We start from the raw sequence: 138781 nt of genomic DNA on the forward strand, positions 1-138781 counted from the left end.
ATTTCCTTCCAAAACATATGATATTCAGCAACTTAATTTAAACGTTTAAGATCGAAAAAAATACGCTTTATTGTAAGATAAGTACAGTGATATTGAAAAAGGAGCTGGCCAAACAATAATTTCTCCAATGGTATGTTAAAGAATCTATAAGTGTTTCAACATAAACCGTCTTTTCCTAATCTAGTCAAATAAATCACTTCAATATAAAACAACTCATATTAACAAACATCTTATTATTATAAACTTAAAACTATGCATTGGACTGTGGGTTATTTTCTCTCGCACAGATCTTTTAAATGATCATATTGTTTTTGATAAATATTACTAACGTATCCTTTTTCACATCATGTTTGTTTAAAGCAAATGCAATTAACCAGTTAAAAGATGTTATACATTGATCTCTATTATCAATATATATAAATCATTATTTCTAACAAAGACCGATATACCAGATAAGTAAATTTGTTACGTACACAAAAAGGAAAATGCAGTTGCTTAGCGATGCAGTTAATGTCATATTTAAAAATTCAAATCTCCCGAATTGTTCTTTATGTGTAAATTGTCAATATTGTCTCATGGGAGAAGAAACACATTCTTATAGAGAACCTGTTTATCAATTTCCTGAGAATACAATGGGTTCTTTTTTGAATACATCACATTGAGTTGAACAAGGTTAAAACAAGCATTTATTGTATATAAAAGTATTAATTATTTTGACTAAACCCTAAACATTTTTTTTTCAAAGCGCGTTGACTTAGTCCAAAAATAAACGTAATTTCAAAGTGCGTTGTAACAAGCATCCCAGAAATAGATTCAGAGATTGAAATTATGATTTTCAAACCGCGGAGAATACTTTGAAGGGATGTAACGTTCAGTTCACTATTTGAGTCTAATGCTTTTGAAATATCGTACCATACAAATACACAATATATAACCCTCGTATATGAAAACCGACACCAGACAAAACGGTTGACATTATTTAATCATTTTTCTTGTGTTACAGATATTTTGTGGTTGTGGATTTATTACGTTTACTGTTAAAAATACAACCTTGCATAAGTAGTAGGTAATGTCCTATTATGTAACGTTAATAAGGAAAGGCGTATGAGCCACATCGCTCATCTGAACAATTATAGTTCTTGTATCATTCTATTTCAAAGTGTTTAAATATATATGAAACTTTTTCATAGACTAAGTATTTAAAAATCGATGATATTCCAAGTTTTGACGATATTTTAAAATTAAAAAAAAGGACATCATATATAAGATATCATAAGATCAAGATGCATTAACTGGCCAATCTTATTATCCTAGGTCTCAGTGTATGAAAGATAACAAAATTGTAAAATGAACTAAACATAATTATAAAAAGTGAAAGAACGTTACTGTGACTTTGATGTGAAGATATGAGGATGCTAATACATAGTTTAACATTGTAACTAAACGTAGCATTCTATTTCTTGCTAAGATGTTCATACAATTTTCCTATACACTTTTATGATGAAATCGTGGGGACCCAGTACTGGTCTCAAGAACACTATTTTGAAATGCTTGCATACTGATCGCATAATGATCTCACAAATTAAATTCAAAAAATTCCATAATTATTTGAATTTTGAGATTTGAACACCTATTCAGGTAGCATGTAGCAATGTACAACCAGTACATTGTATTGATCTGGGGGTCACAGTTTTAGCAATTTAGAGTTAACTTTATTTGAGGATGCTTCCTGAGAAGATTTTAAACATATTCCCTAATGTTTCTCTGCTAAAGTTTGAACCCCTCTTGAGGCCCCAGGTTTTGTCTAGGAGTCATGGTTTTAACAATTTAGAATCTTGATGATTGTGTAGTAATCTCACTCATTGTAGCATTGTAATTCTTGAGAAAATGATATTTAAACATTTTCCCTATATATTTCTTTATTAAATTCTAAACCCCTCCTTGTCCGGGGGGAGGGGGGGGGATCATGACTTAGCAATTTAGAAATTACACTATTTTTGGATGATTGTGTGGTAATCACACTAATTGTAGCATTCTAGTTCTTCAGATTTGAGAATGATTGCGTAGTGATTTCACAAATTGTAGAATTGTAGTTCTTGAGAAAAAGATTTTTAAACTCTTTTGCTATATATTTCTGTGTTAAAATTTGAAACCCTCTTTGGGCCCTATTATTGGTCCGGGGTTACGATTTTAAGAATTTAGAATCTTCATTACACATACAAGCTATGCTTTAAATATTGGCATTTCTGGTGCAGTGGTTCTTGAGCAGAAGATTTTAAAGACACCCACCCTATTTTTACTGTTTCTTAATTATCTCCCTTACAAAAGGATAAGGCCACTATAAGAATGCCATGTACAACGTTTAGTTAAATTTGGTCCTGTGGTTCTAGAGAAGAAGTAAACAACGTGAATAGTTTACAGACAGACGGGCGGACAAAGAAGAAAGACAGACAGACGGACTCACAACAGACAACAAGCGATCAGAAAAGCTCACTCGAACCTTTGGTTAAGGTTAGCTAAAATACGAACAGAATGAAAATATGCCTAGTATTTGCACCTGTCGTTTATCAACCTGTTTTAATAAAAGCAGTGTTATGACGTTGTATTACATACATTATCTAATGCAAATATGACAATGACCAGACAAGTGTATTTTACATAACGTCTGTCAAATCAGACATTTACATAATTATGAATATTAGTAATTAATCATAGAGTAAACAATTTCTTTACATATACCATATTTTTTTATTGTGTAATGTTGCAAATGGTGCTACCTATCTATAAAACGACGGTTTAAAAATATATAGTTGTAAATAGCAGGTATAATGGCTCTTAACCCCCCCCCCCCTAAAATACCCAAACAAAACCCCCTCCCCCCCCCCCCCCAAACAAACCCCCACTGATCGGACCAAACTTTTTTTAAAGAATAAAAAAAAACTCTTAAAACTTCTCCTCTGTAAACGAAAACATCTAGCAGACAAACTGACTGCATGATGAAAATTGACAAGAAAGCTTTTACCTTTACTGCATTGAAGAAAATAAAAATGATTTAAAATTAAAAAAAAATATCAATATCTTTGAAACAGCTATTAATCCTTTCCCTTTCCTGATCACTTTCTTGTTCACATATCAAAATCACACACGATTCAAATATATTCAAGGCAACAAATATAACACAAATTTTCTGATCAGTGTAACAATGGTAATATAATAAGTATAATATACAAACAATGACTGAATTAAGAGTTCAAATTTTGAAGAAAAAACAAGATGTATGTAAGCAAATGCTCATTAGAGATATCTCGCTTCAATGATTTTGCAATTTAAATTATTCAAAGCAAAATCGACATTGAACAAGAAGTTTGAAATGCCTTAAAAGGGAGCGTGTTAACTTTCAAACATCTGCAAATAATTCTTGCTGAAAAAACTTTGACGATTTTTTTTTCGAAAACGTAGGTTAAAATCAAAGTACTGAGGAACTGACGGGAGTTTTATTTGTCGATGTTTATTTATTTTAAAATCAATAATATATTATTTTGATTGACAAGTACATGTAGTTTCTAATTTGTATTTGAATTACACACATTTTTATAACATGAATTTTTGGACTTTTTCGACAAGAACGTCGAGAAACCCTCATATGAATCATGTTAAATAATATTTAAAGATAAAAATAATTCAATCAAACTATGTATCAGTAATAAAAATATTTCTCGAAAATTGTATGGATCCAAGCAATATTGAACTCTAGTTTCGTTCAACCAAACGCTCGGCTGACACCGTAAATCTCCGACAAGCAAGAGAGACTCTCTAGCTGCTTGTCGGAGATTTACGGAGAAAGCCGAGCGTCGAGTTGAACGAGACTATATTGAACTCTGGCGTAGGAATACATACGACTACAAAAATATCTAAATTGTTCGTACCATTTAGAATCTGACTACTTTCAAGGTATTTATAAATAAGTTTCCTTGAAAAACAATGCTTTAGCATATATTACATCGAATTTATCAATTATTTTCAAGAACTAAGTCTTGTCATCAGCGATGATTTGTGCTGAGGCCCAAACACTGTTTCACTTTCGGTTTGTCCGAGTAACTGCATAGGAGAGTTGATTAAAATCAACTCCCAAAAAATTAAGCCGTCATTTAACAGGACGTTGACGTCTTATTAATACAAAAATAAATCCCAACATATACCATAATACTTAAACAAAATTTTAAGCATATAATATAAATACGATTAACAATTGCTGGGAAAGGCGACAGACATTTGTTGAAAAACCACACTAAACGCTGGGTACAGGTCCTTCTTCAAATGCCACAGGATCCTTAATATTCATATAACATTGCTTCACCGGACAATCCTCTTTTGAAATTATCTTGAAACAAGATATCTGTGTGTCAATTCTCGATTAACACGTGTTTAATTAGTTTTGGGGTAAATATCCGAAAAAGGACGAAGCGTTAAAAAAGTAAGTGGAACAAAGGGATTAAATAAATATCAAATAAGGATTCTTTTAATGAACTTATGACTTTAACACCCGTTTTTGGTCGGTACTGATGATTCGACGCTAAAGGATGCATATGCACATGAGGGGCATAGGCATTCTGGAAGCCGGAAATATAGAACATTACGTTGCAGAAAGACTTAATGTCTCCTAAAGCGTAATAAGTCGTTTATGGAACCGATATTTACAGGCAGGAAATTGTCAAAGGAGACTAAAATCGGGACGTCCAAGATGTATAATAGTCCGTGCGGACCTTTATTTGCCCTGTGTTGCCAAAAGGCACCGTTTCCAAAGTGCTGTAAACTAAATGATGAATTTCAGAGAGCAACCGGTAGACGGATCTCTTCCCAAACTGTTATAATCAGCCTCCACCAGGCAAATCTTAAAGCTTAGTTGTCGACCAGCCGTACATCCCGTATTAAAGTTGGAGCATCGCAGAATTTGCCTACATTGGGCAACAGCACACAGAAATTGGCAAAAACGTCATTGGCGATCTGTTCTTTTCTCTAACGAATCGCGATTTTGTGTTGACTTCCATGATGGCAGAAGACTTGTTTGGAGATCAAAAGGGGAAAGATACCAGTATACCAATTGGTGCATTTCTGAGTATGACAGATTTGAAGAAGGCTCGGTGATGATTTGGGTTCCCTGACAGGTTTAAAATACCGAGATGATATGCTTCATCCTATTGTTAGACCCATTACAGATGTTGTCTGGGAGTATTTAATCTTCACGAACGAACGATAATGCTTGATCTCATAGAACCCAGATCGTAAACGAGTACTTGGAAAGTAAAAAAAATTCAGCGTAAGGACTATATAGTCAAGCCCTTCTCCAGACCTTAACCCAAATGAACATGCTTTGGAAACCCTTCAGTAACGCATTTCATCTTGTCCAACACTATCTCAAAATCGTAAAGAGCTTCAGACTGCGTTGCAGGAGAAATGGCGACAGATCTATCAGACAAGCCATGCGCGGCTCATGGACAGAACTAAGGCTGTTGTTGCCTTGCGGAAAGGTCATACAAAATACTGACAACCACTGAATTGACCTGTCTCAAAATATCTGACTGTCAAGTCTATACCAAACAGGGTTTTTAAGAGTGAACGTAAGTAACGATCTTTGAGCATGATAATATACCACTCATCACATTTAATGAATAATTTTCAAACTTTGAATATGAAGGCTGATGTTTTAAGAAAATGTGTATTTGGTTTTCTGTTGTAGATTACATGTGAAATATATTTTAATTGGTCAACTTAAATTATAGGTACATTTGCACCCGTTCTTATAATAATATTTGACATTTGTTATAAAACAGAATGTACCAGCAACCAAATACGAGCTCATATAATCAATTGAAATACTTAATGGCTAATGAATTTTTTTACACGTTTCGGAGTTTGTTTGACGTATGGGTAGGATAATAAAGAAACACAGCGATGTATCAATAATACTAATGTCTGTAAAATCAGACTTTTACATAACTTATTTTGATCAAGTATACCATAAGGATGAAACCTAAAAATACTGTATTCAATTCAATTCAATTCTTATGCGAACTATCAACTTATAAAATGATAATTTATTTTTGTCCATGAACCCATTCATGTTTTTACCGCAAATCAGAACGATTCCAATTAGGGATGTCAACGAGTACTCGAGTACTCGACTATCGCTCGGTCACACCGATCATCGACTAAAATTTTCTTAGTCGATAAATCGTCACAAAGTGAAGAAAGAAATTCAAAACATTTTTTTTCATTATAACGGGGCAGTTTTGGGGCTTCGAATAAAAATAGGAATTTTCTTTTCTCGGCATTTTTAATCATGTTTCACTTTGCTGAATCGAACGGGTGTCCCTAGTATGTTTTTAAGCGGCTGTTGAATTTGTACGTGAAATAGAAGTACTTATGCAAACATGATTGTACTTAAAGAGATCAATTTGTGGTTCTCCTAAACAGTTATTTTTTGGATAAGATGTTTGTATTAATCAAAAATTTAATCATATCAACTTAAGGCGTTTGTTGTTTAACAGCCTTGGTTTGGCACGGCACGGGACAATGACTTAACCTAAAACAAGTCACATTTGATTTGCCTAAGATGATATAAAGCTCAATTATGTGTAAGCGTCACAAGAAAAGGAAGAAGCTAAGACATTAGCTAACAGAAATTGAGTTAAAAGTTTTTTTTAAAATTTATTTGAAATCAAATACATCTATAGTTCGTATTGTCGTAAATTTTTAAATCATTATGTTTATTATGGATAATGGTTAAGATACAGTGTATGTGACAGTAGAATAAGGTCACACAGTTTCAAATAAATGAACTAGTACTCGACTATCGCTCGACTAAAGGCTCCGATTAATCGACTAAGCCAACCGAGTAAAATTGACATCCCCAATTACAATACATCCCTTACATCAATACAGTAATACTCGGTTATACAGGTATACACATGATTTACTCCGCTACATACGTTAATTCGTATAATACGTATCAAGGATTTCGCATGCATAAGTATTGTTAAAATTGCAGTATATGTGTGTTTCAGGAACCACGATTACCGCATGCTGAAACAATAAATTTAAAAAAAATACTTTGAAAACCTTTCAATTATCAAGTTGAGGGATTTATGAAACAAATGCAATCAAATGTATTTGCTGACAAGGTTGTTGTGTCGACCATAAAACTTACGAACAGATGACTTCAATCGAGAATGCTGATTGTCCTTTTTGATATAAATTCATTTTTATTTGTTTTGTCTTATCTGTAGGTTTATTATATCCAAGTTCGCTATTTACGAAAATTATTTCTTTTACAAGGATACATTTTTGATTAGGATCCAAGATTTTTTATTATTTACTCTGTTGTTTTCATTCTAAAACAATACAAATGTAATTCATTGAATAAACGACCTTTAATGCAATAACTTGTTTAATTTTCTTTGCAAATAAACTTGGACTCATTGGATTATGATAATGTACAGGTTTTTCTGGTGTATGGTGGATTTCCTTTACTTAATTTAATTTGGTTGTCAAAAAACTAATTTTATTGTAAATAAAAACATTTTTGGGAACAAATTTTGTAATTATTCATGGGATGTATGTGTCAACTATATATCTCTTTGTAAACCAAGCTGGCATTATAAATGTATAAAGCAGATGTACGCATGCAGGGGGTATATCCATTAACACCCCATGGTCAAGTTACCCAGGTTGTTTGAGAGTCTGTAATTTGCATTTGCGCACAACAGGGTCACCGAGTGTTAGGTGTCAAGTATGTTTTCACCATAGTTCAATTAACACGTCTAGCATCGAATATCTTTATGTAATTATTGTCGTAATATATCATGTCAGATGTGAATATTATCTCATTACTATTTTTTCTGTTCTGGCTGCTTGGCGCATGAAATTTTCATGAACTTTGTTTAACCCACCCACCCACATTCCTTTAAACATACGATATAGTATGTAAGATTTTTTTTCCTCATATTTTCATATGAACACTGTTTATTTGTGAGGTGGCGGTTTTTAACCCCACCTTTGCAAAATTATTGTCATTTATTCAATGTTTTTTTTATTATTTACTCTGTTGTTTTCATTTTAAAACAATACAAATGTAATTCTTTGAATAAACGACCTTTAATGCGATAACTTGTTTAATTTTCTTTGCAAATAAACTTGGACTCATTGGATTATGATAATGTACAGGTTTTTCTGGTGTATGGTGGATTTCCTTTACTTAATTTAATTTGGTTGTCAAAAAACTAATTTTATTGTAAATAAAAACATTTTTGGGAACAAATTTTGTAATTATTAATGGGATGTATGTTTCAACTATATATCTCTTTGTAAACCAAGCTGGCATTATAAATGTATAAAGCAGATGTACGCATGCAGGGGGTATATCCATTAACACCCCATGGTCAAGTTACCCAGGTTGTTTGAGAGTCTGTAATTTGCATTTGCGCACAACAGGGTCACCGAGTGTTAGGTGTCAAGTATGTTTTCACCATAGTTCAATTAACACGTCTAGCATCGAATATCTTTATGTAATTATTGTCGTAATATATCATGTCAGATGTGAATATTATCTCATTACTATTTTTTCTGTTCTGGCTGCTGGGCGCATGAAATTTTCATGAACTTTATTAACCCACCCACCCACATTCCTTTAAACATACGATATAGTATGTAAGATTTTTTTTCCTCACATTTTCATATGAACACTGTTTATTTGTGAGGTGGCGGTTTTTAACCCCACCTTTGCAAAATTATTGTCATTTATTCAATGTTTTTTTTTATTATTTACTCTGTTGTTTTCATTTTAAAACAATACAAATGTAATTCTTTGAATAAACGACCTTTAATGCGATAACTTGTTTAATTTTCTTTGCAAATAAACTTGGACTCATTGGATTATGATAATGTACAGGTTTTTCTGGTGTATGGTGGATTTCCTTTACTTAATTTAATTTGGTTGTCAAAAAACTAATTTTATTGTAAATAAAAACATTTTTGGGAACAAATTTTGTAATTATTAATGGGATGTATGTTTCAACTATATATCTCTTTGTAAACCAAGCTGGCATTATAAATGTATAAAGCAGATGTACGCATGCAGGGGGTATATCCATTAACACCCCATGGTCAAGTTACCCAGGTTGTTTGAGAGTCTGTAATTTGCATTTGCGCACAACAGGGTCACCGAGTGTTAGGTGTCAAGTATGTTTTCACCATAGTTCAATTAACACGTCTAGCATCGAATATCTTTATGTAATTATTGTCGTAATATATCATGTCAGATGTGAATATTATCTCATTACTATTTTTTCTGTTCTGGCTGCTGGGCGCATGAAATTTTCATGAACTTTGTTTAACCCACCCACCCACATTCCTTTAAACATACGATATAGTATGTAAGATTTTTTTCCCTCATATTTTCATATGAACACTGTTTATTTGTGAGGTGGCGGTTTTTAACCCCACCTTTGCAAAATTATTGTCATTTATTCAATGTTTTTTTTATTATTTACTCTGTTGTTTTCATTTTAAAACAATACAAATGTAATTCTTTGAATAAACGACCTTTAATGCGATAACTTGTTTAATTTTCTTTGCAAATAAACTTGGACTCATTGGATTATGATAATGTACAGGTTTTTCTGGTGTATGGTGGATTTCCTTTACTTAATTTAATTTGGTTGTCAAAAAACTAATTTTATTGTAAATAAAAACATTTTTGGGAACAAATTTTGTAATTATTAATGGGATGTATGTTTCAACTATATATCTCTTTGTAAACCAAGCTGGCATTATAAATGTATAAAGCAGATGTACGCATGCAGGGGGTATATCCATTAACACCCCATGGTCAAGTTACCCAGGTTGTTTGAGAGTCTGTAATTTGCATTTGCGCACAACAGGGTCACCGAGTGTTAGGTGTCAAGTATGTTTTCACCATAGTTCAATTAACACGTCTAGCATCGAATATCTTTATGTAATTATTGTCGTAATATATCATGTCAGATGTGAATATTATCTCATTACTATTTTTTCTGTTCTGGCTGCTGGGCGCATGAAATTTTCATGAACTTTATTAACCCACCCACCCACATTCCTTTAAACATACGATATAGTATGTAAGATTTTTTTCCTCACATTTTCATATGAACACTGTTTATTTGTGAGGTGGCGGTTTTTAACCCCACCTTTGCAAAATTATTGTCATTTATTCAATGTTTTTTTTTTTATTATTTACTCTGTTGTTTTCATTTTAAAACAATACAAATGTAATTCTTTGAATAAACGACCTTTAATGCGATAACTTGTTTAATTTTCTTTGCAAATAAACTTGGACTCATTGGATTATGATAATGTACAGGTTTTTCTGGTGTATGGTGGATTTCCTTTACTGGAAAAATTTGGTTGTCAAAAATATAATCTCTGATTTCGCTGAAAATGTGCAAGTTCTTCACGAGTTTTACTATACTAAAACATCGTTATACAACTACATGTACTTGCTTTATGATTTCGCTATTGCCGTAACAACAAACTGATAAAACTGTCTAGAACATTTTGATACGAACACCGTTTTAGAACACTAGTTTAGCATTTAGTCTATTTACGTATTTTTTCATCATTTTCGTATTCCAGGTACCCTTTTTAATAAATGTTTTATAAATGAATATCTACGCTGTGTATGTATATATAATAAAAACATATCAAGTTGTAATACACAAAACAATTATTAATTGGGTTTTGACAGAATATCATTTTTTTAATTACTAAAAGTTACAAGAAAGTAAAATTAAGCAAATAACTGTTTATTTTATATCAGTAACAATTTTTTTTTAATATCCATCAATTAAATATCTATCACAGCAACAAATGGTGAAAATCATAATACATTCTGGTGTTTACATTTTGTTCTAGCATTGAAGATAAAAAAAAATTATAATTGATATATGGATATATAATTGCATATCATGAAAACATTATTATCATAAAATTTACAAGATTTAAAGCAAAACCTTGCGTCCAACTGCATGAGACATTAATTAAATCATTTTAAGAACAATTTTTTTCCTCAGGTGACTTGTATAAAAAAACACATACAATGTCTTCGATTCTTACAAGCTTGAGTTTTATTAAAAATAATGATATGTCACAAATTTAAACATACCAAAAAATATAAATCAATTTTGAACCGAGTCATTTTTAGTTCTTACTTGAAGGGCATAGTTTTTTCTCTTTATTACACAAAATCTTTTCTTCAGTACATATAATATACTGAACATATACTAATATAATTATATTAATGCACTTTTTTAATTGAAACGCGATATTTTTACGGTTTTACCCAAACAAGACCCGTACCATGCATTCTGTATTTCTATGTATAAATATACATATTCAATAGATATCCTATTTTGGCCCTTTCTGAACCATCTACATTGTGGATTAATAGTGGTTCAAAAATCTCTTTGAAATTCGTTGTGTTGCTATGAATGAAATTAAAATATTTTTAAAAAATGTTCAAAAAGTACACTACTCACCTAATCAACACTGTGTGGTGATAATGAGCAGTGTTTAAAATAGAAAAAAAAATCCAAAGGAAAAAATACAAAACAGGAGCAGAGCAAATACGGACCTCTACAAAAATTAGAGAAGATCAGGTGCCATGGAGGAGAGGGCATACTCTGCTGACCGGTCACACTCGCCGTGTGCTCTTTGTCGTTATCGGGAACAAGAGAAAAAGCTGTCAATGGGACAGCAAACCGGGTTTTCTTTTGTGTAAACATTATCTATAATTCATTTGTCAACCTTGAATTGATGAACACTACCTATCCAGGGAAATGAGGGTACTCTATAGACAATACTTTACCAAAATATGACAAAGTTCAACAGGTGTATTTTTTAAATAAATCATCAGAAATCAAAATCTCGGCAATAAGCACACATTTGATATATGTCCAATTGATCTGCAGAACAGCAACTTCTTATCCTGAAAACTGTAGGAGGAGTTATCAGTATAACTGTATCAGGGTACCCTATATGCAATATTTTGCCAAAATATGACTAATATATGCAATATTTTGCCAAAAATGACTAAGTTCAACAGCGGGTATTTTTTCATAAATTATCAAAAATCAAAATCCAAGCAATATGCACACCTCTGATATATGTGCAATTGATCTTCAAAACATCAACTTCCTATCTTGAAAACTGTAGAAGAAGTTATCCTTATTTTTTCTTTGGAAAACCTGTTTAAAAACTACTGGATATACAGTAGTTTGATTACATAAACAGAGTGGGTTAAAATTTCAATAACCATGTTGAAAATAAGTTTTAAAGAAAAGGCTGACACAAAGCCAACACTAACTGATAAGCCATATTAGAGGAACTTGTAATCAATATAATTAGTATTAGAATATGAAAATTAAGAAGGAAGATAATTGTGGTTATTTTTAGATTGTAAAGTTCTTCTTTGGAAGAAGAGTTCTGTAAAAGACAAAGAAAAATATTCAAATTTTAAAACTGAAATACATGTATATAGAATTTGTTTTTATGAAATACTATATAACTTACTAAATCATATCTAAAAATTAAAGGTGGCATGGGACACCTCCATGTTATGATGAACTATTTATTGAAATAAACAATATTATTAAGTGTAATTCTATAAATAGTTTCTTTCCCTTTATTGACAGTGGGTTAGATACAGTGGGTTAGAGGGTTCATTACAAATATGTGAGTCTTGAGTTCGAAATCCGCTGGGGATTTTAAATTTTTTAACATTATCAAAAAATTTATATATTTTTAGGTTAGATATTGGAAAGTTTGAAAATTCTAAACCGCTAAAGATATCTTAATTATAATTATTTTTAATGACTTTTATCCACAAAAAATCATCTAAATCCCAAGGTCTTTTTTGTTCATGATGTTTTTTGCAAATTTCTCATATCTAAGCAAAATCTTCTTATGCTATTCTTGTATTTATCCAAATGATTACATATACATGTATTGTTAAAAAATCCAACTGCTTGTATCAATATCTTGTTTTGGTACATTTAATCTATACATAATTTAAAATGCTACTAAGGAAAATGGAAATAATTTAAAATGTTACTAAGGGAAACAACTTGTGCAATTGGTATCTATAGGAACCAGGCCTTGTTGTCTCTTTAATTCGGTAAGTCTCCTTTTTGACCTCCAAATATGAATGACTCCGTCATCTCCTCCGGTGACCACACACTCGCTATCGGTCGGACAGAATGCGGTGCCATTGATGACGATTTCTGGATTCTCGCTGTGAGGTAGATGACCAAGGAAACAGAGGTAATTTCTGTCCCAAAGGAAAGCACGACCATCCTCGCTGCCACTGAAAATGCCAATCACTAATATAACATACACGCGTTCTGATATACGTTGCCGGTCCAATAGATTGCAGTCTATTGACCGGCGGTCCAATAGATCGCAGTCTATTGACCAGCGGTCTAATAGATCGCAGTCTATTGACCGGCAGTACAAAATAGTCGCAAATATTTAATTTGTAATAAAACAACAAAATTCCTTTAATTAGGTAATAAATTAAAATATTTGAGGAATCTCTGTTAGAAGGCTTGATGGTCAACACATTACTTATCATATCTTCTTAAAACTTTTCATACTATTTCTTATGCCGTAAACTAATACTGTTGTGATAGAAAAATATGGAATTTTTAAAATAAAATTTTTAACATTTCTCTTTATAAAGAGCTGTTATTATAAAGAAGATAAAAAGTATTAAAATGGCTATTATCAACCAGTCTTTCTCCTTTTGTAATAAAAGTCATATACTAAGGTCCACCACTCCCCTTCCCCTCCAAAATACAAAAAAAACCCATTCTATGAATAAACCATTAAAACTAATGACCAATTCATTCGATCCCTTTAATAAAATACAATTAATTTTTTTAAATTTTTTTTTTGGGGGGGGGGGGTGATGGGGGTGGGTGGGGGTGTTAAAATCCATATAAGCAATATTTTTCTATCCACAAACCTGACAATATAATCCTGACTGATGTCCAGACAAATATACCAAGCTGGATAAGAAGAGGAAGCCTTGTGGCCACGTAAAAGGTTCTTGGTATGGGACTTGGTGACAAGATTAAATGTGTCTATTGTGATGTCGGGATCTATTACAGGGTAACCCTCTTCATCCAACTCTTCAGCATGGTAGATCCGATAGTTAAAGTACAGCTCTCTGAAACAGTTAGCACATGCGCCATGAATAAAAGAAGAATTAGCACAACCCTTTTTTTTAAGATGGTTTGATTTCAAATAAGTTATTCTAAAAGCGATCACCTTTTAATCTGTACAATATTGTCTTTCAGGGAAAATGGTTTACCCTTACCGGTATATATCTACATGTAATTCATCTTAATGACTTTTTGTCCCAACTTATGATTTACATGTAAAATTGGCTTCATCAATTTTTTTGAGAAGTGATGTGACACAGCTAGTGAAAAAAAAGCTAACACATTCAAAATAATTACACTGTCAATAATTGACAAAAATGACAAACTTCACAAATTAACAAAAAAAAAATATAAAAAAAATCGAACTACTGCATTGCGACCACAACTTCAAATGCTCCAAACGAGTTAGGCATATGTAGTTATACAATATGTATACATGTAACCTATAAATGAACCCAGCTATTATTTTATTATTTTGAAAAGGGAGTGCTTCAAATTTGATAATTAAAACATGGAGCTATAGTCTTGACACTAGAACCATTTTAACAAGAGCATGGACTTTGGGTAGTTGTGTCAAACAGCAATTCGACGTACGCCTGTCTATTTCATTATTGGCCACTCAGCCACGGATCTTTAAAATCAACAAGATGTGTCTGGCTTTTAAGCTTATGACTATGCAGTAGGTGGATATTTTGCTTGAAACCAGCGTCATTTTTAACTTGTTTGACGCAAGAAATAGAGATTTACGCCCTACTGATATAAAAATATAATTATGTCTAGAGATGATTATATTCCTGTAAGCCAACAATTAACACTTAAAATTCATTTAAAACAAGATATTTTAAGGACATCCTGAAATGAAAAACAACCTTTATGAGATTTTAAAAACCGCTGGTAAAAATATTTTAGACCTTTAATGCATATTAAGAGCACATTAAGTTAATATCTAGCTGATTTTTAGCAAAGGGTAAGAGTAAATTTTACCCCCCCCCCCCCCACTCCAAAAAAATAAATTCCGAAATAAGTAATAATCTAATATAAATTGATAAATAAAAATTAGTACTTTTTTATCAGAATTATGTACATGTTGTGTTGTAAAAACAAATAGCAAAATGCTTTTTTTTTATGGTGATCATTTTGGCTTTGAAGGTACAATGTATCATTAAAGAACAGAGCTATGTTTCTCTTTAGGGAACATTAATAAATAAATTTATATACATGTATCAACCTAACAGGCTCTGAAACACCTTGTTCCTGTCTCCTGTTCCGATATTTTTTGGGGGAAAAACCGGACATCTCGTAAGTTTAGATACACAATTGATATCTTTTTACATTGAAGTACAAATATTTTAAACTGGTGTTAAATCTCAGGTGAGTGCACCTTCTAATGAGTGTGAATGGCTGTACTTGTAGATCTGAACACTCCTAAAGAAATCTATTATATAGACATGCATGTGTTGTTTTCATGTGCAGGAAGTAAACAATTAGTAGAAATTTACCTTTGTTTGAATATTGAATTGTTTTGAGTTGTTTTGAATGCCCCTGTGTGACAATTCTAGTGCATATATAAAATCTATTCAAAGTTTCTTCATCACTCTTTATGATCAATATTTTTTTCACTAAAACTTTGGAGCTAATAAACATAAACAGGTAGCATCCAATTTTTCTTCTGTAGAGATCGATATCGATCTAGATTGATTTGATTTGCTTCATTTTCAATATCAAGTTTTTAAAAAGTAGATATTACGTCAAAAGTGTGGATTGAAGACGCAAAGTCACACACAAGTCTGTATTTGATCTCCTTCTGCTTTCAGTATCATTTTGATTTCATTTGTTAACTACCTGGTGGTAGAAATCAAAAAACAATGTTCATACTAACAAGATTTATATGATGGATGCTAGAGAAATCTTTCAGGATCATGTCAATCATACTCAATGCTGGAGTTTTCAACATGGTTCAAAGGGTTCATTTTTTTCAGTCTGTACAACTAAAATTGGGGAGATATTGCAAAATGCGCTTTCATTTTATTTGATAATTCAATGATGGCAAAGGCTATATAAAGCATAACTTATCAGAAATCTGCACATGATGCTTTTTCTTTTCTAATAGAGAAAACCAATGTATTGTATCCATTCTTAAAGTTTTTACTAAACATAAATATTAAATCAAATTTTTTGGAAACTTTTAATAAAGAAGAGCAAGAGGCCTACAGGCTTTCAAGGTTAACCTTTACCACGTAGATGGACCCGTCATAGAGTCTAAGAACCATTTTAATAAGAGCTTGTTCTTTGGGTAGTTGGTGTCAAACAGCATTGTCAACAGGCCTGTCTATTTCATTAATAGACCACCCAGCCATTGCTCTTTGAAATCAACAAGATTTGTCTGGCTTTTGAGCTATGACTACGCAATCGGTGTATATTTCACTTGAAACCAGCGTCATTTTATCTTGTTTTGATGCAAGAAATAGATACGTCCTTCTGAAGGTCCAAGACCTTGTAAAAATGGTTCTATGTCTGCATGCATTCTAATCAGTAATCTAAACCCAATTCGAAGACTCCTCTGACTGTTCCTTCTGCTTTTATTATAATTGTTGTTTGCAAACATTTTGTAAGATTTAATAAATTTATACTACTGTATACGGTAAAACACGGTTATAGCGAACACGCTTATAATGAATTGACGCTTACAGCGAAGTGGTTTTTATTCCCCGTGACTTTATTACATGTTGTAAAATTTACAGATATAACAAATTTCGCTTATAACGAAGTAAAATTACCTGTCCCTGGGACTTCGTTATAAGAGTGTTTTACTGTACAGGGTTGTTTTCGCCTCTTGTAATTTTAGCCCTTCTACACTTGAAAACATATTCCCGCTGTCTTGCATTGACCCAGGGGCCATGAATTTTCAAAATTTTGATAAAAGGCTTTATAGAGATCCTAACCATGCATCTACTTTATATTCCACATGTGTGGGGGGTAAAGAAGATTTTTTAAAATTTGGCTTTTTCTTGCATATTTCACCTCACCTGTGAGGCCCCAGAGATTGTAGATTATCACATTTCAGAAATTAGATTACTCTTAAACTTATAAATGCTTCAAATTGACCCTGTAGTTTTCATGACCAAGTTAAAAATGTTAAATTGCTGTGGAAGACACAGGCTGCACGATGATGGACAAAAACCAATGGCAATAGGGCACCTGAGTCACTCAGGTGACCTAAAAATAAGAAACATGCTGCAATACATACCTTTGATCGGGTGAAAGCTTCACTCCAGATATGTAATACTTGTCGAATAAAGGACGGCAAGTTGGTTTATCAAGAACAGATGCTCCTGGAAGCTCAATTGCATTCTGAGTACCTCGAGAACTTCTACCCAACTGACCTTGATTCGACCTATCTGATGTTCCTACCGAATTCCTCGTTATTCTACTACTGGCAGTCTTCAAAAATTTGGCACGACTTGGTAATTTTTTAGAGTTTGTTTGTAATTTAGCATTTCTTGCATGAATTCTCTGATGCAGGTCTGTTGCATCATGAACTGCAAAAGCAGAATGTTGTTCACAAACAAATATCATCATTTTTCGGTGTTTGTCACAACAACATGCACAATTTGTTACAGAATTTGCATTGTTATTTCTCTGATTTTCTGGATCTTGGGACTTTAGTGTTTTGTGTTGGTCACCTGACTGATCATGTGACTGGTGCTGACAAGATGGAAGATCAGCAACCAATAGGTTCATTGTATGGTGATGATTTGTTTCAAAACTGTATACTATCTGGCCACAGTCTGGCTCATGTACATCAAATGGTTCCTTTTCTTCTACCTTTTAAAACACAAAAATTGGAATCAACAATTCTCAAAACTTGTATTCGAGCAAAAATCCCATGCCCATCTCACCGTCCCCTCCCCATTACCATTAAGTTAGCTATGTTCCAAAATTAGATTTTAATTCTTTAAGCTTTTAATTCATTGTCTGACCTTGAAAGCTTTTATATGCAGAATGTTCTGCTGGTTCTCCACTACGTAACCACCTAGAACAGTGGTGTCATCATACCAGTCCGCAAATAGCTGAGGTGGCTCCATTTTCATAGTCTGTATCAACTTGAAATCTGAAGGGACAAAAATCTGTTAAAATCAAAAAGCCTCTGTAACTGATATTGCCAGTGCCACTAATGTGTTGAGTATAAGATATAATTTGGTGGCTAAAACTCTAATTGTAATATGTTTACTGTTACGACAACAACAATTTTTTTTATATAATTAAGAGTCATTAGTACATTTATTTTCTAGTAGGAAAAGTGTTTCAATAAATCTAATACTTTTGTAAAGAAACGCCACTTTATACAGTGGTAACAACGTTATTGTTGACAAGCCAATCGTGTTAAATAGTTCGTGTAACGTGGGTGATCGTTCGTGTAACGTGCGGGATCGTGCGTGTATCAGGAAAAATAGTTTGCGTTTTTTACCGTGCGTGTTCGTGCGTGATCGTGCGGTTTTTTCGTTTTGTAACTTTTTTTACGGAATGTCAGGATTTATTCTTAAAACAACGACAAGTATTTTTTGTAAAACAATGTGAATTTTAAACTTTTTTTTATAGAAAAACATTGACAGTTGTTAGCATTCATTCTCTTTTTCGTGGTTAAATACATTTATCAAGTATTTCCACAGCTATTTCAATCATTTGTTTGGTCGAGTTAGTATTGCATAATGTTATAGTCAGCCTATATCAAGCATCCATTGTGTCTTCACACATAATTTTAATCATATTAGCAAGAGCGACACGTTGAATGAAAACGGTCAAGCTTACCCACTCCCCGTTTTAAACTAAACGATTATCTCCAAAGTTTTTCTTTCAAATGAGAATACGATACGCATTCCTATCTGGTTCATTGTGTAAACATTTGTTTTCAATAATTTTTTTATAGACGCTTTAAAATTTAGAATGAATAGAAATTAATCAATTATGTACTGTAAATAATGAAAATATTCTATGTGTAAAATCGAAATTCTATGGAACAAGGTAACAAATTTACCTCTATCCCGCATAATTAAATCGTACGTAAGGGACCTGGATTACATAAAGTTAATAATATAGTTAATGCATTATCTTCAATTCATTTAAACTTAAGTTATTATTCGTTATGGAGATAAAAATTTAATTTGTGTATGAATCATATATTTTTTTTGGATGGATGTGTAAATTGTTTACTCGTAAAATATAAAACAGTGCATTGCTACTGTATATGCCGCTTTTCAATAAAACACAAACATAAAGCAATACAAATTAAAGCAATATGTTTTCTTAATTCTAATCTTAAAAATTAATTTTGATTTTGCGTGGTTAATGGTGTAAAATCGTTCGGTTGCGTGTTTTATCGTTTTTGTTCGTGTATCGTGAAAGTTCAGTAAGTTAGTGATCGTCCGTGTATCGTGCGTGATCGTTCGTGTATCATGCGTGATCGTTCGTGTATCAGAATCGTGCGTGTCGTTTGTCAACAATAACGTTGCTACCACTGTAATATGTTATCAAATATTGTATAAAAGCAAACTGTCTTTTGGTTCTTTTTTGCTTTCTTTTTTATTTCAAGTTCAAAGTCCCGCTATAAAGTGCAATGCACATATATTCATACATCGGTACATCAATAAACAAATGAATTAACATCTGTACTACATAACACATGTTACATAATTTGATTGGCTTAGAGATATACCAAACACATGTAATAAACTTTTTTGGCAAGATCATAATGACTTGCAAAACACTTAATGAAGTCATATGATGTTACATTTAAATTTTTAACTTTCTTTTGTAAATAAAAAACACAGTCTTAATTTCATACACATTGATAGATAATTAAATTTTTTTGAAATAAACTCAATACCATCAAAATTCATTAATTACTATTTATAAATAATTCATGCTTTGAAGTTTTTAATAAACCATTTCAGATGTTAATTATTCATTCTTTAATTCTATTTCTATATTCCATTAAATGTATTGGTTTCAAAAGCAAAGCACTCTAACCATTCAATCTGAAAACAGCTGCTCTTCCTGAGGTGCTTGGAAAATACATTTCTACGTTGCCCTCAAACTGCACCCCACAAACACAAAGGTATGTATCACTTTTGTTGAATATGGAAAACTGGGTCATATTCCAGCCCTGCAACAGCAACATCTTGGCATTGTGTTTTAACTTGGTCGGGTAACCCAATTCCCAAACCTATGAAACCATGTCATAAATGAAATAGAGAGGTCAGATGCCAATGAAGTACATGTATATACATTGTAGGTTATTGCAATTTTTTCATTCTTTATTAAAATTCACACATTTTTTTATGCAGATCTGTTGTAAATTGTGTGGCAATGTCTGATCTTATTTTATCTACATATAAATCAATAGTTAGAAGAATTTAAATGAATAATTATATTTCTTACTTTTACAGTGGCGTCTTTCGAGGTTGTACAGAACAGCTTTCCGTCATGGGAGAAGCTGACATCCAGGACTTCATCGGAGTGCTCCAGTAATGTTTCGCTGAGGTGTGTTGGTGTCTCATGTGTCAAGCGCTGGTATTCATTCCGCCATGAAATTTTCCCAGGTGGTAAAGATCCTTGGCAAAAGTTTAGGATGTTTTTGTTAAAATTTGTTTCACTTTCCCAAAAATAGTTTTGTTTCAAAAATGTTTTGAATAATGACATTACAAAAACAAAACACAACTTGGAAATAAAAATACTTTGTGGCCATTTAACTAATTTAACAAGCAAGCTGAGCTCATGTCAGTGCATGCATACCTTTTATTTTCCATAATCTCTGAACAAGTTGTTTCCAAATAACATCCTCTGTTGCAATGCGATGCCACAGTCGACATGTCAAAAACACAGCACGTAAATCGGAGGCCTCCAAGTAACTAAATATATTTTTGAGCACTAGCTCAGGTGCTTCCTGCCACATGATCAGAAGATGGAAGCATCTGGTTAGCTATCAGTTTGATAGAAATTCTCAATATATGATTTCTGGTGACTTCCCTGAATACTCTAGCAAATGACAGAATTGCCAATTGTAAATTAATTTGATTCATGTATGCATCAATCTACATCTATGTCATGTTATTGATCCATCCAAATTTAATTTTTCATTTTTTTCCCCAAATACATTAAATATACAATGCATTTTTTTTAATGGTAGAACATATGTAATGATGCTGATTAATGATGATCATCTTTTTTTTTTAGAAATTGGATTTTCTGTAATATGGTGATGGCACGAGTATGAGTATGATGCTGGTGATGGTGAAATGTTAGATGCAGAACTGAATTTCCTGTGGAGCTTCAGTTCTGCAGCTAATGAAATGACTGCTGCAGTTTTACTTGAGTTTCTGTTGAATCAATATTGGGGTTGAATTAGAAGACAATTGTATAGTGAGAACAATTCATTCTTTCTGCACCACAAAAGGAAATAAATGTGATAATACATAAAAAATTTATCCTCTGACCTCTAAACACTGCGATCTTGCCCCTATTTACACACCAAAATGGACCCTTTTAAACAAAAATACTTTAATATTTTAGCTAAAAGCTCCAAGCATGGTCTGTATGAAAACATTTAAAAACATTTTTGTCGGAAAGACTTTTATTACAAACTTAATTGCAATTAAATAAAATTGTTTATGGTAAAACATGTTTATAACAAAGTATCAGGGATGGTTATTTTTACAAGAGTGGGCTTTGTTATAAGAATTATTTGTCAGATCAATCAAGTTTACAACATGTAATAGAGTCACAAGGAAAGAAAATCAATTAGCTGTAAGTGTCAATTCATTATAAGCTTATTCGCTATAACTGTGTTTTACTGCATTTCAGTGCAAACAATCTACATGTATCTTTACCACAGAGACAAGCACACAAGATTCTGCACTTTTTAAGAAAAAAAAATTAGAAAGTGTGAATGTTTCAATTTCTATCTTGGGTGTGTATGATTAATAGAACTGTTTTCATTGACTGTATTTAGGATAATTTGAAACATTAATGCGCTCATATAATTCTCAAAAAGGCTTTCAATATGGGGATGTGGCGTACGTTAAATCTATGAGAAATTGATGTAAACAACATACCCCTGCTTTATTAATTGAGACAATGCCTAATTACAATGTAAGAAAGTAAAAATTGAAATTGATATTAAAAAACCTAAATGTTTGAAGAAAGGGATAAGGCAATGACATGTAGAAAACCTTTAGTTTGATTCTTTCGGGGCCAATTTTATAGGTTTAGAGGATTCATTCTTTAATAACAAAATCTACTGACTGTTTGTGTTTGTTGTATCTTTTTCGTTTAAAAGATATGTTCGTTTACTTTATCAATATTTAGGCCTATTTTTTTTCACTCGCTTAATATTTACTACGTATCGCATAGCCCCCTAACTCCGTCACTACCCTAACTCCGTCACTTTCGGGAAACTCCTCGCCGTTTGAAATCAAGTGCGATTATGACATCATTTTTTGCATGTCAAAAATCTTCAATCAAATGTCAACAATTTACAACGGTTAAATTTAAGAATGTGTTTAAACATGACAAAACTACACCTTGTTCATTTTATGCAACAATAATTGCGTGAAATCAGCTAACACTTTTTCAAGGGTGCACTAAAATAATGATATTTCTGACATGCGGGTCCATTTGATTATTTACGATGGTCAGTCATTTTAAGAGAGGTCAAGATGAAACATTTCACATGTAATTTATTTTTTATTAAGGTTATTAATACATTTTTTTTCAGTCCGCAATAGCGTTTATGCACTACACTTGATGATAACGTCAAATCGCTCATGCCGTAATATTTGCCTAATACAGGGTTACAGATATATACGGTATGTCGGTATTTACAATATTCTACATTTATTAAAAATGTAATAAATAACATAATCATTAATTTATTCATTACTGATATGATATATTTGAAATATGTAAAGACAGAAATCAAACGGCACCCATACATTCTGAAAAGGTCTTTGTGATTGTTGTTACAACGACCCATTTTTTAATTCTGGCGATCATTTCACTTTGATGAAATTAAATACAATTTAAATTGTATACACCGATTTTACTTATTTTAACTTGGCCTAGATACAAGTTGAGTTTAAACTAAATTGTTAGTGTGTCTTTCTTCCCTGGCGTATCATAGATCATGTGGGTGACGGAGTTAGGTTCATAAGTTATGATAGCACGTGTGATAAACGTCGTATTCAGGAGGGCTTATTTGAATAATAATAAAAATATTTCTGTTAATAATTTTATAAATTATAACGTTTCAGTTTATATTTAGTGGCTGCAAATGATAAATACAGCAAAAAATAATTTACAGAGAAACGCGGAATGTTTTCTGCTTATGGTGACGGAGTTTGGGTACTCGGGGATATCTCCGTTATGTGTTTGCCAGGCAAGCTTTGCAATATTTGTACAAACAGTGTACGTTCTATTTTGGAGAATCTAGTGTAATCAGTTCAAATATTTCAGAAAGATGTTGCACTCGCCCCATCGGTTGCACCGTAAACATATTATTTTAAGGGGAATCGGAAAGTGAGGGAACAAAAAGACTGTGACGAGTCCTACAGTGGCTAATGTAAATATTTTACTTCCAATATTGCCAGGCAACATGCTTGGCATGGCGTACCTGCTTTAATTTACTGAAGATAAACGCAAGCAGACATGTTTAAGCTTGAGTGCAGATCAAAGATTGAGAATATTTTCGCAAGAACTCTAAAAGAGTTGAAGCGTACAGTTTACCTGTGTCCAACGGGAAACTCAAAGCTGTCAATGGTAGAGAGTCAACACCGGATTTTAGTTATGGCAAATAAAAAACAAAATGTTAAAATGGGCACTCTTTTATCCGGAGAGAGAGAGAGAGAGAGAGAGAGAGAGAGAGAGAGAGAGATTTTTTTAGGTCAGCTGAGTTATTCAGGTGATCCTATTTCGTCCGTCGTGCATTGTCCAACTGCTGTCCGACCGTAGTGCGTTAATTTTGACTACCTCTTTGAAACTTTTTTTTTGGGGGGGGGGGGGGGGTGTCTGTCATTATATAAATGGTTCTGTACGTAAAGATGTGACATATCTAAAAACTTTGAATATAGATTTACATTCTTTTTCTACTGTTCTCACTACTGTTAAATAATTTTTTCCCAAAATAGTTAATACAGTTATAAGATAGTGCATGTGTATGTACATATGTGTATTAAACACTATATGAATTAAATTATTAGCATGGATTTTATTTATTTTAACATGCATTTACAGTTACTGCAGATATAACACCACATGAACACAGACAGGGTACTTAAAGGTTAAATGACGAAATTCAACCCTTTAACAATTAATTTACAGTGTATGTGCGTTTTTCTTTAGCATTTTTCTTTGAACTGCATCCTAGTTATTTATATAATATAAGAAAAAGCGAAAATATTACCATTGGAAACAAATTTTGAATTCTATAACACTCTATAAGAAAATATTTCAATACAGTAATTTTAAAATTTTCATACAAAATCTTAACACACATTGATTATAATTTGCATTATGCTTTCCTGTAGAACTTTATCAACTACTTACCGTTCCTATTGAAACTAAACTGTTTTTGTAAAAAAAAAAAACAAAACAAAAAACAAAACAAAAAAAAACACAAAAAAAAACAAAAACAACCCAACAAAACCTAGCCCCCTTAGTTTTTATGGATCCGCATATGGATCTTGGCTGCTTTCTATAACCATAGGATAATGTGGCTATTCATGATTACAATGTAGCTCACCTGAACTTAAGCTTCAAATTAGCTTTTTTGATCACTTCTGTTCGTCCGTCTGTAACCTTTTCCCATTTTAGACTTCTGTCCCAGGAACACCGGGTCAATACCAACTAAACTTAGTCTAGCACAAACATCTTTAATTAATAAACAAATTTATTTTTTAATTGTAGTATCCCCATACCTAAGACAGTTTTTCACTTAGTCAATTTTATTTTAAAAATATTTTGAAACAATCGTCACCTTTTAAAGAAAATGTGCATACACGACTTTATCGTTTTGTTAGCAAACAATACATTGTATTTAGTGTTTTGCAACTTAATTACTGAGCGCGTATTAAGTAGAAATAATAAGCTTATCAATCACTTATCGAGCCATTTTTGTTTTGAACAAGTGTTTAATACTACAATTACTAAGTTTTGAGATGAAGTAACACTGCCGTAGTTATTGTTTTTTCCGGGCATTGGACTTTTAATGGATTATCAGACTAAGTAGGTGTAAGCTAGCATCTCTTCCGATTTTTTTCAGCATGTAGTACCCACATACTATAAAAATGATAACACGTTCGGTTTATTATAATTAGTAGATACGTTTATTGTGTAAAGCTATTATGTTAAAGAAATACATTAAAAAAATTGCAAGTAAAAAAAGAATTATCACAAAGTAGTAGAACATTGATATCAGTACAACTGTGATTAAATCTACATAAAGAATTCAAAACGTGATGTTGAGCTTAACTTTTTGGTAGGTGTGACACGATCTTGGATTAACTTATATACTGTACGTGTGTACATGGAATATTCGCCCCCGTTTTATTTTCGCCCCTTTTCACCTTCGTTGCCAGCGAGCGGAATTTAAGACTTGGCGAATTCCAAGGTCTCATATTATCTTTCTTTAAACACAACTGTGTCTGGGCGAATTCAAGTCGGGGCGAAACTGTTCGCAGGTGTAGCAGGGCGAAAATTACACGGGGCGAAATAACCTTGTATACAGTAAATATCGAAAAGAAACACGGAGAGCACCAAACATTGGAATTGATAACCCGTGTCATCATTATGAAAGGAACTGTCAAACATATTGCAACATTCACTTTTGTAAATATATAAATAAAAAAAAAATCATTAAAAATTCCATCAACAATTTAAATATTATTTTGATAGAATTATGATGATGTTAATGAAACATAATTTTACCATTTCTTACCATTCAGTGAAAGTTTTAATGCCATGGTGAATATTTGCATTGACGTTTTGAGGCTGACATTAAAAAAACCCCACATCCAAAGTAGTAATTTAAAATGGATGCAACTGAACCTTAAACTTATTTTCGAAGACCGATTATTGAATTATTGTCATATACAGATTTAGATTACGTACATTACGATTCCCAATAATCTAAATTTTTGGAAGGGACAGTATAAACTTAGAATACATATTAGCACATGAAGGTATGTCGTTCAATATAATAATAGGGATTTGTTAGGAATATTTAGAGAATAAATAAAAGTTCATTAAAAGATGACAGCATCACAAACTCTAAGCACTCAAGGACTTAACGTCTATTAACAGTATTATATCTGTTACCGACAGGATACCGATCATGATGAAATTGTTGAAAATACTGTAGTCAAAGTAAGTACTGTAGTCAAATAATGGGTAAGTAAGCATAGAAATGGCCATCACCATAATCAAGATTTGTTTTCTGTAGCAATTCACTTAAAAATGCCGTCCATACAAAATATCATTTATAAACAATTCAATGTAAAACTTATACCGTAATATTAAAAAAGGACATAATCACATATAATAAATAATATATGAATAAAAGCAGGAAATCACATGTAGCTGGCGGGGGTATAAAAAGCTGAAAAATCATGAAAAATGGGCGAAATATGAAAAGGTCAAAATCTCAGAAAAACCGCTATGTAGAAAATTTTCCACGTTCTGACCAAGAGCGTACAAGGCCTGACAAATCCACCCGTACCCAGGATTTTGAAATGGCGTACATGTATGAAATATAAAAAATCTTTACATTTGAAAGTGTGCATTAGTACACGTATAATATAAAACTGCATTCTCTGACGAATAAATAATATACATTAATACATGTACTTGGTACCTATCTTCTTTGTTTTATTTTTTTGCTTTCTAAACATTACAGCAGGATCTCATATCTGTGATAGCGCTATTTTAATTTATCCGACATTGTGTCTTGACTCCGTGCAGCTGTATTTGGAAACCTATACCTGTCGTGTATATACCTCATGTACCTGTCGTGTTTATAGAACGAAGGCACAATATTGACTTCCATCGTAAAATTTATACTAAAAACAATACATACTAGCCAAAAATTAATATTCTAACTTAAATTGAAATTCTTTCGTCTTCATTGACCCGAGTGGGGGATATAAAACGCCTTGTACGCCCCTGTTCTTTATTATTGGCATTATAAGGAGTGAATTTAAGGTATTTATGCTGAATTGGGACAGAAAATTCTTATCACAGATTTCCAAAGACATCTCTTGGCTTCAGAGAACTGTCAATCGCAACATCTCGGGCTTTTCCAGCAGAGCTCGGAAAAACATTGAGAAGTTTTTTAATCATCGGTGGTGTTGCTGGCATCCATGCTGACGTCCAACGTTACACATGGCCCTTGGCATTTTGGGTCTCCTTTGTCAAAGGAGCTGCTAGGCGCCTCAGTGTGATCATGCTTATCTTGATCTTTAAGGAAAGTAGTATCTAAAATTATTCAAAATATTCATTATTATTTTACAAAGAAATCTACGATATACAATTTAGATGTTTTGTACAAGATATTAGTATCTCGATGTTTGCATTATATTTGTACATAAACATAGCTACACGGATCAAAATTCCAAACCTATAACTCTTATTAATGCTTTCTTGTATGCATGCTTAATTTACCTGCAGAGGGAGCTTGACTGTTATCCTGAGATTCTATTGCCTCCCGTCTCACTGTTGATGAATATTAGTTTGATATTGTTCATAAAACAAGAGGCACAATAGCCATCGCTCACCTGAGCAACAATAACAATAACTCTGAACAATTCAACTTCAAAAAAAACAAAATGTCGTGATAATTTAGTATATCTTTTAAAAAGAGCTTGACATTTTCTGCACGTATTCTTTTGTTAAAACATCAAACCCCTTTTGTTGTTTCAGTTTTTGAGTCTTCACTAACTGAGGTTGCTTTCACACGTTTCAGACTTAATGCCTTTTTAAAGATTTTTAACTATTTATTTTTAAGAAAAAAATCAACCCCCAATTGTGGTATCCCCCCTACCCCTGCAGATCATGATTTAATAAAACCTGAATCTACACTACCCGAGGATGATTTGTATCTATTTATTCCTATGTAAAAATTTAACTCCCATTGGGTTTTCATCCTTACCCCAAGGATTATGATTTGAACAAACTGGAGTCTACACGATCTAATGATGGTTTTACACAAGTTTCAGCTTTCCTGGCCAAATGGTTTTCATAAAGAAGATTTCAAAAAGATTTTTATTCAATAATTCCTAGTAAAACTTAAACCCAAATTGTAGTCCCACCCTCCCTCTAAGATCATGATTTGAATAAACTTAAATTTACACTACCTTGAGTGCTTCCACACAAGTTTCAGCTTTTTGTACAAATAGTATGTGGATAGAAGATTTTTAATAAAAAAATGTCAACAAATTTTCAAAAATTCGAAATGATTTCCCCTTTAAATAGAGAGCGTAGCTTTTCAGTTATACAAACTTGGATTCCAAATATATATGGTTATTTTGTTAGGTTAAATTTGACCCAGTAGTTATGGAGGAGGGAGTGAAAATTCTTTATTCTTTATTCACTCAAGACCAGTTCACCGGTATATGAGGTTCAACATCAGTAAATACAAATTAAAAAAGGCTCAGGTGAGCTAAACATAATTCTGTAAAAATGGCACTTTTTGATTTTAATAATCCAAAATTTCAGGTTTAGAAATTAAGTCTTCAACTTCTTTAATGAAATATATAGATGTATTGAGTGTTACTGTTTGCAATATCGTATCTCTCCTTAACTAAATTGTTTTTGTTTTGCTTTTTTTTGGGGGGGGGGGGTGGGGTGGGGGTGGGGGAGACTTACGAATCTCGGAATTCACGCTTTGAATGCCACTGTCAAGTTGATGCTGCTTTGTACTTGATCCTGAAATTAATAATTTTGTTCATGTTTTAATTGATTGGTGGATATATTTTTTTTTTATAAAACTAATTAAGCTGCTAGGTCCTTTTTTTTTTAGCTATTAGAGTATCAACTAATTTTCAAATACAAACTAATTGCATATAAATATTAACAAGGCGGAAAATAACGCGTTACCCATTTATGTAAAGATTGACTTGTGAACTTTGTATATCATTTTAGCATTCAAATATCGCATAAATGATCAGGAAAACTACTTTAATGTATATTGTTTTACACATACATAATAAATCCACCGTTTAGCGTAAAAAGATGAAAAATGAAATAAAATCTGAAAGCAGCTTTAAAACATATTACAAAATCCAATATTTAAGTACATTTAAAGATATTTTCAAAAAACATGATTCTGTTGACATTTATATGATTTGTAAATAAATGACATATATATGTTATTTAGCCACTTTTCCATATACTCATTAGATGACTGAATCGCTTCTGGTCATTTTGTGTTTGGTTTACAAGAAAAGGTTCAAATTCATAGCACAACTTATCACAATATGTGGGCATCGTGCCAATTTATGTAAGCAATGAGCAAACTAATCTTTAAAAAAAATAGGAAGCTTATGATATTTATTGTTAGTTACAGAGAGAACGTTAGAAATTTTACGCAAGGGTCGTCAGGGTTTTTATCCATACGAAATAAAGATTCGCAGCCTTACAACACTTGAGTTTAAGTCGAATGGAAAATGACGTAACGGATACTATATAAATAACAGAAAAATAACAGTTTTATCAAAGTTGTTAGGAAATCAGATTAGTAGAACCATGCTGAGAAATTAATCATTCTGGGATCAATCGCTTTATTTGTGTATCCAAATAGCTAGGGAAAATAACCTCATAAATAGAACTATTAATACTATACCAGTGCCGACTTGGTATTTTAGCATGCACACGTCTAATGTGCATGATAGACCATTGCCTAAAGAGCCCCAAAATCATAGTTTTTCCCATAGGAAAAACAATATTCATATACTAGGATATTTAGAATTTCCTACCTGAATTAAAAAAAAAACCCTTTAAATTCTTTTAATTCAGGTAGGTATTGAACAACATTCTAGCAGGATTCTAAAATTTAATATGGAATCTTAATTTCCTGCGAAAACTGTTGGGATTGAATTTCTGTCGGAAATACTTTTATCCGATAGGAATATAATTCCTGTAGAATTTTTAGATAATCCTGCAGGATTTAAATAGAAATACTCCCATGGAAATAATCATTTTTCCATAGGATATTAATTTTTAAAGTAATACTCAGTATATTTCATTTGTCAAGAAACAATACATAGGGATTTTTACGAACCTGCATAATAAGCAGATGCAAAAAATTCCACCCTGGCATTGGCCTAATTACATGTACCTGGCTCAGTGTTTTTGATTTGTTTTCAGTATAATTATTTTGTTTTCATACATATATAATTTTACTTGATGTTATCTCACGCAAGCGCGGAAACATTGATGGGATTTGAATGCTGTAGGTGATCATTTGTTAATTTTTTTATATTCTGTGTTTAAATTTTTTATATAATTTATTAAAGGTCAAATTTCGCATTTTTTAAAAAATATGAATTTCAGATAAAAGTTGAAAAAATAGGGAAGGGAGGTCAAGCCCACCCCTTTCCTGATTCAACGTCTCTGTTTTAGTCACCATGTATGTTTTCATTGCTAAAATGAAGATATGATGTGTCAGAAGGACACTTTCATAAATTATTCATATAGACGTACAGTTGTCAACTCTGTCTAGTCTGTTCATGGTTTACAAATTAATATACAGTATATGGTTTACTACCTATATGTCGGAGGTATAAAAATTTAAGTAAGGTAAAAAACGCGACTCGGTGCATATTTATTGGTTCATGAAACCAGAGTTGTCTGATCCTGAGTATCTACCCGATACATGATGAACTCGTTTTACACTTTCCACGATGATGTTAATTAGTGAACCCGCGTTCTTGGTTACCCTATTTTGGAAAGTTCTTTCCAATGGACACATTTTCTTTATTCAACATTTATCAAATCTTTAATTTTTATTTTAAAAACTATAATCTAAATAAATTCCCGCTATTTATATTCATTATTCCTGTAATTATTCAATATAACTTCAATTCAAGAATGTTTTCATGCAAACTCCCAATGAATTAGATCCGCCACCTTCCTCTCATATTTGATATTTCGGACTGATTCATCGAAAATGAAAGGAAGTTTAAAATTAATTTCAGGAAAATTACTTGTCAGGTAAAATTAAATCATTTTTTATGGACATCATCTTACACGTGTTGAACTACCAAAAATGTGAACAGTAACTCTGGAACAGGTGTTTCGTAGTTTATTTGCGAAATGAATTTATCTATAAGTAAATATGTTATATCTTGAATGTTTATATTATAAAGAGGCATACGAAGCTATAGAAAATATATTTTTACTTACTGTCCTTGTACTCTGGTATATATAGAAATAATGACACAAAGATACAGGAGATCATGTTACATTAAATAACGAGCTATAAAACGTCCGTATATTTAAGGGGGGGAAAAATAACCTTATAAAACATAAAAATGTACTTGACTGAATATCTTCCTTGAAACTCAAATCATTTCTTTTTTTACGTATATATCACGAGAAAAATTTTTCGAGAAATTTACGTGATGCAAAATTGAATTTCAATTCTATAAATATAAAGGCAACTTTATTTTAGAAAAAAAATTAATAATTATTATTTACTTTATGAAAGGAAATGTAATCTATCCTGGCTATCAAATGGTTTATAGCATATAATCTGTAAAATACAGGTATACGATACACTATATTGTGTGTAGTTTTATTCTCTACTTACTTCCCCTGGCGCCAGCTCTCATTGTCACATGTCCACATGCGCCTGTTTATCAACAAGAAAGAAGAGAAATAATACTATTACACTGATTGATAACAGACCTGGTATTAAAAACCACATTTTCCCCCATCATATTTTCAAATATCAGACCCCAATGAAAGAACTTGTTAGATGAATAATGATTTTATTTCAAATAATTTATTATCTTGAACTCTGATAATCCTCAACTTAGGTTCGATTGAAATTTGAGGGAAAATTACTTAACGGTATTATTTCCCGACTTAAATTAAGCTGAATACATACACCATTTTTTGTTGCCAAATATTTACATTTTCCATTGCCTTTGCCTGTGATAACACTACGTATCGACTTTATACTATATAACCCATAACTTCAAATGACGCAAAATTGAGGCGCCAGCTGGGTTTGCTTAATGGCTTAAAATTATATAAATACATGTATAAGTATTAAGGAATCATTCTTTGAATATTTGAGGTGACAATTTTGGTCGAGGCGTGATCAAATCTATCATAAAGCCCTTCGGGCTTTATTGGATTTGATCACGCCCGACCAAAATTATCACATCATAATACTATCATAATACTATTATAAAGCCTTTCAGGCTTTATTGATTTGATCACGCCCCGACCACCTCATAATATTCAAACAATAATTCCTTATTCTTTAAATAATTTCTGATGAGTACATACAATGACAGGAGCATTTGTCCTGGAATTGATCATTGAGCCTCTTTAACTCTTCAGTAAGTCCCTGACATTCTTGGAGGAGACTCTCCTTACACTTTTCACATGGTCTTCCGTCTTCATTTTTGAAAGTTAGGTCATCTAGATGGTCGTTGTATTCACGGAGGAATTTTCGCGTCTTTGACATGACCTCTTTGATGCACGTGCTATCTTGGTCTATGGGGTCTATATTCTCTATAAAATGTATAATAATTTACAACGTTTAGTTGGTTTTGGTTTTTGTGTGTCTGTAATTTGAGATTTGGTAATGTTTAAATAAAAAGATACTAGATGATATCCCGCGCAAGAGAGGTAATTAACACTTTACACTTTAAAAGGGCATAGTCGCGATTTTGGTCAAAAATTATTTTTTTTTTCAATTTTAATGTTCACAATGCTTTAGTAAGGTATTTTAATAGGCAACCAAAATTTGAGTGTCATTCGTTGAGTTATGAAAACAGAAAAATAGAATTTGCCCCAAATCGTGACCATGCCCCTTTAACATGATACAATGCTCAATATGTTGACTCATGTTTTTTGTTCATTTTTGTATGTGCTGTGTCCGAATTTTTTCGTAATTGCTTTCGTGACACATTTATCAAAATTGAAAACTGCATGGCTTGATATATAGAAAGACGGGCAGAAATGAAAATTCAAACTGAAATGAATGATATATACCTGTACTTGACCTTAATTAATTTTATTAATTGTAGCTGTCTAGAAAAAAAATCACAAACGTTCTTATTTAATTTCAAACCAGTGAGATATTTAGTGCGTCGTATTTTGTATATTTTTATCACTGTCCCAAATAGGAATTTCAGATAAAAGACTGTTTCGAAAAAAAACCCCTATACATCATTTATCGATAAAGACGTAGAACACAATCTATTAATTGCTGACAAATTAATATCTTAGGTTTATTCCTAATCTGTCGTGGTTTAAAAATGTATGAAAATTAAAAAAAGGCCAGTGTTTACATATTCATTTGCACATTTTCAACCAAAGTTGTCAGAGCCAAAGTATCCGCCAGTTGGTTTATTCGCCCTACACTTTCCGCCAAGATGTTAACCCCCGGATACCCCGTTCTGGAAAAATCTGTCATTTAAAACTTAAATCGGATGTTCTATTTTATTTAACAAGTTTTTTGTATCCAAGGTATCTGCCCGCGGTGCATGATGAACTCGCTCTACACTTTCTACGATGGTGTTAATTAGTCAACCCGCGTTCTGAGTTACCCAGAACTGGAAAGTTCTATCCGATTCTCCCACAAGAGGTCGTGCTTCGCAAGCGAATGAGTTCTACCCATCACAACCAAAATCGCGCATTCAAGAAACAAATTGCCTTTTTTTATTTATGCAACATTCGTCAAATCCTAACACATATGTGTAAGTTGGTTCCCAGTATATTTATTCACTCTTTACGTAAGCTATCAATATGATTTCATTGCAAGTCTATATTTTGATGCAAACGAAAACTGACTCGGATCTGCCAAAGTTTGTCCACCACCGTACTCTCATTTTCTTATTTCGGGCTGGTTTACCGAAAATGAAAGTAGGTTTTAAATTAATTTTAAATAACATAATATGTATTACTTATAAGTTAAAAGTCACTTGTAGCTTACGGACATCATATCACACGTGTTGAAATTCTAAAGATGTAAGCAGCTCTGGGCCAGGAATTTTATAGTTTATTGATATAATGTCTGAATTTATAAGTATAGATTTTGTTCGATTTCTTATTAGTAATTGCTTAAGCTTCTTAGTTGTCATCTAAACTTTATTTCAAAATCAACAATTTGTCAGGATGTTAACATATCATAAATTCATAAAATCATGAATGGCTCACCTATAAATGATCTCCCCTATAAAGAGGATGTGGCCCTTCATTTAAGCAAACCTTAATACTAGTATCTCTCGCACCTTATCATGCCCTGTGTCAAGATTGGTTGAAATTGGCCCAGCAGTTCTTGAGTAGAGGGTGAAAATGTGAATAGTTTATGACAACAACGACGACGACGACAGACAACATACAAATGTTGATCAAAAAACTCACTTGAGCCTTCGTCTAAAGTGAGTTAAAATTTGTAAACAAAATATGGCTAACTAAACACAAAAGATGCTTAATCAAAGTTTTTTTTTATGTATATCGATATTCTTCTCATGTGATGGTATAACCGAACAGATTCCGGTGCCAAATGGCAAAAGTGTTACATGTCAGTATAGCATGTACCGAGAAGTTGTTGCTAAAAATGCTAAACGATGCACTGTGTCAGGATTTAGGCATGTTCGTCTAATTCTTGACAACTAAACGAATGTAATTTAAGTCCAATGCTTTTTCATTTTTTCTGGCCGATTGGTTTGTTGTAAATGTTGTATTTACTGCAACCCATTAAATTCAAAATTTACAACATGACACAAGTGTTAGTTTTCTGGACATTTCGTTGTCATGAAGAAGGCTTTTCTCTCATTTTATTCATTTTCATGTTAAAATTCAACCAACACATAAGTTTCAGCTTTTCTGGCTTAATTGATTTTGAGAAGATCTACTATGATTTTTTAAAATTTATTCATCCATATGTTAAAAATCAACCTCTTTTTGCCCCATACTACTCCCAGGGATCATTTCATGGTTTTGGAGACTAAAGAAATTTTTTGAAAAATGTTGACGCGTTTTCAAATATTTCAAATTATTTCCTTTTGGAAAAGGACCTGTGCCTTCATCTTAACGACCTTAAATACCCTTCATTCAAGGATGCTTTAATCCAAGTTTAGTGAAGTTGACCCAGTGATTCTGTAAAAGAAGTTGAAAATTTATAGACAGACGGACAGACAGACGGACGGACGCCGAACTAAACGTGATCAGAAAAGCTCACATTCATTTTCAGCTCTGGTGAGTTAAATTTGAATAGACGTTTTGAATTATTCGTTCAAGTATTAACATAATATACATGTATATTTTTATCATCTAAGTATCTTGTTTCCTGCTTCTTCAAAAATATTGTTTACACTGCTACTCATAAAGGGAATCCCGATATTATCAATTTATCTGCGTGTGCATATATGCTTTCCTCGAACACCAAAAAACTACTTAAAAATGTACTATTAGCGGTGTATAATTCAATATCTCAAAATTATTAATATCTAAATGCCTATAATAATTTATAAACACAGTGTTAGTACACAATGTGAAATCTTTAAAGACTGACTGCGTGATTTACAGTGTATTTCGTGATCCATCAAATTTTTTGATTAAATATTCCACCGACGCGGGTTTTTTTTTTGTAACCATCCCTTGCCTTTAAACCCACATGAACCAGAAAAAAATCATTAAAATATTTACACAAGCAAGCATTATTTATTTTGTCATATATTTCATTTACCGTTTGAAGGTGTGGGACAGCACCATTTTGGAATTTGTGAAAAGGCAATTCTATTCTTCTTATAGTGCTTGATAAATCGATCACATTCATTATGCAGCTCCCTTGCTTCGTTGAGTACATGTATCTGGTCCTCACAGCTTTCGCTCACATCTTTGTGAGTGCTATCTAATATGGCGTCTTTCAAGTCATTATTGTATTTGCGTAAAAACACTCTACAATGGGAAATACCTTTTCTGAGCCATCCAACCGTGAACTGCCTAAATTCTGTCATGATTCTGTAAAACAAATTCTTTTTTAAAATACTTATTGCAACAACAGCGCCATCATATTAAACAACAACACAAACCCCATAGAAAGATAATTCATATTTCTTTCGCGCCTCAATCTACACAGCTTCTTTCATTCATCTTACTGTTTGATCACTTCAGTAATATTATCAACTTGTTGTCCTTAAAAAGAGACTGCATAGATCCTTATTATTGGTCGGGGCTGATACAGGCTGTGATATGGAAACAGGGTATCTATTATTATTATCATTTATTGAATAAAATCTTACCTAATAGATTAAACCCACTTGAAACATAAAATCATGCATGCAAAATTTGTCTTCATAAGGTAAATCATTTTGCTTAAGGCGTAATTAAATGCTTTAACTAAATAATAGATACTAGTTAAAGGAAGTAAATTAATAAAGTTCTTTACTTATAAATATTTTATGGCCAAAATTATCCTATTAGTTTTTTACGGCACATCTGATGGGCAGCGTATTGATTATCCATCTCCCCAATGACGTCCATTTATCTATATCAGAATTGTCAATGATTAAAATACAATTATGTTAAGTTTACAGTCAATTTAAAGTTCTAAGAATACAAAATTTGGTCATAAAAATAGATAAAACAGATTACAATGTTTTATAGAAATTGAAAACTGTATAAAAAAAAACCCACAAAAAAACCCAGATAGGCTTGCATAAGTTGATAAGTAAGAATTATTTATTTCAGCGACATATGTTTTATAAACAAATATAGATACATATATATTATATAATAACTTAATGAATAACCACCCAGTCAATCGGACCTATGTATCACTTTATAAACATGAATATACAATATGTACAAATAATATTAAGTTTACGCGTTGTTATTTTTAAATAGGATAGACTGTCTGCACATGAAAGCTGAATATACAAATTTTGCAGTCTGACTAGGAAAGTTAGATAAGAGAAAACCAATGCAGTCTGAGTCTGATTGTTAAGTAATCGATTATTAAAGTCAATACTAGTAAAGAATTTGGTGCTAATTTTTGAATAAGATGTACAATGTAATGAAAAATGAAATTCGTCTTCTATTGCTTCTACAGAACATATAATACATAGCCTATCGTTTACTTCCTCCCCACTAAATCCTCCTGTTTCTATTCTAATAGGTAGAACACCACACCTTAATTGTGCAACTATTGTGCAACTAAATCTGTGAGGTTTGGGTATGTCCATTATAATATATTAAAAAAAAATTAAAATCACTTTTAAAAGACCTGTAAGTTCTGAGTTTTGAAACACTTTGTAGTTCATTGTGCCAGTCATTCACAAATCTCTTTTGAAGTTTGATCTCGACTAAGTTTAAGTTACTGACCTTCCGATTTAAAAAAAAACAACATGTTGACATATCGATAGATTGGAATAAAAGTTTAACATGGTGTGACCGGTTTTGGTAATTTGATTTTTCTTAGTCCAACATGAAAACTAATTTTGTAAGTCTTTCATCACTCATAGTCTGTCATCACTCATAGTAACGAGATGATTCCACAATCGTAGCATGTTAAGTTGATGGCGATTGATGCTTGCCATTACCAACAAAGCTTTGTTCTTCTCATGTTTTTATTATTGACACCAAAAGCATGCATGATTAAGGGTAACCTTAACTTATTTTTTAATGTTTCTTAAAACAGCAAAGTATCTTTTAATTGTTACATGTATATTTAAACAGTGTACAATTTTTGTGCTTCATGCATGTATGCAGGTAACAAGCATTACAGGAAATATTATAACCCGCGATAGCGGATAAATAAAAAAAAATCTGCGGTGCTAGCTGCCTTCATAGACATAGACTTATGTACCAAAAGAAATAATTTACATCTACCTTTGAATCACTAAATTAATTATCCATAAAAAGTGAGTAAAATTACGTTGATTATAAATATATTATTTTGTCGATTAAAAGGTTACAAAGAAGGAACCGCCAATTTTTATGTGAAGGTTGTTATGATAACACTAGTCTACTTAGCAGTTTGAGGTTAGTCCGGCAAGTTCGTGGGGTTTGTTTTTACAGTTTTTACAGTTTAGCTTTAGGTTAGATTGTTTATGAAATTATTCACGCTTATAAGCAGCAAAATTATAAAAAAGACAGCTATGATCGATACTAAGATTGTTAATTATAGCTATTTGAATTAAGCTAACATTTGCACCTTTAACAGTTTAGTTTTTTTTTGAAGATACGTATATTCTTACGCCAACAGCTTGGTCGTACTTTGAACTGCGTAGTTTTCTGTCTAATCATGCATGTATGAATTACATGTACTATCAATTTCCTTAAGAAATAGAGGGGAAGAAGATACGTAATGGATATTAAAGATAACATCATGAATATACCTGTTGAATAAGTCAATGATAAACCGAAAGTTAAACATGATTCTATATTTATATGCAATAGCAAGTCAAACGATCGTGGATCTGATAGGTAATTTGTTAAATAACCAGCCTCTTAATATTTTATTGCATAGCATTATATATATATATATATATATATATATATATATATATATATATATATATATATATATATATATATATATATATATATGCGCTGATTTTTTATTGTGCTGAATACTTAATCTTCGTGCAAAATAAGAAGAAAATAATAAGGAACCCTATTTCATTAGATGTGTATACTTATATGAACAGAAACAGTTCAAAAATTCATACCTGCGCTCTATATTTCCAATAGCAAAATATGGAGAGAAAAATCACAATATTTAAATCTGCTTGCGGAAGTAAGCTTAATATAGTGACGTCATAGATGAACAGCTGTTAAAAAATGATGACTTTTATAAAGATTTATGTGAAAGACATACTTTGTATAATGTTTAATGATGATTTGATTTTAATACCATACTATATTCAAAATTTGGGTAAAATAGGGGCATTTGACCATATCAAATGTAGTACTTTATTTTCATGGCGACACGCAAGGAAGCTTAGATCTAAATACAGGTAACCGTAAAGGTATTTTTGTATACATTGTATACACTAAAACATATATTCAACGTTATTAAATTATTTGTCTTAAAGTAAGCATACCTTTAATTGATTTAAACGTCCTTTAAATACAAAAATACGTTCATGTTGATGAACAACATATTTATAGTTGGAGGATTAAGTATTGTATGATTTCCTTGATCCCCGGATCATGTGACCAACGATATATATATCTGTATTTTGCCTTAATATGTGATAGCAATGTATTAATAACCATAAACTAAAAATATTTTAGGCACACTGAGGCACATGAAAAAAGGGACAAGTTGATACATTTTTGCCCACTTCTTAAATACTTAAAATTGACCATAATGATTCTGATTACGATTACTTTTTTCATTTGTAAAAAGATCTAACTTGTGCACGTACAGAAGAATCGAGTTAGATAAAACATTTTGAAAAGGGAAGATAATCAAGTGTTGCCCGACCTTGCCCTTTCTACAATCCCCTCTTTCCAAATGATTTTACTATTAGACGTTATTGGTAAAGATTATGGAAGAGGGCTTCCCTTGGCTCGATGAGCTTTACATTCCCCTTCCCAAGATATTTTTTCATATAGCTTAAAATGATTCTTTTTGTGCGAATGAAGAAATAAGAAATTATCCGTTTGGTATTATGAGGTAATCAAATATTGTCGGAGATATTAACCTTATTACTTATTTTTGTATTATTCCTTAATATGTTTTACGGTGCGACTGTTGGTGTGAGCGCAGCAGGAACTACATATATATACCCAAAGACTTGGCTACCAGAACAGTCCTTTTTTGATAGTAAAATCTTTAAACGATAATTGCTTTGAAGTATTAATATTAATTTTTTCACCCGTTTCATTAAATTTGTGTTTTTAAAGATTTTGTTTATTTTTGTATGTAAAATATAAGTTGTATGCATGTGTTTCCTTATTTTAGGTGTGCAATTACACCCAATTTTTCGAATGCACATAAAATCCTCTGGTGCGCTGTCTGCTGTATCCAAATTTTCATGTCAATAATTCTTTTTCACTTTATAATTCATCGATGGACAGCTAGATATCCTTTGTAGAACTTGTACACTTCTTTAAAACCGTAAAATTTGGATCCGTTCCATTTACAAATTTAAAAGCTGTAAATCGGAAGCCCAGGGGTCGTATGCATAAAAATTCTAAGAATTTAAGATTTGTTGCACAACCTTCTTGCTATCATACACATATGCTTAGATTTAAGAATATGCTTAGCATATGCTAAAGAGTTGAGAAGTTTTATGCAACATATTTAGCAATATGCTTAGTCAAATTTCAATCTGCTAAGTACAAATTCTGTACTTAAGAATATGCTTAAGCACTGAAGAATTTTTATGCATACAACCCCGGACCTTGGCGATTACAAAGTTTAAATTTGTTCCTTTTCGAACTGACTTATTTTTGCTGATTACTATTTAATTAATGGTAAATAAATAGAAAAAATAAATCCCTATCGACAAAGTTATGTTAAATCAGAATGCAATGTTTATGATATCTAAAACAATTGACATTTCTTATCCGAGGACTAAGTACACCATCAGCAATACTGGTATTTAGCTAGATGGGATTTCATATCAAATTTTTGATTTACCCTGATAGAGATCTCATATCTTTTACACATATGATTCTGTGATGAAAATGGTTTTGACAATTTACTTTTCTGCAAAAAATACTTTTCTTTAATAGGAAATATAATTCCTACCTATGATTTTTTTTTAAGAACCTATATGATTTTCAATATTTCCTGATGGAAAATTTTTCTCAAATGAGAATTATTTTTAAAGGTATACGTAAGTGTTGCGCCAGTCAGGTGAGACACACTTTAAGTGGTATGGAACACTTCTATATTGTGACGTACTTCCGATCAAAATAAATAATGAGATCAAGTATAATTTCTTTCCGGAATATATTACGTACATGTAACAACACATTCTTAATACAATACTTTTTATGTCTACTCTGTAAAGTTATGTTTGAAGAGAAATATCAACATAAATAACGAAACGAAATATATAAATATTCACGAAATAAATAGTATAAACAATTTCACATAAAATGTAAAACTATTTGTAAAATGCAAATTCATTAACATTCTAACTTTTTTTCTCAAGCAAAGCCCAATTTAAATAAAAAGATATTGTGATACATATGTACATGTACATGTAGGTCTGCAGATCTGAACAATGAAGATTTGGCTACGCAGTGCATGTAATACATACACGAATCAATTATAGCTATGGTATTTTTGCGATGTTTTATGATGATAAAACACCCGTAATATACCCAGCGATTTAAAAAGTATATAAAAAAATGATAATAAAACTCATGAATGACACTTTGTTGTTCATTCAATACATTTTTCCAAATGTACTTTCAAAGTTTTAACATTGTGAAGATTTGCATTTGACTGACCCTCAGAACCCAAGATTTCACAAAAAAATATAATACAGCTGAATTAGAATTGGAAAAAATCCCGAGTAGGAGGAGTTTGAGGGACCATACTGCACCTAGACTTTTACCTTTTAAGAGACTACGTCACAAAATGGTGATTTAGATTTTTTGTTAAAATGTTTGTATCAATCGCTTAAGATGAATATCGCAATAGTTCAGTGGTTAAAGCAGCGGTCTTGTGAAATGCAGTTAAGGAGTTCGAATCCGCCTGAGGCTTGTTCATTTTTATAGAATTAAATTTTTAAAAATATAATTTCTTTATCAAAAATTGCAATTTTTTCGCCCATTTGACTCGAGTACCTCTTATCCATCATGATATTTATCATAATCAAGTAGTTTTCAACTGATTTTAGAGACTATTTCAAGGTGTAGTGAGCCACCTTAATGGAAATACTTTACTACTAATATGTACAATTTAAAGAGTTTAAGTGAGCATGACAATGGCCATCACCATTATGAACTTTGATTTAAAATTTGATGACACACAGAAATGATGTGCATAAAAAATGGATGTTTTAAAAAGAAAATTGTTTCTAAACATTCTACAACAAATATAGTAGGAATATACAGAACGAAATTATGACTTTTAATTAATCACAGACAATCCTCAACATTAATAAAAAAGTATTTATAATACATGTAACATTTATACCAAACTGACTAAAAAATCTAAATAAACAACAAGCGAAAATTAAAAATTTGTCAATCACATAATCAATTATTCGTAAATATGTTCAATATATGGAAGGAAACATTTATATGGAAATATACAAACAAAACAATGTATCGAGAATTTCTGCAGTATACGGATGGAAATCAATCCCCAAAAGTGTTCTATGCATCGGTGTTGTCATTAATGCTGACGTCCAGCGTTGCGCATGGCCCTTTGACGTCTCCTTTGTAACAAGAGCTGCTAGGCGCCTCAGTGTGAGTATCTATGTTCAGATCCTTGGGGTAAGTTGTATCTAAAAATAAGTTACCGTCTTCTTACTATGATAATCTTCAAAGTACATTAGAAATGCATATTTTCTCTTAGAGGGTATTTAACGATAATCTAATTCAATATGTGGAATATTAGACTTTTAATTGATCAATTTCAATTTATTTTATATTACATTTCAAATGTTTTGCGTACTCCTGCCACTCAATACACCTATAACATCTATATGTGTCAATGTTTGAAAAATTTAATAGCACTGAACATTTGGAAGAAGTAAGAGGCATAATGTATTCATTATACTATGAACCTTAAAGTATATACATATGTAAATAGATTCTTTGATTTATTAAATAAGATAAGGTAAAAATGACAATTGATCTAGTCAAAAGATCATGCAAAATGTTGTCCGATTAATGCATTTTAAAATGACATTTAATTACCATATCTCTTCCATCCAAGTACACTTAGCACTGACATATACTGACATGTTTAAATGGATAAAAACTTACTTAAACATGGAAGTAGGCACAAAAATAAAAATACAGTATGAAAACACAGGTATATGATGAATACATAAAATGTTAGCATTTTAACATTTCGAGTTAACGCATATAAAATAAACTGTTTGAATTCAAAATAATTATTGCAATAATAGCAACTGCAGGCAGTAACAAGATTCTTTTAGCCTAGCTTTAAGACCATACAACGATGACAAATGCAATTTGTCATCGTCTTGATTTCAATCAATTAATTTATATTGAAAAGTAATATCGATATCTTATATGATTTTACATGAAACTTTAAGGCTCTGTCACATTAACTACGTGACTGCGTCAAAAACGTCTAAATTTACCTGCAGAAGCAGTTTGATTGTCATCCATGGATTCTGTTGGCTCCTTTCCCACTGTTTAGAAAAAAAAGATTTGGTGTTAGTTTTATATACAAATTACTAGAATATTAAAGCTTCTGTAGTAGAGACGCTTGCTGTTATTTTGACATTTTGTTATTCCAACGTTTCACTATTTTAGATAGTGTCTTCTTAGCACGTAAATTACAACATATCTGTAAAAATTAAAAGTACTTTGTAATTATTTCTTTCCATTTATCTGTACATCTATATTTAAAAATTAAATCTATTACATTTGACGAAAACGTCCTGGAACTAATTCATTTTTTATTGACATACTAATATATCAATTATACCAGTAAAAACCTCTCCCCCTAGTTTGTCTGTCTGTCTGTCTGAAGAATTTGAGATACCTACGTATTTCTGAATTAACGCTATGATAGCCGCTATCGTGTTGGTTCTGCTTCATTTTTGATCCTGAAAAAAAATTAAGGATTTAAGCTTCAAAATTTGCTAAATTGATCAAAGTATGGATTAAAGAAAAAAGAATATTTTCATTGGCTGGGTTATTTGATAGGTTGAATTTAAGTTCAAGGTGTCGTCAATACAAACAGAATCATTCGGTACAACATTGCATCTTTAAAAAACGCAATTGTGTCAAATTTATCTAAGCAGCAAGTAAGTTTAGGAAACGAGCACTGTTCGTTGTTAGTTACAAAGAATTACAAAGAAATGAGATAGTAAGAAACATTACGAATTGGTGGTCAATCTCTATTCCAAAACGTAAGATTAAACATTGCATTCAATGTAGAAATTATCTTTATATTAAAGACGTGTTTTTCAAAGTTGTAATTTTCAATAAAAACTTAGAATAACTCATGCAGAAATAATGAATTTTCATTATCGGATGTCTATAATAAAGTACTTTGAGGAAATAGAGAGGAAATATATAAATCCCACTTACTTTTATTGTACCCTGTTATAGACAATTCATTCAGTATTTATTTTTTGGCATGGTCATTGTCCATAATTTTAATTTATGATTAAATATTTCAAACGTAACAATATTTGTGACATATTATTACATAACTTGAAAAAAATTCAAACAGAAATATCCAATTACAGGGTTATTTTCGCCCCGAGTAATTTTCGCCTTTCTACACTTGCAAACAGTTTCGCCCCGTATTGATTTCGCCCAGACAGTTGTATTTAAGAGAGATAATATGAGACTTTAGAATTCACCCAGTCTTATATTCACCCACTGACAACGAAGGCAAAAGGGGCGAAAATAAAACGGGGGCGAATATTTCCTTGTACATGTATACAGTAATTCATTTAACTAAATGAAAAGTATTCGTATAAAGACACTGCAAATCTTAATAATTAATTACTACTGACTAAGATATATTTACACTGTGCATTGAATATTTGTGTATAAGTGTAACTTTTGTCTCTTTCTACTCACTTCCTTTAGCCCCATTCCTCATCGCCACATTAGCACATTCGAAACCATCTGTTTATTACAAGGGAAAGAGATTCTTAAAGTCAAACAATAAAATTCCTGCTGGTAATTACCAGTACAGTACTTAAAAGACATGAACATATAACTGTCGTTATTATATGTTTGTTGAATGCATTTGATAGCTAGTAAATTGAAATATTTTATTACTGAACTTGATATTTCAAAAAATGTCCTTACAATCGCAGGGGAATTTGTTCTTCATACTGCTTTCCTGGAACTGGTCTTTTGCCTTCTGTAACTCTTTGACCAGTGCCTGGCATTCTCGTAGGATACTCTCTTTACACTTCTTACATGGTCTTCCATCTGCATCCTTCAAACCTAGATCATCGAGATGATCGTTGTATTGACGTATGCGTTTCCGAGTTCTCGACATGACCTCTTTTATACACGTGTTGTCATGGGAAGCATAACCAATGTCCTCTGGAAAGACAATTATTTCAATTTTCAAATAATAAAAAAAACTCTGCATTTTTATCATTCCTGTACATGTACTTTAGTGTACATGTATACACTTCCTGTGCATAGTAGTGGTGTATATTGCATTCGGTTACGTTTTGAATTATCCAATAGAAAAACAGTCAGCGTGACTGTATTTCTTTTGGATACAAACACTTTTGGATATAAACACAACAATAGCTTGTTCCTTTTGATACTTTTTTGCAACTATTATGAAATATATTATAATTTTTTTTTTACAATATAAGACAATATATATATATATTTACATTATCCAGTGTCTTTGCCTGTGATAACACTACGTTTGAATATTATGAGGTGATAATTTCGGTCGGGGCGTGATCAAATCTATCATAAAGCCCTTCGGGCTTTATTGGATCTGATCACGCCCCGACCAAAATTATCACCTCATAATACTCAAAGAATGATTCCTTATATATATATATAAATATATATATATATATATAAATTTGTTTCCTTTGATACAGATGTATAATTTCAAGATGCAAATTTTATCAAATTTACCTTTTGAACAGGTAAAGCAGCAAACCTTTGCGATCTGGGATGGAGACATTTCATCCTTATTATAGTGATCTATCAACCGACAACATTCACCATTCAGCTCACTCGCTTCTTTAAGTATCGTCTTTTCACAGTCTTTGCAAGGCACATCATCATAAATGGATCCCAACTGTGCGTCTTTGATTTTATTATTAAATTCACGTATTCTCACCCTACAGTTGGGAATGCTTTCTCTGGGCTCGTCAATCGTTTTAACGTCTGCCATGAATCTAAAAAACGAATATCAGTTTTACAGGGTTTTTAAACAACACTAAAATTGTGATTTCATATTCTTATCATTCATTCTAATCTTCAAGTTTGTAACCAAAAGGACTAAATATTGCACAGGAGAACTTGTTCTCTGATGTATTCCAATAAATTGAATATCCATTGGCCACTATGACTTGGCACTGATATTTTTGTAAAAAAATCTTCTAAATGCATGAGGATAAAGATGAATGGACAAACAACGAAGAAGTAGTGGAGGTGCAAACATTCTTTTAACTTGGAGCCACAACGGACGGGAACGGAGGGACGGAAAGGAGATATAAAGAAAAGACTAGGAGCGCCTTTTCATCCTTTTTTTTTATCCATTTCATTTCAACCTGTGGGAATCGGCTCATTTAATACAGCACTAAAACCAAACTGAGAGTACTCGGCACAAATGCCATATCTGTGTTACTGTATTGCTCTGAGCTCTGAAGAACCACCGAGAAAAATGAGGAGAAGCTTGATAAATTCCATCGAAAATGTCTGGAGAAACTACACCGGCCACACAAGATATCTAATCAACAACTATATAAAACAACAGCAACGGTCCCACTATCAAGAACAATCCAAGAGAGGCGTTGGTTATGGGTAGCCATGTTCTCCGAATGGACAACAGTTCGAATTTAACATCTGAACTGCGCTGAGCTGGGCTTTTGAAGGAAAGAAAAGGGGGAAGAAGTCCAAAAAGCACCTAGAGGCGCACAATGGAGAAAGAGATAGAACTGGGGTGTCACTGTTAGAGAGAGACGCAGGTTGTTGCACGGGGCCGTCATTAGTGGCGTCTTTTGTTGCACGGCTTCATGTGTCCTCCGAGGCACGAAAATGTAAGTAAGTAAGTAAGTGAGACCACTATTTTCAAAGCGGGGAGCATGAGATTCTCACAGTATAGGTCTTGTAAATTAAAGGTTTGTTTCTCTGTTATTGGTATTTAAAAATTTCTTTTCCATTATATTACATTTGTCCATTATTAACTACCAAACATTAAAAGAAAAAGAAAATAAAATTAAGAGAATTCATCTCTGGACTGTCTGATGTTAACTTGTTGCAAAATAAAAAAAAGATTATCTTTCAGTTTTTTTCACTTTTGACATATAGAATGACCCTAATAGAAACACAACTAACAAAAATAAAATAAACACAGTGCATGCTCACATTTTGGCGTCCGGCGAAAAATACTTACTGTAGTTATCCTTTTCTTGATGAAAATGGGTTTTAACGAATGCAATAATTTAAAAAATAATAAAATTCATAATGAACTGTTTTTATATTCTGTCACAGTTACGTTTTATTGTAATACAGTAAATAAAATTCATAGTAAAATGTTTGTATACTCTGTAACCGCAACTTTACAAGAAAAGCATATAGATGTAATATTGAAAAAAACCCAAAAAACCCTGACATATATTGTAATACAGCACTAAAACACCACTGTATTGCATTATGGTTTGTAAGCAAGATATGTACAATGATACTGTCATATTGTAAATTCTGTTTTCACACTCATCCAGTATATTCATCTTTAGTTAATGAATGGTACATTTTTCACGGTGAATATAAACATGATATCGCTTGCATTTCAATTCGCTATCATACATTTACTTAAACACCTAGAAATGTATACGTAAATACTTCAACAATTTCGAGTTCTGTTATTCAAATTCATTATTGGTGTCAATGATTATGTCATAAATGGTGGATTATGTGAAACTTCTTATCGGAACACCAGCTAGCATCGCTGAAAGTGTTAATAAATCTCCCTGTTTTAATTTTTTTCCCACTGAAAAACGACCTGTAATGTCTGAGACCTTGCGGTTTTTTTCTTCCAAAACTAGATGTCACACTACAATGCACAATCGCACATAAATGTTTATCGATACCTATTTCTTAAATAACGCACCCATACGTGGTCCCTGTTTTGGATCGCCTTTGTAAAGAGATTTAAATTAATCGAAGTATCAATATTATATGCTGCTCGATCTCAATACTTTATAGCGTGGAACTATATAGGACACACAAGGAGCATGGTCACGATTTTCGTCAAATTTTATTTTTCTATCTCTATTTTTTACGATGCTTTTAAAAGAAATTAATTTCTGAAGATCGATCAAAATTTGAGTGCTAGTCGTAGAGTTATTAACAAGACATAAAGCTCTCAATTATTTGTCATGTAAACAAGGCTTGTGTTCTGATTTTTGTTTACATTGGTTTAATATCATAATACCGGTTAAAGTTTCGGGCTTTTTTTTCAAGCTTATTTCTCTCCTAATCCGTTTTAAGCATAAATAAATAGTTCCAAGCGTTTATCACATTCATTTTAGTTCTAAAACTGAAATTTTCAATTCAACATTTAAAGCGTAAACAAAAATATGACGTAAGCTTTGTGTACATGACAGAGAATTGTGAGCTCTCTATCTCGCTTATAATAGGAGGACTGAAACCCAAATTTCGGTTGACTATTAGAAATGCCTTACTAAAGCATTGTAAACATTAAAACGGAAAAGGTACTTTTGACCAAATCATGTCCATGCCCATTTAATAGAATGCCACTAAAGAAAAAACGACTAATTTTTTAAAAAAAAATACCATAACTAACGGTATTTAAACCTGAAACTATATCAAAATTGAATATATTTTATAATAACAACGAAAGTATTATTTATCATCTCTACCGAATCAGGAAGTTTAAGAGAGTCAGGTGTTTATTTACTTCCTCTAAGGAAACGTAGGAAGAAAATTTACAAAAATAAGTGTTTTAAAATCATTTTACATTAAACATACCGATAGTTGATTAACAGTACCCATAAAAACAATTAGTAGAGTTCTTGAAGGATTCCCTAGCTCGATCTAGTCAATAGATGAGAAATAATCACAACGTTGTTGTACAGGTACTTCCCTATCATACGTTTATGGTTCATGCAAAGGTCACATGACTATTAATACATTTTTTTGTTCAAAACGAAAGTTATGTAATTATGTAATTTCATTTTATTGTGAATCATTTTGCCTCTAGATATCAGATTTTATTTAAGTGAAAAATAAATGTCATTCTGTGACAAAGTCGTTTCTTGTGAGTTGTACATGTATGTATTAATTTTGTTAAATTAAAGTTTTGAAATTCAAAGAATTCAAATTTATTAATAACAATCTACGAAACTTTAATTACCATATTGTTCTTTCTGATATAATTTATTTTAAAAAAGATAAATAGTCATGTTTTATATTTTATTTGTTAAATAAATTATTTATGATTTGAACAAACTTTAATCTACACTACCTGAGGATGCTTCCACTCAAGTTACAGCTTTTCTTGCTGATCATTTCCAAGGAAGAAGATTTTTAAAGATTTGCTCTATATATTCTATGCAAAATTCGACCCGCCATTGCGACCCCATCCTACCCCCGGGGATTATGATTTGAACACACTTGAATTTACTCTACCTGAGGATACTTTTTAGTTGTTCTGGCCAAATGGTTTTTAAGAAGACGATTTTTGAAAAATACATGTACCAACAGATGTTCAATGATTTTTTAATTTTTTCCCTATGAAAGAGGGCTTGGCCTTTTATCATAATAAACTTGAACCCCCTTTACCTAAGGATGTTTTGTGTCAAGTATGGTTGAAATCTGCCCAGTGGTTCTAGAGAAGAAGTCGAAATGAGTGCTCGTGCGCCGTACGTTTTCTATTCATTAAAAGCAAATATCGCGCATTAATAAAACGAATTGGCTCATTTTATTGTTCAACATTTGTCAAATCTTAACTTCTATGTATACTTTAAATAAGTTACCAGTAAATATATTCGTTTTTCACGTAATCATTCAATATTCATTTCATTGCAAGTAAATATTTTTATGTAAACGACCCCTGACTTGGATCCGCCAAAGCGTGTCCACCACCTTACTCTCAATTTTGCTATTTCGAGAATGTTTATCGAAAATGAAAGTAGATTTTTTATTAATTTCACAATAATTACTTAACAATCAAAATTAAATTGTAGCTAACAGACATCATCTCACACGTGTTGAAATGCCAAAGGCATAAACAGTTACGCTGGTGCAGGCAAGTTGTAATTCATTTGCAAAATGCCATAATTTATAATTATAGATGTCATGTCATTATTCAAATGAATAAATAAATAACCAACAATAATAAAATATATGTGTGAAAATAAATTTCAAAGACCTTGGTTAAAACTTGTACGCCAGCGTACATCAGCTACATATCAAGTAGGACAAAAAGGCACACGTTCATCATCAAATAAGATTTGTTATTTCTCTATATTTCAGAAAAAAAAATATCCAGTTGAGCAAATTTTATGACAAAACATATTGTAAGACATTGTTGTATTGATCATGAAAAGCAGACATCGCCTATGTATGCCATCTATATCACAAAGTACATAACATGTAATGGACATTTCTTTTGTACTTGCACTTAACAAGAGCAATAAACACCAAAAACAAAATACAATATTTATTTTTGCATTTGCGTTCTTGCATTACAGAAAGTCACTCCCACAAAATCTGCAATATTCAACATCAGCCATATCAGAAAACTTCTGAAGTGTTCATTTGACAAGCAGCTTGTCATATATGCTCAAGAGCACATTACCATAATACCGGTATACTCAATAAGAACCTTATCAAATAGCACAACCACACACTTTAAACTTTCCCGTGCAAAGTTTGATAACGAATACATATGCACGTTTGATAATGAATACATATCAAACACGACTTACTGTAACTACAAAACCTTAAGCCCAGCCCCTTTCTCTTATTGGCGTTTCCACAAAAAAAAATAATTTTAGTCTTATTCACCGAGTTCAACCGAAATAAATTATAAATTATATAACATTTGGTCGTACATAATACAGTGATGTATATGTCCGAACAAATGTTAACATTATTATTTTATATATTCACAAAATAAGTGATGTATACAATTTTACATCAAATGTAAATCGAATTTTTAAAATAAAAATTCATTATAACTTTAAATATTTATCCGAAGCAAATTATGCACCATCAAACAAAAGATAAAATAATGTAGATCTGCAAATCTGTACAATGGAGATTTGGCTTCATTGTGCATATCATTAATATATACGTTAATCAATTATTTAATTTTTGCGATGTTACATATAATAAGCGATGATTTGAAACAAATGGAAACAGCAATTTGAAGATTTAACAAGTGAAAAAATAATATCAAAATTAATAGATGAGACTTCATTTAATACATTATTCAAAATTTACTTTTAAAGTTTTGCATTGACTTTTATGACTGACCTTCAGATCCCAAGATTTGGCAAAAAATAAAAGCACAATTAAACGACGAACTTGATGAAAATACTATGCTACTTACCATGTACAATTTGATAGGTTTTTGTGAGCATGAAAATGACCATCACCATTACAAACAATTTGTTTCTATACACTCTACAACAAATGTAGTAAGTAAGACATATACAAAACAAAAATATGACTAATTAATGAATCAAAGGCAATCCTAAACATAAACTAACAAAGCAAAAATAAGTTAATAGCGAGCGAAGCGAGCTCTAAGAACCATTGCGCGCGGGAAAAAGAACGAACTAAACCTACAGATTCATCAAGAATTTTTTTTGTCTACGTCCCATAATGCTCTCTAATGTTTTCTCACGTAGTGCCATGCCAAAAATGGCTAACATTTAACTAGTAATTTGCGGTACCTTGAGGTTTGAAAACACGTTTTGAGTGCCACACAAACTTTGTTGAGACCCAAGAGATTTTTTTTTTACATGTTTCCATTCCTTCGTATTGAGTTGAGATACGTAAACAAATGATTCTATATTTGAACGGATGACACAGTGATTTCGCGCTATATTCTCCGTGATAAATTTAGTGGTCGATCAAACATCTGTAATGCGTGTACCAGCAATTTAAGTAAACACTGCGATACCCGCCTCAGATTTTTCTTGTTTTTTTTTTGGGGGGGGGGGGTTGATAGAGAGATTAAATATATATTAGCAAGAGCCATACTACCTTACCGTCATATCGATCCAATTTGAATCTAATTTTGCATGCATGTACATAAAGAATAAGTAGGGAAGATTAAAAATGTCATTTTGAACTAAATAAAAAAAAAATTTGAAAATCTATAAAGTTATTGCAAATTGTCAAACTATTAAATTGGAAAATGTGACACACCTACAAACAGGGACCGGGGCACGGATACAACGTGTGTAAAAAGAATGCAAAAATAAACAAATAAAAACAATTACGAACAAGGAATAAAATAAAATTCAGATAACAACAAGGTGCAAAAACATAATAATAATAATAATAATAATAATAAAAAATAATACTGTATTTATCATTAACAATTTTGACCAAATCAAAATAAACAGACAATAATTAAAAATGTGCAAACAAAAATTAAATAATCCTGCAGGATATGGATGTAAAAACCATCTTCACAATGTTCTATGCGTCGGTGGTGTTGCTTTCATCCATGCTGACGTCCAACGTTAGGCATGACCCTTTACCTTTTGGGTCTCCTTTGTCACAAGAGCTACTAGGCGCCTCAATGTGAGTATCTGTTTTCAGATCCTTGAGGTGAGTTGTATCTAAAAATTAGTTACCGTCTTCTTATTATGATAGTTTGGTCATATCTCTATGTATGCATGTTTAAACAGTTAAATAGCACTGAACATTTGGAAGAAGTATTAGTCATAATGTATTCATCATATTACGAACCTTAAAGTATATGAATGTGTACTTTGATTTATTAAATGAGTAAAGATAATGTGAAAATGGCAATTGTTCTGATTAGAAGATCACGCAAGACAAATTCTGTCCAATTAATGCATTTTAAAATGTAATTTAAATACTAGTATCATACATGTATATCTATCCCAACCAAGTAAACTTAGCACCGACGTATACTGACATATTCAAAAGGATAAAAACTTACTTAAACATGGATGTATGCACAAAAAATAAAACAGTACACAATGAATGCACGAGTATACATGTATAATAAATACCAAAAATGTTAGTATTTCAACATTTTGGTTTTGTGCATATCAAATAAACGTTATGAATTAATAATTTTTTACAATAATAGCACTTGCAGACAGTAACAAGTTTCTTTTGGCCTGGCTTTGAGACCATACACTGTATAACAACGAAAAGCCAATTTAATTTGTCATTATACTCCTGCTTTCAATTGCAAGAAAGTAAATATATTTTTAAAAGTAATATCGAGATCTTATATCATAAAGCATTATGGCTGTGAAACCTGAACAACATGTACGTGTCTGTGCATGAACAAAGACTAAATTTACCTGCGGATGCAGTTTGATTGTCATCCATGGATTCTGTTGGTTCCTTTTCCACTGTTTAGAAAGAAAGATTTGATTTATTTTTTTTTTTACAAATTATATTTTAAGCTTCTGTAATATAGACGAATGCTGAAACTTTTGATATTTTGTAATTCCATTGTTTCAAAGTTTTAGATAATATCTTCTGAACATGTACATTGAAATAGATTGGTACATTGTTAAAGTACATGTATTTTGTAATTTTTCTTTCTATACATCCATACATCTATTCTAATTTTATAATTTTTAATCTATCATATTTGACATTAACGTCCATAAATAATTCATTTTATCGATATACTGGTTTTGTTAAAAAAAAAAATCCCATCTCCGTCCGTCCGTCCGTCCGTCCGTCCGTCCGTGTCTCTCTCTCTCTCTCTCTCTCTCTCTCTCTCTCTTCAGAAGTGGTAATACCTACGTATTTCTGAATTAACGCTACGATAGCCACTATCTTGTTTACGCAGCTTTTTTTCTGATCCTGAAAGAAATTGTTAAATATTTTTTTTAAAACCATACATACATTTCATTTTAAACGAACAGAAGTATTTGAGCTGAAGATTCAAAATTGGCTTAATTGATCAAAGTAGGGATTAAAGTAAAAATGATATTTTTATTGGTTTAGTTAATTACTGGTAGGTCGAATTATTTGTAAGGACCTAGTCTAAGGTTTGGTCAATACAAACGATATCGTTCAGTACAACATTGTACCACATAAAACTGCTTTTGTGTCAAATTTACCTAAGCAGCAAGTAAGCTTAGGAAGCGAGTTTTGTTCGCTGTTAATTACAAAGAAATAAAAATGTTAGAAACAATAAGAATTGGTTGTTAGTCTTGATTCCAAAAGGTAACATTGAATATTGAATTGTAGAATTTATCCAGCTATGAAAAATATTTTTTTAAAAAGTTGTTAAAAAAAGTAAAACAAGTCATTATGCAGAACATTATAAATTTTTAAAGTCGAATGTCTAAAATAAAGTAATTTGAGAAATGGAGAATACTGATATATCACTTACTTTTATTGCACTCTGGTATAAACAGAAGTACATGTAGTTATTAAATGTGTTTTTTTCTGCATTGAAAATATTTTTTAATAATAAGTAAATATTTAAAAAATTCACAATATTCGTGACATATTATAATTACATAACTTGAATGATTTTTAATATACACGACAAGTACAATTACATGTTATTCATGTAACTTATAAAAATGTTATTAAAGAATACACTGCACATCTAATCAATTCATTACTACTTTGCAAACATTATTCTGGCTAACTAAAGATATTTTTATATTGAATACTTGGGTATAAAACTACGTGTACATTGATAACCTTTCTCTTCATCTACTCACTTCCTTTAGCCCCATCCCTCATTTCCACATGCAATAGCATCTGTTTATTACAAGGAAAAAAAGAGTTGGTATACTTATTATATGTTTGCAAATATTCAAATGCAACGGGTGAGCAAAACAATGAAAATTCGTTCTTATAATTACCCTAACAGTTCTTAAAAGACATGAACATATTATCTTCATAATCATAGGTTGAAGACTTGAAGTGCATGTTGAATGCATGTGATAGTACTTGAATGAAATATTTTATTGTTATTGATCATGCTACTTCACGAGATATCCTTACAATCGCAGGGGTATATGTCCTTCATGCGGCTTTCCTGTAACTGGTCTTTTGCCCTCTTTAATTCTTCAATCAGTCCCTGGCATTCTTTGAGGAGACTATCCCCATACCTCTCACACGGTCTTCCGTCTCCATTCTTGTAAGTTAGGTCGTCCAGGTTGTCGTTGTAATCACGTATAATTTTTCGCGTTTTTGACATGGCCTCTTTGATACAGTTGTTGTCTTGATTGTCTTGGGGAGTATCCTTTTTGTCATCTGTGAAAGGCAATCATGTTATTCTTGCAAATGATAAAGACATAACTTTTTTGAAGTTTCAACGATTTTAGTGTGTGTGTACATTACATGGATTTTCTGTTTTGTTTTGCGATATCATATTGAAATGCAATATGTATGTTTACAATAATATTTTCATCATTTTAATACTATTAAAAAAATTCAAAAACTACACTTTGGTTTTTTTTCTCCAAATGATTATGTATTTCATAAAATTTTGTTTTTTTAGAGCGTATATAATATATGCAAAAAGTGTGATACAGTATAAACAATTCCGAATTCTATCGAATTTACCTTTTGAACAGGTAACGCAGCAAACCTTTGCGATCTGGGATGGAGACATTTCATCTTTTCTATAGTGATCCTTCAACCGATCGCATTCTTTTTGCAGCTCACTTGCTTCGTCAAGTATCGGTTTTCTACAGTCTTTGCAAGGCACATCTTTATAAACGCCATCTAGTTGTGCGTCTTTGATTTCATTATTGAACTTGCGCACTCTCAACCTACAGTTGGGAATGCTTTTTCTGAGCTCTTCAAACGTTTTAACGTCTGCCATAAATCTAATAAAAACAATTCATTTTTACAGAATTTTTTTACAGATTCTTTTAACACGAGAAAAACTGTCAACGTGACAGCAAAGTGGGTTTTTTTGTGTGAACAGTATCTATTATCCATTTGTCAACCCTGAATTGATAATAAACACTACATATCCAGAGAAATGATGCAATATTTTGCCAAAATAGAGGTAAAATTAATTTTGCCAAAAATAAATAAGTTCAACAGATGGTATATATTTTTTTTTTTTTATAAATTATCAAAAATCGAAATCCAAGTTATATGCACATCTCTCTAATTTATGTACAGTTGATCTGGAAAACAATAATTTCTTATCTTGAAAACTATAGGAGGAATTACCCTTACAATAGGGTTACTTTATTGCAATATTACATGTATACTAAAAAGTGACTAAGTTCAACAGCTGGTATTTTTTCATAAGTTAACAAAATCAAAATACAAATAGCATACACATCTCTGATATAATTTATGTACAATTAATCTGCAAAGAAGCTACTTCCTATCTTAAAAACTGTATGAGGAGTTTTCCGTATAATAGCATTAGGAGTTTGCCAGCCACACGCCTGTCATTTTTACCATTTTGATAGCCTAATTGGATTTTTCCTTTGGAAAATCCGGTTAAAAACATGAAAAATGTGCTTCTTACATTTTTATCATTCGTTATAATCTTGAGATTAGTACATGTTACCAAAATGGTGAAATAAAACAAAGGAGATCTTAAATCTTCTCTGATTTATTCTAATCTCATTCATCTTTATGAATCAACACTTAAAGAGACAGTACGGCGCATCTTTTCAAAAAACCGACCTGAAAAAAATTTCCGATCGGGTTCGGTATTTTTGTACTACTCATGAATGTTTAAACTTTCAGAAAATTACAAAGTTCTCCATGAAATAAATCTAATTATTTCATTAAAAGTAATAATTACGTATAACCTATCACATATTTACATCGCAACGTGTTACGGGGTCAGCCTTCTATACTATTACGCATGTGTATTTAGTGTAAACAAAACACATGCAGGGCTCGCGAAGATTCTCCTGTACATGTTTGTTGATAAAAATATGCCTTTTCTGCTTCTCCCAGGTAATAATTGTTCAAAGTTTTTTAAAATAACCACAATTATTATTTTGTAAGCATGTATTTTGCGTGCTTATCATAGTTGACTACAACCGAAATTCATTTTTGTAAGTGAGGCCCCTTGAGGGGTTATTTGACACATTTATGTCTGTTCATTTTAAAATGTACTGAAATTAATAAACCATTAATAGATTATCGAGGAAGTGATGATGTGTTCCGTTTAGAGAGTCCTTTTTACCTCGTATACCATGATGAATTGATCGTAGTCGGGCGAAGATCTTGTAGTTTTCAGCACGTGTCAATTACTGTCAATCAAAATCCACGTGGTACAAATAAACGATATAAGATTTTTCCGGTTTGTACGACTATTAAATTTCCGGAAGCTCATAATTACATTAATTAGGTACGTGAAAGGGATTTTTATTTATTTCAACTGTTACAATCAACGTTATTTCTTATTTTCTAATGAAACAATGGGTAAATCTGAAGTTATTCACAAAATTTTAATGTGTTTTCAGCTGTATTGTCTCTTTAAGAAAGTTTTTGTTTTACACATCCATCAAGGAGATCCATCCAAAAAAAATTATGCTTTAGTTAGCTTATTTTTTTTACAGTGGGTATCAAAATTTTTTGATTGTGATAGTTTTTCGTCATGCATGTATTTGAAACTAAGGAAAGTAAATGCTTCATCAGTTTCAAGTTCTGATATGTTCTTGGAATTGAACATTAATTTTGTTGTATACTAGTATATAAATAGTGCCTGTTTGGGAGGGTAACAGTTGAAATTGACATCCCGGGGAAACAATTGTCAACCGACGCGAAGCGGAAAGTGTGTAACTTCTTTTCAAAACACCAGCACGTATATTATGGTTTCAATCTTTTGGTAACCATTTTTTAAAAACTTTTAAACGACTTATTATGATTGAGACCTTGTTTTCCAGAAACAAATGTCAAAAGATATTGCATAATTATTGCACTTAAACGCTTATCGATACCCATTCATTTTTATTCTTTTAATACCGCATCAATAAGTGCTTTGTAAAGACATTTAAACTCAAAATATTGACAATAAATGAAATGAAAAAAGAAATTAGATAATCAAATTTCAAAAATAAATTATTACTAGAAAAAAAAAGAAATCTTAAAACTATCTTTATTTGAGTTCTCCAAAAAATCTCGAAAAATATAGATGGTCTAGTCTTTATGATTGTTGATTTTACAACTTTATATCGTGGATAACTATATATAGGTCACATGTAATGTTATTTGTAACATTTAGGCTGATACTGAATATCATTAAAAAAAAGAATAAGTAAATAAAGATATGAATCTAGGACAAACCCCTAAAAATATTACCCTAATTAACGGTTATTAACCTATGATTATATCAAAACTGAGTATATTTATTAATAATTACGACGAAAATATTATTACCGTTCCTTCAGTGACAGACCAGGAAGTTTACGAGAGAGTCATATGTTTGTATACTTCCTGAAATGAAACGTAGAAGAATTACAAAAATAAGAGTTTGAAAATATATATTTTTTCAATAAACATACCGCTAATTGATTAACAGGTAACAGTTCCTATAAAAACAATTAGAGGAGTTCTTCAAGGATTCCATAGCTCGAATCAAGTCAATCTATCAGAGATAGACATAATATAGGTACTTCCCGAATTATATACAAAGGTCACAAGGTCGACTATTTAGAATTCTCTTATTTATAATTTTTCAAAACGAAATTTGATTATGTTTAACTCAGGCACGAAGCATCGTTTTTGAAAGTGTGTGTATGTGGAGTGTGTGTGTGTGTGTGGGGGGGGGGGGTGTGGAGTGTGTGTGTGTGGGGGGGGGGGGGGGGCAGACTCATCCAAAAAATCTTGAAAAGCATGAAAAAAGGGGCGACTTCCAAAAAGACAATCCTAATCCGTGGGTGGGAGGAGGGGGAGGCTTTCCCAAATCATTGAAATCATAATCCGTGAGAGGGATAGGGGTACCTATAACTTTAATTTTACTCTTCATTCCCTTATTTTCTTTTTGATTTTTTACATACTACCAAAAAAGTGTGTGTGGGGGGGGGGGGGGGGAGGGGGGCAACTCCACGATCTTTCATTGACAATTCTTTTTATAAACAGAAAAAAATTTCCTGTGAGAAAAATTGGGGCGGGGCTTCACCCCCTCCTCCCCGATGCTTCATGTACGTGCCTGCACTGACTAGGTAACCATTTTTGTTTGTTTGTTGTGAATTGATTTGCCTTTAATCTATCAGGGTTTTTTTTGAGTGAAAATTGAGTGAAAAAATATAGGCTATATTATAATTACATAATTCTGCAGCTTGTACATGTATGTACAATGTATGACGGAGCGGATTTGAACCATTGACAATTCTTGTTAAATATAGCTGCTTTAAGGAGTTCTGATAAAAATTGAATAGGTCATAAGCAATCATGAAGTGAATGGCACGTTTATTTAACAATTTATATATTTTTCATTAATGTTCTTCGCTTCACTGGATTTGATCGGTGTGATCCGCCAACAGATTATCATACCTCTAGATGAGTTATCGTTCTTTTTTTTAGCATAACAAGTCAACTGTTGGCGTTGATAAGACGTTAAAGAAAAAGTACATTTGTAAGTACAACTTGTATTCATCTGCGATCTGTTTATTACTTAATGAGGTCTCAGTTGGGCCTTGTTTGTGAATTAATATTATAATGGAATGTTGTGTATCACTATGTAATTGTAAAGCATGACCGTCGCGTGGCCTACTTATTCTCTACAGCATTCAGGCATTGTCAACCTTCAGAGCCTTGCTTTGATAAATACATAATATCATATACAGCTGCACTCTAGGTCCAAAACAGTGTGAATTTATATTCCTCATTTTTTGCTAGATCCATTACAAAGTTGTAAACTCTTTATGCTACGGCGGACAGTTTCTGTTAAAATTTACTTGTTACTATATAAGATACGAATCAGACTTTCGATCATCTCTGTGTTATAATTTTTATGTATGTTTAAAGTTTCCAAAAACGGCCTCGTAACTACCCCCTCTATCCCCATCCCCTTAACACATAGTCATTCTGCGGGTCTAATGTGGGAGGTTTTTTTGGATTTTGTCCGATATAGAGTATTCCAAATTTAAACTCGTTTTCCGTGTATTATACAATTCACCTGACCAGACGTATAATATATTTTAAATGTTTCCTACCTAATTCACGTAAGTACACGTATTTTTTGGTACTTCTACATGTGTAGGTCGTCATGTACCTGTAAAATCGAAGTAGCAAATCGTGCAGACAGGTAGAATCCGAAAAGGCATTTTTCTAAAAATTAACTCTTATAAATGTTGAATTTTGAGGGAACTTCCACCCTTTCAGAGGCATGTTTTAAGATTATACAAAAACTGAACATGCAGAATAAACATTATGTTCAGGAGAAGCTTTAAGATGTCCTTCGTTTATTTTTTTCCCGCGCCCCCTCTCCAAAAGTTTAAAGCAATATGAGCTGTATTTTGTAGAATTTAATTTTGCTGCAAATACCTGATTGTACGATAAGTCTGCATATAACTTAAACTTATATGATAAATAAGGTTGGAAAAAATCATTAATTTTTGTCAGAGGAAAGAGATCTCTTCTAAGGAACATATTGCAAATCAAGTTTTGTACAGGACGACAATAATTCAATTTCGCTCCAATTAAGGTTTCTGAACAGCCCTTTTCACAAAAATTTGGCGAAAAAAAATTTAAAAACCATGATATTTTTGTCATTTTAGTAAAAAATAACATTTTCGTTAAAAAAAATTCTTCATCAAAATTGCAGCTCATATTGCTTTAAGAATTCCGGCGAATCATTTTTTTTCCTCTTAGAAATGTTTTGGGTATAGGTCTGCCCCCTTCCAACTTAAAAAAAAAATGATGCTTCGTGTCTGTTGTGTAAAACAAGAGCGATGGTGTGCACAGATTCATATAAATCGTCAAGAATTGAAATGAACTATGGGTTATAAAAAATTGCAGTTGTCCCCTGGTCCCCCGTCTGTTCCTGTTCTCGGCCTCATCACCATATTTTTTTTTTTTTTTTTAGAAAACAACGAGGCTAGCTAGAGTCTATGTTCCAAATAATTACCTTATGAACGTGGCATACATCTGCACTACTTATATATATATATATATATATATATATATATATATATATATATATATATATATATATATATATATATATATATATATATATACACTAGTACATGTACGTAGATTTATACATGTAACATGTGTAATGACTGGTTTTTTTCTTTCTATCTGTCAGAAAACCCAATAGTTTGTAATTTGATTTGTGATGCACGTGATATACCATTATACAAAATATGTAACAACTCAAAAGTACTTTATTCTAAACAAAAAAAAACACACACAAAAAACCCAAGTATTTTTTGTAAAAGATCTTGCTCATTGTGTGTAATGAGCTAAAGGGGAAACTTGTTAAGTGTCATTTTCTCGGTTTCTACTTGAAATCATCTGTCTCCTCTATATTTCTGATCAAAGTACGCTCATATTCCGGAAGAATAATTGATTGAGCAAATTAATGTGGACTTAACAGTTCGCCTTGATTTTTTTTAATCACGCATCAATATTTTATTAAACCTTGTAGATTTAAAGAAACATGCATTCAGGGTTCTCTCTCTCTCTCTCTCTCTCTCTCTCTCTCTCTCTCTCTCTCTCTGTGTTTATATACATAGGCATGCATGAAGTTGACTGCTCTTTTTTGTAAACTGAAATAATCGCTTTGACTTTAAGCTTGAATAATTTCTTCAGAAGTTTTCTTTATTAATCAGCGTCTTTTATATTAGCATAATCAAACTGAATAAAATTTTGGTCTTATTACAAATTCTGAATACTGGAGTCGCTCAAGCAAGAAAATAACAAAACCTCATGTGTAATTGTTAAGCAGTAAAGACTACTGTCTTATCGTGATTCAAAACGTTTAAAAATTAGGATATGCAGATCAATCAAGAAAGTTTCGTACCTAATCATACAAAAAGAATATACATTTTGTAAATATAATAATGTTTATCCTCTCCAAATTATAAAGGGGAGGGTACATTTTTCTATAAAGTTCTTGTCCTTTTCTCTATTTCGGTATTCCTAACAATGTTAGTGTTTTGATCATGATATGTACCTCTTTTTCATTTTTTTCGCAGGTACGTTTCATTTTATACTTGCATGTACCAGAAATCAACCATGTGGACCGTGATTGCAGGCGCCATTACCGGGCTCTTTGGCGCCTCGTACCTCGGAATCAAATTCTGGGCGCCGTGGGTCGTCTACGATCTGAAATATATCTGGACAGTTATGATTTCTTCCGTATTACCAATGTTATCTGATATCAAAAAGAGAAAACTACCCATCGACCGCTTCCAAGAAACGGTAAAAAGGGACCCAAAGAAAACCATGCTAATAGTTGAAAAATCCTCGTTTTCATACGGCGAGGGAAACGCCCGGGCCAACAAGATTGCCCATTCTGCACTTAGCCTGGGATTAAAACGAGGCGATGTGGTTGCCATTATTCTAGCGAACGAACCCGATTTTATTTGGACGATACTAGGTATTGTATAATTCTTCTGAATATGATTTCTCAATTTTTGTGCGTTTTGCCATGAAGGACCATTATGCATATGCGTGTGTTTTTGTATGATTGGTACGATCTAAAAACATTTACATATTCCAGTGTAGTTGTCTGTGATAACACTACGAATCGATTTTGTACTATACAGTCCAATAAATTCAAAAGTCGCATTGCTAGGGCTCAAGCGGGGTTTGCACACATAATATTCTGATTTTAATCGTACAACTGCTGAAAATTATGTAAAAATAAGTAATAAGGAATCATTCTTTGAATACTATGAGTTGATAATTTCGGTCGGGGCGTGATCAAATCTATCATAAAGCCCTTCGGGCTTTATTGGATTTGATCACGCCCCGACCGAAATTATCACCTCATAATTCTCAAAGAATGATTCCTTATTCCTTAAATAATATTTGAACAGGGTTGCAGAAAGTTGGAGTGCAGATGGCGTTCATTAACTTCAATCTGAGGAACGAATCATTAGTTCACGTCATCAAGGTGGCCGAGCCCAAAATGATTTTTGTGTCCAGAGGTATATTTTTTTTATATTTTGAAAATGATAATGTTGATAAATTTAAACGAAGCACATGTACGTGTAAAAAAGAACGGATGTCCGAGATTTGACAATTTATACATTATTATCTACAATGTTGATATTATCAAATTACACTTCACGTGTACTTATGCCGTGCTTACAGGACGTATCGTGTCATACATGTAACTATACCAGCGAAGAAAAGTAAAGCAAAGCTCTCTGATGAAAGTTAATACCTTACCCACTTTACATACTTAATTTTAGGGTGGCATAATAAAATGTGCTTACATTGTAGCCTATAATTTTATAAGTATTGAAATAAAATTGCTAAAGCTTCAGTGTTGAATAATAGAATGATTACTGAAGGTTCATGTGAGCTTCGCTGCTCACCTGTTGTCTGGCGTCCGTCCGTCTGTCAACTTTTCACCTTTTTTACTTCATCTCTAAAACCACTGGGCCAAATTAAACCGAACTTGGTACAAAGCATCCTTTTGAACAGAGGATTTTAAATTGTTAAAATAAAGGGCGTAACCTTTTTTAAAAGGGAGATAATTGCGAAACGTGTCTTTAAAAATCTTCTCCTCAAGAACCACTGCACCAGAACTGCCAAATTTAAACAAAAGCTAGCCTATACTATAGTATTGTGAAGATTCTAAATTGTAACAATTGTGACCCTCGGATTAAAACTGGGGCCCCAGGCGGGATTCTTTGTTTTACTTAGAAATACGTAGGAAAAATGTTTAAAAATCTTCTTCTCGAGAACCACTGCATCAGAAATACCAAATTTAAACAAAAACTTGTTTCTATAGTGAAGATTATAAATTGTAAAAAAATCGTGACCCTCGGACCAAACTGGGTCCCCAGGCAGGGTTCAAAGTTTAACATAGAAATACTAGTACATAAGATGAATGTTTAAAAATCATCTACAGTATTCAAGAACCACTGCGCCAGAAAAGCCAATATTTACACAAAAGCTTGTTTATATAGTGAGAAAATTGGGGCTTGCGGTGGGGTTCAAAGTTTAACATACATAGAAATTTTTTTAAAAATATCTTTTCTGTAAAACTACAATGCTTCACTTTGTTAGATTACTTTGCAAGCATCCTTAAATAATGTACATACAATAAAGGCGTGACCACAGGACTAATACGGGGCCCCAAGAGGTGTTCAAAGTTTAACATAGAATTATATATTATGGAAATTTAAAAAAAATCTTTTTGAGAACTACAGAGCTACAGTTTGTGAAATTTCTAAGCAAGCCCCTAAGATATTGTAAATTCTAAAGACCACGGAACAATGCGGGGGCCCCGGAAGGGGTTCAAAGTTTAAAACAGAAATAGCATATGCATATTACAACTTCAAACTCTCGATGAAAGGAGCCAGACATCTGAGATAATTATCATATATGTTAAGAGTTTCTTTGAAGGTCAGGATTAAAATCAATTTCATTCTTGTCTAGAAAGGACCGAGAATTAAAACATTTAGGAGCTGAAAAAGTTTTAAGTTGTAAAATTAATTTATAGCATGCACAAGCACGTCACCAGGAAGTATGAGTATGACAGTGTTGCGTGTTATTTTTAAAGCAAAAGTTGAAACGTCGAATCTTTTCATAAAGAAGATGAGCGAATATGACACGGCAAATGCCCAAATGCCGGTTGGTTACGTCGTTAAATGCCACAAATTGTTAGATAGATATGTTAGGTTGTCAGATTTTTTAAGTCGACTTGTCAGATATCAATGTAAGCCTGTCAGATCTTTATGTCGACTTCTCATAAAATGATCATCATGACTAGAAAATTAATATTTTGTTATAAAAAAAAGAGTTTTTGGCTCAAACTATCATCTTCTTGTCTGTCATAATGAAATCTGACAAGTCGACATTAAAATTTAAAAACAACACAGCATAAAGACATGAGAACACAATATACATGCAAGATACAGCAATTCGACTTAGAACCATTTTAACAAGATAGACCTTGGACTTTCAGTTGGACGTATAGAGCTCTATCTATTTCTTTCGTCAAAACTAGTTAAAAATGACGCGGTATCAAGTGAAATATGCACCGATTGCGTAGTTTTAGCTCAAAGCCAGACAAATCTTGTCGATTTCAAACAGCCATTATGATAGCTGAGTGGCCTACAATGAAATAGACAGGCCTACGTCATATTGCTGTTCACCACAACTACCCAAAGTCCAAGGTCTTGTTAAAATGGTTCTATTGATTAATGACTATAATATTATTTAGTCTGATTATATTTGACAAGTCGATATAAGTGAACAACAAATAAACATAATCTCCTGATATTGCTGACAAAATACATAACCTCCGAAAATGGATTAGGGGAAAAAAACCCTTCACATCCCAAATAAATAATCAAAGAATTCAAGCATTTAATTGTTCATATCTACATCTTTCTTTTAACAAATTATTTACTAGTTGATCGTAAATAGTAAAAGTAACTAAATTATATTGTTAATGTACATCAAACGTTGAATAAAAGAAATAGCTAAATCATCTTTTATGGGAATATGAGTCTGACATCATCATGATTATCTCTTGCAGTCCGTGATTTTTCCCAGGTGCTGAAGGTTTCGACAAACCGAAACTGGATTGTGTAGATTTCAGTCCTGTCTGTTTCTAAAAAGCTGTGAATTACAACCAATTTTTGTAGTACGAAAAAGAGGGAATTATACTTATTGGATGTAAATATATGTATTTATAAACGGCATATTTTTCTATCAAGTGTTATATTAAGCCTATTTAAAGGGGCATGATTACGATTTTGTTAAAAAAATCGTTCCGATTTTAATGTTTACAATGCTTCAGTAGCGCATTTTTAATCTATTAGGCAATCAAAATAAATTTGAGTGTTATTCGTTGAGATATAAGCGAGTTACAGAGCTTACAATTCTTTGCAATGTAAACAAAGCTTTTGTTGCTTACATTTTGAATATTGAAGTGAAAATTCCAGTTTTAGACTCAAAATGAATGTATTAAACGTTATATAGAAATGCATTCCTAAAGCATTGTAAATAATAAAAACAGAAAAATAAAATTTGATCCAAATCGTGACAATGCCCCTTTAAAAGGAAATTTACGGTATATATAATTTGGTTTGTAAATGTGTGTTTAGAAAAGGACATTCAAAATCCAGTTTCTGATATAAAGAATGAATTGGCTGGAATACCAATCTACCATTTTGGAGAAGCAGACGACCCAGATTTTAAGCCGCTGGATGGCGTAATTGAGGAGTCGTCTGATCAAGATGTTTCTGAAGAATTCCGAAAAGAAATCAAAATGATCGACAACTGCTGTTATGTTTACACATCGGGGACAACAGGTGACGTATAACACTTTGTTTCGCATTTGAATATTTTAATAAACAAAAGATGAAACAAAAACAATGGAAATTAGGGTATCAAAAGTATTTTCTACAGGAATTTTGATAGTTCAGAAAAGTATTTTCCTCAAAGAAATTAGTTTTCCCGTCGAATTTGAAAATCCATTGGGAGTTCTATTTTAATTCATCAGATAGTACTTTTTATTTGAATGTTTATATGTAAATGACAGAAAGTTTCTCCAATGGTTTTCTGCATGATTTGTTTAATAAATTTCAATATCTTACTCGGCAGGTGACATACTTTAAATTTTTGGAAAATGCGACTGGGGTGGATGAAAAAATTGCCTACTTGACTTGACAAAATATATCTATTTAAAAGTAATATTTTAAAGTCTTCAGTTTGTAAGATTAATCTCCATGAAGATTTGGATATACTGAGGGACACTCTCCGTAATAGAACGATTAGTGAAAAAACTAGATACGATCTCGTTACGAGTAACGAGTAGGTCTTCCGTTCAATTTTTAAACGATCTGATTAAAATATCAATGTAATTTCAGATAACCACTCCATTTCAGATATTGTATACGATCGTCAATATCCTTTAAAATGCTTAACAAAGAGTTTTGCTTTATCACATACAGCACATTTAAGATTTAAGTTTTGGTCCCCTAGAATCCAAGATTACGTCATCAATGGGTTTGGAAATGAGTTTTACAAACTTATATTGTTACGATCAACAACTTTGTTTCTATAATGCATTACAAAATTTTGATAGTTTTTAAGTTATTTGTAATAGAGTTTTCGAGTGTCTTGACCCCTAATTTAAGGGGCCAGCCCCTTTTTCTTGAGTTCATTCAAAAAGTCTAACTAATACTAACAATTTTTGTTCTTACACTTATGTAGAATTGTTGTTCATATTTTAGATACAAATGATTAAATATCTAAGGGGCCAGCCCTCTAGATCCTAAATGGAAACAGAACTTGGTGTTTTGATTAATGGAATTGGTTAGAATCATCAATGCAAACATTTTCTCTTCTATAATGCTTTACAAAATATGTCTCCTTTTCTAGATATATTGCGTCAAAGTTTAAGAACTTTGGCCCCTAAAACTCCCTAATTACGTGATGAATGGGCGTGGCAATGATTTTACCTGATATATATTGTTACGATCAACAACTTTGCTTCTATAATGCATTACAAAATCTTTATCGTCTTTAAGTTATTTGTATTATAGTTTACAAGTGTCTTGGCCCCTAAAAAAGGGGGCCAGCCCCTTTTTGTTGAATTTGTTGGAAAGAACTTTTGATTGTTTACCACTTTTGTTATATATCTGTTAACAAAATATTAACTGATAAAAAGATACAGATCAAAGCGTATGGAAATTTTGATTCAAAATTCGTATCCAATTTTCGAGCCCTGGCGAGCTCCTAAACTTTGCGCCACTGGCATAAAAAAACTGCATTGTGCACAACTTCAATCTATGGTCTACCTATCCTGAAAATTTTATATTCATATCTCCGATAGTCTCTGAGTTTATGTCTGCACAAAATTGGTCGTAAAAATTTACAAAATCGGCCGTAAATCGGAACCGGAAGTGACGATTTCAAAATTTCAAAAAACTTCTAGAATTATGACCACTGGCAATCATCTGTGAAAAAATGGTCGAAATCGGCCGAATAGTTTTCGAGATATCGCGTGCACAAAATTTGGGGAAAAAAATAATAATAACTAGATCTCGTTACGAGTAACGATTAGGTCTTCCGCCCGATTTTGTTTTCATATGATACGATGAAATATTTATATTCTCTGCCAAATCTGCGATCTTGGTGAATCTAGGTTTTTTGTCTCGAGACCGAAAACGGACGAACAAAAGAGGTTTATGAAAATAAAAGCTAGGTTTTTTTTTATACATTTGTTTAGTGTACACCACTGTTAATCATGGAAGATGAAACACCAAAGATAATCAGTTAAACTTGTGAAAAAAATAAATTGTTTGAACTCTTCTGGTGAGTACCGGAAGTGACGGTTGACAAAAAAAAACCCCGTTAAATATATCTTCAATCGATTGTCTATCATTTATAAAAGTTTGTGTCTCAATCACTTACAGTGACTAAAATCTCGCTGGTATCAATTTTGTAGAAAGGCTAGGTACCAAAGATATTTGAAATCTTGATTGTTTTCAAGTTATCTGTAATACAGTTTACGAGTGTCTTGGCCCCTCATTTAAGGGGCCAGTCCCTTTTTCTTGAGTTCAATCGAAAGGTCTCACGAATACTATCATTTTTTGTTCTTACACCCATCTAAAATTGTTGTTCATTTTTGAGATACAAATGATTGAATATTTTAGGGGCCAGCCCTCTAGATCCTTAATGGGGACAGACAGACAGAGTTTTGATTAGTGGAATGCAAACATTTTCTTTTCTACATTGCCTAACAAAATATGTCTCCTTCTCAAGATATATTGCATCAAAGTTTAAGTACTTTGGTCCCTTAAAATCCCTAATCACGTCATAAATGGGTGTGAAAATGATTTTACCTGATAAATATTGCTACAATCAACAACTTTGCTTCTATCTTGCATTACAAAATTTTGATCGTTTTTAAGTTATTTGTAATAGAGTTTACGAGTGTCTTGGCCCCTAATTTAAGGGACCAGCCCCTTTTTCTTGATTTTGTTGGAAAGAACGTTTAATTATCTACTACTTTTGTTATATATGTCTTAGCAAACTACCAACTGATAAAAAGATACAGATGAAAACGTATGAAAATTTTGAATGAAAATTCGTACTCAATTTTCGAGCCCAGGCGAGCTCCAAGAAATGGCGCCACTGGCGTAAAACAACATAATAGTGCACAACTTCAAACTATAGACTACCTATCCTGAAAATTTCATAGTCATATCTCTGATAGTTTCTGAGATCAGCTTTGCACAAAATAGGTCGTGAAAATGTGCAAAATGGCCGATAAATCGGTACCGGAAGTGACGACAGAAAAAATCTCAAAAATGTATGAAGTTTACATCAAGTCCCATCTTCTGTGAAAAAATGATTGAAATCGGTCGAATAGTTTTCGAGAAATCGCGTGCACAAAATTTGTGGAAAAAAATAATAATAAGAAGAAATCGTACGAAAACTATAAGGTCTTCCGTTGGAAACGGAAGACCTTAATAAGAAACAGTACGAAAACTATAAGGTCTTCCGTTGGAAACGGAAGACCTTAAAAACCTACTGTTACATTTTATCTATTCTTATGCGCCGGATTTACCAATTTTTAGCACAATAAAAATTTCTTTTGCACTTCCATTTATATCCCATATGGGATTTAATTTATATTCCAAACGGGCTATTATATCCCAATTTGGCGATGCTAAACGTTAACTGTCTTTCATAATAGTTATTATGGTTAACCAAATTACATCATCACAAAATGTTTCGCACTGACATCCTTTTCGGGTTGACACCTACGGGTGTTCTCATAATACTCGACATATAGACTTTAACTGACACAATGTAAATGTTGATGCTAAGGTTCGAGACCAATTAAATCATTGGTAGACAAATGAGAATATAATTATTTTCTTTATAGAGTTTCTCTTGAATATTAATAAGTGATTTCAAACAAATTATTAAGCAGTGACCTTTGAGTTTTAACGTGAATTTAAAACACAAGAAATATTATTTTCATTTAGGGAAACTTTTTTAAACATCGCGCCCAAAGGTCATGAAGCAGTTTAAAACTGAAGTCAAATTTGTTCCCTGTCTAATTGTCTACTGATTGAAAACATTGAAAAATAAAATGCTATTAAAATGTGTCTCTTTATTACGTTGATATTTACAAAAATTAAGCGATACTTTGATATATTATAAGAAGATGGGTTAATAAGGCGTGTAAACTGCCTATATGATGATAGATAAGATACTATAAAATTAAAATATGAACAAATCTTATATTTCTTTCTAAATAATTGAAAACAATGTATATTTACCGTAATATCGATTTATAACCTTTAAATATGTTAAATATTTAGAATAAGTTAATTCAAACTTGCGTATGCGTGTCAAAACCTCCAAATAATGTCATTTTTATCACCTCAATGCCTTTTCTTTTATAGAGTGGGCCTGGGCTCCATATTTTTGTCATAACCTATCTAAGATTTAAAGGAAATCAAACCGATTTCTATCAACAAAAACGTTGAGAGATGACCCACTATACATACTTTAAAAATTTCATTTTGTATCCCAACAATTGAAAGTTTTAGAGAAATACTACAAGTCCTTAAATTCGTGGTTGAAGTTGCATTTATCATTTAACAATGAAGTTTGTTGTGACTGAAATGGCTCAGTGGTTAGAGCACCAGACATTAGGTAACATCATAGAGCTAGGTTTTTTAGGTTGTGAGTTCGATACCACCAAAACTTTAGAATTTATCTTTTTTCTTATCGTTTGTTAAAATATTCAAACCTGAATATAGGTATAAATTGTGCTTTTGTAAACTTGGAATATAACACCATCTAGGATATTTTGTTGGATAAAAATTAATTTGAAATTGTTTTTTACGACAAAAATCAAATGGGCATTTGTGCTATCTTGTTGTTCCGTGGGGAAAAACTTCTATATAGTCGTTTTTACGTTGGGAAAAACTGCTTTATAGCCTCTTTTACGGGGGAAAGATGGCTAGGGGGAAAATGCACTATATAACACCGGATCTACCAATTTTTAGCACAATAAAAATTTCTTTTGCACTTCCATTTATATCCCATATAGGATTTAATTTATATTCCAAACGAGCTATTTTATCCCATTTTGGCGATTGGTCCCAACCTGCTAAAAGTTCATTGTCTTTCATAATAGTTATTATGGTTAACCAAATTACATCATCACAAAATGTTTCGCACTGACATCCTTTTCAGGTTGACACCTACGGGTGTTCTCATAATACTCGACATATAGACTTTAACTGACACAATGTAAAGGTTGATGCTAAGGTTCGAGACCAATTAAATCATTGGTAGACAAATGAGAATGTTAAACACTGAGTGGCCAAAAGTATTGCAACAAACATGGCTGACGTCATCACAAAGTAACATCAACAGCACACAGAAAAACGACCTTTCAATGTGATTAAAGGTGTCTACTCACATTTTTCTTTCAGTATTTTGTTGCATAGCCTTTCTGAATTGTAACCTGTCGTAGTCTGCGGGGAATCGAGGCATACAAACTTCTGATGTAGGTCTGTGAAAGTCCATTCCAAATTCTCTTAACTGCAGCTACTAAGTCATCACGATGTTATCAATCTCACGGGACTGTTTAATTTTGATACAACGCCAGACATTTTCTATGATATTAAGGTCTGGGGATTGTGCAGGCCAGTTAAATTTCTGAATTCCGTTTTCCTGTTTCCATGTATTTGTTTGTCTAGAACAGTGAGGGGTGGCATTGTCATCTTGAAAAATAAATGGACGATTTCCGAAAACTTTTGCAATAACAGGCCATAAATGAAAATCTAGTAGTTCAATATACTTCGTGGAGTTTAAATTTCCATCAACTGACACAATAACACCAATGCCATCGTAGGTAATACACCCCGAAAACATACAACTCACTTTGACTGGCGTATTGCGTTGGTTAAGACAGTAGGGCTTCCACTTCTCGGACGTTTTTCTCCACAAACTGACGGAGTTATTTTGCCCAACCACCACCTGTGTTTCGTCTGAAAATATCACTCTCTGCCACTGTTCAGAATGCCAATGTCTCTTCCCTCGGTTTTCTGAATTTTCCCCCGTCTGTATCCTTTCTGATGTAACCTTCGCCTCACAGTTCTCTTGGACAAACGCGTTCCTTCATTTCTATTGAATGTTGATGTTATATCTTGTAAAGATTGCCTACGATTTGTTTTAACAATGCGATAAAGTTTCCGATCACCCCTCATCTGTCACTCGGGGCCTTCCACTTCGGGGATCGTTTTCAACACTTCCCTTTTGAAAGAATTTTTTTCAAAATACGCCCGACTGTACTGCGGTGTATCCCCAATAATTCACTTACTTTGTTGTTGTTAAATCCCCTTGCATTCAATATTTTGATCCGCTCCTTTAAATCTGTTGACAGTTCTTGCTTTTTCTTCGACATTGTTTACATTAGTTTCTGCACCGGATATCGTCTGCGTATGGGAACCAGAAACGGTTCCTTAAATAAATCATACCCCATATAATTTACACCCCGGATACTATGCCCCGAATATGCCTCGTTACGCGTCAGCAATAAAAATAAAATTTGAAGCGAGCAAAGTTGTGATGACGTCAGCCATATTTGTTGCAATACTTTTGGCCACTCAGTGTATAATTAATTTCTTTATGGAGTTCCTCTTAAATAATATGTTTTACGGTGCTACCGTTCTGGCGAGCGCAGCAAGAATTACACATAGCCTACCTTGCATCATTGTAATCCTAGTGTTATTTAGGTATCAACGAACGTCAAAGAATTTTTGAGAGATTATTTCTCCACAATTAGTATGCCGGGGCAAATGTCAGTACTAATTTTAATGGTCATGATACATACAGCGCAACCCCTTACCCCGAGAGAGAGAGAGAGAGAGAGAGAGAGAGAGAGAGAGAGAGAGAGAGAGAGAGAGAGAGAGAGAGAGAGAGAGAGAGAGAGCCCGGTTCCTTTTTGTAGGTGTGTAATTTCCCACTTTTAAATTTAATGGTTTGACTATATGCAATATCTACATAAATTTTTTAACTTTTTATTTTTTCTCTTTATTCCTTTTTATTTAGTTCAAAATATCCTCTTGTTTATTTCCTCCCTACTCATATAGTTACCCGCCTAGCTACTGTACATGCATGCACAATTAGCTTATAAATGAATCGATATGACAGTAAAGTATGGCTCTTGCTATAGTCTGTCCCACGATATTTTTGCCGCATATTTTCTTAAATTATTCAATATTTATAAATACCTCTTGGTTCAGACGATGTTCATTCAATAGTATGAAAAAATCCCAAGATTTCCCCTTTGAAACGCCCCCTCTAGCTTGTCGGGTATCAGTACACGGCTAAAAATAAAAAGTCTACGAGGTTTTTCCATTGCCAAGGAGAAGAAGACGCCCGGATGATAACATTGAAAAATTGCGCGAGGTGTCCCGAGTATTTCCGAATGGAGAAAAGATGTCAGCATTCCCCATTATAAATCTCCGTAGGAAATCTGTTTTCGTTCCTGTGAATTTTTACGAGGGAAAAATGATAATGTGTGAATGAAGATATCTTGGGAATTTTCCCTTTCATCGATTTTAATTGCACTTCAATCACAGGTATGTGTATTTTTATTAAAAACCGTTCAAATATGCAGCATAAATATCTTGGGACAGACTATAGTATATATTTAGATAATCTCTATATTAAAAAAAACCAAATCATATGTCAATGAGACAGGTATCGCAGTCTATACTGAAATAGCTAGTACACACATTACAGATGTTTGATCCACCTCTAAATTTATCGCGGGAAATATAGCGCGAGAGCACTGTGACGTCATCAGTAACTTTGTTCGTCTTTGTTTACGTTTCTCGACTCAATACGAAGGTATGGAAGCAACTAACAAATTTCTCGAGTCTCGCCAAAGCATATGCGCTACTCAAAACGTGTCTTCAAACTTTGAGACACCGTAAATTACGAGTTAAAAGTCGGCCATTTTTGGCATAGCACCACGGGTGAAAACATTAGAGAGCATTATGGGACGTAGACAAAAAATTTTGTTTGATGAACTGTAGGTTTAGCTCGTTCTTTTTCCCGCGCACACTGGTTCTTAGAGCTCGCTTCGCTAGCCGGCGCTGCGCGCCGGCGAGCTGCGCTCGGTATAAATAAGTGATTTCAAACAACTTATTAAGCAGTGACCTTTAGGTTCCAACGTGAATTTATTACACAAGAATTATTTTTTTTCATTAAGGCAAAATTTTTAAAACATCGCGCCCAAAGATCATGAAGCAGTTTAAGACTGAAGTCAAATTTGTTCCCTGTCTAATTGTCTACTGATTAAGATCATTGAAAAAATAAAATGCTATTAAAATGCGTCTCTTTATTACGTTGATGGTTACAAAAATTAAAGCAATATGAGCTGTATTTCTTAGAATTTTATTTTGCTGCAAAAACCTGCTAGTATGCTAAGTCTGCATGTAACTTACACTTTTATGATAAATAAGATTTGAAAAAATCATTTATTTTTGTTAGAAGAAAGATATCTCTTCTAAGGAATATATAGCAGTTCAATTTTTGTACAGGACGACAATAATTCAATTTTGCTTAATTAAGGCTTCTTAAGGGTTTTCCCCGTTAATAAACCATAATACTTTTTTGTCTTTTTAGTAGAAAATAACATTTAAACAAAGTTCATGAAAAATTCATGAAAAAGTTTTGCGTCCAGCAGCCAGAACAGAAAAAATAATAATGAGATAATATTCACATATGACATGATATTATACGACAAATTACATAAAGAGATTCGATGCTGGACGTGTTAATTGAACTATGGTGAAAACAAACTTAACACCTAACACTCGGTGACCCTGTTGTGCGCAAATGCAAATTACAGACTATCAAACAACCTGGGTAACTCGACCCCCTGCATGCGTACATGTGCTTATAATGCCAGCTTGATTTACACAGAGATATAAAGTTGACTCATACATCCTATGAATAATTACAAAATTTGTTTCCAAAAATGTTTTTATTTACAATAAAATTAGTTTTTTGTGAAAAAAATTGCAGCATGAAAATTGCAGCTCATATTGCTTTAAGCGATACTTTGATATATTATAATTTGATGAATGGTTGAAATTTTGACTTGAGTCTAAATGTGCTTCATGATCATGAGGCCAGGTGTTTGTAATTAAGACCTACCCATAATTGTGATTTTTTACATCATAATTTTTTCTTTGGAAATGACACCAGGGTCTGTGTTCTTGAGTTAAATAGTGAGAAGGTGTTATGGACCTGTCTTGCCGGTTCTCATGGTGTAAATTTTGTATTTGCTGCCACCTAGTAAATTACAACATGACAGATTATTGTGCATTTAGTAATAACGATTAATGCATAAAACTTTGCTTTTCTTTAGATTGATAATTTAATCTACTGTGGTAAAAAATAGACATTCTACCTAAACAATCTGTACTTTAATAAATCTGTTTATACTGAATGTTTTTTTTTCGTTTAGGCTTACCTAAAGCAGCTTATATTCCATATGAAAAAGTCGTAAAGGCTTCCTGGGCTTTGGCAGCATTGAATATAAGCAAGGACGACATTATTTACACGTCACTTCCGCTCTACCATTCTGCTGCCTCTCTACTTACTGTGGAAAATGTAATAAGAACGGGTATGTTGTTCAGGAGACAAATGTATAACTAAAAATGTCTGACAGTGTATTCATCAACTGGCTTGTTATATCCATTCCCTTTTGAGTATTCATATCTGTAAATTAACAGTTTTGTCGATTTTTAACAAGAGCTTGGACCTTTGGTAGTTGTGCCAAATGGCAGTGTGACGTAGGCTTGTATATTTTATCGATGGCCACTCAGAAATGGCTCTTTGAAATCAGCAAGATTTACCAGGCTTTTGAGCTAAAACTACGCAATCTGTGTATATTGCGCTTGAAACCAGCGTCAATTCAACTTGTTTTGACGCAAGAAATATATAGTTAGGTCCTACTGAAAGTCCAAGACCTTGTTACTATGGTCCTATCTTATATACAAAACCTTTTTTTTTACTCTGATCAAGATTTCATTGTTTGACACCCCCCCCCCCCCAAAAAAAAATAAACAACTTTTTTTACTATTTTGTTGAGATTTGAAAAAAAAACCTTACATTACAACCCATACCGCTCATTTAATTAAGCACCAATGGATTTCCATAGACTTAACGACTATTTATTTACACAGGAGCAACAGTGGTGCTCAAGAAGAAGTTTTCCGCCTCTCAGTTTATCCGAGACTGTCGGGACCACCGGGTAACAGTAGTGCATTACGTCGGCGAAATCTTGCGATACGTAGCTGCTACGCCTCCGGTAAGTGGTTCCCTGTCTGATCTTTTTCCAATTTTCGTGGATTAAGTTAAAAATTAAAATCTTAATTTCAAGGATGCGTGATTTCGTGTGCCAATGACCAATGAAGTTTGTTATTTGATAAATGGCACTTTAATGAGCATTTAATTTTGTGGTTTAATTAAATTAAACAACGAAATCTACGAAATTGGTATTTGACGGATATTGAGGAAATCATAGTTTATCCATGCATTTGTCAGTTTGGTGACAGATCTAGTTGATGTCTAAATATATATGTAATTGTTAAAGACGGAATATATATATAGGATCCATCTTCATATTATTATACATGTACAAATGTACATTGTACATGTATGTATAAGAGATTCCGTTGGAGTCAACACACATCATTATCGTGACGGTCATCAATGAAAATTACTTTCAATATGTTGAAAAAAAGGTTTATGTTGAAGAAATAAAGATCGTATACCTGTAATTATTTTCATAGACATTTTATTATAAGTTATATACATGTGTCTTCAGAGTAGCTCAGATTCGGACCACTGTATACGGTGTGCTTTTGGGAATGGATTGAGGAGGGATGTGTGGAAAGTCATGTCGGACAGATTCAAAATACCCCATATCTACGAGTTCTACGCGGCGACAGAAATGCCTGTGGGTATGGTGAACATCTCAAATAAACTAGGCGCCGTCGGTCGTATGTCCCCTTTATTGGTAAGATTACAGTCAAATCGTTTTATTTTAAAGGTGGTATGAAACACGAACATATTGTGACGTGCTTTCTATCGAAATAAACAATGAAATTGAGTTTGATTTCTTCTTTCAAAATTATGTTTCATAACTCGGGTTTCGTTAGCAAATCAGTACGTCATGAGTTCGAATCCCGCTGGGCCTTTAAAATTTATTTACCCTTCCCCCAAAAATTTGAAAAAGCATTTTGGGGCAAATATTGTAAAATTTAAAACTTCTAAACCGGAGAAAGAGTTTTGATTATAATGTACTTTTATCCACATGAATATCGGCAGGTGTCCCATACCACCTTAATAGTCTTCAGTTTTTCATTCACACAATTTTCATTGTCCGACAAAAGACGGACATAGATCCAATTTCTATGACATGAATTCATTGGGTTATTTTACACGAGCTGGATGTGCGGTGTTATGACTGCAAAAATACTGAAAGATGATGAAAACCGCACATCTTATATACCAGTAAATTGTAAATTTTAAAATGTAAAGGAACATAGATCAATATTAATGTGAGTTAAAGTACATCATAATTAATGAAAATACTTTCACTGGTTTCGAATTTTTAAATTTCACAATATTTGACCATAAGACAAGTTTTGAATTTTTTAGGAAAGTAAAATTTTTAAAATACCCAGTGGATTTCGAACTCATGACTTACAGATTCGTAGTGAAACCGCTAACCCACTACGAGGTGAAATTTGTTTGGGAAAGAAACTATAAAATTACATTAAATTTTACAGTTGATTATATTGTTTATTATGATAAATTATTATAGTACATCACAACATGGATTTGTTGTCCCATAAGCCTACCACCTTAGGACCGTTTTAACAAGAGCTTGGACTTTCTGTGAGATGTTACTATCTAGTTTGCTCATCTAAACAAGCTGTCAAATATTGACCTGCTTTCTTCTAATTCACTATGAGAAGCTCATTAATATTCATAGACTGTCAAAACCGGAATATTTTGCCAAGATCTGCTCTGCTGTGTGAAATTGATGTGTTTCAGCGAAATATACATATCTGGGTGAAGTCTGGCGTGTGTCATTGCGTTCAATATATTCATATCTATTAGCCAATGACTGGACAGTTAACCATGAATAGACCCCACCTTCGTCAAATCGGAGTTTGTCACGTACTGCCCAAAGTCCAAGCTCTTGTTAAAACGATTCTAAGTATCATAATCAAATGATAGCTGGATAATATGTGAAAAATGCATTAAGGTCTCTTAATATATATATTCTTTGAGATTAAATACCGCTACTGTTTTATTCTAGAAAATGACCTTGCCAAGCGAATTCGTCCTATATGACCAAGCAACCGAAGACGTTGTGAGAAACAAGGATGGATTGTGTGTTTTGGCCCCTCTTGGTGAGAGAGAGAGAGAGAGAAAGAGAGAGAGAGAGAGAGAGAGAGAGAGAGAGAGAGAGAGAGAGAGAGAGGACATGACTCAATTCATCGATGCTATATTTCCCGCTGGAGAACTTTATCGTCGTATGAATCTTTGACGTATGAATATTTCATTGCTAGATACACCTGGACTGTTGCTGTTGAAGTTAAATGAAAGACGCCGTATGACGTTTGAGGGATATAAAGGAAAAGAGTCCGAACGGAAAAAGAAATTGGTGCATGACGTCATAGTACCCGGAGACTGTTACATCAACACGGGGGACGCCTTTACAAGGGATAAGGACTATTTCGTGTATTTTGCAGACAGACTAGGTGACACATTCAGGTACAGTCTAAACGACATACATGTAGTGTCATAAGTGATGACAACCAATCATTTCTCAGAATTCTCTCAACTGTATAGGGGTATATTTATTAAAAACACTAAGTTTGTAAAAACGGAAGTACGTGTGTATAAAGGGACTCAATTTCTGTAGAATTTTAGTGATTATCAATTCAGGATTGACGAATGTATTATGTCACATTGACAGCTTTTGTCTTCTTTATAAAATTTACATTTTATGTAACGTTTATAAGTTGAGAAATTGTAATTTTATGAATATGATAGGGTAAAAACTAAAATGACGCTTACGTGTTACTCAGTTAGCCTATTGCTGTTGGTAAACATGAATTAATAAAAGCGGGGTAGCAGTCAGAGGAGTCTCGACTCAAATTATGACTCCACAATAAAGCTCTATTGGTTTGAACTTATTCCATAATTGTAATCATATTACAATAAATAAGTTTAAACCAATAAAGCTTCAAATGCAAGCAGTCTCCCTGCCCTGACAGGGCCATCTACATGTACGAGCTATCGTGATACTCGGGGGACGTGCCCGTTCAGTGTTGTGGGTCTCTTTTTTATTTTGAGGGAGTGTCATTTTATGAGGTACACAGCAAAATTTTACACAACATCAGATAGAAGCATACATCATTATTTGATGAATAAGGATTCGTTCTTTGAGGTAATACTCAAATAATGATTCCTTATTCCTAGAATAATGATGCATGAGGCAGTGTTTATAATGGTCGGGACCTAATCAAAACCCAATAAATCCCGCGGGGCTTCATAACAAACCCATCAATTTTCCCTGCTTGATACTGTCATTTTAACAGAGTGTGATCCAATTTTGCGGATCACCACACTGTGTTTTTCCGATTTTGTATCACCACTCTCTGAAACTGATGACGTAGTATGCTTCGCGTCTTGTTTGATCTGATGATACGCGCCTGGCAACTCGACGTGATCCGACCCTTTGGATCAAGTTACTGTTATATATATATATATATATATATATATATATATATATATATATATATATATATATATATATATATATATATATATATATATATATATATATATATATATATATCTATCTATCTATCTATCAATCTATCTATCTATCTATCTATCTATCTATCTATCTATCGTCCAGACCGTTAAGATCACCTAATAATATCAAAAAGGGATTCCTTAATTATAACTAATATTAATATATATTAAATTTTCTGCAACTGTGCTTTCAAATAGTAAATCATGTACATTTTTTCCTTATTTATACTTTTGTATACATTTTACAGTTATGCAAAACCTTCTTGCGTTCCAACAATACGACATCGATACAATGTATTGAACTATACGTCACAAGTTTGATTCCTAGTGTAACCACTCACAAAGACACGTTTTTTGTGTGTGTGGTTTTTTTTTTTTTTATCAATAAATGGTTTCTTAATCTCATGGGTTTATTTTGTATGATAAAATACTATTGAGTGAACTCTTAGAACTTTAATTTGGTTCAGTTTATGAATTCACGGGAACTCTGAACCATCTGTTAAGCCACCAATTGCTGAAATTTCAAATTATTATGAAACTTCTCTGTCATTTACTTTATTTGATTGTGAATACTGTCTAGGACAAATTTCATTTTACTTTTTTTTTCGGTAATTAGATGGAAAGGGGAGAACGTATCCACCACAGAAGTCGCCAATATCCTCGTGGAACTGGACATTTTAACTGATGCGTGTGTATATGGTGTCGAGATTCCAGGTTTGACTTATTGTTATGATAAACTGTTAGATGTTTTGTGTGACTCTTACTTGATATGATTATTTAACTTTTACGACGCGTGCTGTTACAACGCACTTTATAAAATCACGCACTTTGAAGTTTTTTTTTCCAAAGTGCATTAATTTTATTTTCATTTGGCGCTCTTGGATCTCTATTAAACAATGCACATTCTCAAAGTATACAATACAACCCCTAAGGTGCGGATGCCGGCTTAAATTATGGTGGAGTAAAGAAAAAAATATTATTGGACTGTTTCAACTGACTTTACCCAGAAACAGGTCGCGATTTTTGCAAATTGTACACAGTTTTTATTAATCGGCATACTGGGTGACCGTTTATTAGAAATCTCAATTAGTTTCAAAGTCTTTGAATATTAATATGCAAGACGTTTATGGATAAGGAGAAAATGAAAATCATAATTATCACTATCTTTCGTGCAATACATAGTTTTTGTATATACTTGTTATGAATTATACTACTGAATACAGAGTTATTTTCGCCCAGTGTGATTTTTGCCCTTCTACACTGGAATTCACCCAGTCTTAAATTCGCCCGCTGACAACGAAGGCAAAAGGGACGAAAATAAAACGGCGGCGAATATATCCGTGTATACAATATAAACAGTCGGACCTACCTTTCTCCCGTCTCTGCAGCAAAGGATACCGACTCCTTTTACATAGAAAGTGATTCTTCTGTGCCACAAGAAATAGCTTTCGAAAAAGCTTGCCTGACTTAACATATTTATTCAATGGAAGCATGCATGTTTAAATAAGGCTATTTAATAAGAAATTAATTTTAATTTTTCGCTGCTGATCATAAATTCTAGTGCATGTACATGTATATCACTTGAAATTAAATAATTTCATAAAACGTCCAATCATAGGAAATACATGTAGGAAAGGATATTCAAGCACGTATTGTTTTTGAAAGTGTGTGGGGGCACCTTCATCCAAAACATCTTGACAAGCAATTAATAAAAGGTCGAATTCTCAAAATCCTGAAAAAAAATCCTAATTGTAACTTCAATTCAATTAGATTCCTTATTTTCAGTTTCAATTATTACATGCTCCGACAAAAGTGGAGGGGGGCAAATCCATGATATTTCCATTTATTATATATGTAAAGTTAAGAAAAGTGCCTGCTGCAAAAAAGGGGGAAGCAGCACCCCACTCCCCACCCTCGGTGTTACGTGCCTGCGCTGTATACACATGGTGTGCTGGAGTATTTTTCTGTGATCCCAATTAGGACTAAACGGCGCGCAAAAACGATAAATGAGACATTGTGGCGCGAAGTCCTGCTTTACCATTCACGCAACGGCTGAGATCTCGATCCGATGGTTTGAATGAACTCATCCATTGGCATTGATCCATGGGGAGGGTATCCAATGAATTTTTTGACATTTGTTTTGTAACAACTACATACTTTTACTTTGGATCGAATATTTGGAAGAAATCTATCAAAATAACACACACACTTGACTAGCAATTATTTATTGCCTGTACATTTAGTAAGACACACAAGTTTTGTGCCCCTTTCAAGATAATGAAATCGCCCAATTGATCGAAAATCGGGTCACACCCCACTTCGGCGATTTAGTTCAATATATATTTGTTTTAATCCAAACTGATGATTCTTTGGTAATGATGACAATCCAACACCAAATATTACTTACATTATACCGTAATAGACAATATGTAACAACTTGTTGCGATGACTCCCCCCCTCCCCCCCCCCCTTTTCCACCGTTCAAATTTGGCTTATCTATTTTTAAATCAGGATAACACACGTGCATGGTGAACAGCCCTTTTACTTGAAAACTCTTGCTCACTGATGTAATTACATCCCATATAACATTCTTATCAATTGTGAATGTAAATGCTGACACATTTTCAATGCATCGGTTAATCTTTTTTGTGAAAAATCTTAATATTGCTTGCTCCCATTGTCTGTGCTGTTTCGGAGAAGGCAACTTTTAAACCTTAGATATGCCTGACGTCATGACGTCAGGCGATTTGGGGCTTCTCGTTGGTCAGGGATTGTACTATAGTATACGGTGATTCCGTTTCAATAATCATGAAATTCGTAAAATATAATAAAATAACTAATGACGTTTAGTGATTAAGAGGGCTAAATGATACTGGCCATTGTTTAGGCTAAATTTATCTCATTTGGACTAAGAGCTCAGTATGAAGATGGGAGAAAAATTTCAAATTTTTAAGCTAAAATAATTTGGATTTTTTCTTTCCTCATAATTTTAGTTTATGGCAAAAAATATCATACATGTATTTATAAGTTTAAGGCAGATTTGATGGTTAATTTGTTGACAATACTGCCATCATAAGTATTAAAGTTGATCTTGTTTTGTTATTTTCGACCGAACGGTTAAAGAAAATAGAATAATGAAGCTTGCTACGTGTATGTCACAGTTTTGAAACATGCATATCATACATGTATTTATAAGTTTAAGATGGTTATTTTGTTGACAGTACCGCCATCATAAGTATACAACTAAGTTGATTTTGTTTTATTATTTTCGGCCGAACGGTTAAAGAAAATAGAATAATGAACCTTGCTAAGTGTATGTCACAGTTATGAAACATGTATTTCGTCATAATTTAAATGAAACATAAATGTTTTTCAGACAACGAAGGAAAAGCTGGCATGGCGGCTGTAAGCCTAAAACACTCCCTTAAAACCGATGACTTGTCTCTGACTCAGGAACAAATAAAGGCCATTGCCCAAATCAGTGAGAAACATTTGCCCTCTTATGCTAGACCCAGATTCATCAGAGTCGTGAAAGAGTTTGAATACACCAGTACCTTCAAGCAAAGCAAGCTGAGACTGAAGCAAGAGGGTTACGACCTAGACAAAGTAGATTCGCCTGTTTATTATCTGAATTGCAAAGAAAATACATACAAGGAAATGACTCCAGAGATTGAGAAACAAATAAATTCTGGAGTTATCAAAATGTAGACAGTTCTTGTCATGTTTTTGGTATGCGATATTTGGAATAATAAACAGACTTCCAGATGAATATTTTATTTCGAATTAAATGAAATGGGGAAGGATAAGAAATGTAGTATGCATCTTTTTGAAGGAGTGTCGATTTGTATATTTCTATATTCTATCTATAAGTATTATTTACACCTATTTAATTATATTTTTGATATCATTGTAATTTTGTGAGATTCTACCTCAGTCGTACTCAGTCTACTCAAATGAATAAAATCAGAATATCATACATGCATATTTTTTCCTTTTTTATTATGCACATATCTAGAAGGAAGTCGGGGGTTGTCTTTCAAATTTTAGCGTCATCTCAATCACATAATTCTCTCAAGTCGCAAACACGGTTATCACTTCTACTATTTTTCGTAAAGAAAATAGAAATTGTTGGTTTATTTTATTAGCTTGTTCCATGGAATCCTTAAGCTTTTTCGTATAATCACTCAATGTCGAAGGATTCAAGACTAACTTTCCTTACCTATGCATAATGCTGTATCACTAACGGCTATTTTATGAAGTTTAGTCCCCGAAAAAGTTTTGAAATGATTTCAACATCTTGTAAATGAGAGGTGCCTACATGTAGATTAATGAAATTCAAAATATAGATTCTTTCAATATTGCTTCATAAACAAACCTTTTTGAAAAAGTGTGTTGTAGATTATACTTTTGGTAAGCACAGAAATTAAAAATATGAAGGAAATAAGTAACAAACCTCAGATTATTGTCCATATTTCACTAAGGAAATATATCTAGAATGTGAAAAGTCGCTCCGAAAATGGCATTGAACAAGCTTTTGACCCCCTCTTGATTGATGTCAAATTGAATATAGGTATCGGGGTTACTTTTCTCTTTTATTATACTTTTATGTTAAAAACTGAAATCTGATTGGTTTAGACGCAGTTGATAACCCGTTCTATTACCCATAGCGTTAGCAACGCACTTAGCAACGGGTAACACAACAACATAGCGTTAGCAACGCACTTAGCAACGGGTAACACAACAAATTGTTACATGCGCGTGAATTATGCGTAGAATTCATGTCATTCCTATATAAAAGCAGTGATGTTTTCTTTAAAATTAAGACATTCAGTTTAATAAAATAAATACAAATGTAGTGCCTGTTTAGGAGGGTAAGAGTTGAAATTGACACCCCTCGAAAATCTTTGTCAACCTCCGCTTCGCATCGGTTGACAATGGTTTTCTCGGGGTGTCAATTTCAACTCTTACCCCCTAAACAGGCATTCTAATTTATATATTATAGCCTACCCTGAGTCTTGAAATGGAATAAACACAACATCATGGAGTTGCCACTCCCCCCCCCCTCCCCACTTTTATGGGACCATGTGGAAAATTGAATTGAAAATAAGGAAATAATCAGTGAAATTGAAGTTAAAGGTATACCCCCCTCCCCCGATTAGGATTTTAAGGATTAGGATTTTCAGGATTTTGTATGTAACCTTTTTCATTTTTTTTTTATCTTGTTAATAATTTTTGGATGAGTCTGCCTCCCTCCCCCCCCCCTTTCAAAAACGATGCTACGTGCCTGTCATGTACAGAAATATAGAAAACATCAGACATTCATAATTAAGGAAAATAACATAAATTTTTGGCGGGTAATGTCATTTGGAGTTTTGTTTGGAGACACGCCATTTTAGGTCAGTAAGTTTGTTTTGTGGGTCAGTAACCGGTGGAAGTATAAACAAAATTCCGTTTGTTTATTTTAAGGACATTCAAATATGCAATAAATCTTAAGTTAACATATACATTCCAAAGTGTTTAAATGAGTTTAATTGGACGAGATGTTAGGCAACTTGTAAACATGGGTTTGCGTAGATCATTGCTTTTTGTGAATAAATGTATCGCTTACTTGATAGTCTTCAGGAAAACAAAACGCTTATTAGGTTTATTACTGAGTACGGAAATAAATCAGGTTGAACAATCTCATAGGTAGACGGCTCGACTTCGCCTTGCCCTCTTTGAGACTGATCAACCCGATATATTTCTGTAGTCTGTCAGTAACAAACCTAATTAGTAATAACATAGCACAGTGGAATATACCATGTTGGTCAATTAGATAATTATCATGACTACAACTTAAACTAAAATGACTTGAATGACTTGGTAAAGGTATAATTATAAACTCCGTGTTGACGGGTTATCGACATATATTTACTTTTCCCAGTCTATTGTCTGTGGTAACACTTGATGAGGCGCAAGTGGGGGTTTGCATATTTGAAAGAAATAGAAACTGTAAAAACTCTAATATATAATCGTGCGATTGATGAAACATATAGAAATATGGGTGATAAGGAATCATGTTTTGAATATTTTTAGGTGACAATTTCGGTCGGGGCATGATGAAATCTATCAAAGTTCTCCGAGTTTTATTACCTGGGCTCTGCTGAAAGTATAGTCCTGGCTGTAGGCAGGCAAATCACCAATGTTACTATAAATAGCACAACTTCAAAAGTAAACAAAAAACCAAACAGCATCGAAGTAAAATCTTCCGCTTTACCAAACAGTTACACAAAGAGTCACGTTTTGTCAAAAGTGTTGGCATTTTGTTGGGTTTTTTTTTAATTTTGAGAAAAAATTTTCAACCTTTTTTAAGTTTTCTTATTAATAACGTGTTTTAAAAACAAGACTATGGATTTTGGACACATACAATGCGCATGAATTTGTTTATTTATTTCAGTCTTTACTACACAATATGCATAAAGACGCACCAAAAGAGTCCGGCTTTCAGTACTTCAGTACTTTGATTGAAAGAAAGAGAAAACTCCAATTAAGATACCTAAAGACACCCCTCACACCTTCCCCTTAATGTGCTAATTACCCCTTAAAATTGGTTTTCACCCTCACTCTCTAGGAATTCACCCCTGCCCCCCACCCTATTACTTCTACTGGTCTGGGTTTGATCCCTAATAATGAACACATCCCTGAATGTTGAACATATTTAGACTCATTAGATTGATTGTTTTGCATCATTAAAAAACCAAAACCTTATGAATGCAACATGTCATATCAACCTGGAATTAATATAGAAAATGGTATATATATATTACATAAGTAAATAAGGTTTATCCCTTTCCATTTTTGGATTTATTATGATTTACTGATTTTATTTTTCATTTATTGAAAACTTTCATGCTTTGTCATTATGATAATTGTTCTTGTATGAAATTAATAAATTCAAAAAAAAAATGGCTTTTGAATTAAAAGTGGTCATAATTACTCTTAGAAACATTACAGAAACTGTTATTACCCGGTACAAGGTGATTGGTTCAGCCGGGAATTGGGATGTTAGTAAAACAGAATTAACTTTTTTATTTTTCAATGAAATATAAGATTAAATTTGAAAATTTCTACTTAAAATTGCACAACCTAAGCTTTCTGATTATAAAGTGTTTTTATGAGAAATAAACTCTTAGACTTAATGTCAAAGATGGCAGTGGATAATTATATATAGTTTTGTCTGAAAGACCGGTCTAATTTATGAAAAAGGAGGGGGGAAACCAGACATTCAATTCAATTTTCAATTCTTTATTCGCTCAAGACCAGTTCACTGGTATTTGAGGTTCAAAATCAGTATATACAAATGTACACGAATACAGTCAAGGATCACATGTACAGTAGAAGTAATAATGACAAAAAAAAAAGTTAAAATCACAATACAATAGGTTGTTAAAGTTGGTTTCTGGAAGAACAGACTTTGAAAATTTTCTTAATAAATATTGACAAGTTTTTTAGTTTTTCTACATTAAAAGTATTCATGAGCTCGTTAAATTTTATAATATTTGGGTGTTCATAATATCTCTTGGGTAAAAACATTTTTCTGTCGTTTACAAAATATGTACATTCTAAAATATAATGAAATTCATCCCCAATACTATTAGAATCACACATTGTACATTTTCTTAAATGTTTTTCAATGTTATGCCATCTACCTGTTTCAATGGGGAATCGATGATTACATGTTCGTAATTTTGTAAACGTGATCCGTAGATCTGTAGGTAAAATCAACAAGTACTTTTCTAAATTGAGATTTGTTTTAAAAATTCTATAATTAATACATTTTGGTGAGTTATCTACAATACTTCTCCAATCTTGTACAAATTGATTTTGTAATATTTCTTTAACTGTTGACTTAAGCCAGTTATAACTACATATTGTTTGATTTTCCCATATATATGACAACCCGCACGAGTTGAGTATATCATGTATACATTTTATCCATGGATGTATAAAAGATCCATTTTTGTAACATCTATAAAAATAACAATAGATTACATTAGTGAGTTTACAATCGTGGGCTGTCAAAACTTTTGCCCAGTACATTATCATTTTAATTTTAACAAAGAGTGACAATGGATACCTTCCAGTTTCTCCATACACCATACAATTTGGAGTACTAGATTTAAGATTAAGAATAAATTTCAAAAATTTTAAATGTACCTTTTCAATAATATCTAAATTTTCGTAACCCCACACTTCGCACGAGTAAAGTAAAATTGGGTTAATGACCTTGTCAAATAGGTCTAACTGACAATTAATTGGTAGGCTAAAATAACGTATTTTACGTAAAACACCATACAATGCCTTTGACGCTTGTTCTACTAAATGTTTCTTTGCATTATTAAATTTTCCACTTCTTGATAAAACAATACCCAAATAGCAAAATGATTTTACGTTTTCAATAGTTACTCCTTTATACAAAAATTTACGCTTTGACATTGCACCTTTTGAAAAAATGAGGATTTTTGTTTTGGTTATATTGACATTAAGTTTCCATATATCACAATAATTTGCAAACACATCTAAAGCCTTTTGTAAATCAGGCGCAGATTCAGATATTAAGACAGTGTCATCGGCATAAAAAAGTAGACAGAGTTTCAACATAGCAAATAAATCATCCTGTATTTGAAGAGAAGGACAAGTAAAACCCTCTATCTGGTTTCTTAATAAATAATCTTCCAAATCGTTAATAAAAAGAGAAAATAAAAATGGTGACAAATTTTCTCCTTGTCTTACACCTATGTTACACATAAAAAAATCTGATAAATGTTGGCCAATTTTTACCTTTGATTTAATACCCTTGTACATGTTAATAATAAATCTCAAACATTTTCCATCTATCCCACTTTTAAGAACTTTCGTCCATAGTCCGTCTCGCCAAACTGTATCAAAAGCTTGTTTAAAATCAATGAAGGCACAGAATAGTTTCCTCTTATTGTTTAGTGCATATTTACAAAGAAAATCAATAACAAATATATTATCTGATGTACAATAACCCTTTCTAAAACCTGTTTGCGCTTCATTGATTAAGTGTGTTTCGTCAGCAAAGGTGTTTAAACGGTCACATATTATACTAGTAAAAAGTTTTCCTAAACAACTGAGTAATGTAATAGGTCTGTAATTTTCAGGCTGACTCCTGTCGCCCTTGCCTTTGTAAATTGGCTTAATTATTCCTAATAGCCAATCGTCTGGGACTAGGCCACTATCAAAAACCAAATTGAAAAAGTTTACATATAAGGGTAAGAAGGTTTCCATTGTTGTCTTAATATATTCGTTGATAACATGGTCACCGCCAGGCGCTTTATTGTTTTTTAATTTTTTTACAGCATTCCTAATTTCTTCACAAGTTATAGACTGATTAAGAAGTGTATCATTATCTAAATTTATGTTTATATCTATCTCTTGGTCTTCAACTGTGCCTTCGTTTGTTTTTTTCATAAACTCAAACATTAAATCAATATTTACACCAGTTTTGTCTTTCTTATTGGTACTATTTAAAATATCCCAGTATTCTTTAGGTTTCCCTTTATGGAGTTCCTTAAGCTTGTCTGAAATACTATTATTGTAGTCCTTGATGCTTTTATCCAATGTTTTCTTGTATTCTTTGCCATACATTTTAAGATTATTAAAAGTTTCATTTGATTTTTCTTTATTATATAAACGTTTTGCAATGTGGTATTTTCTTCTGGCTGTGCGACAAGTTTTATTGAACCATGGTTTATTAGCATCGTCTTGTCTTTTCTTTGGGGGAGTTTTATTTTTTAATGTCTTTCCTGCTGAAGCAATAAAAATATTACAGACTTCACTAGTGATTTTGTCTATATCGTACTGTTCTACAATGGGTTTACCTTGTAAATATTCAATATTTCTGGCAGTTTCGTTGAATTTATCGTTATTGATATTATGTGCAAATTCGGTAGCTTTTCCAGACTCCCAAATGAATAAGTTTGAATCTACTTTTTCGGCTGATTGGCTACTTGATTGTTTCTCTATTGATAATTGATCCAAAAGCTCAAAAGTGATTGGACTGTGAACATCGGAGTATAAGTTACAAAAATCGTGAATAAAAAACCCATTAACTGACTGCAACAAAGACGCATTACATAATACATAATCTACAGTACTTCTATCTTTACAAGTTAACCGGTTCTCTCCGAGTCGGCCATTGACAATGAAGAGATTGTTATTCTTACACAGTTCAATCAATTTGTATCCAAAGTTATTACAGTGATCATCACAACTTGACCTTTCAAGTGAAATATTTGAGTCCAATAATATATTAACCTGTTCTAATGATTGCCGTGTTTCTTCGTCCATGTTATTATGGTTTGCTAAAAAATTATCTAAACATACATAATCTTTCAATTTGCCAGTTCTTGCATTGAAATCGCCTAACAAACATATATTCTGAGTAGTTTTTAACATATTCAACATTTCTTGTTCTATGTCAGTAAAACAGTCGCTAGACGAGTATCTAGTGTTTTCAGGAGGAACATATGTAATTCCAAACAATATATCTGAGGAACTGTTAGATAAGTTTCTATATAACTTAAACCAAAATACATATTCACATTCAGATGTTAAAACTTCAATATATTTAACCAAATTTTCTCTTATTGCTAAGGTAATTCCTCCAGATTTTACCTTTGCAATGTCAAATCTATTTTTCATATATACAACAAAACCTGGAATATTAATAACATCAGTATTGTCTGTTTTCGTTTCAGTTAAGCATAAAATATCGTATTTACAAACAAAAGTAACAAAATCAGGATACTGTAATTTTTTCCTGAGTCCGCAGACGTTAAGGGATAGAAAACTTAGAGTCTTTGTTGTCTGGTCTTCCACGCGTCCCTATCTGACCCGGTCAGGCGTTGATCCGTGGCGCGGTCTTTTCTGCGGTTGGCGGCTACCAGTGTTTACTACTCGGGAGTAAGGCATGCGTTCTGGCTGGGTGGATACGTCCTTTTCTGGGTCATATAACTCTCCGTTGACGTATAACAAGTCTTTGACCAGTCGCACACGCTTTCCATCTCTCTTCGCTAATCTCATGATCGGGTACAGCTTCTTCCTCCTTTCCTCAATCTCTGGCGGGAATTGCTCGTTGACCCACACATTGGACCCCTTTAATTTCTGAGGGGCACGCGTCCGGATCAGCTCCCTCTCTTTGAAGTAGGTGAACTTAGCCACAATGTTCCTGGGGTAAAGGTTATGCTCAGACCACTTTCCCATGCGATTCACCCGTTCAAAGCTAACGTCGTAGTCAATCCGGAATTTCCTTTTGATGAATTCTTGTAAAATCTCCTCTGTGTTCTCTCCCCGTTCTTCATGAATTCCAGAAAACACAAGATTGTCCCGCATTGATCGGGATTTCAGGTCAATAATGCTTTCTTGTAAGTTTGAATTTACTTCACGCATTTCGAATAGCTCTTTCCTTACGTTAGGGTCTGTTGTTTTCTGAAGCTGAGCGCACTTGTCGATGTTTTTTCGGTTCTCTGCGATTGCAACTGTGTTCGAGTCCGCTGAGGCTTTAACCGAATCAAAAATATTTCCTAGCGATCTCATATTGGATTCTAGGTCGTTAGAATTGGTTTTCACAAATTGGACATCTTCAGTAAGCACTTCCACTTGGGATTTCAAAGAACTGACCACATTATTGATTTCAGCGAATTTGTTGATATTTTTTTCAATTTGAATGGTTATTTTAGGATTATAGTCAGAATAATTATTGCAATCATTTGTTGGGGAGTGGAGTACATATGTCCATTGTTCATATAATGACACTTAAGTATTGGTTGTTTATTTCATCGAATAGATTAAGAAAATGCTACTGTAACAATGTTGCTAAAATTTTCACTTCTTGATTTGTGCTTGAAAAAGAGGATGCATGGGTCCCCTCAATTAATTGATAAATTTTTGCATGGGTATATATAGACAATATCCCAAGTACAGTTGCTTCCAGCAGTTACTTGGGGCTTGTGCATGCTGGCCAGTTAGAAAGGTAAAATTTTTAGAAAACAAATTGAGATGGGGCTCCTCTAGTTAGTGTATAATCATTTGAAAATCTCAAGAGTCGGGATTATGTTAACCTTTGCATGCAGAAAAATTTTAACAATTTTTAACAACCCCGCCCCGACCCACATGTAAGAAATACACTGCCAACTACATGTATATCTGACATATTTCTTTAATCGCCAGAAAAAACTGTCTCAGTTGTATTTAGAAAATTAACATAGATTGCATCTCAATATGCATGTATGTGATAAAATTATACATGTATTTAAAAAGTTCAACTAGTTCTACATATATAGTTACATGTACATTGCGGCAGACAACCCTTATTAGAACCTTAAATTGATCTGTACTAATACAAAAAGATTGAAAAGGAAATTAACCACTATGTCATTGAATGTATTTTTCTCCTCCTTGACATTTACATGTATGTTTACTTAATAGATAAAACCATGCATAGTCATAATTTGAATTTCATTTTCAAAAAATCCTGCTGGTATGATTCCATAATATAAGTTTTATAAATCTGAGTGACAAGTACCTGCTATTCAGTTGAATATAAAATTGTATTTTAATAATACATGAACATCTACATGTACAATCTAAATTCGCCATTAGGTTACTGATTATCTCGCATAGTAGCATATCAAGAGTGTTTGTTTTATTGCAAACATTATGTGTTTAATTATGATCTACAATTTTGTGTGACCCAAATAAGACTAATCATCTGAGCACTCAATGATTACCAGAGATACTTGCAAATCTTAGTTATAGCTGACCGAGTTTATAGACTTTTGAAATTTTAACTTGTTTAGTTTAATGTTATGTATTCCCAATAGGATAACATATTAATGTATCAAGTTAACGAGCTTGATTAATTACGAGATTATGAAAATATCAATAATTTTAAGAAATAACCTCATTACTACAAAATAATACATTATATGATAGTATGTATCCAAGACTGGACTGGACATTCTAGGAGATTCAAGAAATGCAAAATGGGTTTGCATATTTTTAGAAACACTTCATTGAAGAAACAATGTAATTTGTTTGCATATGATAATTTTTTCAGGGTGTATAGAATTGAATAAAATTGATTGAGATCAGGATGATATTGATATATGTGCATATTAGAAAGATGTCCATAAATGAAACTTGACATCCATGTAAATACATGAATGCATGTACCCAGTATATATACACATGTACATGTAGATACATTGTACCTTCAAATAGAGATTAGATAGTCTAATATTCTAATAATGTAAGATTTTCTATCATTGAAAAGTGAACCTAGGTAAAATTAATCTGCAAAATTTGGTGTTTGTACGTATATTATATGTCTACATATGTGCACACGCAGTCTAATACAAGATTATGATGGTCTTTCTTTTTTGGTTTTTTGTTTTGAAAAATGTTTACATATTATGTTTGTTCACTGTACTTATGTATATATGTTAAACCTATGAATCGTATGGTTCTTGGTAATAAACAATACATAAGAGTATGAAGGTTAAAAAAAATCCATAAACCCTTCCCAAATTAAGGAAAATGCAGCAATTTTACAGTTGTCTTCTAATATTGTGTTTGAATAATTTAATTAGAATGTAGCCCTGTGTGTTTTTGTAACTTAGAAGATAAGAGTGCTGGGTTGGCCTGAGTTGAACCTAGGAGACACACTGTGTATACCTCATTAGCACCTATTGTTCTTTCACAGACCTTGCAATTAACTAAGAAATCTTACAAGTCTTTGTAATGGGCACCTTCTGTGTATACAAATTAACCACCCTATTGTTCTCCTAATGCTACAATCAACAGAGCAAAGCAGTATATACACACGACACATGAGAACTTGAGAATTTGAAAGAATTTACAAACCAAAGGGAAATTCTGAATGAATGAAATTAAAAGTTTTTATCAGAATTTATAAAATAAAAATGAAAACATTATCTATAATCGAAATAAAATTTTAACATACATTGAAATAAAACACTTAATAATAATAAACAAAGAGACTCCTTAGAAGGTGAAATTTCCTTTAAAGACGCTACAACAGTTGTAAAAAAAAATATGGCAAATAATAAGAGTCCAGGCAGTGATGGATTTACAACAGAATTCTATAAAGTTTTTTGGAACAAGATAGGACATTTTGTGGTTCGTTCATTAAATTATGGGTACATGCAAAGTTTGGGAACTTATCCCCAACTGGAGACCAATAACACTTCTAAACATTGCTTACAAAATAAGTTATGAGTGTAATGCTCAGAGAATTGAAAATATGCGCGATATAATTAGTAGTCCCGATCAAACAGGTTTCATACCAGGAAGATTTATATTGGTGAAAATACTAAGCTGATATATGATCTTATGCAACATATGGGGGGGGGGGGGGAGACATTATTGGTGTATTATTCATGATTGATTTTTTAAAAAAAGCATTTGATACTGTTTCATGGAAATTTATTCACAAATGTTTAGATTTTTTCAACTTTGGAGCGTCCATTCAATCTTAGGTATCTACTTGTCAATGTGATATAGAATCATCAGTCACACAAGCTGGAAACCTTTCAAAATTTTTCAAACATAGTAGAGGATGTCACCAAGGCGACCCAATCTCCCCCTATTTATTCCTACTGAGTGCAGATATTTTGGCATATAAGATTAAAATAACTTTTATATTCGGGCTACACCCCGAGCCTATTTCAACAGACATTTATTATATCTTTTTGATTATGAAATCCTATATCTATTGCAAAAGATGTCTTAAGGAAATACTATCAATTCATGAATTACTGATAGATATTGAAAGACATTTATCGACTCTAAAATATCTTGCTACAAAAAATTGCAGATTAGATGATTTCTATAAGAGATGGGAAACTTGGCTTTTTTTTCTTTCTTCTTAATAGACTTACTCAAATTTGACTGTATAGAGATTATATAAAGCTGTCAATCAATTTCTAACTACTCTCTCTCTCTCTCTCTCTGAACAATTTGGTTTTGAAGTAAACGTACTTAAAAGCTGTTGTGATCACTTTATTTCATACAACTGTATTGGTTTGTTCAACTTTAAATAAAAACAAAAGAAAAAATAGTCGAATAATGTAAGATTTTCTATCATTGAAAAGTGAACCTAGGTGAAATTAATCTGCAAAATTTGGTGTTTGTACGTATATTATGTCTAAATAAGAGTATGGAAGTAAAAAAAAAAATCCATAAACCCTTCCAAAATTAAGGAAAATGCAGCATGTGTGTTTTCATAATTTTGCATTTGTCGTCTAATATTATGTTTGAATGAATAATTTAATTAGAATGTAGCCCTACTTAGATGAGAGTGCTGGGCTGGCCTAAGATGAACCAAGGAGACAGACTGTGTATACCTCATTAGCACCTATTGTTCTTTCACAGACCTTGCAATTAACTAAGAAATCTCACGTGTCTTTGTAACGGGCACGTTCTGTGTATACCAATTAACCACCCTATTGTTCTACTAATCAACGGAGCAAAGGTACATGCACACGACACGTGAGAGCAGGTGTCCGATCGAGCTGTGCACGTTTAGTAATAGACAAGGGGCTACAATTAATCTGGATGTTAACTTGGGGGCCGGGTGGGGGTGGGGGGTCTATTTCTGCAGCAAAGATTTTTATTAAAATTGAATTATCATAGAGCCCCCCCCCCCCCCCAACACACACTCTTTTGGGGGAGAATATTAAAAATTGGAAAAAAAAGATGTTAAGAGAGGAAAATGAAATTAAAGGTAGACTACGCGCTATCACCCCCCCTCCCCCCCCCCCCCCACACACACACGCATTTTATAATCGATATTAAAATATATGCAACTTGGACCTGTTCATAAAACCGTGCATTTTGAACACACTTAAGGGTGTATTCTTGTCATCAATTTTTACCCCAAGTGGGTCTCCATATATGAACATGTCGTAAAATTCAAACTGTTACAATTTTCAACAAAACTTCTAAAATAAATAAAATGAGTCATATTTTACACAATAAACCCTTATTAAATGCATAAGTGACAAAGGAAAAGGTAAAATGATGTCATTCACGACATACCATAGTCGGCGCGAACAACAATATGGAGAGGGAAATCCGAAAGGAGAAAGGGTCGCTTCGTTTCAAAGCGATGTGAACAGCAGTACGAGTCCTCCGAAAATGACAACTGAGAGATGAGGAAAGATGGGGAACAATTTTGAACAAAATAATCGCCAACACAATTATTTTAGAACTGCAACTAACGAGCGAAATGAGTCAGAGGAAATTCCAGTAGAGAAAATCGAGATAGTTTACAGCAAAAATGTAAGTCGTCAGTGCTTTTAGACTTGGTATAGTTAAAATGGCAACGTTTATGTTTCACTATGCCCATCATATAATTTTTTTTCAAACTCAAGTATCGCATATATATGATCTTATAGATCAAATCATCACCATTACAACAAGCAGGCGATACATGTGTATATGGCGGCCCATGCGGTTACCGAACTGGCAATTTCATGAGAAACACAAAATTTGAATGTTTATATAGTAACTTTTTTTTATTTTATTTTAATTGTCGGCAAGTCTACAATAGAAATAAACCTTGCTTATAAACAGGAGATCATAGCTGGAAAGTTATATTCTTCAGTTTTATCATTTTAATAGTGTCAAGTCAAATGCAGTTAAAAAAATATGAAAGGGGACAGCTTTTCTACAAATCAGTATTGATTTATTGAGGGTTTTTTTAAAGATGATCAGCTAAATATATTCTAGCCAGTCAATAGTTTAAAATTAATCACTGGTCAATATTTTTTTTCTAAGAATCTTACATTTAAATTATAATTGACTATTTTCATGTAGAGCTACATTTGTAAATATATTTATAGCAAGGAGATACAACAGAGTCTAAGAAATTAAAGCATTGTATGTATGCACTATACTTTTTGCAGCACTAATACAATATATGTCACCATAAATATTAAATGTGACAATGATTAATTGTTACACAATGGCATGGAAATTTAACCTTTAAAATGTAATTTTTTCTGCATATCTAGTCTAAGGCGGAAAACTAGCAAGTTAACCATAATTTTGCTTATTATGTATTAATTTTTGTTTAACAGGTGGTAATTGCCACATTATCCAGATAGCTGCAGCATGATGAGAAGATCCCTGGCACTGTTTTGTCCAAACAAAATTTCCAATTTCTTCCTCTGCATCTGAAGTGACAGTCATAACTGTGAAAGGTGGTCAATGTTCCACAGAGGCAAACCTGTTCAATCCAGCAAATTTCCTCTGCGTTAGAGTTCTTTGTTGACTTCATTGACAAGGAAAATCACGAAGTGTGTGGATAGAAAAATAGCTGCCAGTGAACTATGCAGTTCTGAAGCTAGCATTTAGTAGAGGAAGAGGGCACACAACAAGTTTTGTCAAAAGAGTGTGGAAGTGGACCAAGAGTAACAAAGTCATCAAAGATGACATTCGCTTGCTGAACATTTTGGATATACTTTTATAAGTGATAGTTAAAGCTCATTATATCAGAAGTGATAGTTACAAGTTCATTATATCAGAAGTGTATATACTGCCTTTGATTTTCATTATTCCTGAACTAGTTATTAGTTCCAGTACATGTATGTACTGTATGATGTAACACAACACAACACTCCCCCCCTCCAAAAAAAAAATAATCCTGATAAAGAAAAATTGATAAATTCTACTGATAGTATTACTATATTTTGAATCACTCATTGCTATGAAGTGTTCAATTTATGTCTATATTCTAGCTACCTGAACATGATTTTGTCATTCAGGGAATTTTCATAAAACAAAAGTTTTTCAACTGATCAGATGAAGTAATGTGCAACTTCTTATATCAATAGACAAGACAGTATTTTATTGCAACCATATATTGATGTGTGTTCATTTACAATATAACCTATAGAACAGTTTATTAGAATATATCATACATGTAATTGTATGTTTATGAACTATCAATGTATGCTCTGACCTAAAACGCATATATACTGGTTAAAACTTATTGATCAGATATCAATCCATTTTGAAGTTGCAGTTTTTTCATTCCATGTCATTGCTTGCATTCATTGAGAAAATACAGTGACAGTCAATCAAAATCTATGCATCTAGCTGCTTTTTTTTGGTCAAAGAAAAATATCAAAATGAGTTTTTAATTTCATAATTATTACATTATTTTAAAAACTTTGATGAATTCGAACATATAATTTGCAAGAAATACCTACTCTCATTCCATGTTATTCACACCAAGGTCAAGGTCACACCCAGAAGATGGTTTATAAGCACTATTTTTATGATTATTTTAAAGTTTTTTTTGTTGTATGTCTTCTATATATTCTTGAAATACTTTTCTTTACATAAATACAATTGTTATTGAAAATAAATACACCAATTTTAAAATTTTGGTGAATAAAAGTTTACATTTTGCTGCAAATATGACTTATTTCGTTACCATAAAATGCTTCAATGGAAATAGGGGGTGGGGATGTAACCAACAATATTTTTTTCTTATATGCACACTAACCCCCACTTTTTATGCCTTCAGTTGGAACCATAATATGTAAAGAAAGTATACAAATACTTTCATAAAAAGTTAAATTCTAGAAACCTGTCTAACTTAAGTTTATTTACCATATTTGCAACGAAAAACATGCTCCAATTTTACTTGGGGAACACACATTTTTTGGGCATAACTTATCAAAAAAGTTATTTCATAGTTTTAGATTTGTCTAAAATAAACTCTGAGATGTTTTTAAGTAAGCAAAACTGAAAATGTCTGAAATCTGCTTTTATTTTCTAAATTAGAGGGAATTTCTGGTCAAATTGCACTTTCTATGAGAATTTCAATGCACTATTTTTGGCCCATGTTCTGGGGGTCGTCTCTCTCTTAAATGAAAACGAACATACACTTTTCTTGTTTTCAATTTATTCCTTAGGAATAGTACTTTTAAAAAATCATAGGCATCTAAAAAGTTTAATGTAGGTTTTTTTTCGTGAATGAGCAGAATACACACTTAAACGGCTCTGATCAGGAAGTATACCAGATCGGGGGGTTGGGATTAAAGGCAATGGGTTGGGAAGTAGATTTAAATTTTAAAATAAAATTGTACTGGGTACATGTATGCGCTTGAAATTAATCCCTGGGTATTCATTTAGTTGAACCCCTTTTGGTCGCCCTTATGTTCTAGGGACTTTTATAAGAGCAATGAATAAATGGTTGAAGATATGTTATGTTAAGTGACACTGTATGTTTGTACAATCATATAAATAAACAATATGAAAAAAACCTCCCTCTTGTACGAGAGGGATAGAGTTGTATAATCGAAGGAGACAGACAAAAACATACTTATGCTTAATATGTATATTAATTTTATATATATTTACAACTACAAAGTATTATTTCCTTATTTCTTACAAAAACTTATAGTTAATTCAAAGCTCTATAGAAACAACCATAGTGAAATCTACAAATTTATTGATAGGTCGAAATCTACAGCGGCTGAAACTGACAAGAAAGTGACAGGACTGAATTTATCAATTGGTCGAAACCTACTGCGACCTAAGAAAAATCACGGACTGTACGAAATAATCATGATGGTGTCAGATTCAAAGTCTCCCAGGAGACGATTTGGCTGTTTCTTATGTACTTTAACAGTAATTTAGTGAATTTTACATACTTTTCATAATCATTTTATTGATTAACTAAAAGAAAGATGTTAATATAAACAATAAAATATATATATATTTCACATCCAGACCGTTATGATCACCTCATAATATTCAAAGAAGGATTCCTTAATTATTACTTATATTTATATATACATTAGATTTTCAGCAACTGTGCTTTCAAATAGTAAATCATGTACATTCTTACGTTATTTATACATTCGTATACATTTTACAGTTATGCAAAACCTTCTTGCGCTCCTACAGTACGTCATCGATACAATGTATATTGTTTATTTCGTATGATAAAATACTGTTGAGTGAACTCTAAAACCATTAATTTGGTTCAGTTTATGAATTCACGGGAACTCTGAACCATCAGTTAAGCCATTATTTGGTGAAATTTCAAATTATTATCAAATTCTTTGTCATTTACTTTATTTGATTGTGAATACTGTCTAGGACTAATTTCAGTTCTCTTTTTTGGGGGGTAATTGGATGGAAAGGGGAGAACGTATCCACCACAGAAGTCGCCAATATCCTCGTGGAACTGGACATTTTAACTGATGCTTGTGTATATAGTGTCGAGATTCCAGGTTTGAATTATTGTTATAATAAACTGTTCGATGTTTTGTGTGACTCTTACTTGATATGGTTATTTAACTTTTACGACGCGCGCTGTTACAACGCACTTTATAAAATCACGCACTTTGAAGTTTTTTTTTCCAAAGTGCATTAATTTTATTTTAATTTGGCGCTCTTGGATCTCTATTAAACAATGCACATTCTCAAACTATACAATACAAACCCTAAGGTGTGGAAGCCGGCTTAAAGTATGCTGGAGTAAAAAAAAATATTATAACTGTTTCAACTGACTTTACCCAAAAACAATTCGCGATTTTTGCAAATTGTACACAGTTTTTAATTAATCAGCATAATGGGTAACCGTTTATTAGAAATCTCAAAAAGTTTCAAAGTGTTTGAATATGCAAGACGTGTATGGATAAGGAGAAAATGCAAATCAGAATTATCGCTGTCTTTCTTGCAATACATAGTCTTGACAAGTATGTATTTGTTATGAATTATACTACTGTATACAAGGTTATTTTCGCCCAGTGTGATTTTTGCCCTTCTACACTGGAATTCACCCAGTCCTAAATTCGCCCGCTGACAACGAAGGCAAAAGGGACGAAAACAAAACGGCGGCGAATATATCCGTGTATACAATATAAACAGTCGGATCTACCTTTCTCCCGTCTCTGCAGCAAAGGATACCGACTCCTTTATACATAGAAAATGATTATTATGTGTCATTAGGGGCTTCTCGTTGGTCAGGGATTGTACTATAATATACGGTGATTCCGTTTCAATAATCATGAAATTCGTAAAATTTGATAAAATAACCAATGACGTTAAATGATTCAGAGGGCTGAATGGTATTGGTCATTGTATAGGCTAAATTTATCTCCGTTTGACGAAGAGCTTTGTATAGAGATAGGAGCAAATTTCAAATTTTCCTCATAATTAGTTTATGGCGAAAATAATAAAACGTGTATTTATAAGTTGAAGGCAGATTTGATGGTTAGTATGTTGACAATACCGCCATCATATGTACATGTATATATAACTAAGTTGATTTTTTTTATTCTTTTCGACCGAACGGTTAAAGAAAATAGAATGATGAACCTTGCTTCGTGTATATCACAGTTTTGAGACTTGTATTTCGTCATGATTTAGTTGAAAAATAAATGTTTTACAGAAAACGAAGGAAAAGCTGGCATGGCGGCGGTAAGCCTAAAACACTCCCTTAAAACCGATGACTTGTCTCTGACTCAGGAGCAAATAAAGGCCATTGCCCAAATCAGTGAGAAACATTTGCACTTTTATGCTAGACCCAGATTCCTCAGAGTCATGAAAGAGTTTGAATACACCAGTACCTTCAAGCAAAGCAAGCTGAGACTGAAGCAAGAGGGTTACGACCTAGACAAAGTAGATTTGCCTGTTTATTATCTGCATTGCAAAGAAAATACATACAAGGAAATGACTCCAGAGATTGAGAAACAAATAAACTCTGGAGTTATCAGAATGTAGATAGTTCTTGTCATGTTTTTGGTATGCGATATAAAAATTGGAATAATTAGCAGTCTTCCAGATGAATATTTCATTTCGATTAAAATGAGGAAGGATAAGAAATGAAATATGCATCCTTTTGAAGGAGTGTCGATTTACACCAAATTATATTTTTGATACCAATATAATTTTGTTAGATTCTACCTCAGTCGTACTGAGTGTCGATTTGTATATTTCTGTATTCTACCTATAAATATTATATAAACCTAATTATATTTTTTGATACCATTGTAATTTTATTAGATTCTACCTCAGTCGTACTACTTGAATGAATAAAATAAGAATATTATACATACATATTTTTTTCTTTTTAGCTCGACTGAGCTGAAAGCTCAGGTGAGCTTTTCTGATTACATTTTGTCTGTCGTCCGTTTGTCCGTAAACTTTTCACATTTTCAACATCTTCTCAACAACTACTAGGCCAATTTCAATCAAACTTGGCATAAATCATCCTTAGGCAAAGGGGATTCAAAGTTGTAAAAAAATTAAGGGCCACATCCTTTTTTCAAGGGGAGATAATGAGAAATTAATGAAAAATTTTGAGAAATTTAAAAAATCTACTTCTTAAGAACCATTAAGCCAAGAAAGCTGAAACTTGTGTGGAAGCATCCTCAAGTAGTGTTGTAGATTCAAAGTTGTGAAAATCATGATCTCCAGGGGTAGGGTGGGGCCACAATGGGGGGGGGGGGGGTCGAAGTTTAACATTAGAAAATATAGAGTAAATCTTTAAAATTTTCTTCTCAGAAACTAATCAGCCAGGAGAGCTGAAACTTGCGTGAAAGCATCCTCAGGTAGTGTAGATTCATAGTTGTGAAAATCATGACCCCGGGGGGTAGGGTGGGGCCACATTGGGGGGGGGGGGTGTTAAAGTTTTACATAGGAATATATTGATTAAATCTTTAAATATCTTCTTCTCGGAAACTAATCAGCCAGGAAAGCTGAAACTTGTGTTGATGCATCCTCAGGTAGTGTAGATTCGAAATTGTGAAAATCATGACCCCCCCCCCCCCCGGGGGTAGGGTGGGGCCACAATGGAGGGTCGAAGTTTAACATAGGAATATATAGAGTAAATCTTTAAAAATCTTCATCAGCCAGGAAAGCTTTAACTTGTACGGAAGCATGCTCAGGTGCTGTAGATTCCAAATTGTGAAAATCATGAACCCCGGGGGTAGGGTGGGGCCCCAATTGAGGGTCGAAGTTTAACATAGGAATATATAGAGTAAATCTTTAAAAATCTTCTCCTCAAAAACTAATCAGCCAGGAAAGCTTAAACTTGTGTGGAAGCATTCTCAGGTAATGTAGATTCACAATGGTGGGGGGGGGGGGGGTCAAAGTTGTGAAACTTGTGTTGATGCATCCTCAGGTAGTGTAGATTCGAAATTGTGAAAATCATGACCCCCCCCCCCCCCGGGGGTAGGGTGGGGCCACAATGGAGGGTCGAAGTTTAACATAGGAATATATAGAGTAAATCTTTAAAAATCTTCTTCTCAGAAAGTAATCAGCCAGGAAAGCTGAAACTTGTGTGGAAGCATCTTCAGGTGGTGTAGATTCAAACTTGTGAAAATCATGATCCCTGGGGGTAGGGTCGGGCCACATTGGGGGGGGGGGGGGGTTAAAGTTTTACATAGGAATATATAGAGTAAATCTTTAAAAAATCTTCTTCTCAGAAACTAATTAGCCAGGAGAGCTGAAACTTGCGTGAAAGCATCCTCAGGTAGTGTAGATTCATAGTTGTGAAAATCATGACCCCGGGGGGTAGGGTGGGGCCACATTGGGGGGGGGGGGTGTTAAAGTTTTACATAGGAATATATTGATTAAATCTTTAAATATCTTCTTCTCGGAAACTAATCAGCCAGGAAAGCTGAAACTTGTGTTGATGCATCCTCAGGTAGTGTAGATTCGAAATTGTGAAAATCATGACCCCCCCCCCCCCCGGGGGTAGGGTGGGGCCACAATGGAGGGTCGAAGTTTAACATAGGAATATATAGAGTAAATCTTTAAAAATCTTCATCAGCCAGGAAAGCTTTAACTTGTACGGAAGCATGCTCAGGTGCTGTAGATTCCAAATTGTGAAAATCATGAACCCCGGGGGTAGGGTGGGGCCCCAATTGAGGGTCGAAGTTTAACATAGGAATATATAGAGTAAATCTTTAAAAATCTTCTCCTCAAAAACTAATCAGCCAGGAAAGCTTAAACTTGTGTGGAAGCATTCTCAGGTAATGTAGATTCACAATGGTGGGGGGGGGGTCAAAGTTGTGAAACTTGTGTTGATGCATCCTCAGGTAGTGTAGATTCGAAATTGTGAAAATCATGACCCCCCCCCCCCCCCCGGGGGTAGGGTGGGGCCACAATGGAGGGTCGAAGTTTAACATAGGAATATATAGAGTAAATCTTTAAAAATCTTCTTCTCAGAAAGTAATCAGCCAGGAAAGCTGAAACTTGTGTGGAAGCATCTTCAGGTGGTGTAGATTCAAACTTGTGAAAATCATGATCCCTGGGGGTAGGGTCGGGCCACATTGGTGGGGGGGGGTTAAAATTTTACATAGGAATATATAGAGTAAATCTTTAAAAAATCTTCTTCTCAGAAACTAATTAGCCAGGAAAGCCGAAACTTGTTAGGAAGCATCCTCAGGTGGTGTAGATTCAAAGTTGTGAAAATAATGACACCCCTGGGAGAAGGGTTGGGCCAGAAGGGGGGGGGGAGGGGTCAAAGTTTTACAAAGGAATATGTACAGTAAATCTTTAAAAATCTTCTTCTTAGAAACTAATCAGCCAGATGATTCTTTATAACTGTTTAGACTTTGGCTCCAGGACAATTCTTCGGCCTTACAAGAAGGTTCAGAGTTTGATGTAGGTTTATAAACCATATATAAACAATGAACTGCAGTACTCAAAATGTGATATGACTATAAAATCATATTGTTAGAAAAGAGGCTAATGATTATAAACATAAGAATATCCGGGGGAAAATGGATTTTAATTATTTTACATGATCTACATGTAATTTTGTAAATTTCCAGACAGTTTGTATTTTGACTCCATTAAGCTGATTTTATCATACTTATTGTTCCTCAGGTGAGCAATGTGGCCCATGGGCCTCTTGTTTTTTGTTATGCACATATCTAGAAGGAAGTCGGGGGTTGCCTTTCAAATAGCGTCATCTCAACCACATAATTCTCTCAAATAGCAAACACTACTTCTATTTTTCGTAAGGAAAATAGAAATATTTGGTTTATTTTATTAGCTTGTTCCATGGAATCCTTAAACTTTTTTTTTATCAATCAATGTCAAAAATATAAATTCTTTCAATGATACTTGATACACAAAAGCTTTGTTTGAAATAGTGTGTTGTAGCTTATACTTTTGGTAAGCACAAAAATTAATGTTTAAAACTGTAATTTTCTATAAAATTAAAAGGTGCCTACATGTAGATTAATGAAATTCAAAATATAAATTCTTTCAATGATGCTTCATAAACAAAAGCTTTGTTTGAAATAGTGTGTAACTGTTGTAGCTTATACTTTTAGTAAGCACAAAAACTAATGTTTTTAACTGTAATTTTCATTAAAATATGAAGGAAATAAGTAACAAACCTCAGATTTTTGTCCATATTTCACTTAGAAAATTTATCTAGAATGTCCAAAGTCGCTCCGAAAATTAAACAAGCTTTTGACGCCCTCTTCAAAATGGTGTCAAATTGAACATAAGTATCGGGGTTACTTTTCCCTTTTATAGCCTACCCTGACTCTTGAGATGGAATAAACACATCATCACAAAATGGCTGACCTCAGATCGAAACGAAATTTCGTTTTATTTCAAAGGATTTTATCGACGGTAATATAAAACTTCCTCCATAGCTGAATGGATAAAATTTCGGGCTTGTGATCCGTACATCATGCCCGAGTTCAAATCCCGCATGGACTTTTGTTTTTACTTACTGAATTGATTTTTTTTAGATACTCATTCTTCACCCCCAAATTTTAATATTTTTGCATATGTACAGTTTATCTATATAGCTTTCATATTACAAATTTTAACTGTCAATTTGAGTGACTTTTTTCAGGTGTTGTAGAACCGTTTTAACAAGAGCTTGGACTTTGGGTAGTCGGTGTCAAACAGCAATGTGACGTAGGTCTGTCAATTTCATCGAAGGCCACTCAGCCATTGCTCTTTGAAACCCACAGGATTTGTCTGGCTTTTGAACAAAGACTACGCAATCGACGTAAATTTCACCAGCGTCATTTTTAACTTGTTTTGACGCCACAAATAGAAAGTTAACGTCCTACTGAAAGTTCAAGGCCATGTTAAAATGGTTCTAATGGCCGTGCAGACATTAAAGTGTAGTACGAGGTCGACCTGTTCAAACATCGGTAGGCGTTAGAAGCAATCTACCTTAAATATCATGCGATATTGTTTATTCCAAGTTGATCACACATGTAACGTCACTCAGCGGCCAGGAATAACGTTTTCAAACACAAGTAACTTTAACGATAGGTCAGCAAATGGCACGTACGCGTCGTTCATTCAGGCACGTGTACGTAGCATCGGGGGGGGGGGGGGGGGGGGGGGAGCAAATTCTTGCTTGTCAAGACTTTTTGGATGAGTCTGCCCCCTCCCCACTTTCAAAAACGATGCTACGTGCCTGTCATTTACAAAAATATAGAAAATATCAGACATTCATAACTAAGGAAAATAGCATAAATTTTTTGGGGGTAATGTCATTTGGAGTTTTGTTTGGAGACACGCCATTTTAGGTCAGTAAGTTTGTTTTGTGGGTCAGTAACCGGTGGAACTTCAAGTATAAACAACATTCCGTTTGTTTATTTTAAGGACATTCAAATATGCAATAAATCTTAAGTTAACATAAACACTCTAAAGTGTTTAAATGAGTTTAGTTTAATTTAAATTGTAAACATGGGTTTGCGTAGACCATTGCCTTTTGTGAATAAATGTGTCACTAACTTGATAGTCCTCAGAAAACAAAACACTTATTAGGTTTTTTACTGACTGATTTCAGAAATATATCGGGTTGAACAATCTTATAGGTAGACGGCTCGACTTCGCCTTGCCCTCTTTGAGACTGATCAACCCGATATATTTCTGTAGTCTGTCAGTAACAAACCTAATTAGTAATAACATAGCACAGTGGAATATACCATGTTAGTCAATTAAATAATTCTCATGACTGCAACTTAAACTAAAATGACTTGAATGACTTGTTAAAGGTATAAAAAAAAACTCCGTGTTGACGGGTTTTCGACATATATTTACTTTTCCCAGTCTATTGTCTGTGGTAACACTACGAATCGATTTGGTAATGTACAGTCCAATAAATTCAAATAACGCATTGATAGCGCGCAAGTGGGGGTTTGCATATTTAAAAGAAATAGAAACTGTCAATATTCTAATAAATAGTTATGCAATTGATGAAAAATATAGAAATATAAGTGATAAGGAATCAGGTTTTGAATATTTCAGGTGATAGTTTCGGTCGGGGCGTGATCTATCATAAAGCTCTCCGGGCTTTATAGAATTTGACCACGCCCTAACCAAACTTATCACCTCATAATACTCAAAGAATTCCCTTTTCCTTAAATATAGGTTTCATAGATGAATGTTTGGACTATGACCAACAACAATTCGTGCAATTTGACCCCTTGAAGTAATAACCTACGATGCAGCGCTGCAAATGGTTAAAATATCATTGCAAATGAAAAGTCTAATGCTTATATCAATAAAATGTACTATCTATTTTTTATTTTAAATTTAGTTCAATTCATTGAATAATTAAGGGGTCATGAAGGGGCAACAGTATGATTGTACAACCATGTAAATTAACAATATGAAAAAAAACTCCCCCATGTACAAGGGGGAAAGAGTTGTATGATTGAAGAAGACAAAACTGAGGCCCCGGAACCAAATTGGTCAGTTTTTTTTTTTAACTTTTAATAATCTGAATATCCTCCTTTATAAGAGGAGTCACTTCACTCACTCTCAGCAATGCAAAAAATGCTAAAGTAAACGATGATTGAAATAATACTGATTCATATGTTGAGAGAGCCAAATGTGGTATTGCACCAATTAATTTGTGTAATAATAGCAATGAGACTGGTCTTCGCATATCTCAGGATGTGGAGGACTTTTTGTACCCTGTCATCAATTTTATACCAAAAAGGACTCGACTGAATTTTTCCAACCAATCAAATTAATGACATAACTTTTTCCAGACATATAACATTTGGCTGTTGAAAATGAACATCCCTCATCAAACACATAAGCAATAAAACGGAGTATATGGGCAAGGGGGGGGGGCAGGTTTGTTGAAACGCACACTTGACTCTGAAATTATAAAAACTTTGCAGACCTTGTTTGTATACTTAACAAGTATTTTCAGATATACTCAGTCTTGCAAAGTTTGTTTATAGTTTCTGCATTATCTCCCATTGGTACCATACAGGGGAAACTGATCTGCCGACGGGGCTAGCTGTCCTGGGCTACTGAAATCAAGAAATTGCATTAGCAACATCATTTTTTATACCGTTGATATGTTGTGCCTTAATCTGGATATTAAACTGAAGTGTTTTCATGACTAAAAAACGAAGTTACACCATTACCCATTTATTTTTTGATGTTTTTTGATTGATAATGTGAATCAATACTAAATTGTCTATGTGTAGCATGAGTTTAAGGTCTATAAGCTCAGATGACCAAATGCAAATCCCCAATACTATAGGGATAAGCTACAATTGTTATATCTTAATTATTTCTGCTGATGGCACTCCCAGTTCTTGGCATAATTGTTGAAAGCAATGCATTAATATTTGACATTCATCCGTGGACTTACTTCTGTCAAATAAAAAATCATCCAAATAGTGAACTATACTCTGAATATTCGATCTATGCTGCCCTTCCCCATGAAGAAAAGTTAAAAACTTTTCAGATAATGAGCAAGAAATTGAACAGCCCATAGGCAAACATTTATGTTTGTAGTATGAATCTAAAATTCTCAAACCTTATAAACAATTTTTTAAAAGTCTTTAGGACATATAGGTCCAAAAACCTACATGCATTCGAAATGTTCATTTTTGCCATTAACGCCCCTTCACCTTTGGCAGGAATGACTTGTAATGCGTCATCAAAAGTTGAATAATTAACGGAACAAAGCTCTGAATCTATACAATCGTTAATACTTTCCCCTGCAGGATAGGATAATTGGTGATCATGCACCAACCTCCTTGTTTCTTAGGAAGAATACTTATGGGGTTACAACGTAAATAGAAAATAGGGGGTAAGGGAACGGACCTAACACCCTCCCTATAGCTGAATTTCTTTATCGACTTATCATTAACAAATTGATCAGTAGAAAAAGCATGTTTTTATATTATATCCGTTTTCTATCTCCTTTGTATTTTAATTCAAAACCAAATCTAAACCTGTTAGACAAACACTTCGCATTTGCAACATCTGGGTAATTTTGTAATAACTGATCTAAACAAAGTAGATTGATTGGTGATCTGCCCAGGACCCATAGTTGACGCTGAAGGTTTTTTGCTCCTGCTGGAACTGGTTTTGGCCGTTCCTGGATTAACCGTGATGCCTTGTCCGTAATCTGCCACGTGCTGGTGAATTTGCTGTTCCTGAATGCTTGAGGAAGGCGGCTCAATCACGATAGGAACACTGGCTATGGCTGGAGCGGGGGTCATAATCGGCATCGGGCATGTGGTTGGTACAGCTTCACTCCCTCTTATGGCCGCCCCGAGTTCTGATGTGGTTACCACATTTGAGGTCGTACAGGCCGCAGCGATAGATCCTGGCACCCTAGGGTGAGAGTATGGGCTCTTCGCCTTGGATTTTTTTAAAGCCCGCAACATTTGGTTCAATTCTTTCCCCGATGAAAACGATAGATGGCGATTTTTTGTATCGGAGCTGAGATTTGCGATGTTTCTTGGAGGCGGTTGATGAAGAAAAAGGAAGAGTTATTATTATACTTTCATGTTAAATACTGAAATCTGATTGGTTTAGACGCAGTTGGTAATTGTTCAATTACCCTCAGCGTTAGCAACACACTTGGCAACGGGTAACTCAATGAATTGTTACATGCGCGTAAATTATGCGCGTACGGTTCGCCGTAGAATTCCTTTCATTTCTATATAAAAGCAGTAAAACTTTCTTTAAAATTAAGACATTCAGTATACTAAACAATAAGTGCCTGTATGGGAGGGTAACTGTTGAAATTGACACCCCTCTAACACCATTCTCAACCTCCGCTTCGCTTCGGTTGACAATGGCTTTCTCGGGGTGTCAATTCCAACAGTTAACCTCCCAAACAGGCACTATTTATATAATAGCGCATTCTCACCAAGTAACACGATGTTCTAGAATGTTCTGAAATTAAACTGGGGGACCCTCTACGGGCTATATAAAATTTGACCAACTACTATTAAACACTGTTGTTGTGATTCTAAGGAAAAAACCCAAAGTTTAAGTTATTTAATTATTAATTGAAATACCTTTCACGAGAGAATAATTTCTATATCAAAATGGCTCTAATCTTATAAAAAAATACTATCTTCATATACTTGGTCCGAAATCATTATAACACAGTTACACTGCTAGCTTCTCTTTGCTTCAGAAAAAATCCTCTTCATTAATTTAAAACTAACTTCTCACCGTCTCGCGGAAGCTCTTTTTTATTTTGATTAAAAATTGGTCCATTGGTTTTAATAAGGAAGTCTCCAGATTAAACGTTTTACTTTTATATGAGCTGAAAGTAAAACAAAAAACCTGAAATCACAAACTAAAACAAACAAAACACAAACATTATGTGAACTAGAAACCCACAAAACTAATTAAATCAGCGTTACAACTAAAGCTATAAAAGAAACACAACTTTTATTACAACGATTCGAAAGGGGTTGGCCATGCAGAGAGTGTTATTTCAACAATAAAATTCTTTCTTTGGTGATTCATTCAAGATATGAAGGTGGCGACATTGCAGAAAAAAATACAGAATTCGCGTAAGGGGGTTATGTATTTTTTTCTGCAATGGTCGATACCTTCATAACCCGCATGAATCATCAAAGAAAACATTTTATTGTTTATATTTACATCTTTCTTTTAGTTAATCAATAAATTGGTTATGAAAAGTAAGTAAAATTTAGTAAATTACTGTTAAAGTACATCAGAAACAGCCAAATCGTCTCCTGGGAGACTGAAAATCTGACATCATCATGATTATTCCGTGCAGTCCGTGATTTTTCTTAGGTCGCGGTAGGTTTCGACAAATTGATAAACAGGTCGTGTTAATTTCAGTCCTGTCACTTTCTTGTCGGTTTAAGCCGCTGTAGATTTCGACCAATCGATAAATTGGGTGTGTAGATTTCAGTATGGTTGTTTCTATATTGCTTTGAAATAATTATAAGTTTCCGTAATAAATATGGAAATATGTCTGTCTCCTTCAACCATACATCTCTTTCCCCCTTGTACATGGTTGTACAATCATACTGTTGCCCCTTCAGGGCCCCTAATTAGCCAACTAATTGAACTAAATTTAAAATATAAAATAGAAAGTACATTTCATTGATGCAAGCAACGTTTCATTTGCAATGCTCAATGATATTTTAACCATTTGCAGGGCTGCATCGTAGGTTATTAATATTAATTCGTGAAAAGAAACCACATCGCTTTTTTTCCATTGGAACCCAGATTACAAATGGAATATCAAACGTCAATCTCCCCACTGGAAATTAATTTTGTTAAATGAGTTTGCCTGCCAGACAAATACGTGAAAGAATCCCTTCTCTCGAACAAAAATTTGGGCTGACTTCATATTCCCTAAAACACAAAAGGCCCTGTATATTGCCTGTGCAACTCTTTTATATGGTTCTTTTACGAAAACAACTGGTCATGTGACAGGATTTCTTCAGTCAGAACTGAAATAAATGTAAGAGAAATCCACACTCGAATGTTCTTTGCTGCATTTGTGATCCAAAATGGAGTAATTTTATCTATCTATCTATCTATCTATCTATCTATCTATCTATCTATCTATCTATCTATCTATCTATCTATCTATCTATCTATCTGTCTGTCTGTCTGTCTGTCTGTCTGTCTGTCTATCTGTGTATCTATCTATCTATCTATCTATCTATCTATCTATCTATCTATCTATCTTCTTTGTCAGTTATCAGAATATGGAAAGCGCAAGCGAAAGCAGCGATAGTGACGTAGCAGCAGCACCAGCACATGGTGGAGGAGGAGCAGCAGCAGCACACGGTAGAGGAGGAGCAGCAGCAGCTCACGGTAGAGGAGGAGCAGCAGCAGCACATGGTAGAGGAGGAGCAGCAGCAGCACACGGTAGAGGAGGAGCAGCAGCAGCACACGGAAGAGGAGGAGCTGCAGCAGCACCAGCTCACGGTAGAGGAGGAGCAGCAGCAGCACACGGTAGAGGAGGAGCAGCAGCAGCACACGGTAGAGGAGGAGCAGCAGCAGCACACGGAAGAGGAGGAGCTGCAGCAGCACCAGCACACGGTAGAGGGGGAGCAGCAGCAGCACACGGTAGAGGAGGAGCAGCAGCACCAGCACACGGAAGAGGAGGAGCAGCAGCAGCACCAGCACACGGTAGAGGAGGGGCAGCAGCAGCACCAGCACACGGTAGAGGGGGAGCTGCAGCAGCACCAGCACACGGAAGAGGAGGAGCAGCAGTAGCACCAGCACACGGTAGAGGAGGGGCAGCAGCAGCACCAGCACACGGTAGAGGGGGAGCTGCAGCAGCAGCACCAGCACACGGTAGAGGGGGAGCTGCAGCAGCAGCACCAGCACATGGTAGAGGAGGAGCAGCAGCAGCACCAGCACATGGTAGAGGAGGAGCAGCAGCAGCACCAGCACACGGTAGAGGAGGACATGGTGGAGGAGGAGCAGCACCTGCGCCGCACTCTCCATCTAGTTCAGGATCTGATATATCTTATGCGTAAATTGATGCATTTGTCATATTTTGGTTCATTCCAGGGTTAATGCATGAAGAGAATTATAGAGATTATAGAAATTATATGGCTTCAACATCTAACCTTTTTTCTTTTCAAGATTCCACACATCTTTGCTAGCCATGATTATGAAGCTCTTTAATAGCCTTTTTTATCTTAGGACACATCATAGTCTTTTTTATTCAAGTTTAGTACCATGATTTGACGAGAATATTTTTCTCGAGATGACAAGGTAATTATCTGTTATCGCGACTGTTATTGCTTTGACCGATGCTGCCATGCACGAAAGTTTTGTTAACGTTAGTTTCTATAAATGCATTTTTTAAATATCTTTTTATTTCATAATTTATTTGAATATTTATCCATTTATTAGTCTTTTTAAAATAATGTTATGATTAATTTTTTCAGTTGCAATGTTTGATAAGTATAGGATTACAAACTGAACACCCAAATCTATAAATAAAGCATTATTTTCATTGTTGAAAAGCTATCGAAATATCAGAATTCTATATCTTCAGCTGCAGGTTGTAAGAGCTATTACAAAAAATTATGTAAAGTTATCTTGACTAGACACGATAAAATCCCTATTTCCTCGACATAACCAGAAAATTATGTTGATTTGCTTAGAAAGCTATCGTGACTTGACAGTATATCGATATGTTTGAATTAATTCAATGTTAGATGTGAATTCTTATAAAGAATGACTGAAAATTTTAAAATCATTATTGAATCCAATATTCTATCTTCTACATTTTGCACCATTCATGTTCATATATAAAAAATTAATTTCTCTTCATTTTTCCAATTCTGTGTAATTAACTAATCATTATCAAAAAATCTTACCAATTCAGAAGTTCTATTTTTACAGTACCTATATTAAGAAATTCCCATTTCGCCTTACCACGTTTTTACCTTTTTTTAACGTGTATTTCGCAGTTAAGGCGAAATGGGAACACACCTCTATGTAGATCAAACGTTATATGGAAACCGAAATCCACACCATGTCATAGTTACTTCAAATAATCTTTTTCAATTGTCTGTCTGACTTGACTTAAATTGACTTAGTTTGACAATTGTTCGTGTCGTTAGCCATTTTCATAGCTATCAGTGTGTGTGTCCTTTTTCTTGGTACCGGGGATAAATAAACACAGAGAATAAGTATATACATAAACCAGAATGTAATAGAAAATTAAGTAATACTAAAAATATCATTGATAGATGTCAATAAGGATTATCATATCTTATTGTATGAGAAAAATTATATTTATTCAAATTTGAGAAATGTACATTTTATGATAAATGGGGGGACTAGAAGTTGTTGAGTTGCAAATTGATGAACACATGATAAATATTTAGGCATGTTAATTTTTATAATATCAGCGTTGTCCAGGTTTACCTGCATAAGCAAAACCTGCTTGGAATCAGTGTATAGTTTTGAAACATCAGCTTCTATTCAGGAACCGAACGTTTCCTCTTACCCTATAGACGGTTCCTCTTTCCTTGGTTTAAATATCCCCTTACTCTTCCATCTCCATCCCTGGAGTTAATTGAGTTCGATTTATTACGTTTTAAATACTTTATGGGACTATTTGAAAGAGTTTCGAAGCTATGTTAGGTGATCATATGGCTCACTGATTTTTTAAAATGGTTGATGAAGTTAAAGATATTGTTTTTTAGAACCCATATTACTGAAGGTATAAAAATGTAAGGGTGATATAAAATCAACACAGATACTAAAATGAATACTGTAAACCAACTTTTATTCGCGTGCGAGAAAAAATCGCGAGGTTAGCGAGAGCCTTGTAGTCGCGAATATTTCTCGCCGCGAATCTATCATTTGTCCATAGTTTTTGTAACAATATATATCTGGATAAAGCTTAGTCGCGAACATAAGTTGTCGCGAACCAGCTTATCGTCATTTTATCGCGAAATAAAGTCGCCGCGAATAAAAGTTGGTTTACAGTAATGGTAAATGATGGATCAAATGCCACATAAGTAACAGAGTTAATGGAAATTGCTTATTCAAGTATGTTTGTGATAGACGTTCACAATACAATTTTTAATATCTACATAGTTTTGTTATAGACGTTTAGTGGATCGAAAACATTAGGTTTGCAAAGATGCTCTAAACAGGGTATTTCTATACAAGAATACAATCGATCAATATTAATTTTATCAAAAATGCAAATAATTTGTTTTATTTGAAAACAGGCAGCAGGGAGGAGGTTTTGATCCCGGATATGACGCAGGATATAGCAGGTAAATCCTTTATCTGAATATTATATTTTATTACGAGTAGACCTATTTCTCGCATTATCACCGGCATGAGATCGGTTTGTCCAGTGTGATACAATAGTATCACTGTGTATTACTACGCTGCTGTAAAATGTTGAACTGAACTAATTTTCGAATAGTTGTTTTGTTTATTTGACTACAATTTATCATATTTTCATTGAAAAAAAAATGTCGTATATTCTCCACTCTCACTGTTTCTAGTAAGAGAAAATTGTCAGACATCGTTCTTTTTAATGTAAAATAATCCGAGAAAAATAATAATTCATTACATACTCGTATTGGGTAGTAAAATTCCACCTCGGAGCCAAGATTCACGGTCTAGGACTCGGCATAGCCCCGTCCTAGACAGTAAATCCTGTCCCGTCGGTGAAATTTCCCTATCCCACCCCCGTAATAATGAATGATTCTATTAATGATATATTACATAATCTGTATTGCTCTACAGTTCTTCGAGCACCAGATAAAAGCCGGGAAACAGAGCATTGTCCATACCATAACGACGGCCTCCTACAACAGGTAGTGCGACACTCATAAGTACTTCATTATTATTCTATATTTTTCGACTTTAAATTAAAAATAAATATAGCTATTTTAAGTTAAGGTGGGTCCCAACTGAAGTTAAGCCAATATTGATAATTTTGTATTCTACGTTGAAAATATGTAATAATGATACATGTAATTGGAGATCCACAAATTATTATTATATGAACCTTGATATGACGTTATACTGTATTAGTAGCCGAAAAATGTGTAGTTGACTATGCCTGAAATGTTACTTTACGTTTCAAAATATGACTACAAGTATTTGTTAATACACTGTTACACATATACGTTTACTGTTAATACAATATTTACGATAAAAATCTAATTTTTTAACAGAACTATCTAATAAAAATTAATATCTCTTCTGGTTTTAAGGGATTTTACTTGGATAAAAATAATTTCGAAAGATAAATTTATTAATGACATTTTTTTCAAGAGAATTTGATTGTGTGATTTGGGGGTAGACATTCTTGAAGAAGTACATAGAAAAGAAAAATGGGATAATAACAATATTTATTACTTAGTGCTATTTTAAATATTTTTGAGAGGCTTATCAAATGCAGCAGATGTAATATTCTGAAGAAAACAGTTGACCATAAAATTAAAATCAAAATAAATATATCAAGAAATGTCCAATTTTAAATTAATTTCGATTTATTGTTCGGTTTTCTTTCGATACAAAGTGTCTTTCTCAGCAATTAATGAATATGAAAATGAAAATAATGACAACTTAATACGTATAATAATACGCCTCTCACATAAAACGAATCTAAAATAGATTGTTTCGTTAACTAATGTGGCAAAAAATTAAAAAAATATTTTGGAGATTCTTGCAATCTGTTTAGTCATGCTTTAGTTTTGGCTTTTTTTTTTAGTTTGTTTTGTTTTTTGTGTGTTCTTGACATGTTTTTTATTTTAATTACAAGATTCTAAGAATCAAAATATAAAAAAAACCCCATGAAACTTTACCCTTGTGAACAGCTCAGTAGTGACACACCTTAACAACTCATTTTGTTTTTAATGCGCTTAACGCTAGCAGTACGTACATTGTTTACTCACAGTTGAAGATTTTCGTTTGTTGTTTTTTTTTCCAGAAAAGCACAGAACAAATGCCAAACGTTTCTGATGTTCCGCATCGTATTACTTTATATTCTGTTTACAATATATTTGTTGTAAAAATATAAAATGTTCATAAATATTTTCCTAATATTCAAAATGTGGATCTGTTTTATTCACCTTTAATTGAATAATACTCTGTTGCCTACTTCAAGACATTAAAAATTAAAGGTTGATTCAAAATTTAAAATTATGAATGACGTTTACTCAGAATGCGTAAAAATTCCAATGATGTTAATGAAATAAAACTCATCTAATGTATGGTAAAGATATAGAGTAGTTTTATTTTTTGCTTTAAAAAATAAATTTTGAGTTAGTGGTCATTATTTTTCTTAATGATTGAAAAAAAAACTTCATAATTTTACACTATGATTGAGATTTTCTTATTTGCGAAAATATTATTAATAAATCACCCTTTCAAAAATGAAATACATTTAAAAAAAAAAAAAAAAAAAGGCAGTCTTGCTTAATGGAAATTTTAAAAATAGGTTTCGAGGGACAGTTTTTAAAAATATTTCAGTCTAAATTTCCTTTATAATTTTTTAAACTCCACTTATTTACAAAAAAAAAACTCTCCCAAAAAACCCCAAAACAAAAAAAAAACCTGAACGATGATGAAACTAAAACAGCGATAGTCTTAAACTACTTACCGGTACATTTACCTTATTTTTCTGGCATAAAAACCATAAGAAGTCAATATTAAATTTTAGGTATATGCTGTCTATAAATGCTTCTGAACATTTTTTTATTTTTTTAAAAGCGTATAATGCATTTATTTGATAAAACCAGTAAAATTTTTGCAAAATTATTCTTAATTACAGATCAAAACAACTTTTTATATTACGTGCCTGTTGAAATTTTTCTAGTTTTAAATCCGAATATTCTCTGTTTTGCAACAAATCTATTTTGTTTAACCTTAACTCCATAAAATTACAAAGATATCAAATGAAATTTCAATATCATTCCGTGTAAGGAAAAAGTATATACATCTTTTAAAAAAGAAACCCGATCTGCGTAACGGTATACCCTATTGAGCTTTATTTCTGTGCGGTAGTACGGCGCCATAGTGGCTACGATTGTTGGACTAGCTGTCCGCTGAGGGAGGAAAAGGACAGCCTTTTATGCTAATGATACAGACTGACGTCATACTCATAATCAGAAAGAGCAAGCTTATCAAGATGGACAAAGGAGTTTCGGCACGAGTGAATTATTGTTGGTCGGATATGTGTCGGATACAGATAAGAGAGAGAGCATGTTTTCTATCTGCCAGACAAAGGTTGTAGGATGTTTCTACATTTCCTTTGACGCACAAGATGTGTCGAGGTACCGTCCAAATCTGTATAAATAGCCGTCTTTCGAATCGCTCGGTGGACCGTGTGTCCAACGATCGTAATAGTACATGTACAAACGATTGTACTCTACTTTTGTCCCATGCTTACCCTGTAATACGTACTACACGGAATCATGGGACAAATTCACACTAGTCACTCTGTTTATGCAAAGCTTCAAGCAGAGAGTCTGGTATAGAGACACAAGAACGTTTGTAACTCAAAACAAGGTTACTAGTAACCAAAATATTGCTATAAAAAATGCGTTTGACCGTCACCGAATCGCACCGATTCAAGTCCATATCTTACTTGTACCTGGTTAAACCGCATTTTGACGATGATGCGTGTAGTAATGACCGTACAGAATAGGGGAAATTACCGACATTATTTTGTTGGCGAAAAGGTGTTTGTTTAACACATTTCTGAGCCACTGTTTTCCGATTTTGAATTTTGCTGGCATTAGTGTTGCGTTAGCGTTATATATTTTTTTGAATTTTTGCTTATTGCATGGCATTAGTGAACTTTAATTTGTCATTTTTTTTAGTTCGATGCTAGAAAATAAGTGATGACATTGATCACGCCTTATGACAATCTTTTGTTAAGTTATAGTTATTAAGTTTTTATGTGTCAGCGTTATATAAAAAACCAGTTGTACGTTTTTATCCTATGTTCTTTTTAATTCAGATAGTTTTCCAAAAGAGTTCTAGTGGGGTTTTTTTAGCGAACCCCCCCCCCCCCCCAATCTGATTAATATACAAATGACAGTTTAGGGGCTAGAATTTCGTATAAATTATTAATTCAGCAGGGCTAAATATCCGCAGATAAACCGTAGGCTTGCGTAACTATAATAAGTTTTAGTTTAAAATTTGTATTTCATTAACCAAAGCTACAATATACTCTGTCCGAGATGTTTTATTCAGAATGTTTTGCTAAACTATAACATAATATTTAAAAATTCCTCAGGATTAAAATGATATTTTTTCATAAAACCTCCAAAGATTGTAGTTTAAAACGCCCCTTAATGTTTAGTCGAAGAATGCAGCTTTGAAATAAAAATGTAAGGCCTAAGTAGATTTTTCTTTTGCAAGCGATGTAACATAACCGATATGATTATGTTTTAAAACAGAACAAAGTTTTTTGTGAAATAGGACGTGTTTCAAATGGATAAAAGATGGAAGGTTTTATTACAAGTTTCAGTATGAAAACTGCTCTTGTTTTTGTCAATCCTTGATCCGGCTAAAAAGAGAATGCATTTCAGGGTAGATACTTAACATGTTCTCTCTATATCTTACTTGCATCTCAATTGTACTAAACTTACAGTATAAAATTACATGTGAATTTTGTTGAAAATTGTCAGAAAGTTACGGAAACAAGAATCATAGACAGAGTATAGTACTCATAAGATTATGTTTCTTTATATATCATTAAAATTATTTGTTGAATTAATTCACTTTTTGCTACTAATTTTGACTACGCGTTTGCATTGTTTTGTGGGGTTTTAATTAAAAACTTGTCTAGGTACAACCAAGGGATTTTTTTGTCGGATGCAAAGGGTGAAGGGTGTTCCTTTAGTTCAATCTGTTTAATGCGCAAAACTTGTCATTGCAACATCTAAATCTGTATAAAAACTCTATAAAACGAGGCACAAGAGCGTTTGTTACATCAAAAAGAAGTTAACCAAAATATTAGTAATAAAAGAAAAGAAAAGCATTTTACTCTGTTCAACAGGTCCGCCGTTTCAAATTTACATAATGGCCGCTACAAAATGTCTTGTTGAATCGCAACTAGGCGTTAAGCTCATTGACCGTACGGGAATTGACAATAAAACCTTTTAATTATTTTTTGTTGTTACAATTTTAAGCCGCCACTCTGTTTAATTGTCACACAACACGATCGCGACGTTCTGCTATTAGAACTTTACAAGAGCACTTAATTTTAACATACCGCTGCACTTATGAAATTCACACGACGCATCTTCGTTTTTTATTACGTAGCGTTGCTGCGAGCGTAAACACGCAATGGCGTTTTGTGATAGGTTATGTTATTGTATGATGTTTGATTTATAAAGCACCACGACACTTTCCGTAAAGTTTCAGTAGCGCGATGGCGTGTTGTGCGAAGTTCCGTTAGCGCGACAGAGTGTTTGATGACAGGACCTGTTTTCTTAACGGGTTGTTTGGCTTTTGCAATGTCCTCATCTGGACATCTTAGAAAAAGAAAGTTTACGAGTGAAATGGTGTTTTGTTTAGTACTCCATACTTCTACGGTATTGAATATTGCTACTTAGCTCGTATCAGTGCTGCTTCATTTTGCTTCAAATTTTGATACTTTCTTTTTATTTTTCATTTATTCATTTAATTTTTTTTGCTATATGGTTTGTGATATTTTAAGTTTTTTTTTAGTTAGATACTAAGAATTACATATACTGTAGTGATTATACTTAAGTTATATCTTCCGAATTACATTGTAGTCGTCTTTGTTTACAGCCATTTATTTATAATTAGTCTTCCGCGAAACATTATGGACAACCAAAAATCCCACCCAGCCATTTATTTTAGCGTACATGTATATAGTTTGTTCTTTACAATAGCGTTGGTTTGGTTATTTTTCTTGTTGTCAGAGAACTTTCAGCTAGAAATGCGACCCTTAGGGGAATGACAAACTGCATGAAAGTTCGGTGTTAAAACGTTCGTTAGCATCAGTGAATCTTAGTTTATAAAATATTCATAGATCAGCCTTAGATCCTTATTGCCACCAGTTTTCATTTGTTAGCGTTAAAATAAGTATTAGTTTAAGATTTTATCTCATTAAGTTACTATACTCACTATCCGTTTGATGCTGTTTAATAGTTCAAACGAGCTGTTTCCAGATTGTTCGACTGGGAAAAATATGCCATGGGATACCATTATAATTCTACGTAAGAAATTTGCATTCGTTCTTGTCAATTTTTCCTGAAAAAAGAGATGACAAAGAATTATTGGACTTTTCCCCTTGGTATCGATGTCAGTTGTATAGCACTCGCATGTAAGTAGAGTTTTGTTTATAATCGTCAAAAAGTGACGGAAAAGAGAATCTTAATAAGTAGTAGTCATATTAGTTATATTTCTTTAATATCTTTGCTGTTCATTTAGTTAGTTTTTTATGCTACTGAATTTGTAGGATTTTTAACTTTATTCTTGAAATAAAACCCTGTTGTAGTACAACAGCGTTTCGCCTTTTCTATGACCGGTCTAAAATGTTAAATCGCACTTTGACGCTCAGGGCAGTGGCTGTTTAGGAATGGGAAAATAAAGCCATGCAATTTTTTAAATTAATTTTTAACTTCCACCCTGTCTCGCTGTCACACAACACGACATAATGCTTTTTTTTTATAAACAGCAACGCAACGGCGTGTTGTGGGATGGTTGATTTAGCACAAAGGTGCTTTCCGTCAAGTTGCAACAGGGTGAAGGCGTGGTTTGCTAAGTATCGTTTACGCGACAGACGAACGTGTGACGAGACTTGTAATTGGGCTTTTGTAATAGCCTTATCTGGACTCAATGGCAAAGATTTTATGGATGAAGGGGTGTTTTGTCAGCACTCCATACTTTTTTGGTATTGAATATTGCTACTTAAAATGATAAGTATTAGTGCTATTCAATTTGCTCCAAATTTTGTATTTTTTCTTATAGATATTCTTTTTTTTTTGGCTTTGTTGCGGGAATATTTTAAGTTTGGTTTCTTAAGTTAGATATAAGAAAATCAATTGTTATTTTTTGTGGCTTTTGTTAATAGTTGTCTGCGTTATCGAAGAAAAAAATCATGGTTTATATAAAACCCAGTTCATTTAAATTTATTTTCCTTCACTCTTTACAATAGCGTTGATTTATTTCTCCTGTTGTCTGAGAGTTTTAGCTAGAAATGCGACCCGTGGGGAAAAGATAAACTGCATGAAAGTTCAGTATTAGAAATTTTGTTAACATTAGTGAATTTTTGTTGATAAAATATCCAGTGTTTAATCTATGATCGTGATTGTAACCATTGTAACCAAATTCAGTGGTTTGCGTCAAAAAAGCATTAGTTTAAGATTGGTTTGCGTTAAAATTAGTATAAGTACATGTATAAGATTTTTTTCCATTTAGCTACAATACTTGAGTTAAAATTAGTATTAGTTTAAGATTGGTTTCCGTAAAAATTAGTTTAAGTTAAAGATTGGTTTGCGTTAAAATTAGTATTAGTATAAGTGGGTTTTTTTCATTTAGCTACAATACTTGAGTAAAAATAAGTATTAGTTAAAGATTGGTTTGCTTTAAAATTAGTTTTAATTTAAGATTGGTTTGCGTTAAGATTAGCATTAGTTTAAGATTTATTTTTCATTCAACTACAGTACTTGAGTAAAAATAAGTACTTAGTATTAGTTAAAGATTGGTTTGCGTTAAAATAAGTATTATTATAAGGTTTTTTCCCATTGAACTACAATACATGAATAAAAAAAAGTATTAGTTTAAGATTGGTTTGCGTTAAAATAAGTATTAGTTTTAGATTTTTTTCCATTTAGCTTCAACACTTGAGTTAAAATTAGTGTAAGTTTCAGGGTTTTTTTTTCATTTAGCCTAAACCAGTCTCTTTTTATTACTTAATTATTATATATTATATCTATCATTAAGAAATGCCCCAATATTTAAAAGATATCAAACTAATACAATAAAGAAAAAAAAAGATTTTTCGCTTATAACACTATCTTCTTGGTTCCAAGAACGCGCGTAAAGTTTATCTGCGAAAAAATGTTTTACGAACGACATGATCCTGTTTGATACTGATTTATTGTAAAATGAAGATGTTTCGAGATTCTTCGATTGCAAATATTATGTTCATGTTATACCATTATATTTTGTAATTGTTCTTGTCAATTTTTCCTGAAAAAGGAGATGACATATGAACAAAATTGTTTTTCTAGACCTTTTACCTAATATCGACGTTAGTTGTACAGCGTTCAAAGTATAGGAAGGTGTGTTAAAATGGTCAAGAAGTGACAGAAACGACAACTTTAGTCAGAATAAAGTGTTCACTGTTTTAACCACTAATACTTTTTTTCGCTTGATTATAATTTGGTGTTCTTTACAAATGTGCTATTATACAATTGACAAGGCGATTGCTTTTTGGGGATTATATTTTTTATTAAAAAGATGCCTAGGTACAACCACGTTTCCACTTTTGTTTTTGTCGGTTGTAAGAGGATGTTTCTACATGTACATTTCCTTTGACGCACAAGATGTGGGATACAAGTAGTTGTAGATCAGTTTAGTCTTTTTAATCACCGTTTTTACGAAGGTCATCATAGTACAAACAAACGTTAACTACTTTTTTACACTTACCCTATAATAGGACTGAATTCTTTCTTGGTTCAACCTATTTTCGTTTAATCAGACGCTCGGTTTTTAAAATTTTAAACTATTACGCCGTCTTGCTGTCACAAACACGCTATCGCGCTGTAACAAAGCTACACAACACGCTATCGCGCTGTAACAAAGCTACACAACATGCCGTCGCGCTGTTCACAACACACACATGCCGTTGCGCTATTAATAACAAAGTTACGCCATTCTATTGCAACTAAACACAACACGCCATCGCGTCGTCTTTGGTAAAAGGGTACTTTGATCAACACCACCCTTCAAGTATTTTAAACATTGCTGCTTTAAATGTTTTGCTTTATTGCTGCTTTATTATGCTTTAGATTTTTCAAGTTTTAATCTATTGCTTTTTGGTATATTTTAGAATTGGTTCTTTATTTTCAATATTAGCAGTTAGATGCTAAAAATGATAGTTAGCCTAATTAAGTTATGGTTATTTTTTTTTCCATTCATAAATTTATTGCAAAGTTTCTAAAAAAAACCCACAAAGACACGATCTAAGCTTAAAAATAATGAATTTTTAATGTTCAGTTTTTATTGCAGAGTAGAACTACATGACTTTGTATCTCGAGCATTTCTAATCCTATTTGATTTGATAAACAAAATTTGAATCTCAAAAATTTACGACTGAGACACAAAGCTCGGAATTCTCTTCTGAGAGGATTGCCAGGATTTTGTTTACAAATTCTAGCAGTATATTACATCATTTAACAAGACTCAAGGTTTTTTTTTAATAAACCAAGAATTATGAACACTGTTTGTATCCTGTAACGCGACAAATCAAATTCAAATTGTGTTGAAGCTGTTAAACTTCCAAATATTCATTCTAGCTGACAAAATGAAAAATAAAATTTGAAAATTTTAAGCTAACATTCTTCTAATTGTTGCAATGGAGTTGATGTATTTGTACTTTTGCCAAAAAATTTGTTGGTGAAAACTGCGACTTTAAGCGGAAAAATATCACTGTATGATAATTCAAAGTAAAAGTTATGAACCGTGGTTCTTAGTTAATAAATTACCAAAAAAAAAAACCAATGTATGACATTGCTTACATTTTAAAGCTTTTTATACATTGGTTTTTATTATGATGAGTATTAGTTTAAGATTTTTAACTAATTACAATTTTATCATAACGGAAATTCTATAGAAATTGGTTAAAGTGCATGCGTTATATAGATAGCGTATGTTTATTTATGTTCATGAAAATGTGTTATTAAGTCCAGTGATGAGCCTGTCGACGCCGGGTCAGAAATCTAAATAAAACGCTTCTACTGACCACGGTGCGTCAGATCATTAGTATGCACTTGATCGCATTTACTTATTAGGAGGAGAATGTTGTAGCGCAGTGTCCGTGCGTATAAAATGGGGGTGCAGGAAACACAGCTCTCCAGTAGTCATCTGGAAGCTGTCTTTCTGCCTCCTCTTTTATACAGGTAAGATAAATTATAACGCTTGCGCGCATTCTTATAAGTAAAGTTAATAGATTCAGAGGGTTCAACTAATATTTTATTTTCAGAGATTTTTTTAATAAATATTAAGGTTGACAAATTGCATTGTAATTAATGTTGATATTTATTGTTAAAATGTCATATTAAATTAATAAAAGAGTAGTCATCTGGAAGCTGTCTTTCTGCCTCCTCTTTTATACAGACTGGGACAAGGGCAACTCCCCATGTAGAGGAGGAGACATTCCGGAAACACCTTGGCTAGGGCACCCGCCAGGTGTGGGCATGTTGGAACAAAGATCTCGAGGATCTAAATAAATTAAATATCATAACACTCCATATAACCCCAAGTCGACTTTTATAAAACAGTACTGGAGGCGTTATGATAATTCTCTGTTCAATGATAATATTGCTTTAAAGTTTAATGAATCGTTTGATATTCAATAGAAATAAATACCTCTGGATTCAAACAATATTCTTGTGCTGTGATTGCACTTGATAATGATATTGCTTTGTTGGGGATATATATTTTTAATTTTATTTTTCAAATACTAGTAATAATTTGTCTTATTACATCCACGTTTTCAGCTGGATTTTTCCCCATCTGATGCACTACTTTTAGAATGTTTCTTTATTATTATTTTTGACGCACATTACGTTATCCTGTAAATATCGAATTAGTATCTTACATGTAGAACTACTACGCTTCACTTTGTTTTTCGTCGGATGTAAGGTTTGTACGACGTTTCTACATTTCTTTTTGACGCACAAGATGTGTCGGAGTACAAACCAGCAGGCATGTTCACGAAACTTTCCTAAGATATGACCTAAGTGTGTTCCTAAGATATAACTTATGAAAAAAGTTGGGAACATCTTAAGATCAACTTAATACACGTCTTAAGATGTAGTTCGACGGTAACTTAGGAACATCTTAAGTTAGGATATCCTAACCTTCTACAACTATTCATATTTTTTCATATTTATTCATACAGATCGATTTTGAGAGACGTTTGTGGTGATAAATCATTAAACAGTTTGCCAGAGAAAAGTGTACGTGTCGGTAGTTTACACAATATGCCTTATCTATATTCATTTTTAAGAATTTACAAAAACTTACCGGTATACATATATCAGTGTCCAATAAAAATTTAGTTTAAAAAGAAGCACAACAAAACCAAAAAAAAAAAAAAAAGGAAAAGAAAAAAGCCCCACTCCCCCCGAAATCCAAATGACTGCTTTGTTTATAAAGAAAACATGTATCAGGGGCCCGTTTCACAAAGCTGTCATAAGATTCATCATAAGACATGTCTTAAGATTGTCATAAGATTTGACTTATGATTATCATAAGATATGACATAGTTGTTTCACAAAGCTGTCATAACTTTAACTTATCTTAAGATAATCTTAAGATATTTATTATAGGAGCGATTGCATTAAATTCAAACAGTAAATTGTAAAGTAAAGAATTTATTTGCGAAATCTGCAGTATAAATATATATTTAATAACATAATGATTACTGGATACTTTATAATGTACCGTATATTTTTGTACTTTCTTTTGATAAGAACAATAAAAACAAACCAGTTAAGAAAATAGTGTTCTTTTATTGATTGATGATTATTAAGGAGGCTGAATGTTTGAAAGATAAATCTATAAAAATATAAAATGATAATTTTGAAACCATGGAATCTCAATTTTGTTCTATAGTAATTCAAAATTGTAATTTACTGACCATTTGGCTTCCTAAATACCAGTATACAAATGCATGTCTCGCATTAAAATGATGAACTATCTTTAAATTACTATTACTTTATCATTACCCGTATATAAAGCAAAAGAAACAATTTTGAAATTTTATAATTTGAATGAACACAATATTCAAAGGAAAGATGGCAATTACTTAGTTCTCAGAATCGAGTTTGAATTAATCTTGTTCTAACTTCAGCACCGACATTGTTTACTCCTTGGTATATAACATTGTCTGGTTGTTGAAAAACACGATAATTATTTATGTTTCTGGGCACATGGACGTTGTTTTTTATGCAAATGTTATGTAGCACCACACAAGCAGTCACGATTCCACAAGCTTTCTCGGGCCGGAAAAGTAGGGTCCTTCCGGAGCGATCGATGCATCGGAACCTCATTTTAAGGACACCAAACGCTCGCTCGAAGCTTTTTGCATCCAGAGGTCTACCAATCACAAAAGCGTTGCTTCGTGACTTTTTAAATACATGTATACCGATAAAGAATGATTAGTTTAACAAAACAAAACAATTATAATGACCTGGTTGTCTTTGTGGTTATGGTTAACCAAGGCGATATTCTTTAAAATAAAGGCAAGTTTTCTAATTATTATTCTTTAGACAAATTATCGCAGAGCAAAATTCTAAGCAAAGCTCACATAAAATATATGTGTAAACAAAAGCGTGACACCAGCCTTATTTTGCAGGATTGTGCGGTCTGTGTCTCGCATATCTTGATAATTTACGCTAACATTTTTGTTAAATATTAGATGAACTTTTCTTAAAGTTTCTTAATATTCAAATTTGAAGAAAAAAAAACTACATATCTAGATACTTCGCATTGTACCTCTTAAAATGAGAGGCTGACGACTGATTTAGGAATTTTATGAAAAGAAATGTATCATGAATTTATTTGTTAATGGATGATGCGCTCGTTTATTTATAAAAAAAAAAAGAAGAAGTGGTTATCGAAAATAGCTGTCGCTATTTATTTTGCATGAATTTAAAATAGAAATTTGTGGCCGATAAGTTGGTCTATAAAATTGAATTGAACATATTTTATTGAATAAATCAAAAGGATAAGACACAAGTTCTAAAACTTAGATAGTCTTCTCCTAGTAATGAAATTTTATAAATATTGCCATACATTGAATATATTGAAATATTGAATATATTGAATACACATAAATATACATGAATAAACAATCTACTGCATTTATAATATCACCTTATAAATTCAAACATTTTTGAAAAACGACCACATTCACTCAAAAAAATTTGTACCGTCTATAAAATTCAAAATGGAGACCGTGACAAACATTGTTATTATTATTGTACAGTGGTATACCCTACTCCTAAGAGTAAAGATTTTAACCTTCATATGCTCGCAATACACGTATCTTGTTTTTGTGAAGTGTTAAAGGAAACATTGCCAATTATCATGTTGTCGTTGAGTTTTAGGGGAAGTCATTCAACATGAGCTTCGAACATCACATGTAGATGCACTTATTTGGATGACTTGGTTAGTTTTTATCTACTGAGGGTTTAAATTGCATGATGAAAAAATTTTTTTTGTTAATTATCTGACAAAATATAGAATCCGTCAAAACCAAGTTTTCTAGTCCTATTTATTATTAACCTAATTCGTTCAATCAAATATAAGATTTGTTTGGACAAATATCTAATATTTCTGAACAAATACATATTTCGTCTGACAAATAAATATTTCGATCTGACTCTTCTGCGCCTCTGAAAATATTACCAACTTTCGTCATTTTCTGGCGAACAAATCAACAGTACACGTGTACACTCTCACTTAGTATTGTTTAAACGCCACGTAAAGGCCACCATTTATATTTATTATATGAATAAATCGCTCTCGTTGCTGACATTGCGTTATATTCACATCTACCAAGTATTATTTCCTCTATTTCTTGCGGAAACATTTAAGTTAATTCAAAAAAATCACGGACTGCACGAAATAATCATGGTGATGTCAGACTCAATGTATCACAGGAGACGATTTGGATGTTTCTTTTAGCTAACGTACTTATGTACATTAACAGTAATTTAGTGAATTTTACTTACTTTTCACAATCAATTTATTAATTAACTAAAAGAAAGATATTAATATAAACAATAAAATGCTTTCTTTGATTATTCATGCGGGTTATGAAGGTAGCGATCATTGTAGAAAAATTTACATAACCCGCTATTAAACGCGAGTTATGTATTTTTTCTGCAATGTCGCTACCTTCATATCCCGAATGAATCACCAAAGAAAGCATTTTATTGTTTAAATGAATCATAAATCAATTTCAATTGCACATTCCATATTCTTGATCAGGTTTTGATTATCCAATATTCTTTGAGAACTTCTCACTGCCAAAAATCTACAAAAAGTTTGATGTAAAACAGCAAAAAGGTTGCGTTTGAATATATATTGATGTTGTGCATTTTGTTCATTCATTACAAAACTCAATGATTTTGAATGCTCTTTTTAGTCCTAACAGATACATGTAGCAATGAGAGATGTCGGTACCGTGATTGTACGTACTGCAGTCCTGTGTGCTGCCTTGTAGTTGTAAATTGTTTCGACTGAATAAATTGAATTTCACAAAGAAAAATATGTGTGAAAGATTTTTCTTAATTTTATTACATATTATTATTTTAAAATGTATAACAGTGGCGTTGGAAGCAAATTTTAAATGGTGGTTGCGAAGGGGGGGGGGGGGGTTAGACTTGTCAGAAATCTTCACAAGCATATAAAATAGGATTATGGTTATGTCTGACTTTGCAAAAAAGTGGGGGTATTAAGCCCCCCCCCCCCCCCCCCCCCCCGGCCGGTTTACGACGCCAATGTATAAGATATTTGATATAATATATCATTTTACCACGGATCTGATATTCAATTTTAAAATGAATCTATCGTTTGCTCACCTTACGTGCAGTTTTGACCTCGTTAACCAAACGATATGATGTAAATTAAGCAGAATAATGATGATAAAGATTAGAACCATTTTTTCAAGAGCTTGAACTTTGTGTAGTTGTGTCAAACAGCAATGTGACGGAGGCCTGTCTATTTCAGTGTTGGCCACTCAGCTGTGGCTCATTCAAATCAACAGTTAGAGCAAAGACTGCGCAATCGGTGCTGACTGCATACATGTCTTTCGCTTGAAACCAGCGTCATTTTTAACTTGTTTTTACCCAAGATAGTTACTTCCTATCGAGAGTCCAAGGTCTTGTTAAAATAGTTACAATTGTTTTATAGATCAATATATTGTTTAACAAAGTAAACTGTTCAAAGAATGGAATGATTTCTTTGTTAATTCGTACGGGTATATTTGGTACGGGGAAACTATAAACCGCATCGTTTAGTTGTGTATTCTTCAACAATGATCCCATCATTACTGCCCTATCACTATACATCCTTAACTACATATAAAGCAATCTATTGTTTTATTAACATCATCATTAGATGATTTATATATTGCTTTTAAAATTATCGACCAGCAGGCATGTTCACGAAACTTTCCTAAGATATGCCTTAAGTGTGCTCCTAAGATATGACTTAGGAAAAAAGTTAGGAATACCCTTAGATCAACGTAGGACACGTCTTAAGATGTAGCTCGACGGTAACTTAGGAACATCTTAAGTTAGGATATCCTAACCTTCTACAACTATTCTTATTTTTCATATTTATTCATACAGATCGATTTTGAGAGACTTTTGTTGTGATAAATCATTAAACAGTTTGCCAGAGAAAAGTATACGTGTCGGTAGTTTACACAATATTCCAAAAACAAGTAATTTAATTGTATACATTTTTAAAAATTTATAAATACTTAAATATATATCAGTGTTCGATAACAATTTAGTTTTAAAAAACACCCCCACCCCCACCCCCCCCCCCAAAAAAAAAGAAAAAGAAAAAAAGCCCCCCCCCCCCGAAGTCTAAATGACTGGTTTTTTAAAAAAGAAAATATGTATCAGGACAGAATTAGCTTACAAAGCAAATAATTTTTTAAACAACACGTGTGCATTCTTTGAGTGTGAGTGTAAATTAACATTTGATAATCTTGTCATTCAAGTACATGTGATACACAAACACGCGCTTGTCTCAGAATTTAAAGTTACATGTAAAATAAACACACGTACATACACGACCATTTACCCTTTAATCTGCAAAATATAGAATACACGAACATATTAAGTAAGAAATAAGTCATATTGTATCTCGAAAATAGATAAATACAGTTTATTCAACAATACGAGAATTTTTTCAAGTTTTTTTTTCAGAATAAAATGATAAAAATTAGCCGATGGTAATTTACTTTTTAGCAGGGCATATTTAAAAAATTTACACAAGAATAAAAAAAAAATTGTATCTCACGTAGTGTACATTGTAGATATTGAAAATAAGTGAATAATTTCCATTCACCAAACAGAGACAGTATTTGCGTTAAAAAAAATTGCTTAAAGGCAGGCATGTAGCAACGGGGAAGGGGGTGAGAGTTTGGGGTCTCTCTCAAATTTTGTTAAAATGAACATACATGATAGAATAAATGAACACCCCCCCCCCCTTCCCTGATTGGGAGTTTGAGGTTTGTCGGAAATGCTGGAACTGTAGAAAATATTGCTTTATTCTACCGGTCTTAAGAAAAATATTCACAACAGTCCCAATATTCCCAAAAAATGTGATTTTACAGCCTTAGGATGGTCTAAGGACAAGGTAAGTGATGTCCTAAGGACAAGGTAAGTGATGTCCTAAAGTTAGGACAACGTTATGGCGGTTCCTAAATTTAGGAGAGCTTCGAGAAACAGACTTAAGACTAAGACATATCCTAAGACGTACTTAGGGCATACCACAGTCCTAAGATAGCTTCGTGACCATACATGCCTGCTGAATAGTACTCAAAATGAATAGCTAATATTTACAGGATTTATAAATATTGGAAGCAGAAATCTGATTTCTGAATTTTATTAAATTTAATATTTTAGAACAAGAATATCATCTACTCCTAAAAATAACAATTTAAAATGTCTGTGATCAGGGTTAGTTGGAGATACACGTGCATGTATCTTGTTTCTGTGAACATTGAGAATCCATACGTCATTTATCTTGTTTCCGTTCCATTTAAGATAGAAAGAATAATCTTACCGTGACCAGGCTACGCTCAGGTGACAGTAAGAATTCGTCCCATATACTTGCAATGTAGCAGCCGCGAAGCAGATCAGCTTCGCGTCGATTTTAAGTCTGTTAATAATAATCTGCAGAGGAAAAACACATATTTTTATACACTCCAAACCTTTTTAAACATGCATATGTAGTTTAGTCCACAAAATATCCATTTAATGAGTCGTACCAAAGAATTTTGTTAAAATACGCGTTTGAATTTGCCTGCCCTTTTGTCGGAAATCGCACTCGAAATGTCTCGGATTTTTTCGTTAATATGGCGACCAAACACAGTGAATTTACAAAAGTGATGTTAAAAGTGGCAGCAATTTCGTTGCAAAAACAGTTAATGTGGTAATATGGGATTATAAAAGAGCAACATTGTATGTATTTGAGACCAATCATATGAACATTAAGGCTATGAATGACCAGATGAAAAATGTCGGAACGGAAACCTAATCCATCTGACAAATATACATTTTTATCTGACTCTTCTACGCCTCTGAAAATAAATCCTGGTTTTGTCATTTTTTGACGAACAAATCAACAGTACACATGAGCGCTCTCAATAGTATTGTTTACACGTCACTATGCTTCTTAATTCATCATATTAACCCTTTAACCCCCAGAACTTTTCACAATTTACCAAAATCAAGTTATATAATAACAAATTGAATTTAACTTAATACTGGTTATTTTTTTACTCAAACAACCTTATATGGAATGAAACACATTTTTTTGCAGATTTTAAATTTGATTAAAAAAAGTCAAATATGCGGTTGCCATGGCAACGTTTTGGGCTTAAATCATAAAATAATATTTTTTCATAAATTTTTCATTGAATAGTGGAATATTTTGATACCATATTGAACGATAAAGTAATATACAGAATATTCTACATAAAAATACATTGTAAAGTATTATTGAACAGCTGGAGTTCTAATCAAAACAATTTGAAACAACTTTTTTGATGTTGCTTTGCGCAACATTTGGCATTTTCTGATCAAAAAAAAAGTAACAACAAACAATTGTAATAAAGTTTCAAAGTGTGTCTTTAGTGACCCAAAAAAGGCAATAACAGTCTACACTGTGGTTTATAATGTTACCGACGATATATTTTTTTCTTCTAATAATACATCCTTGAAAACGCAGAAACAATAGTTACCATAGCAACAAGACCACAAGCTTATCAATAAAATTATTTCATTATGAATATAACAAAATTCATATGGAAAGAAACCAAGAAGCTTTATCAATTTTTCAAGAAAATCAATGAATAAAGAATTCAGCTTTAGTATACAATAGAAATATTAAATACATGTACATAAATTAAAAATGGTTGTCATGGCAACAGTTACCAACACACAGTGATGAATAGTTTATTTCTTTTCAATAACATATTTAGATTATTTTTTAGATTTAGGTTTTAAAAATACATGGTACACGACAAAATCACCTTTGAAAAAATGCAAACCATTTGAGTGGATTAGATAAGTGCTTGGAGCCACCAAATAAAGTAGACACATATTATTTGAACAAAACATGCAATTATAAACAGACATTACATGATATATAAACCTATTCCATAAGCAAGTGATGATAAGTGTGATAGGCCTGAAAACAAGCTCCTCTACACAGATGTACATTACAAATGCTACAACCAAAAAATGTGTCACTTCTTCTGCCATTCTTCTTGCACTGTTTGCATCTTCCTCGCGGTCTTGTCAACTTTGTGCTGATGTGCCGGTTGATGTTAGCAACACTTATACCTGCAACTCCCCTTCCACATGAAGGTGCCCGCTTTCTGCTAGAGAAATCACCAATAAGTTTCTCTGCGATAGACAAGTTGCAGTCAACCATAGAGAAATGTTTTGTTGGTTTTCTTGTTCCTGGGGTTTCAAACCAAAGAAGGAATGTGTTGATCAGAGAAATTTCAAAAATATAGTTGACCAGATACTTCCAAAACTTTTTGGATGGACGGCCAACTGGACACTTGGATCTGTATTGCTGTGTTCTGTCTACACCATAGTAGTGCTGTTGGTAGTGCTCAACTGCAGGCGGGCGCTGAATGATGATAACACCACCACCCCGAACCCTTCTTTGAGCTGGGCCATCTCCGAGAGGGTCAGATGTTGTAGATGCAATGTGAACCTGAGATTAAATTTATATGAAAAATTAAATAACCCTGTCTTTTGAATCATTTGAAAACATGTTTACTCTCACAAATATCCATTGTTTTTTTCACGTAAAAGAGATAGGCACTGAACCTAGACTTTTACAAATACAACACCTATTTTACCACATAAAAACTACGTACAGGTTTAGCATCATTCCATACGGTGGCAACAAGGTTATTATGTTGCATCTGTTCAGCATCTCCTCTCTCAGGAAGGTGTGGGTTCTTCAGTTGTGAGGGAAACCCTTTCCTGTTTGCCATTATAGTCCCGCAACCATATACACCGTAGGATTCAAGAGTTTGGAGAAGAGGAATAGAAGTGAAATATCTGAAGGAAAAGAAAACCAACAATAAAATGAACTAAAGGTGGTATGGGACATCTATCAATATTAATGTGGATTAAAATAAATTATAATTGACATACTTTCAACGGTTTAAAATTTTCAAATTTTACAATATTCAACCAAAAAATAGCTTTTAAAAATATTCTATCTGAGAGGTAAAAATTGTAAAATCCCCAGCCGGATTCGATCTCATGACTTTCATATTCGTAGCAATCCCTCTAACTCACTACACTAAGCTGTTAGGTGACAATATTGGGAAAGAAACTAGCTACTTATATAATTACACTTGGTTTTATTGTTTATTTCGATAAACAATACGTCACAACATGGAAGTGTCCCATACCACCTTAATTTCAAAATTTTAATAAAATAAGATTAAGAAAAAGTCATATGACTGATGGACTGATTCTGATTTTTTATAAAGTCGTTAAAAATATGACTGCATGCACGAGACACGTAATTGTATGTTCCTTTTATAAATTTAGTCATTTCAAAATGAGACATCAAACTTAATTTAATAATCAGAGACAATATTTTACCCATTCCCATTTCAGTCTCGAGCAACTATGACAGGATAGAATGTAAACATATGTAAATAATCCCCTAAAAATTGAGTAGTATGAATAGGGTCATGATTGTAATTCAAAACTTTTGCCATTGGTTTACATATTTGTCAATATAGCAGAGACATACTAGTAGAGATATAGTAGAAGTATACAAAAGTTTTCTATTTCACAAGAACATAAATGTGTCACATTTCCTGCAAATAAATGAAGTAGCATTCAAGCGTTTCATGCATCTCTAGAAAAAGAACCCCCCCCCCCTCCCCAAAAATAAAAATTAGATAAAACACACAACTGATAAAACCTATTCTGTGTCACAGCAAATTTATGGTGCATAAACTCTGAAATTCTTATAAGCTTCGTTCATAAAAAGTCATTTTAACTTGCATGTAAACAGACTGACATTCTGACAATAATTTACCTATCGAAGAACACATGATGACCTTTCCACTTCAGTGGCTTGCATAAATGTTTGACGACTCGTTCCCCTAGTGATGGGCCACACATTGAATCATGTTTACCAAGATACACTCTGTAATCATTGGTGTAGCCACTTGGGTCACATCTCATCCATATCTACATGAAAATAAAGTTCCCATGTCATAACATTTATGATATTTAACGTTTCAATATTTTTTCAATTTCACATAAAAAGTGTCAGTAAACTTACTGGGGTTTTTTAAAAATAAAACTTTTAAAATATTTTTTAAAAAATAATGATCACTTAGGGAATCCAAGGTTTTGAAAAAAAGATATGAAGATTACAAAAGTTATAAATATTGAAATACCTTTAGACCGCGCTTTATTGGTTTTCCTGGCGTGTACTGCTGTGCATAATGGTGTCCCTTGTACCTGTAAGAATATGAGAATTGAATCATAATATAGGCAAATCTATGAATACTGGATAAAGTAATGTAGTAGGAAAGGAAGAATGAACATATAAATATAATGAAAATATATGGCTTGACTGGAAATCAAGGCCGGGACCCAAGCAGCTCTCACTAGCATTATGCTAACAAGTTGCGTTTAGAAAGCGGATAGAACAAGAGCAAGGATGAAATGCCATGACATGTACCTTATCATTCCTTCATCTATACTCTGACACTTCCCTGGTTTGTAAAACTTCTGGAAATTTCCTCTTGTCATGTCGATAAGTGGTCGGATTTTATGAAGTCTGAAATGTAATAAAACATGTATTCTAAAATGTATTTGGGGAGGGGGGTGGTGGAGGATTTCAACTGCAAGCCCACACCCCCTTTGAAAAATTCAAAGTTATATAGTTCACATAGTAAAGTACCGTAACTAAAAATAGATCTTGGAACCCACCCACCCCTTCCCTGGCAAACAGAATTTCTGCATCTGTGTATACATGTAATATACTTGTTCACTGAGTTAGTAGTTTTGTATTCTAGTTTTGATATTTCGGTTTCAGTCAAAACTCTAAACCATGATCCAAAACTGGACATGCCAAGACTCTACTAATACTGAACCACTGATTGTGACTTAGGACATGTCATTTACATCTGGTTGTTCATGTTATTTTCTAAGTAAAATGGTATGTGAATAGAAGTAAGCTATGAAAATCAAAATCAAATACAATTTATATTACTTTCAAACAACTTGAAGATAAAATGATCCAGTTTACATTTCATCTGGGTTTTTTTTTACTTTTCTCCCTGTGCAATCCACGTTTCGGTTAGAATCACTCACATGAGGGACCAAGTTTTATTACCAAAGGAAATGAATCATATAAAAATTGTTTCCAGTATTTGTTCAATGTGAATATTTTAGCAACATGTCATATATTTTTATAAAACAACATACCATTTTTAAGCATTATGTTATGTACTTCTATAGAGCAATATACCATAGCCATCCACCATGTACACTTATCAAGAACAAAACAACACAGACATCCACCATGTTGAACAATTTAACATTGTCACATCTAATGCTTATTTACCACAACAAAAACATATCTGCACCCAATATAAACTTCTTTAGAGCAAAACAAGGTAGTTAAACCCCATATACATGTTTACTTATTTAAAACAAAATAACATAGCCTCATCTTATTTAAAACGATATAATATTATCACATCCTTTGCAATAATTTACAATAACAAAAACAGATTTTTTTTTTTTACATATATTAAGATGAGAACCGCATATAAACTGACAATTGCAACTTCTAGGGCCTTTCCGGCAAGCTCGGAAAAACACCTCGAATGTATTAACATCACCGGATGTTAGAATTTTATACAAAATGGAGTCGCTTCCCATTAAAATAAGTATCGGCTAGACAGTCTTGTATGTCGCTTCTGTGTTATATTTTAGTGTATATCGTTTACTTTAGTGAAGTATAGCTCACATCTCAACAGATCGTAAAATGTGTTCTATTTATTTCAAGTTTTACAAAAAGGGGGTTTGTCATGGACGCCTAGGTAATACATTCGAGGGTTTTTTTCCAGCTTGCCGGAAAGGCCCGAGAAGTTGCGATTGATAAACTGAATATTAAGGAGACTGGATGGTAAAAAAAGTAACCGTTAGGTTACTTAAATAATAAATGTCAATTCAAAACAACATATGTTAAATTTAATATACATGTACATCTTTATACCTGTCCCATGTTTTTTTTTAATGATTTATTTTTAGTTCTATAAGTATAAATTAAAGTATATTCTTTTTAGAAGTGTGGTAGGGGTCCAAAAAATTATTGTCTTAAATTAAACAAGAGCCAGGGGCCACATCGCTCACCGGAGGAACATTAGGTATGATAAAATCAGCTTAATGGAGTCATAATACAAGCAATCTAGACAATGTACAATAATACATGTAGATCCTGTATAAATAAAATCCATTTTCCCCCCTGGATATTCTTATGTTTATAATCATTAGTCCCTTTTCTTACAGGATGATTTTATAGTCATATCACATGTTGAGTGTTGCAGTTCTCAAAAAGATCCTTAACAATTGTTTATATATGGGACATAAAGCTACATCAAACTCTGAACCTTCTTGTGAGGCCGAAGAATTGTCCTGGAGCCAAAGTCTTAACAATTATAAAGAATCATCTATCTGATTAGTTTCTGAGAAGAAGATTTTTAAAGATTTACTCTATATATTCCTATGTTTAACTTCGACCCCCCATTGTGGCCTCACCCTACCCCCAGGGATCATGATTTTCACAATTTT

The 138781-nt window shown here is 32.9% G+C and overlaps 8 protein-coding genes and 1 pseudogene across 15 annotated transcripts; 3 read left to right on the forward strand and 6 right to left on the reverse strand.

Annotated features, from left to right (window-relative positions):
* Positions 1–10822: 10822 nt before the first annotated feature.
* On the reverse strand, positions 10823–24088 carry LOC128178011 (F-box/WD repeat-containing protein 5-like). The gene is made up of 8 exons (XM_052844998.1): positions 24036–24088; positions 21048–21290; positions 20694–20866; positions 20283–20478; positions 18236–18366; positions 17503–18080; positions 14057–14260; positions 10823–13396 (listed from the first exon to the last, which is right to left on the reverse strand). Exons 2-8 carry the CDS (start codon positions 21205–21207, stop codon positions 13144–13146), a joined length of 1695 nt encoding a protein of 564 aa, XP_052700958.1. The 5' UTR covers positions 21208–21290; positions 24036–24088; the 3' UTR covers positions 10823–13143.
* Positions 24089–26421: 2333 nt separating this feature from the next.
* On the reverse strand, positions 26422–38825 carry LOC128178964 (uncharacterized). Of its 4 annotated transcripts, none has more exons than XM_052846408.1 (8): positions 36934–38275; positions 36644–36730; positions 36232–36506; positions 32820–33047; positions 32113–32154; positions 29169–29228; positions 27966–28016; positions 26422–27779 (listed from the first exon to the last, which is right to left on the reverse strand). In XM_052846408.1, exons 3-8 carry the CDS (start codon positions 36500–36502, stop codon positions 27637–27639), a joined length of 795 nt encoding a protein of 264 aa, XP_052702368.1. In that variant the 5' UTR covers positions 36503–36506; positions 36644–36730; positions 36934–38275; the 3' UTR covers positions 26422–27636. The 4 variants fall into 4 exon arrangements, with proteins under 4 accessions (XP_052702368.1, XP_052702369.1, XP_052702366.1 ...); XM_052846409.1 differs by lacking the exon at positions 36934–38275 and adding an exon at positions 31707–31718 and having other exon boundaries at positions 36644–36884; XM_052846406.1 differs by lacking the exons at positions 36644–36730; positions 36934–38275 and adding an exon at positions 38744–38825.
* Positions 38826–41449: 2624 nt separating this feature from the next.
* LOC128177926 (uncharacterized) lies at positions 41450–49513 on the reverse strand. Of its 2 annotated transcripts, none has more exons than XM_052844845.1 (7): positions 49374–49513; positions 46290–46555; positions 45486–45728; positions 45252–45299; positions 44204–44263; positions 43793–43843; positions 41450–42964 (listed from the first exon to the last, which is right to left on the reverse strand). In XM_052844845.1, the coding sequence occupies exons 2-7, from the start codon at positions 46549–46551 to the stop codon at positions 42834–42836; spliced, it is 795 nt and encodes a 264-aa protein (XP_052700805.1). In that variant the 5' UTR covers positions 46552–46555; positions 49374–49513; the 3' UTR covers positions 41450–42833. The 2 variants fall into 2 exon arrangements, with proteins under 2 accessions (XP_052700805.1, XP_052700806.1); XM_052844846.1 differs by lacking the exon at positions 41450–42964 and adding an exon at positions 43299–43419.
* A 993-nt stretch (positions 49514–50506) lies between these two features.
* On the reverse strand, positions 50507–58990 carry LOC128177927 (uncharacterized; annotated as a pseudogene).
* A 1017-nt stretch (positions 58991–60007) lies between these two features.
* LOC128176205 (long-chain fatty acid transport protein 6-like) lies at positions 60008–84585 on the forward strand. 3 transcript variants are annotated; one of them, XM_052842356.1, is made up of 11 exons: positions 60008–60156; positions 62726–63129; positions 63572–63682; positions 66821–67027; positions 76234–76392; positions 76955–77079; positions 77599–77790; positions 79102–79195; positions 79355–79559; positions 81226–81323; positions 83986–84585. In XM_052842356.1, exons 2-11 carry the CDS (start codon positions 62748–62750, stop codon positions 84315–84317), a joined length of 1905 nt encoding a protein of 634 aa, XP_052698316.1. In that variant the 5' UTR covers positions 60008–60156; positions 62726–62747; the 3' UTR covers positions 84318–84585. The 3 variants fall into 3 exon arrangements, with proteins under 3 accessions (XP_052698316.1, XP_052698318.1, XP_052698317.1); XM_052842358.1 differs by having other exon boundaries at positions 60048–60148; positions 62757–63129; XM_052842357.1 differs by having other exon boundaries at positions 60066–60148.
* Positions 84586–91499: 6914 nt separating this feature from the next.
* LOC128176845 (uncharacterized) lies at positions 91500–92210 on the reverse strand. Its single transcript, XM_052843391.1, has one exon. The coding sequence runs from the start codon at positions 92208–92210 to the stop codon at positions 91500–91502; it is 711 nt and encodes a 236-aa protein (XP_052699351.1).
* Positions 92211–102131: 9921 nt separating this feature from the next.
* LOC128176846 (long-chain fatty acid transport protein 4-like) lies at positions 102132–102443 on the forward strand. The gene has a single exon (XM_052843392.1). The coding sequence runs from the start codon at positions 102132–102134 to the stop codon at positions 102441–102443; it is 312 nt and encodes a 103-aa protein (XP_052699352.1).
* Positions 102444–112448: 10005 nt separating this feature from the next.
* Positions 112449–117511, forward strand: LOC128177482 (ataxin-8-like). 2 transcript variants are annotated; one of them, XR_008242837.1, is made up of 5 exons: positions 112449–112479; positions 112666–113451; positions 115676–115723; positions 116205–116275; positions 117397–117511. XR_008242837.1 is itself a non-coding variant. In XM_052844199.1 (2 exons), exon 2 carries the CDS (start codon positions 112728–112730, stop codon positions 113187–113189), a length of 462 nt encoding a protein of 153 aa, XP_052700159.1. In that variant the 5' UTR covers positions 112449–112479; positions 112666–112727; the 3' UTR covers positions 113190–113336. The 2 variants fall into 2 exon arrangements, 1 of the variants encoding a protein (XP_052700159.1); XM_052844199.1 differs by lacking the exons at positions 115676–115723; positions 116205–116275; positions 117397–117511 and having other exon boundaries at positions 112666–113336.
* A 15608-nt stretch (positions 117512–133119) lies between these two features.
* Positions 133120–137252, reverse strand: LOC128177243 (piggyBac transposable element-derived protein 4-like). The gene is made up of 5 exons (XM_052843880.1): positions 136662–137252; positions 136375–136438; positions 136008–136162; positions 134821–135007; positions 133120–134654 (listed from the first exon to the last, which is right to left on the reverse strand). Exons 1-5 carry the CDS (start codon positions 136730–136732, stop codon positions 134082–134084), a joined length of 1050 nt encoding a protein of 349 aa, XP_052699840.1. The 5' UTR covers positions 136733–137252; the 3' UTR covers positions 133120–134081.
* Positions 137253–138781: the final 1529 nt, after the last annotated feature.

This window comes from Crassostrea angulata, chromosome 3, assembly GCF_025612915.1.
Source record: "Crassostrea angulata isolate pt1a10 chromosome 3, ASM2561291v2, whole genome shotgun sequence".
NCBI lineage: Eukaryota > Metazoa > Mollusca > Bivalvia > Ostreida > Ostreidae > Magallana > Magallana angulata.

Excerpts from the sequence above, each read along its gene's own strand:
- LOC128176845 (XM_052843391.1), bottom strand. The coding sequence starts at position 92,210 with ATGAGATCGCTAGGAAATATTTTTGATTCGGTTAAAGCCTCAGCGGAC.
- LOC128176205 (XM_052842356.1), top strand. The coding sequence starts at position 62,748 with ATGTACCAGAAATCAACCATGTGGACCGTGATTGCAGGCGCCATTACC. Across the intron at positions 63,130-63,571 it reads TTTTATTTGGACGATACTAG|GGTTGCAGAAAGTTGGAGTG; the intron begins GTATTGTATAAT and ends ATATTTGAACAG. Across the intron at positions 79,196-79,354 it reads GTGTGTTTTGGCCCCTCTTG|ATACACCTGGACTGTTGCTG; the intron begins GTGAGAGAGAGA and ends TTTCATTGCTAG.
- LOC128176846 (XM_052843392.1), top strand. The coding sequence starts at position 102,132 with ATGGCGGCGGTAAGCCTAAAACACTCCCTTAAAACCGATGACTTGTCT.
- LOC128178964 (XM_052846409.1), bottom strand. The coding sequence starts at position 36,502 with ATGACAGAATTTAGGCAGTTCACGGTTGGATGGCTCAGAAAAGGTATT. Across the intron at positions 33,048-36,231 it reads CTGTCCCACACCTTCAAACG|AGAATATAGACCCCATAGAC; the intron begins GTAAATGAAATA and ends TACATTTTATAG. Across the intron at positions 32,155-32,819 it reads GGACAAATGCTCCTGTCATT|GCGCATGTGGACATGTGACA; the intron begins GTATGTACTCAT and ends GTTGATAAACAG.
- LOC128177926 (XM_052844845.1), bottom strand. The coding sequence starts at position 46,551 with ATGGCAGACGTTAAAACGATTGACGAGCCCAGAGAAAGCATTCCCAAC. Across the intron at positions 44,264-45,251 it reads GAGGAATGGGGCTAAAGGAA|GATCAAAAATGAAGCAGAAC; the intron begins GTGAGTAGAAAG and ends ATTTTTTTTCAG. Across the intron at positions 42,965-43,792 it reads CAATCAAACTGCTTCTGCAG|ATACAACTTACCCCAAGGAT; the intron begins GTAAATTTAGAC and ends ACTTATTTTTAG.
- LOC128177482 (XM_052844199.1), top strand. The coding sequence starts at position 112,728 with ATGGTGGAGGAGGAGCAGCAGCAGCACACGGTAGAGGAGGAGCAGCAG.
- LOC128177243 (XM_052843880.1), bottom strand. The coding sequence starts at position 136,732 with ATGACAAGAGGAAATTTCCAGAAGTTTTACAAACCAGGGAAGTGTCAG. Across the intron at positions 135,008-136,007 it reads CATCATGTGTTCTTCGATAG|ATATTTCACTTCTATTCCTC; the intron begins GTAAATTATTGT and ends CTTTTCCTTCAG. Across the intron at positions 134,655-134,820 it reads TATGGAATGATGCTAAACCT|GTTCACATTGCATCTACAAC; the intron begins GTACGTAGTTTT and ends ATTTAATCTCAG.
- LOC128178011 (XM_052844998.1), bottom strand. The coding sequence starts at position 21,207 with ATGTGGCAGGAAGCACCTGAGCTAGTGCTCAAAAATATATTTAGTTAC. Across the intron at positions 20,479-20,693 it reads CGAAAGACGCCACTGTAAAA|GTTTGGGAATTGGGTTACCC; the intron begins GTAAGAAATATA and ends ATGGTTTCATAG. Across the intron at positions 18,367-20,282 it reads AGCTGTTTTCAGATTGAATG|ATTTCAAGTTGATACAGACT; the intron begins GTTAGAGTGCTT and ends TTGTCCCTTCAG.